Source organism: Dipteris shenzhenensis, chromosome 16 (assembly GCF_047967505.1).
Source record: "Dipteris shenzhenensis isolate YYH24624 ecotype China chromosome 16, Dip_SZ_1.0, whole genome shotgun sequence".
NCBI classification, from domain to species: Eukaryota; Viridiplantae; Streptophyta; class Polypodiopsida; order Gleicheniales; family Dipteridaceae; genus Dipteris; species Dipteris shenzhenensis.
In genome coordinates, this window is record NC_141611.1 from 53,851,448 (window position 1) to 53,973,343 (window position 121,896).

The 121,896-nt window shown below is 40.8% G+C and overlaps 1 long non-coding RNA gene across 1 annotated transcript; it reads right to left on the reverse strand.

Annotated features, from left to right (window-relative positions):
- Window positions 1–65,534: 65,534 nt before the first annotated feature.
- Window positions 65,535–121,577, reverse strand: LOC147893133 (uncharacterized). The gene is made up of 2 exons (XR_015542322.1): window positions 121,482–121,577; window positions 65,535–65,826 (listed from the first exon to the last, which is right to left on the reverse strand). It is a non-coding gene; the product is annotated as an uncharacterized LOC147893133 (long non-coding RNA).
- Between the last annotated feature and the right edge of the window lie 319 nt (window positions 121,578–121,896).

Consider the following 121,896-nt stretch of genomic DNA (forward strand, 5'->3'; position numbering starts at 1 on the left):
TAGTGCAGATGAGCGATGAGGAGGCAGCGAGATTCTTCTCTCTGCTCTCTCAGAGGACCTCCGCAATTCCTTCCCCTACACCGACGGGTGGACGTACAGCCCAGCCATCCCCTCGCGCCCCTTCGACCGCGGGATCATCACCTGCGCATGCCTCCCACAAGGGAAGGAAGAGTAGGATGGGCGGCTCATGTTGTGCTGACTCAGGAGATGTAGACGAGTCAGCACACTCACGCTCCTTTAGGTCTCCACTTGGTCTGGAGACACAGTATCAGTCAGGTCCCTTTCCCTCTCCTACTCCCACAGCTACTCCTCGATCCGGAAGCGGTCGCGCAGCTTCCACTCCTTCAGACTCTGCTACCGTCAGTCCCCCTTACTCATCAGGGGATCTCTCCTATCAAATCACATCTGCCAGAGAGATAATAGAAGACAAAAAGAGCAAAGCAGTGATGGCCGCCATGAGGCGGTTGATGAGTCATCACTTCAAGAGTGGCATAAATATCGATTGGCGGTATCAAGATGGCCAAAAGAAGCAGGCGGTGATCGATGAGTTAAAACAAAGATATCCTAATCCGCCAAATGTGGAGTTTAATAACAGTTATATGCTCGAGCGCATGGGTTTGGTCCTAAAGCATCGCAGATCAACCGTGCGTACTTCCATTACAAAGGGGTTGGCTAAACCCAGCTGGGCAGACAAAGCTGATTGGAAGTACTTCAAGAAGCAACATAGGGACCATCCTGAAATGTTCGAGGGTCAGAGGAGGGCTGCGAAGAGACGGCTGGATGTCGTAGGTACTTCGCACTTTGGTGCAGGCGGACGGTATGCGTTCGAGGCAACCGTGGTAAGTTTACTTCTTTCCATTTAATGTATTGTTCTATTTGTTTTACTTACATATTACATGCACTTTAGCTAACTCTAACTCTCGTAAATTGGATCCACAGCAAGCTGCGATGGGTCGTCTTCCTACGGATGCAGAGACGCGGCGCGCATTTCGGATAGGAACCAAGCCGTGGTTCATTGAGCAAGAGGCAATGGGAGCGACAGTCGATTGGGCTGAGGTGGCTGCTCGCACGGTATAAGTTTACTCCTACTTGTAATCTCACTTTTTAATTTAAGTTCCAATCTAATTTTCGATTTATATGGTTCACTCTCAGGGTCAAAGCTCAAGCATCCCATCATCAGAGACGAGCGATCAACAGGGGCAAGGATCGGCCGCAGGTGCCGATGACGAGGGAGAAGACGCAGGTGTCGGGGACGAGGGAGAAGATGCAGGTGCCGAGGACCAGGGAACAGCCCAACAAGACGATTCGGATTCGGATTCGGATTAGTAGTGGTAGTAGCATTTTGTATATCCACTCGTTAGAGCCATTTTGTATCGCCCTTTCACAGGGTAATTTTGTTTCAAACACAGTTGTATATGTATATGCATTTCTTCCTCATCGTTCCAAGAACAATTTTGTATCACCCTGCAAGCAAGGGAAATTTTGTTATAAAAAACTTTCTTTTGTAATTACAAAAAAAAAAAAAGGGTTAGTGGGGCTAAACAGGGCCAAAAGGAAGCCCTGTTTAGCCCCACTAACCCTTTTTTTTAACTTCTGTTAATCGTCGCTATATAGCGACGTTTACCAGTGTCGCTATATAGCGACGATTAACAGAGTCGCTATATAGCGACGTTTTTATCGTCGCTATATAGCGACGTTTACATCGTCGCTATATAGCGACGATTAACAGCGTCGCTATATAGCGACGGTTTATAGCGACGCTCCTTTTCCGACGATTTTAACGACTTTTATAGCGACCTTTGCGCCCGTGAAAAAAAAAAATTTTAATGTAAAAAGCGTCGGTATTTCCGTCGGAAAATGGCCTATGCCTTGTAGTGATAGACCCTCCATAGACTAGCTAGACAATGCCAGTTAATATGCAATTATGAGGGTCATCCAAGTAGTCATCACTGTCGATACATCATTGCTATTTGGACTAATTAAACATCTTTCGAAGATAGTTTGGGGGGTGCCTGGGGGTACCCAAGCCTGGTGGTGACATGGTGGTTTCCCTCAAACACCTAGCTAAAGGGATAATGATATGGTGGGAAATTGGGAACCTTGGAAAAGTAATATTTCCTACCATTTCTAGACTTTTTAACATCTTTGCATGTCGTAAGGAGGAGGTCCTCACTCTTTTCCCACAAATACACCAAGGTCAAATGCTTGGGGGAAAGGTGAGAAATTACAACCTACCACATAGGATGAATTTCCCACCAAATTCCTAAAAAAACCCCTTTTAGCATATGGGAAATACAATTCCCCACAAAACCCATCCCATGTCATAAGGCCTTAAGGGCCATTAATGTAAGGAAAGTCTGCCACAATGCAGGAGAGTGAGGGCGCACCTCATAGCCATCGGTGAGCCAGTGAGGTCTATGGGGAAAGTAAGTAGAGGCCAATGTGATAGCATTTAATTGCAAAGGAGATGCTACTAGCCATTGTAGGCGGATGACCTCTTATACATGCTGGATTGTGATTAATTGTCTAATGTTGTGAAGGTTAATGAATGCTTACGTGTGAATTGGAAGACTATTTTGTGACTCTTTGGCTTGCCGAAAGCTCAGGGGAGTCACTATGTATAAACCCTCTATATCACGTGCGTTCAAGGCCTATATTTAAAATCCCTTATCTGTAAATTTTTTCATTAATAAAATGTACCCCTTTTCTATACAAATCTGTAAATTTTTTCCAAAACTATTTTAAATAGTCCCTTATGTATATTTATTTCTGTAAATTTTAGAAATAAAAAATATCCTTCTGTTGAACTCACGTGATAGGGTTACATATGATGAATGACCCCCCCGAGGCCGAAAGGAAGGACTAAGTGAGAGGATTTACAACAAAGGAAATGTAGGCATTTTCAAATTTCCAAAAATCTCATGCTATTTTTCCCTCTAGATCAATTCCTCCACATATTTAGCTGATCCTCTCTCTCTCATGAGCTTTCAATTCATCATCTACGCCCTCTTCTCTACATTGCACATCTTCCTGGCTATTTTGAATCTAGGGCATGCCTTAATTTAAGAATGATTTATAATCATTCACCTTGTTTCTTATGGTGAAGGTCCGGGGACATCTGAAAAGCCACCATTGCCATACAATTAAAGCTTCTTCCACCGAAGAACTCTAATCTACATGCTGCATTTCGAAGCCAATAGAGTCGCCATCAACTTGAGAAAATGTCGTGGAACGTCGATTTTGATCAGTTGTCCATCAGAAGATAGTCCATAGGTCCTTTTCAATCGGGGCCGTGGTCCTCGACGCACGGTGGTCACATTTTCCTGTAAATGAAAATGGCTCGTGGCATAAAAATGCTCCCCCGGTCATTTCCCTTAGGCTTAGTGCACACGCGTAAAGAAATGCGAAGTGCTGGTTTTTTCGAGTGTGGCACAGGTTTCGAAGGTATTTTGAAGCGCCATTGGAGCTAGGATGTGCACCTTCATTTTTTGGGTCTCCATTTTCAAAATCAAGAGCGCCATTCCTTGCCCAACCAATAAGGAGATGACATCTGGAGCTGGCTTTGGACTAAACTGCCTTGAATGAGGAAAACGGGTACTGATCTTGATCTGCCACCCAATCCAAAGATGCGAGCTCTTAGATGCAGAGCTCCTTCCAACGAGTCAGACCTCGATTTCAACACCTCTGTCCCTTATTAAACGCTTGACTCTTCTTCACCATTTCATCGCGTCAACGAAATCTCCTCGTGTGGACTAACTCTCAACGAAATCTCCTCGAGTGCACTAACTCTCAGAGCGTCAATTTCTATTTTCTATTTTCTGGCGGCGCCATGGAAATTATTGGCTTTGAAATTCATGCAATTCTGGCCCTCTTGACCTTGTCAAGAGTGACGACTGAACAGTTACGTAGTTACGTAGTTGCATGGACGTTCAAGCTACTATAATATGGACGCAGAGTACGATGACTTGCAATCAGAACACGAACACGATGCCTCAGGCTCACAGTTTGCCAACAATGCGCACCCCCACTTATCGGTTAGCAGCTGTCTGTCCCTCAGTTCGCATCATTCATACACCAGAGCCCACTGTGGTCACTACCGATGCGTCGAACTTTAGTTCTGTTGTTCAACATCTCACCGGACAGAAGAGAACTTCAATTCCTGATGATTACGCAGTAAACTCAAAACGACATAAGTTACAAGAATCCCATATCCACATTCTGTAATTCAATTCTTACAGCCAACCGCATTTTAATTACAATTCCAAATAAAATATTACAAGTCCAAAACGCAATAAAATTGAAAGCTCAAAAAGTGCTTGTATATACATATAGCACGAAGCTAAGCCACGTCATGTGGCTTCAAGTACAAAAAATAAGGAAGCTAAGCCATGTCATGTGGCTTCAAGTACAAAAAATAAGAGGAGTCTATATACAAGAGGCACGAAGCCAAGCCAGTGGCTTTAAGTACAAAAAAGAATAGTAGCACTACTTCTACGACTAATCCTCGCTGCCTTCCACGCTCCCTTCTGCGCTCCCTTCTGCGCCTCCTTACTCGTCTTCCTCGTCGTCTTGTGCATGGGCCTGTAAACAAGGGACAACATATATCAATGTATGAAAAATCAAATCTTTACTTATAATTTTGGCATTATTTAATTACTTTCAAATACCTGGGGGGCCTGTCCAGTAGCTCGGGTATACTGCTCCTCAGTAATCAACCCGTCATCATAGAAGTGCCTCCATGTATCTCCTCTGCGATGGTGGCGGTGGTAGGCTGTCTCCACTGGAGTAGGGTATCTGCCCACGATCTCAAGCTGCATGACCGCGATACACTTTGTGGAGAGATTAGTACAAAGAAACAACCAACCTCCTAATAAACTACATAAGCAATATAATTTGAGATCGATACTTACAAATTGGGCCTCTAATGATTCAACACCCCCTGCTCCAAAATGCGCGCTTCCATATTCCTCCATCTGGATCCTCCGTGTCTCCACGTGCTGCAGACTGGGCTCCTCCCTCGCTGACTTCATTGCCTTCTTCCACTCACGCTTGTGAGCGGTGTGGGGCGGGCCCCTTGGAGGTTGACCTGCCTCAAGCCTGGCAAGCTCCGCTAGTGCCTGCCTCTTAAGCGAAGATCTTTTATTGCTAAGTATCGTAACAATCTTTGACTTCCCCCATTTATCTGTGAACTGGCGATTGGGGGCGTTAGGATACCTAGAGCGAACAGTAGCGAGGGTCTCATCAGCCAACCTCTTTGGGTGGTCTTTATAGTGGATAAAGCAATCTCTGTAATTGTTAGCAATTACAGAGCGCATGAAGGCCATGATGTCCTTCCCCTGCGCATCCATCAAGATGCCTCCTGTCTGAGTGATGTCATAATAAATCGTACCATCACCCAGAGGCACGTCTAAATCATCCGAATCATCCTCCTCCTCACCGCCACATGGCCCAAAGCACTGTGCCATGCATCCGCCACCGCTCTCCCTGCTACTACGCCTGCTACCCTGTCGTGTCGAGCTCGTACGCTGGCCACTCGTAGCTGGGGACTGCACGGGACTACGTTGACCACTCGTAGCTGGAGAACCGAGTCTCGATGGCTGGGGAGTACGTCGACGGCTCGCCGAGACAGAAGGACCTCCTGACGGCATGGGGGAAGGGGCATAAGACGGGATGGCAGAAGGGACATAAGACGGCATGGGGGAAGGGGCATAAGACGGTACGGGGGAAGGGGCATAAGAAGGGGCATAAGACGGCTGTGCTGACTCCGCTGGGGTGATCTCAGGCGGTGTGGGGTGACTCGGAGTCTGTAGTGCCGACTCCTGGGGAGTGTTAAGGGTACCCGTCATATACCCGTATAACTCCGCAGGACTAGGAGGGTGCCCTAAAAGATTATATAAGTCCTTCCAAATCGATTCCCGCGGATCAGGTGAGCTAGAAGCACTTCCTCCCCACATGTTGAACTGGAAAAAAGGAAACAAATCTATTACTTTGGGAGCTGAGAAGAAAGGGGAAGAAAAAAGAGGCTCTGTCAGAGCGCGTCTATAGACCCGTCTGATTTGCACATCTATAGACACGTCTAACAGAGCGTTTAACAGTGCGTTTAACAGTCCGTCTAACAGTGCGTTTAACAGTCCGTCTAACAGTGCGTTTAACAGTCCGTCTAACAGCGTGTCTAACAGTGCGTTTAAAAGTGCGTTTAACAGGGCGTCTGTGTGAGCGTCTACAGACGCGTCTGTGTGTGTCTGCAACAAGCCAGATGCATGGATAGACGCGCCTGTAGACGCGCTTTTAGATGCTCCCTGAGACGCGCCTATAGACGCGCTCCGACAGGCGAGAATACTAAAAAGTCAAAAAGGACGTTGCGCCCGACAAAAGAACGTGACGCTCATACCTAGATGCGTTTCCTGGATGCGAGAAAGTACAAAACTGAAAAGAGCAAGCAAGAACAACTTCAAAAGGACTTACTTGGATAAAGGTATGGAAGGATCTTTCTTTTCCAAACTTGTTTCTTCTCCTTGTTCGTACTCCTCCTCTCCTTTAGGCTTGGAAGTAAGTGTAGGTACAGTCCCTTTCTCTTGAGTGAAAGCTTGAAACTGTGTATGGGAGGCTCTCTCTTAAGCTTCGAATCTATGGAACTGCTAATAAAGAAGGAAGGAAGCCGCTCGCGAAGTTTAAGTAATGAAAAGAAAAGCAAAGCGAGCGGCGCGCCGAAAAGCAGGTTTAAAAGCTGCGTCTATAGTCGCGTCTATTAGCGCGTCTATAGGCGCGTCTGAATACACAGAGTAGATGCGCGTTTAGACGCGTCGTTAGACGCGATGTTAGACGCGACTATAGACGCGGTGATAGACACAACACAGAGTTTAAATTAAGCATTTGAAGAAGAGCAAATTTGGTGGGTTGTTTGTTTGTAGGATGTCTCCATCTTCAACAAGTAGCTCCAGTGAGGATGAATCCCTCCGTATCCACCATCGCGAAATGTGGTTGGAGCCAAAAATCAAATGTTTGTGTGATCGATGTCGAGGAAACATGTCTCGTGCACGCAGGATTACGCTCAATCATATCTCAAAGTATGGAGAATGGGATGTGACCGTAAACAGGGTAAGGGTTTGTAAGTTAAGGTTGATTGAGATACCTATGGGTGTTCATATGTTTGAGTTATGATCCCGTTTTAATTTGATACAGGATGCAGTGCCACACCCGCACATGTTACCCTATGCCCGTCGTGAGAAGGCGAAGCGTCGGCGATATGAGGTGGGATCTTCAAGAGGGACCATTACGGATGCATGGAATGATGGTGATAGTAGCCCTCCGCCATTACCTCATGAAGCCGTGGAGGAGGAGGTGTTTGATGATATGGTGCGGGATTTATATGTCCATCAAGGGAGGGATAATAGCATGGAGCAGGATGATCTTTTTACCGCAGCATCGACTCCACTGTTTGAGGGGTGCACATTCTCTGTTCTACGTGCCTCCCTTGAGTTACTAAACTTGCAAACCATCTATGGATGGAGCAATGCAAGTTTGAATGCATTACTCAAGTAAGCTTTAAAGTCGATTTTGCAAACATGGTGAATTATGCGCGCAGGTCAATTACTCGAATGCTTTTCCTCATTTATGGTCTTCACGTGCAGGCTATTGTGTAAAATGCTTCCAAGGGAGAATAAATTACCGACCTCAAGAGATATGGCAAGGCAACATGTGACCTCTCTTGGAGGATTAGATTACAAGCGCATCCATGCATGTGTCAACGATTGCGTTTTGTTTCATGGACTACATAAGGATGCAAGAGAGTGTCCTACTTGTGGAGAGGCAAGATATAGAGTAGATCTCAAAACCTTGGACGTGCCTCGTAAGGTATTGCGACATTTTCCCATAATCCCTCGCATCCAACATATGTTCAAGTGCAAATCTATTGCAGAGCTCATGTCATGGCATTCCTCCCATCGATCAACCGATGGCAAGTGGAGAACTCCCGCGGACTCTCCTGCATGGAAGCATATTGAAGACACATGGCCAAGCTTCAAGGAAGAACCTAGGAGCTTGAGACTTGGATTGGGTATGGACGGTGTGAACCCATTTGGTCTCAAAAGCACGTCTTACAGTGTATGGCTAGTGGTATTGGTGAATTACAATCTTCCACCCTCTATGGCTATTAAGAAAGGACATGTCATGCTGTCCCTTCTAATTCCAGGGAAACATAAAGTCAAAAACCCTGATGTTTATTTGGAGCCTTTGATTGATGAGCTAGAGATACTTTGGAGAGGTATCGAGGTGCATGATGTGAGCAGGCCTCCCTCGTCACAAGACTTCAACTGCAAAGCAGTCTTGATGTGGATGATGCATGACTTCCCAGGCTATGGTGAGTGTTCAGGTAAGCATTGCATTTTTTAATTATGAATAGGCAAAGGACGTGGCACCCTAAACCCACCTTCCACTCTTAATTGCATCTATTGTTCAGGTCTCACTACATCGGGTTACCATGCATGTCTTGTTTGTGGTCCTTCGCTAGTTGCCTCACGGGCAGACACATTGAATAAGGTCATCTGTGAGAATCACCATCGATTTCTCCCACCTGATCATCCTAGATATGTTGCCCCTTGGAATGAAGTCCTCCCACAATCACTCACTGCGGGAGATTGGATGAGAATTCGGGACGGTTCCACGACTCCTCCACCACTTGGCATGAGCCGGTAAGGGTTTGTAACTATTGGCTGGAAGTAAATATTGGCTATATTGGTTGAAAGTAAAGATTGCATGCTAACACTTTATTTTGTTTAGATACTCCATCTTTTATCGTTTACCATATTGGTCCCACCTCAAGATCAATCACCTGCTCGATCCCATGCATATCTTCAAGAATGTGGCATCTACCATTTGGGAGCATTTGAATCTACGTACCACAGGGAGGATGCATGAAGCTTGGCCTCAAGAGAGACCAAATGGGCGTGTTTTTTTACCTCGTGCACCGTGGATGTTATCAAAGCTAGAGATGGCGACGGTGAAGTGCGCTATTACTACAATTCGTACTCCCACTGGATGCATGAGGTGTTTGAAGGGAGCCTTTACAAAGAGCAAGAAAAGAGGTGTAGAGCAATTATATGGCTTGAAATCTCATGATTGGCACAAGCTCGGGGGGGTCACTATGTATAAACCCTCTATACCACGTGCGTTCAAGGCATATTTCTAAAATCCCTTATCTGTGTAAATTTTTCATTAATAAAATGTGCCCCTTTTCTATACAAATCTGTAAATTTTTTCCAAAACTATTTTAAATAGTCCCTTATGTATATTTATTTCTGTAAATTTTATAAATAAAAAATATCCTTTTGTTGAACTCACGTGATAGGGTTACATATGATGAGTGACCCCCCCGAGGGCACAAGATGCTCCAAGTAAGTATTTTATATGCATAATATCTTTTTCCTTTCAAATTTGTGAGTGAATAGCTATAAGAAACTAATCAACCACCTCCTCGTGGGTTCAGTTCATACTACCTACTAGCATTTCACGTAGTGCATCAAAGGACGTGAAAGATTGTATTTACAAGATGGGCGAGCTTGTGAGGTATGTGAGCTCAAAGGAAATAGATCCCACCACGCTTGAGAATGCTCGAGTTATGTCAGTGGAGGCAGTTTGTTTAGTGGAGGAGACATTTCCACGTTCTATTCTCACAAGCCAACTACATCTCATAGTACATTTGGTGGATGAGATTGCTATATGCGGTACTATACATGCACGATGGTTGTTCTTCCTCGAGTGCTTCATGAAGACCTTGAAGGGCTTCGTGAGACAAAATGCAAGACCCGAAGGTAGCATGGCCGAGGGTTGGTTGGTACAAGAGTCACTTGTATATATTTCTGAGTTTCTTGTTGATGTGGATAGCTCTCTCCCACGACTATGGAGAGATGATGAAGACCTAAGGATGACCTCTATTGTGCCTCAAGGAAAAGGACGCAACAAAGTAGTAGACACGGAGTTGCATAATAGTATCAACCTCTTTTGAGTGCTTAATAGTGATGTGATGAAAAGATGGGTGACAAGATACGAGGATGCAAAGGCAAGAAGACAAGAAGAAAGGGCCCTCTTTCGTACACACCACGGATCTCGTGTGCCATACCCTCAGCATCTAAGAGCACTTCCAAAGGATATTCATGTGGATTGGCTACTTCATGAAATGAAGAAAGCAGAGAAAGACGAGGGGATGCATATCACAATGGAAGAATGGGAGTACTAGGGGATGCATGAGCAAGGTCGGTATATAGAATGTTATGCATAAGTTAGGAGCTTTTTATAATTTAGATTGCTTATTTAATTGATTTTTTCTTGGTGTAGTGCACTATGTTCAATGCTATATGGTGTGAGGGCAAGCATTTTCGAACACAACGGATTGATGATAAGAGAAACACACAAGATTGCGGTGTCATTGCTAGCTTTGAGGGAGCCAATGGAGCCATGGATGATTATTGTGGCATAATCCAAGATATCATTATGCTTGACTTTCGACGCTTCTTTGTGTATGTTTTGGATGTAAAGTGGTTTAAGGACGTGGTGGAAAGAGGCCCTAATGCAACAATCAAACGCCATGCAAGTGGCTTTGTAACTATTGACTCCACAAAGTTTTGGCAAAGTAGGAAGGACACACTAGTACTACCGCAACAATGTGAACAGGTACTGTGCACACACATAAAAATACTCGCTTTTAAATATTTGATGCAAGAAAAGTAACATGATTGTATTTGTGTTTGAATTAGGTTGTCTATCAACCAATGGTGGATAATAATAGATGGTGGCATGTCATACCTATTATGCCACGTTCCAAAGTGATGTATAGTACATTTACTAATATGGAGCATATGGAGGATGATCATGGCCATGGACGTGATGATGACCGTGATACAAGAGAGGAGGATGATCATGAGATAGGAGATATAGATATTGAGGCCGGCATTACCCGTGAGGATGAGCCTACCATTGGAGATGCTGATTTCGATGAGCACATGAGTGGCACAAGTAGTAGTGGGTTGAATGTATTTGTAGATCTAAACACTTGTTTGGATTTTGAAGTAGATAGTTTGGCAACGGTTGATCTCATTGAGGATGAGATTGAACCGTAGCCCCACAATTGATATTGGCAAAACTATTTTACATATTGTCTCATTCTCCTCATTTCACTTAATTCTTGTATATGTGGGCTTGCAAAAAATTATGTGCTTTGGTAATCATGGGCAATGTTTGGAAAGCAATGATGTACACCAAAATCTCACTTTCTGTATTCTCTGGAGCGCGTTTATTTACGCATCTAAATGCGCGTCTGAGTCTCAGTGTAAACGCGCAAATAGACGCGCTAATAAACGGGATGTTAGACAGGCCCATATTTTCTCAGGTCAAACCTGCAAATAGACGCGGTGATTTACGTGCAAATAGACGAGCGTTTAGCCGCGCATTTAGACGCGCCCGTAATTTCTCTACTAAAGCAACGCCTATAGATGCGTCTGCTATTTTGCGCATCTACCAAGCGCGTCTATAGTTGCTTTGTGTTGTTGTGCCACTGTGTTTTATCAATCTCGAACCTGAGTCCTTATCTGAACCCTGTTCATGTCCACCAACTAGGAGGCAACAATTCCATAGCTTTTGAGGTTCCGAGTTTCCTTTTCATTGGCAGCCGCGGCATGTCAGCTTGCATGCAGATAGCTTGCTGCTTTCATTTTTCCTAAGAAACAACAGATCCCCTACCTTCCGCGGTCGCAATTCAACTAGCAGAGCTTGCATCCGCACTCTGCTCCAAAACCAATCATTGGTTCATTGAGTTTTTCTAGCGGCCGTGCTACTAGCCACACTCTCCGCTCACTCCACGAAGTTCCTCGCTTTCTATGCGTTTTGGCTCTTAAGGTACATGGTCTGCATCTTTCTTTCCTCAACTCTCCTTACGCGCATTTCATACTCTCCTTTCATCTTCACTTCAGCTCCTACGTGGACATTCACAACTAACATGGTATCAGTTATCACAACGAGTCCCGTACTGAAGAAAGCCTTAATCGGCCCATTCTGTTGCCGCACTACCCAGTAATGTCTCCAGACCTCCCTGACGCGAGGATCAGCACTCTGTTCAAGGTTGGACTTTGGTTGACTCGGATAATGAATTTTAATGAAATTAAAGTATATGTGATATACTTGTCATGTTCATTTCATAAGTTTGAGTGTTAAAATAAAATTGCTATCATTAAATCAAATTAAAATAAATGTAATGGAAAAGAAATGCTATGAGAAGTGAATTATTTACTTTGTTGATTTTCACCAAGTTGTGATTTATGTTGTTGACGAAATAAAATAAAACTAAGGAAAGTCAAGTTGGGGATTGAAGTTGATGAGGATTGCAAGCTATATGTAGATATGAAAGTTATTGAGTTTCTGGCCAATAGCAAATGAGGTTCCACTTGTGGTTTCATTGGTTCGTATGTTGGTCCATATGTGATCTTGGAGGCTTCCATATCTTGTGGGTGGCATAGTGATTTGCATATGGTAATTGTATTTGTGCATAATGGCTTGTAGCTATGCTTATGTTGTTTGTTTAGTAGTCATAGCATATCTTCCAAGAGGCCATTCAAGAAAGATGCTATATCGATGGTGGGTGGTTTGTAAACGGCCTCAATGATATAATAAATTTTATTTTTCGGGTCATTGTTTGCTTGGGTGTAGTCATTTTTTGTGATGTTCATGGAATTTTTTGTATATAGGTATCTTGCATGACCCATAAGGGTCATTGTTTGGTTGGGTGAAGCCGTCTTTGGTGAGGTTTAGGAAATTTTTTGTATATAGGCATCTTGCATGATCCATAACTTATGCATTGCTCAATGGAATTTGGCAAACTTTGTCTTCAACTTGTAGTACACATTCCAAACTTGAACATGAGACCAAAAAATTATGGAATAAGGATTTTGAATGAGACCATTTAAAGCATTACAATTGCTATATTACATGTGAAGCATGCATCCTCAAGACCATAGGATATAGAAATTTATTCAAAAGCTTCAAAATTTTGTTATGTATACACATGCAACGAAGTAATCATTCAAAAGTACACTACGTGAGCTTCTCTTCAACCCAAGGACACACCTAAATGAGAACATTAAGCATGGATTAATGGGCCTCCAATGTTGTGCTAAAGTGATGCACACCCATTTGAGGGCACACTCCATAATTTTTTTTTGATTTGTTGAAAACCAAAATGGTTTGCGGCTAGATTTCATAATGGGCTTTTAGTTGTGTGTGCATTGCACTTAAATAGGAAGAGAGTTCATTGAGCTCGGCCTTCTCATTCTTCTTTTATATAACCTGACATGTCCACCTCTCATCATTTGACTGTCTAATTATTGAAATCTTTTGTCTCACATTAGTTGTTTAATCTAAATCTTTTGTCTCACACTATGGTCCTTGGCCTATCAAAGGACACTATCTAGTCACATTGCATATATATACATATACATATATTATTCTATGTATATATATATATATATATCCTAATAACTACATTTACATTGAGAAATATGAAATCCCATAACTAATCCACAATTCCTAAATGAATGAATTGTATGCCATTCATCTTGTCTTATAATAATAATAATAGAATCAAACCACCGCAGTGGTGGTAGTTATATTCCTAGTGTACAACCAACCAGCGTGTTGGTGAGCAACCACCACGTTGGTGGCAGTTAAGTTACTATCTTCGTAATAATAGAAGAAAACGATTGCATTGGTGGCAGGTAATTTTTGGGTGTAGCGATTGGTTGTACCCAAGTAAATGTTGACCCATGTAATAATAGAAGCAAACCACCATGCTGGTGTTATCCTATAATAGATACATTGTCCCAATAGACTTTGGAGAAAATTAATAATTCAATATATTACACACAGATTACATAGATTACATCTCAAAGACTCCTTTCATTCAGATTACATCTCAAGGACTCCTTTCCTTTAGGGGCTTGGTTCCACATTGCTTTGAGTAGATCGCCTTTTTGAGCTCCTGGTAGGCTCAGTCCTCCTTTCTCCTATCTTGAAGAGGGCAGGTTCCTTCCTTCAGGGGCCCAACCCCTCCCTTCATGCCGCTTCCTCTTTCCTTGATTTGAGCTTCCTAGTTGCGGGCTCAGCCCTTCTTGCTCCTTTCCTGAAGGGGGATGGTTCCTCCCTTTAGGCTCCTTTTTCTCGGAGTTAGGCTCAGGCTTGGCCTTCTTCAATTTCATCTCCTTGTCTTTTGCATTTTTTAAAATTTCCCCAAATGGCAAATTGAGTTGCCACATCTACTTTCTTGTCATAGATAGCTATAGCAGACAGGCAGATTTGATTTGTCCATGACCTGGGAAAAGGCAATTGACATTCTCTACATAGAGATATTCCATGCAAAAACACCATAAGTAAAAAATGTGCACAAGGTGGTAGCAAGTAGGCCATCAGATCATGCAGTCATTTATGATGGGGATATGGCAGAAGGGCAGTCCAATCTTTGCTCACTCCATGCAACACCTTCATCTGATTCCATCAGCATCTCTTGAAGCTATTCAAATAGCTCAAAAACATCAACATGGGCCATTTTTAAGACTTCCACTCTAGTTGGAAATCTCTCACGATGACAGATTTCTTTTCAAAACTTTTGAAAGACACTGCAAGCTCATGCACAACCCTATCGTAATCCTATTGCAGGGTCTTGTACTATTACTCTTTGAACTTCCAACTGTAGTGTTTCAAAGAAATAAACCCCCACTGTGGTTGCTGTAACTTGCTCCACTGTGGCTACTCTCTGCCTCCTTCCTAGCCTAGAGAGCTGCCTCATTATCTTCTCCACCTCGGCCCATCCTTCTTGGCCTTGAAGCTCTCTCCTTGGTGGTTGCACCACTAAGAAACCCTAGGTATGACGTGCATTCAAGGGGTATTAAAGAAGCCCCTCAACTAAAATTTTCCCCCCAATAAAGCTACCCCTCTTTACTTATGAACATTTAATGGATTAACAAAAAAATGAATTAAAAAACCCCTCTTGTTATTGTAATTCTATTAAATGTTTTCCAAAAATAGGATTAAAATACCCCTCCTTTTGAATGCACATGGTACACTAAATTTTTTGGAGGTGAACCCCCTGAGCTTGGGGGGTGCACTCTTGGAAACCCTTTGTATCACATGCATTCAAGAGGTATTAAAAAAGCCCCTCAACTAAAAATTTTTCCACAATAAAAACACCCCTCTTTACTTATGAACTAAGTGATTTTTTTCTAAAGTGGAATTAAAAAACACATGTTACTATAAACCCATTAAAATAAAAAAAAAATTAAATTAACAATTAGGATTTGCCATCCACGCAATTCTTCAGGTTGGTTATCATGCTCTTGGAAATGATCCTTGAGAAGATACATCACGTCCTTTCAATTGCTCTACTACTACTTGAACCTTCACTAATACACATGGGTCCTATTCCGATGCTTAAGCACCGATGTTTAGCACATGCGGGGTGCTAATCGTCAGTAAGCCAAGCGGGATTAGTCAAGTGTTGCTATATAGTGACTTTAGGCAAGTGTCGCTATATAGCGATGTTTATATAGAGTCACTATATAGCGACACTTACTAGACTTGTAAATGGTCGTTATATAGTGACATTGAGACAATTTCCTATAGCGATGCTTTACAGAGAGTGTCTTTTCCCATATAGAACTTTAAAGATAGTTTTTCCCAATGATAATTTTTTTTTCCTTTTATACATGTTTGATCCTTTGAGAGAATAAAAGTACAAGAGCATGTACATCAAGTTTGAAGCTCATATATTCATGCTCAAGTTTGAGAGAAAAAAAATCAATGAAGAGCATCTACATCAATGGATTCATCCTGAGCCAAATCTAATGCGCCAAACAAGTCTATCTCTAACTCTATACCGAGTTGATCTCTTATATCATCGTCATACTCTGGCATTGTACATTCACCTAAGACTTTATCATCTTCTTCAATAAAGTGTGGTGATTCTTGATGATGATCATCTCCTTCCTCAATATTATGATCTCCATCTTCCTCCCATATGATGTCATTATGCGCATCTTCCTCTTGGCTCATATTGTGATCTTCATCTTCTTCGCTAGATCCATCTAGATCAATTGGATCCGGCATTGGTAGTAGAATATCCATATCCTCATCTTTATCTTAAAAAATTTTCTTACTTCATGGTGCAACTTCGATCACGTACCACCATCTTGGATCATAACGGTCCAGATGAAAAACCACCTGTATTGAAGATGGGTGACAAATGCCATCAATTACGTTGTGTGCTACTAAAATGCACCCATTTTGACTTTATTTATTGTAAATAATTATTTATAATTAGATAAATCATTCAAATAATTACCAATAAATCAAGTAAATCCCTACATAATGTAAAGAGACGACCTACAAAGTTTCAATAACATTCAATCTAAAATGAGTGAGAAATTTAGAATTTAATATGACACTCTCTATTCATGACAAAGGTGTGACCGCCCTATGACCATGTCGTGTGACACACAGAAATTTTTTGTGCATGCATTGAATTTTCGATCAGACCATACCATTGTGTGCACAATAGCATGTGTGATGTTGTGTTTGAAGACTTCAAAGACTATATCCATAGGGAACTAGGTGAGATTTGCATTTTTGTGTGCTAAAACGTTTGTTTTTCCACCTTCTAAGGATTGGGGAGTGAACAAAAAATGGACACACTTAGCTTGCTACCACCCTAGAGTGGAGTTAAATTTTAAGATTTCAATGTATATGTGATAGTTGTTATAAAGTTGGGGAGTGGTGATATAATAGTATTTGGAGAGTCATGTGTGTCTTTAAGTTGAGTAGGTGCAAAGCAAAATCAGCTGTAGCAACATTCATATAAGACTCTGATATGTGATCATATAGACTACGATATGTGCTCATATAATACTATGATATGTATTCATGAGTGAGTGTGGAGATGGGTTAGATGAGTGCATGGAGAGAAGACTAAGAGATGGGTGTGTGGAGTGTAGAAATGCTACTATACATATTGCATCTTGAAATTCAATGAGAATATAGAAGCACCTTTCTCCTCAATTCAATCAAAGCTATTTGGAAATGTGTACTAATAGTGTAGGTTGATGAGCTAATACAAATGCACTTCCCCTCAAAACTCAATTGAAGCCATTTGACAATGTGTGAACTATGCAATTGTATTTGAATTTGCTTTCATCATTGCTCATCCCTTTTTACAAAAGCATGTTCCTCAATGAATGATTAAAATCCATCAAATTCATTCTATGATGAGAAAAGGCATCCATTAGCCCATGTATCCTACCTTCATGGAGTGTAGAGCATGGGAAATCTATGTGAGTATGTTACTGAGCATAAGAAAGATTCAATAAAAGATTACTTTAAAAATGCATTTTACAAATATTTTTGTATCAAAAACTTATTATCTCAATTTTCAATAATGATTATAATTGTTTTTTAAAGTCTAGAAATTATATTTCAAATAGATATTTTTATATATGTTTATAAAATGTAGAATTTTCTAAAGCATATGTAAATTGAAAGTGTTATACATAACAAATATTAAAAGTGTGACATATATAAAAGATAGCATCTTTTTATCTTTATATGAAATATTTTAATAGTAGTTAAAATATATTATGAATCTCTGATATGTTTTTATTTTTATTTTTAATTTGGTAGACATATCTTTGCTATTACATTTGTAGCTCTATTTAGGAGTCTGATAATCTATTTAACCTTGAATTTAGCTTGATGTCAAGCTGCTATAATGAATCAATATGATCTAGTTGTTTCAAAAGCTGAGACTCAAGCTTACCCAATGTGTTGACCATTGTCATATACATTTCTCCATTTATTGACTTATAGTTTAATTATTTTTTTGGAGATGTTCCTCTAGCAGGGAAATTATAGCTGAATGTTGTAGAAATTCTTGTTCTACACTCAACTTTGCTTTATGGTTTAAGGTTGCTAAGAATGTTTCTTGATTCTTTAAAATATCATTCTGTAGAGATTTGTGTTTATTTTCAAGATACTCTTTTAAGGTTGTTTGATGTTCCATGATCATTTTGTAATCCTCAATTCTTGGAGATAGATTGTTTCTTCTTGCAATATTTTTTTATGAATCATTTTCTCTATTTTTCTGAGCATAGAACATTGAACTTGGTCCTCCTTCTTCATGTATTTGAATATGTGATATTGGCTTTTTGAATCATTAAAAAGTAAATATTAGAACTCATAAAACTGTCAAAGACCTTATTTGCAATTGTTGAATCCTCATTTGAGATGTTTTTCAATATTTCACTTTCTTGATGAATATCATTCATTTCATTCTCCTCTTGTGGACATAGATTTTCATTTGACACATGTGATGAAATCAAACTTGTGTCCTCACATAGATGAGATAATTCCTCAGTATTCATTTGCATATTGAAAAATGTATTTTGGAATACACCAAAATTTTTTAATATTAAACTATAAATGTTTTCAATAAATATTAGATTTTTACATTCATGTAAGAAATTTATAGTAATTTGTACCTTTTCTTAATTCTTTATCATGTCATTTTGTAGAGAATGGTTTTTATTTACAATATACTCTTTCAAGGCTGTTTGATGTCCCATGATCATTTTACAAGCCCCACTTCTCAGAGATAGATTTTTTCTTCTTGAAATATTTTTTGATGAATCATTTTCTCTCTTTTTTTGATCATTGATCATTGAACTTGGTTTTGCTTCTTCTTTTATTTGAATATTTGATATTGGCTATTTTAATATTAAATAATTAAATCTTAAAACTACGAAAAGTATCAAAAGTATTATCATGTTTTTATATTAAATTATATACTTTTTATTTTTTATAATGACTAAATATTAAAAAATAATATATACAATCTCATATTATATTTTGTAAAATTAAGAGCCATTGAAATTATAGATTTACCATTTTTCTCTCTCATTGATCTTGTTGTAATTTTCTTATTTTTAGTACTTCTGTAGAGGAACTTATTTGGAGTTTCTAAATTCTCATTTGTCTTTGTTTTCAAAATTTCACTTTCTTCAAGAAAATCATTCTTCTTATTCTCCCCTTGTGGATATAACTTTTTGTTTGAAACATGTGATGAAATCAAACTTGTGTCCTCATGTAGCTGAGACATTTCTTCAGTCATTAGGGGAGAATTGGGGTCTCAAAAGAGCCTCATAAGGAATGGATTAAGAAATGGATTAGCCCTAATGAAAGGGCCAAGGTAGGTCCCAAAAAGTCCTAACCCCCCCTCACCTAGGTGGGTTAAGCCCACAAGTGACCCCACCACTTACACAACTCTTACTCCTAGGTGGGAACCAAAAAATTCAAAATTCAAAAATTCAAATTTCAAAAATTTGAAATTTGAATTCCCTCCCTCCTTCTCTCTCCTCCCTCCCCCTCCTCCCTTCCCCTCCCTCACTCCCCCTCCTCACTCCCTCCTCCCCCTCCCTCCTCCTCCCCCTCCCTCCCTCCCTTCTCCCCCTCCTCTCTCCTCCCCTCCCCCTCCTCACTCCCTCCTCCCCCTTCCTCCTCCTCCCTCTCCCTCCCTCCCTCCTCCATGCCTGCTCCTGCCCTCCCCCTCCCTCCCTCCTCCATGCCTGCTCCTCCTGCCCTCCCCCTCCCTCCTCCTCCACTTCTGCTCCTCCTCCCCCTTCCCTCCTGCTCCTCCCTCCTCCCTCCCTCCTCCTCCACGCCTACTCCTCCTCACCCTCCACACCTGCTAGTCTGCCCCCCTTTCCTCCTCTTCAACTACTGGTCCTCCCTCCCCCATCCCTTCTCCTCCTTGCCCTCCCTCTTCTTGCGTGCTGCTCCTTCAAGCCTGCATCTCCACACCTTCTCCTTGGCTACAATCCTTTAGTCATGGCACCATTCTAGGACGTCTCCAACAAGTACCACGTTCACTTAGAGTTGGAGGCTGAATATGAAAGCACACATAGTCTAGGATTGAGGGGAGCTTCCAAAATCCACAGTCTTCATTCACAAGGAAAGAAGCATCTCGACCTTTGGATAGAAGGATCCTTGTATCCTTTAGATCCTGCCAACCAAAAGAGCCCTCCTTTCCATACAATGCATGAGCTAGTTCGGTTTGTTGGAAATGGACATGCGGGGTTGCTTGGTTATTGCAATCAGTGAAACAATGCTTAGTCAATGGCTATGCAAGCAAGCGAGATGCACAGAGCCCAAGCAGAGATGCTAGCACATTTAGGAAATAGCACCATTGTTGCAATGCATAACTCTATGTAGGATCTTCAAAGGGAGAACCAGGATCTTCATGATAAAGCCAAAGCATTGGACTTGGAGCGAAATGCATTGGACTTGGAGCGACATAAATTAGAAGAGTCACTTTATAAGCTAGCTGAGTCCAAAAACAGCTTGGAAAGATCTATATACAATCAAGTACAATGAGCCATAAAGAAGGAACGAGAGAAGGTAGAAGAATGAGTGCAAAAGATGAAAGAAACACCTTTGGGATTAAAGGAGAGGAAAAGAAGGTACTTACATAACATGGATGCATTGGCACCCACTGGTGGTGCTAGAAAGAGGAGAGTTTGAGCTACAAGGTTGGTTATCAAATGTTCCAATGAGATTACACTCTTTTGTGCTACACTGTTTGTGACTCAGGGGGGTCACTATGCACAAACCCTCTATATCACGTGCGTTCAAGGCCTATATTTAAAATCCCTTATCTGTAAAAAATTTCATTAATAAAATGTACCCCTTTTCTATACAAATCTGTAATTTTTTTCCAAAACTATTTAAAATAGTCCCTTATGTATATTTATTTCTGTAAATTTTGGAAATAAAAAATATCCTTTTGTTGAACTCACGTGATAGAGTTACATATGATGAGTGACCCCCCCGAGGTTTGTGACTAAGTTTTTGTTGTGTTCTTCTTTAGGAACTTCATGGAAGATGTGATGGGAAGAACGGAAGGGGATGATATTGACTGTTCATATGCTCTAGCTAGTTTATTGAAGTCAAGCGATGTCATTGGGATACTAAGGGACCCAACACAAATGCCTACATGTGCAAGTTGCTGAGGATGTGATGAAGGACTTCAAGGATATTGTGGATGCAAAGGAGATGCTTGCAGCTTGTGATAAGATGTTGAGAAACTGCAACAAGCAATGGTCAAATTCTATGGCATGAGAGAAGATGGTAAGAGGAAATCCATTATAACATTGCACTTCACTTAGTTCATTTCCTATATCATGTTTATCCTAATAATTTTTCTCTTTTGTTGTACAGATTGCAATGGAAAACTCATTTTTGTCATCAAAATGGATGGAATACTCGAGACATCTGATTGTCTCTGACCAAAATCAGGAAGTAATCGTGGCTGTCCCAACTTTATAACCTGCTCACCGTGGGAAAAACCTCCCACTCCAAGGGATATGGGCTGTCCCTACATAGAATTCGGAGGTATCAGTGCACTTACACCCTCCTGGAACACCACTCTCCTGCTATCCATAGTCCTGGGCTGTCCAAACATAGCATCCTCTCTAAAATAGACATTATGGCTGCGTATCAACTCTCTAGTTGAAGAATCCCATAACCTGTAGTCCCTACTGGACTCACTGTATCCAAGAAAGATACACCTCCTCGATCGGAAACCATGAGCATAAGCCTCGCAGCCAAATACACGTAAATGCTCATAACATGGTGCCTTGCCTGTCAAGAAGTCAAATGGCACTCTACCATTCAGAGATCTCCTGGGTGACCTGTTAAGCAAGTATGCAGCTGTCTTACATGCCTCAGCCCAATAGCATTCGGTAAGACTTGCATACTGTAGCATGCTACCATTCCTGTCCAATAGAATCCGATTTATGCCTTCTGCCAAGGCATCGTGAGCAGAAAGATGAGGAGTGGTCAACACCCTCCTGATACCAAGTGTATCACATAGATGCTGAAATCTAGGAGAGGTAAACTCTGCATCACCATCAGTCATCAAGCTCAATAGCTTCTTTCCTGACTGATTTTCAGCATTACCCAAGAAGCGCTGAAATGTATCATATACATCATGCTTCTGCCGAATCGGATATACCCATATGTACGTTGTAGCAGCATCAATAAATATCACAAAGTAAGAGGCGCCACCCAGTGAAACAGTAGGCATAGGCCCACAAATTGCACTATGAACCAACTGCAATGGCTCAAGATACCTCTCACTGACTGTCTTCCTCACAAAGGAGGATCCTGACTACTGACCATCATCACAATCATGACATAAAATTTGAGAGACATCCATAACAGGAATGTATCTCAATGTTGTAAGGGCTTCCATACCTGCAGTAGACATATGTCCAAGTCTGGCATACCATAAACTAGCTGATGGCTACTTACTAATCATAAGCATCTTATCCTGGACACCTGATACATGCAATGCATAAGAGAATCCAACCCGTGATCCCCTAGCCATAAGCAGATTGCCTCTAGCAATCTTCCATACATGATCACCCAAAGAGACATGATAACCTGCCTCAACCAACTGTCCAGTACTGATCTTGCTCGTAGCAAGTCCTGGTATATGTCTAACCCTCTGTAGAACAAGAATAGAGCTACTAGGCATAACAAGGTGGATATCCCCATAACCATAGACATCCATAGAATGATCAATGCCCATCAAACCGCTCTCCACAATGCATTCCTAATATGCACTGAACCATGACCTATGAGGGGTCATATGACATGAAGCACATGGATCTAACATCCAATCACCGAGAATGGGTACATCAGTGGGCAAGAAGGAGGTGTCAGACATAGACAAAAGAATGCCTTCATCACTGCTACTGTCAGTGGAAACCCTGGCATCCACGCCTTGAAGCTCATCATGCTTCTTCTCCTTCTTTCTATCATTCTTAGCCTTGCTCTTCTTCTTGCATTTTCTCAGCCATTTCCAGCAATATTTTTTTCATGTGGCCATACTTTCCACAATAGAAACATCTAACACAAGTCCGAGAGCTAGACTTGCTCCTGGAATTCCCCCTTGAACATGACCTATTTCTACCAATTGATCGACCTTTGGAGTGCCTATCAAGGCTGTATTTCAGCCCATCATGCTGTAACATAACACTATCATGGTCATACATCTGGCATATACGGGTATAAAACTCATATGCATGGTAGTCTAGACCCTGTACGCCATCCTGTACCTGTAAGTAGACTGACTTCGAGAGTGATGCCTGAATGATAGAGCATGCTTGCTCATCCATGTCATCCCAATCACTCTGTTTAATGCTATTAGGCTTGACACCTTTGCATTGAATGGGCTTATGCTGCCTCTTCTGCACTAACACATCATAAATCTGCTCTTTCCAATACTGAAAGTTTAATCCATCCAACCTCTCAATATCAAAGAGGGCACTACCAGCTGTAGATGCCATATCTGTGGCACAATAGCTCACAACCAAAGAGCAGTATAGTGTAATAGGCAACCCAAATGACCAAAAAATATAGTGTTGTCCAGACCAATCAGGTCTCCGAATAAACTGGCTGATCCAATGCTCAAAAGCACTCAGCCATAAAGAGGCATAAACAAGAATATATGCAGCCCAGTAAGCTACCAATGCCTGGCAATCCAAGTAAGAAATGCACTGAACCAAATGAGCAATGCCTACTCAACCAATGGCAATAGGAGCCCAGCTCAACTATCCATAAACATCAGTGCGGCATCCACCGATGCAAATCCATAATGCATCGAAATGGCATTTACTGCAACACCAATGCATCACCTCAAGTGTGCAATCCTTTGGCAACAAAATCAAGCATTCACCACTTGCCAAATGTGCCAAAGTGATTGCCAAAATGCCAATAATTCCCTTGGACTGAAGTGAGATCCCAATCACTTTCTGTAATTTATTGTGAGTTCCCAATTCACTGTTGTGCAAGAGAAATTCCTACAACAATACCTCACAGCCACTTTGGGCAAGATAACACGCTGTCCTTGTTTTTGAATAGCGATATCTTTTCACTGAAAGACCGGATGCCAAAGTTGTAAACAGCAAAGTTGTAGCTAGTAGAAAGATCAACAACTTGTCAGTTGACCTCAAGAGCGAAATCCTTGTGAATTCTCAGATATTCTCACCTGAAATACAGCTTCCTGCACATTGGTTATAAATAGACAGTAGACTGCAACTTTTTGTGATTTTGCAGAGGCTGTAACTCCTGCAGCTTATACCGGATCAACTTGCTTCCAAAAGAAAAGTTGTAGTATATTCTGTGAACTACAACTTTCCAGTTTGGCACAAAGTGCAATTCTGCACCAGGAAAGAGATATTCAGTCCTGAAAATGACTGTTTTGTCATAAAAACAGCAACAGCAGCTTCCTTGAATGTTTGCTCCCTTTACAGCACTCATCTGCTCCAGCAAAAAACAGCCGCAAAAATGGTCAAAATACATCTAGCAGATCACCCCGTATGTCAACTGCTACACCAGCAAAATGGCAAGTACAATGCCCAACCAAATCAGCCCCAAGAATGCTCATAGATCAGCAATAAAATAGCCCAAAAGCACTGGCAAAACAGCCCCAAAATGTGCTCCAAACAATGCTAATCTGATAGGATCTCAATACATCACCGTACCACCGTATGTATCCAACGTATGTATCCAACATAGGCAAATAACCATGCATCCAACGAACTGTCAATGCATCTCAACCAGGCATGTACCACTGTCAAAGCATGTGTCAATGCCACTGCCAAAGTGATGTACAGATCGAAAGCTCCTTGTGCAAGACTACAAAATGGCATATGACCAGTCCCGCAAAGTGCCCAAGCAACAACCTCAAATCAGCCTATCCACAGCTAATGTCCACAAGGCGTACTTCTACAAAATGTCCCGCAAAGAGACCAAAATCAGCCAATGCTCAGCTCCAAGACCTCAAATGCAACACCGGCTATCTCCCAAGCATACAACTGCATCAAACATGCAATCCACAAGCTCCCGAACAGCTCATCTTCTCCAAAATGGATGTTGTTGCTATCACTGGGCTGCTCTTCCTTTGCTCACGGGATGGAGCATCCCTACAGCCCTCCATGCAACGGACTGCCACGAGTGATCCTCAATAGAGCTAGCCATCATCAACATTGCAACACCCACAGCTCTTGCTCCTAGGCACTCAGCCATCCACAGTAGCTTCAAGCAAAGCTTCAGCACATGTTTGCCTCCAACGTGAGCAACTCTTCATGCCTCGGCAAGCAAGCTGACTCGACATAGCTCACAACACAGTCAACCCTCCATCGGCTAAGTCCTCTATTCAATGGGACAAACCAGTCCGCAGCTGTGCCTCCACCACACACGGATGAGCAAACTGGCAGCCCGGTAGACAGTCAACCATACGAGCAGCCAAGCCATATCCCTCAGCTACTCTCTCACGAGCGCCATCTCCATAGCCCTTCAGCAGCGCCACAGCCTCTACTCCGACGCTCAGCCTCAACATCCATTGCTCCAAACCCACCGATGGCGATTCGTAGGCCAAATAATAAACGGCTCCAGCATTGACAAACTCAATAGCGACCTCTCATGGCATCCCTCGAATGTCAGAGCGGATCTTATCCTCCACGCACAGCAACTCCAACAACCTACAGCCAAGAGCTCCTCATCATTGCGCCCATCGTCGTGGAGACTGGCAAAACCAAAGCCACCTCCCAGCGTCACTTCCGAGTGAGCCGAGTCTCCATATTACGTCTCTGACGCCGACCTCATCGCTTTGATACTAGGCTGCTCGTCTCTAACCTTGCTGGCCACACTCACCAAGCTCTCCTTAGCTTTGATACCAGTTGTGGGAGAGGAGAGCACACACAAAGGGATAGGAGACACCAAAAGTGGTGGAGCAAAAGCTACTCCAGCTTATTCCTCTATCATATATACATGAGTATACATGGGCACTGTACAAGTGGGTGGGCACACTGCCCTTTACCCCAACAATAGTCCTACGTAATCATATGACTGTCTTGGAAGGCACTGCCATTCAAGCCTTGCAGCCTTTCTTGATGTGCTTCTTATCGAGGGGTGGTGGCAATCTAATCCAAATTCCTTTAAGGACTCTCAAGCTTCATTACTTTGAGGACAATAAGGTTAAGCTTGATGCAGCAATGGTGGATTACAGAAAGCCGATGGATCCTGATGTGATACTAGAGATGACAAAGAATTTATTGAATGATGGGTGGGAAGTAGCATTGTGTCGAATGGGTTTTGCTGCTGAGAAATTGCTACACCAAGGTAGAAATGTAAATGTCATTGATACCTCCCATCAAATTGAGTTCTTTGACACATATTATAGTTGCACTACCTTCTTTGAAGAGGAAAATGTCAAAGAAGAGGGTAGTGAGTCTGAGGGTGATGATTCTAGCTCAGGTGATGATGAGGATGAAAGCTCTGCATCCGATGACTTATGGCAAGAAGAATTCCGCACAAAGAATAAGGGTGATCAATTGTCAAGTAGAGTCAAGGAGGTTCCACTCATCATACGGGAAGGCTCGTGGCAGCAAGAAGTTACAGTAGTACAGCACGTCACAGGAAAAGGTAAGGCTAAAGAGGTGGAAGCACTTCCCTTAAAATTAAAAGTGAGGAAGGCACCCTTGATCTTGGGTGAAGGACAGGCAAGTGGATCGATCTTGGGTGAAGGACAGGCAAGTGGATCAAGCAAGGAAGCCTTACTCAAAGAAGGTATGGACGAGGCAAAGCATGACCAGGAGGAGTTACCAGGAGGCATAGATGGTTCTTCAACCATGACCTTACAGACTCCAGAGCAGCCTACTAGTCAGGAACCTAGTAGCCAGGTCCCTACTTACCAAGAACTTGGTCATGAGACTCTAGAGCAGCCTACTAGTCAGGTGCTTAGAACTGAAGAGCAAACTACTGAGGACCTTGCTACTGAGACTCCAGTCTTAGAGTAGCCTATTATAATGTCAGGACCCTGGTAGTCAAGGGCCTGGCATTGAGGACATTGGTACTGAGTAACATGATGGCTAACGGCTTTGTAATCACAAGTTTTGAACTTCTATGTAAAGCGAATATCTAATAAAAAGTTTACTACTTTTTTATTTCTTTACTCTCATTATTGTGTATAAAGATTGTTTATGAGGGCCATTTTATACTTAATGGTGTATTTTAAACTTTATGTCAAATGTATTTTTATAGTTAAGGGTGTTTTTTAATACCAAGTGTGGTGTATATGTACACTACTTACACATAAAAGGATTTATCTACACTACCTTTCTGAGGGCTTTATGTACACCACCTTTTTAAAAGAAATGGTCATAAAGGTATGTGCACACCACTTATACATAAAGGTGTTTATTTACACCACCTTTCTAAGAGAATTGGTCTCTCTCTCTCTCTCCCCCCCTTCCTTTTCTCCTCCCCCACATCATCAAAGTGTTAGTTTGATGTATTTTTCATGCAAGTGTTCGGGTTTTTTTAGAGGCTTGTACATCTATGTTGAATCTAATGTCTAATATTTACATTTTAATGTCCAACTTAATCTTAGTTTAGCCATATTCTACACCATCTATGAGAAATTTTAAAAAGGTTGAATGGTTGTATTTTAATCATACATTCTACAATATAGTAAGGGGTGTGGGTTAAACATTGTCATTTTTTTGTTTTTTAAATTTATGGGAATCATCATTTAAAAATATAGATAGCCTTTAACCAAATTGAATTAAATTATGCCAGAAATTTATCATATTCTTAATAATCTTTAATCAATCACATAAAAACTTTACCCTTGTATAACAATATCCTTTGGAGTCCATAAATGTTGTATTTGTATCTCTTAGTTTTGAAAACCAACCAAAGGGACATACCTGCATCCATTGTAGAAACGGAGCTTTTTCTTAGGTCAGAACCAGCAAAAGAAGTTAAGTGCCTGTACCATGCTTGGATTACCCCAAACATCAAATGTGTATTTTATGTCAATCCAATTCAAAACACCAAGTCGATCTATAGCCATAATTGTACCTATGTATTGTCCCACATTGTGCCCCCATGTTACTTTATCAACATAAAAGATTAGTTGTCCTTTGTTGCAATTGAGACGTAGATGGGCACATTCTTTTACTAAGGACTTTGCTTGGGTACTAGATAAACAATGAGAATCATTATTGATTATATGGGATAATATGAGGTTGTTTTGGTGAAAGCTCAAAGACTTTTCTATTTGTAGACTCTTGGGGTATATATTGAGCCTTTGTTTGTTGTGACCAAGAGATCTTATTCCACTTCATCCTCATGAAGTAATTTCTAGTTGTAATAACTAAACATTGGAATACATTTTTCATCCTCTGAAAAATAAGTGTTGGATGCCTAGGATAGTTATATTTAGTTTTGATTGTAGAAGTGTTGTCTCTAAGGACTTCTGTAGTGTTTAACATTCGGACCCAAGAGGGCTTCTTCCACTTCATCCTTCTTACTAAAGGATTCAAATATCTCTTACACACATACCTCCTTCCTTGATAAAGTACCATCTTCCTCTGCATTAGGATAAGATTTTTCCACCCATAAATGAATGAAGTAAAATTAAATTCCATGTTGGAATGAATTAAAACATTTGCATATAGTCATGATTATATCAATATATATGCTTGAGAATATAAACATATACACATAAGCATATACACAAACACATATGCATAAGAGCATATAAATTAAACTTTAGTCCATCATGCACTATCTTCAAGAACCATGCCTTTTACCATTCCAAGAATGGTAGCTAGAGTTTCAATATTTATCGAGATTTACCACATTCTCAAATAGGATTTCTCCAATGCTTATACACCATATTATGCTAAGAAAATAAAAGAGGAAACTCTCACTACCTTTTTATTTTTATAGGACAAAAGACATTAGCATACATGAGGACTAAAGGAAAGATATTGAATGGAAACAAACCAAGATGGGAATGGAGGACTAATGGAAAGAGAGTAATATAGGAGATGGAAAAGTCCAAATATCACTTGGAATGCTACTTATGAGATAATATAGATTTTAGTCTAAGGTGAAAGTATTTTCTATAAAAAAATTCAAATTTCATTTTGAATACAAATTTTGATAGAAGTAGACTTTATTTTAAGGATATTTTAAAAAGGTACTTATGTGGATAATGTAACGAAAACTCAAATTTTGATTGAATAGTGCACTTTGAGAATGTGATTGCAATAAATCAAGAAGCTATTAAAACAAAATTTACAATTCAAAATCAAAACCATAATGTAGTTTTAGTTGGAATTATTTTCCATGAACTTCAAATATTAATTTGAATACAACTAATTATGAGAGAAAATATACTTTATTTTAGAGTATAAGTATATATTTCAAGAAGGTACGTACCAAGATAATGTAATGATAATTCAAACTATGATCGATTATTGCGCTTTGAGAATGTGACCACAATAAATGATGAATCTATAAAAAAGTGAACTTAAAATATCAATTCAATTTAAGTATATTTGATATAGTAAAATGAATTTAATCCTCACTTTCTCTATTTATACTTAATATAAAATAAAATGCTAGAGTAGCCTACAACCATAATCTATTTTTTGCTAAAACCTATGAATGAAAGTTTGCAAAATCTACTTTGTATAAAAATTATACATTAAAATGTTCTTTACTTTAGAACCACAATCTTCTTAAATTCGAAATATACTTGTAATGTATAGTAAAAATACTAGATTATAGACATGGAGGGAGTAAGCTTTAGGGTTTTTCCAACCTTTGATGATTTTGCCAACAAGAGGTTATTGTGATTGACCACTCAAATAAATATTGGTTGGATTGTCCTAGCTTTTTTAATGTACAAAAAATGAATTTCTTGTTCAAATTATCCGTATGATACCATAATCAAAGCTTATGAGATCCGAACTACCCCAATTGCTCACATATCCAAATCATATGTTGAAGATCATGAGATGGGTTATTATTGGTGTTCTTCATTTGGAATGCACTGGATCAATTGCTCACTTGATTGTGAGTTTCAATCTTCATTCTGAATTGAAAATTCATGGACTTGCACTAGACTAATCATATAATCATGAATGATCAGCCATGAAACATTGATCGTATCAATAAAGATGAACATGTTTGATAAGTTTGATATTTTTGCAAAAAGAGGAGCAAGCAATAATTTTGAATATATGCCTTCATTTTGAATTGAAAATTCACAAACTTGTACTAGACTAATCATATAATCATGAATGATCAGCATGAAACATTGATGTCTTGTTAAGGCAACAAGTGTAACATTTGAGTTATAGGCAATACAAGCAATGTCATGTCTATTGTAGATGTGTTGTACCCTTGCCTATGTTTATAGCCATGAGAAATCTAAGGTTACCAGTAACAACAATGTTCGTGTGAAGCTGTGATCAACACAAAGTAAAAGCTATGTTGATCATATATATGTATATGAGTGAAGGAATTTTATAAATTAGAACAAAATTTGAAGGAAAGAGGATCACTCACTTTGCTAAGGAATGAACGTAGCCTAAATATCCTAATAAAGAAGACAATATATTGCAAGTAGAAGAATTGTCTCTAGAGAAGACAAAAGTGTGAAGAGCAAAAATTATATGTGCAAACCCATCAAAACAGTGATCCATAAATATATGCATTATGTTTGGGGAAGAAGTGAAGACATTGTGTGAAGATCATAGATTACAAATGAATTACAATTTGTTTGTGGAAGAAGTAATTTTCAGGGAACCTGAGTTTATGATGACCAATACGACCAACTCAATGTTCTTAAACATTATGCAAGTGCCTATTGTGGTTGGATGCCCACTACTCTTGTGGCGACACAATCCATGTAACCTTAGAATATGCAAAGTAAGAAAGGATCTTAATGACTATCTAAGATGAAGCACAATTGTATAGCCATTTGTAATGGTTATATATATTAATATCTATTTCAATTATTTTGAAAGATCGAGACCACCTACATATCTAGCTGGATTTCCACTTGAAATGCTAGGGGTTGTTTGCAATGATTACAGGACCGGAGACAAAAAACTTGAACCAAATATTTGCTCCTTATGTTTTTTTTGCTACTAATGCGTGCTATATTTTGACAAGTCAAAAGTCCTATATGATAGCTAATTAATGCTAGAGTAAAGTCAGTGGCCAAGGCATCCCCTAGTTGTGAGCTCTCTTGCAACTGTAGGGGCCCAGATCCAGTGTTGTGATCATCTCATCTACTACTTCTGGTCCTCACTAGTTCCAATGAATGACTAGAAATCCATTTAACGTTAAAATAACATTGTTTATTAGGATTTTTTAGATAAAAGTTCATTTTTTGCAATGCTTTTTAAACTTCTCAAACAAATTCTAGATCAAATTATATTACAAGCAGAAAAGTACTTTTAGTTGACTCATTTTTCTCTATTCAGCAAAACGTGAAAAACAAATCTAAGACAAAAACCATCTTATAAATTACTATTTTTTCACTTACTTTTCTTTGTTTTAAAAAACACAACTATCCAATGTCCACTTTCAAGCTTCAAAACCTACCATACAAGTCATTGTTAAAATTGCACATCAAGATGAAATAACAGGAATGCTTAGATCATAGTTTAATGCGTTGCAAATATCCATAGCTTCCACACTAGATAGAAGACTATTGTAGTCCTAGCCAAATGAACAAATGTTTTTGAATCGAATGCATCATGTAAGCAAGCAACATGATTTACTAAGTGGACATCCAATCATTTGCAACATGTACATTCGTGTCTACAAATGCTAATGACAGAATGAACTCATATAATTAATTGTAAATATCCCATTCTGCATAAAATATTTGAGTTAAGAAAGAGAGAAGAAAGGCTTTCTTGGACAATCTCTTGAAGCTACCTTTGTTTTGCTGACACTTTAGCTACCTCTACATGCCTTAATATTGCCAATCTCAATATGCTTGGTTCTTGCATGATAAACCGTATTATTTGCCAACTGCACACTACTCATCTTATCACAGTAAAGTCTGATTGGCTTATGCATATGTAGTCCCAAATCCTGCAAAAGCTTCTAGAGCCAAGCAATATCACGTGCAACTTCTCTGTACTCTACTTCTGTACTAGACAATGCCACTATAGATTGCTCCTCTATAACTCTACTTCTGTACTAGAAAATGCCATTATAGATTGCTCCTCTGTACTCTACTTATGTACTAGACAATGCCACTATATATTGCTTTTTGCTACTCTAACTAACCATAGCATTGCCAAGACTAAATGCGCAACCACTGGTAAACCGTCTATCATATGGACATCTTGCCCAATCTACATCTGTGTATCCAACCATCTCTATGCTCGGGGGGGTCACTCATCATATGTAACCCTATCACGTGAGTTCAACAGAAGGATATTTTTTATTTTTAAAATTTACAGAAATAAATATACATAAGGGACTATTTAAAATAGTTTTGGGAAAAATTTACAGATTTGTATAGAAAAGGGGTACATTTTATTAACAAAATCTTTTACAGATAAGGGATTTTAAATATAGGCCTTGAACGCACGTGATATAGAGGGTTTATACATAGTGACCCCCCCGAGTCTCTATGTCTCTACCATACTCATAAAAGATTCCATACTCACATGTATCCTTGACATACCTCATGATCCTTCTTACTACATCTAAATGAGGCTTCCATAACTTCTACATAAACTGAATAATGAGAGGCACATCATATTTCAAATCAAACTGGGTGATGGTTAAATAAATCAAACTCCCAACCATCTGCTGATACATAGTTACATCCTCTATCTCAGCTCTAGAATCTGCCATAATCTTCAAGTTCTGATTTACGGGGGTATCCATAGGTTTACATTCCTTCATCCCAAACCTTTCTAGCATGTTCATAGCATATTGCCATTGCATAAGCCAAATACCATCAAGTGTTCTCAACACCTCTATGCCAACTCCATTTTGAGCATGCTCTTAATTCCAAAAATGTCATCATCATCACTACCAACCAGTATCAAATCATTCACATAAATCACAATCACAACATAGCCAGTAGCTATCTTCTTTGTGAACAAGAAATGGTAAACCTTCCCCATTGAAAAACCAACCTCGACGTGCAAGTATCTACTAACCTTGTCATTGCACTCAGACATTCCAAATGCTTCATAATCTCTCTAGCATAATTCTATTGTGAGACAAAGATCTAATTTGACTCTTGCCAAACCTCAATGCCCAAACAGAAATGCATAAGTCCAAGACCTATCATCTCAAACTCTTTGCTCAGCATCTCCTTTGTCTATGAGATATTCTCTTCATGGCTCCTTGTGATACGAGGCCCCTATTTTAGCCGTAAAGTGCCTTCTTGAGTTTGCAAACGTTGCCTTCTGAACCGAAGATCTCAAAATCTGATGTTTGTTCCACATATACCTCCTCCTTGAGTTTTCCATTCAAAAAATCAGATTTGACATCCATTTGTAAAACTGGCCACCCTGCTTGCACTGTTAAAGCCAATACATCACAGGTTGTGGTTAATCTAGTTGTGGGAGCAAACATATCATGATAGTCAAAACCTTTGACCTATGCAAATACTTTTGCCACGATCCAATCTTTGTACTTATCCAATGATCCATCAGCCTTATACTTAGCTTTATACACCCACTTGGTAGCAATGGCCTTGTGTTTCCTTGGACGATCCACAAGGTCCCAAGTGTTATTCTTCATGATGGAAACTTGCTCTGACTACATGGCTTCCATCCAATTGTTGTTGCCATGCACTTTTGCAAGACTTGTGGGCTCATCACCTCGGCCATCAATGCATAATTGATCATGTGTGGTTGTGCCCTTTCTCTAGTCTCTATGACAATTGCGGTGATTGGATGGTGCCTTCTCGATGACAAGGGGGTGCTTGCCATCCAAGATCTGTTTCACCCACTTTAGGAATGGCTTATGCCATTGTGATTCTACAAGCTTGTCTTCATCTTCTTGCTTTTCTTCATCAAACCTCCCAATCATCATTGGGAGTTGTTGGTCTACTGTTGGTGGCTATGTTGGATGGATATCCAGCTCTTGGTTGTCAAGAAAAGATGTCTCCTCTTCCATGTGATGCGATTGCTTACCAAATAGCACATCTCAACTAAAAAACACCTTCTTAATCATAGGATTATAGAGGTGGTAAGCCTTTGCCTCTTCAATGTACCCCCACTTATGACTCTTCAAATCCCATTCGGTCCTATTTTCATCTAGTACATAATCACTTCCAAAATTTGTGAAATGCACAACTAGAGGTCTCTTACCGATTAGGCTTGTTGTGGAGTCATCCCTTTTACATCTTTGGTGTAGCTATAATTAAGAATATACACAGCAGTGTTTGTTACTTCAGCCCAAAATGTCTTTGGCAGGTTCTTCACTTTCATCATACTCCTCACCATTTTGCAATCACATGATTCTTATGCTCCATTACTCCATTCTACTGTGATGTATGGGCAAGGGGATTCTACCACTTGATTTTGTGACTCTTGCACTAATTCTCAAATTCATTCTATGTGAACTTACGACCTCTATATGATCTCAGCATCTTCAACTTCTTTCCAGATTCATTTTGAACCATTGCATGCCATTCTTTTAATTTACCAAAGGCGTGGTCCTTTGTCTTCAAGAAGTACATTGTTAACATCCACAAAGTACAACCGCCAAATGCAGGGTAATTAATGAGTAAAGGTGACCAAGCCGAATGATCTACTTCAATAGGACAAGCTCAAGGGAGTTTGATACCCAAACACACCAAGGTCAATGATTATAAGAAATGTGCACACAAAAGGAGTATAGCTCAAACTTAGGGAGTTTGATCCCCAAATACCCTAAGCCCCTGCCCCAAAGTCCAAGGATCCAAAGATTCCAAGCAATGTGCATAGGCTATAGGTTCCAGCTGGCCCCACCCAGAACAAGCTTGAGGTGAACAAACAAGGAGATGCACACTTCTGGGCCACGAAGAGTGTATGCGACTTGCACTTTTTAGCTCCTAAGTAGAAAAATTTGAATCCGTGATTCACAAAAATTGGAAAAATCGATCGAATGATTCGAATGGAAGAAAAAATTGATTTAAAAAGCAGTGACATGTCACGTTTTTTAGATAAATCACCACATCATCTCCACATATTCATACGAATAAATTTTATTTGTACGAATAGGTATTTCATACGAATAAACCTATATCAGGACAAATATGTTACTACATTTTTACATATAAGCTCACTGTTTGCCAATGTCTCTTATCTCACGCTTGGTTCCCTAGCCGAGCATAAGAGATCAAACAAGGAAAAGAAGAAGAAAGGTCCTCAAGGTTGTGAAAGCAATCTAGAAGGTTCGAAATAAGATGGATTTTTTGTTAGGGAGCTTTAGGATCTCATTTTGAGTTCGTGAGATCTCTTGTGAGGTTTTTGGTTTTAGTCTTTGTTCTTTTATTTGTGGGAGTTCTAGGTTCTCTTTATTGAGTTCCTTCGATCTCTTGTGATAAAAAGATTTTAGATATTTATGTGTTTGGAATTTGTTTGTGGGAGTTCGAAGATCTCCTTGTTGAGTTCCTTAGATCTCTTGTGAGATAAATTTATTTGTGAGAGTTTGAGGATCTCCTTGTTGAGTTCCTTAGATATCTTGTGAGAAATGTGCTTGTTTTCGTGTGTATGAAATTTGTTTGTGGGAGTTCTAAGATCTCCTTGTTGAGTTTATTAGATCTCATGTGGATAGATTTTTGTATGTGGGAGTTCTAGGATCTCCTTAGTGAGTTCCTTAGATCTCTTGTGAGAAATGGGCTTATTTTTGTGTCTATGAAATTATGAAATTTGTTTGTGAGAGTTCTAGGATGTCCATGTTGAGTTCCTTAGATCTCTTGTGAGGATTTTTGTACGTGGGAATTCTAGGATCTCCTTGTTGAGTTCCTTAGATCTCTTATAAGAAATGGGCTTGTTTTTGTATCTATGAAACTATGAAATTTGTTTCTGGGAGTTCTAGGATCTCCTTGTTGAGTTCCTTAGATCTCTTGTGAGGATTTTTGTATGTGGGAGCTCTAGGATCTCCTTGTTGAGTTCCTTAGATCTCTTGTGAGAAATGGTCTTGCTTTCATGTCTATGAAATTATGAAATTTGTTTGTGGGAATTCTAGATAGGATCTCCCTATTGAGTTCCTTAGATATCTTGTGAGAACTTTTGTATGTGGGAGTTCTAGGATCTCCTCGTTGAGTTCCCTAGATCTCTTGTGAGAAATATTATTTTATTTTGTGTTTATATTCTCACACTTTCTTTGAGTGAAAATTTAATATTCTTTCAATAGAATGTGAAAGAATACAAAGAGTTTTAAAGTGTATGAATTGAAAGTTTTAAAAGTTATTAGAAGAGTTGTCTCATTCTTACACTTTCTTTTGAATGAATATTTAATATTCTTTCAATAGAATGTGAATGAATGATTCTCAATTTGAGTGTATTCTTTTTATAAAAAAATATTCATATCTCTTTTTATTACTCAATTCTTTCACTTTGTTTTGAATGAATATATAATATTCTTTCAATAGAATGTGAATGAATAATTTTCAATTTGAGTATATTCTTTCAATAGAAATGAATCAATGTCTTGATTTTTATTACTTATTCTTACGGTTTCTTTTAAATGAATATTTTATATTCTTTTAAAAGAGCATGATTGAATGACAATTAATATATTGCATGCTTGAACGTGTTTTTTAAAGGATATGTGTTGTTTTTTATAAAATGTGTATGGCAATATGTTTCTATTGTATACTCAAATTAGTTTTTTTGCATTTTATTTTTGGTAACTTCAAAAGCATGGTGCGTGGCAAGATTTGGTCATATGTGACGAAGATACGAAAAGTACATGCCTCGTTTTCTTTCTTGCACTGTAAATATTATGGACACAAATTCACACGCGGTTCTACTCGCACCAAGCAACATTTTCTCGGAATAGGTAGTGACTTGGAGCTTGCACATGCACTCCATCTGATGTTCTTTCGTTATGCAAATTGTATTTAGAGAAAGTGAAGAAAGTGGTTAATCCGACCTTAATAAGAAATTGTTCAAATCAACAAGATGTGAGCGCTGAGGTTGATGAGATGATTGAAGGAGAAGCACCAATAAATGCAAGGAGTGTATCCATACATGAAGGTTATGTAGATACACTAGCAAGCGGGTCGTATGTGAGTTTTGATGCGACTAATGCCTATCAGGTAAAGAAGAGAAAAAAGGGAGAACAATCTTCTATGGAGGATGGATTTCTTTGACAACAAGTGCATGAAGAGACTTAAGATGGACAGAAGCATTTGTTAAAAATGGTATACCATTCAATGTCATGAAAGATATTGACACGTTTCGTAATGCCTTGAAAGCATGTGCTAGACCAGAATTTATTTTGCCAGATTATAATAAAATGTGTATGAATCATCTTGATAGAGTCAAACAAACTATGGCGGAATGCTTGAAAAATCCTTAATGAATGAATTGTATGCCATTATCTTGTAATAATAAAAGCAAATCACCACATTAATATCCTAGTGTATAACCAACCACCTCGTTGGTGACCACTTATCCTACATTACTGCCATGTTATCCTAAAATAGATCATATTGTTGCAATGTGCTATACTAAAATAGTCCCCTTTGGGCTAGTTCTCTTTATCTATTGTCAAATTTCAGCCACCAGGTTAGTGACCACAAATCCTTAACGAATGATTTCATCTTGTAATAATAGAAGCAAACCACCATGCTAGTGGTAGTTAATCCTGGTTTGCAACCAACCACCATGGTGGTGGTAGTTAATCCCAGTGTCCAACCAACATCTGAGAGCTGCAAACAGTCAATGCTATACTAAAATGAATTGCATTGCTCCAAAGTGCTCTCAAAGTGCTATCCTAAAACAAATACATTGCCCAAGTAAACTTTGGAGAATATTAATACTTCAATAGATTACATACGGATTACATAGATTACATCTCAAATACTCCTTTCCTTTAGGGGGCTAGTTCCACATTGCAAGCTTAGCCCTCCTTGCTCTTTTCCTAAAGGGGGTTGGTTCCTCCCTTCAGGGGGCCGGCCTCTCCCTTCATGTCGCTTCCTCTTTCCTTAGTTTTAGCTCCCTGTTTGTAGGCTTGGCCCTTCTTACTCCTTTCTTGAAGAGGGATGGTTCCTCCCTTCAAGGTCCTTTTCTTTGTAGTTAAGCTTAGGCTTGGGCTTCTTCCATTCAAACTCCTTGTCTTTTGCAATTTTTACCTTGGCAATGGCACCTTACATAGTTTAGACATGGTAAGCTTGCATCCACAATCGCCCCAAAGCAAAAAACATGCACAGGGTGGTAGCATGAAGGCCATCGGATTATATAGTCATCTATGATGTGGGTCTTATAGTAAATAGAGCATTTTAGACCCTGCTGCATAACATGATAGGCATCATCCAATTTAACTATTGTGACTGTTAATACCAAAGTCTGACTCTGTACCTAAAGAAGTTGCTTCTTGATTCCTTCCTCCCTCATCCTAAGGCTACAGATGTCATCCTTCAGCTCCTCCTCTCTTGGCTCACTCCATGCAAGAGTTTCATATGATTCCCTTGGCATCTCTTTAAGCTACTTAAATTGATCAATAGCATCAAGATGGGCTATTTCTAAGACTTCCACTCTAGTTTGGACCTCTCTCGCCTAGATGGACTGCTTTTGAAAACTTTCAAAAGCCGCTACAAGGTCATGCATAAGCTTATCATAATCTTGTTGTAGGGTCTTGTGCCTATCTTTCCAAAATTGCAAAAGTGGTTCTAGATAACAAGTTCTACTATCGCTATTGCAACTTGCTCCATCGGGGCTGCTCTCTGCATCCTTTCTAGCCTATAAAGCTACCTCATTGTCATATCCATTATGGCTACTCTCTACCCCATCCTTCGAAGTTTGTGGCCTTGAAGCTCTCTCACAACTCCTCCATCTAAGATTGCCATAGTTTTCTTATCATGGAAGGAGATGAGTATCACTGCATTCGAGTCATCACCCTCAAAATATTGGCCCAATTTGTTGACTGGCATCCTTGGAAGGTCTTGAGCATGATTGGGAGATTCAACATTATCAGGATTTGTGGGTTGGGGTGTCACTATTTTCCCATCCATCCAATTAGAGAGGTCTCTCCATAGAGTAGGATTACCCCATAATAGTGTCGCGATGGGCATCTTGATCTCAATAGATAGGAATGAGGCTAACAATGCAACATCTCGAGGAGCAGTGATAGATTCCATTTCTATTGATTTAGACTCTTGTAAGCCACAGAAGGACCTGTTGTCATCCTGCTTTAGTTGTTGCAAGGTGGGGTCTTCTTCAAACATCCATTGCATTAGGGTGGATCCCTTTATTGAAGGGCATGGTCACCTTCTTCCTCTAGCCTTTTAGGTATTTGCAAGGCTTTTAAGGCTCGAGCATTTATCTCATATTTAGGATGAATTGTATTAGTACTCTTGCTTGCCTTGAGACTCTACTGAAGTTCCTCTTGGCACTTGTGTACCAATTTATGTGCCTTGGTGAGACCTTGTTTCCCCATCCATGGGTTGGAATATTCACCGTGACCCTTAGGTGTTGTAGCTTGGCCATGGGTTGAAGCCATTATTGGTGCCTCAGCTGCCTCATGTGGGTGGTTGTTGCTAGTACTATTTGAGAGAGTATCATCAAAGGAAGATGATGTTGGTAGGGAGGCTGTCTAATCATCCAATCCATCTTGGATGATGACCTTATTTTTTCCCTTTCCAATCTTCATTACACCCTTGGTGCTTGCTCGTGCTGATTTAGTTGCATCTCTAGGCTATGATGTGCTAGCTTTATCCCTTTTGGCTTGTTTACGAAGCTCTTTATTAAGGGCTTTAGCTTGCAACCTCATGATTATATTCAAGGGTATAGATGATCCTTAACAAGTTAAGGCTTGTGGACTTAGATGGCCTTCTCATTGAGCAATCCTTAAAGAGATGGTCCACACCACACCCAGTGCACAATGGCGATGGTGTATTAGACACTGGTGCACATGTGATTGGCTACTTAGATTGCCCCTTATATGGACACTCATTGGCAAGGTGTGGACCTTGACACATATAGCATTGAATGGGTTGTGCCTTGGTCAAATTGTTCCTATCTCAAGTTTTTTGAGGAATCAATGCTGTCTAGTAGACCGGAATATGTTGGTCACCTTATATAATGTAGTGACTTATAATGTTAGACCGATTTGCATTATCACCATTTTGGGGATAGTTGTGTCCACTACAGGTAGGTTTGGGGTCTCCCCAATTACTAGGTAGCTCTTCCACCAATACTTGATTTAGGGGAATAATTCGTGGTGGTGGTGGTTGAGGTCCCAGTACTGGCAGGGGTAATGGAATATTTTGAACCCTAAATTGCCCTTGATTGGCTAATGTGTCTCCTTGTATTGCTAATTATGCCTGACTGGGTGGATTGGGTGGTGCAGGCAATGGTAGATGCGGCCTTTGTTGATACATGAGGATATTGACATTGGGATGTGTCATGATTTCCCCAATGAGCACAATGGGCATAGTAGAGTGTTGGCCTAGATCTAAGACAAGGGCATTCCTGAGTGGGATGATTTCCTGTGCATAACCCACACCATATGTTGTCTCTTTATGGAAAGAGATGGGGGTTGCGAGGAGCATCTTTTGGTGCTTCTATATTCCATTGTTGGCTCAACTTTTTTAATAGATTTGTGGCCAGCTCTTCCATGTTGAGCACTTTGGGCATCATGCTTACATCCCTAGTTGCTTCTGAGGTTGAAACATGTGATATTTGGGACATATCAGAGGAAGAAAAGGATCTATCCTTTTGGGGCATCTCCCTCATGTTATCCCCTAAGCATATCATTGTCTTGCTACATAGCTCAAACAATGTGGGATTCATAGCAAACAAATGATCATGCAGCTTAGCATCCCATAGCCCTAGAAGAAGCATGGTAGAAGTTGCACATCACTCATCCTCTCATGGGTTCACATCCCAAGTTCATATGTTTAATCTTGGTGATATAGTCTCTTAAGGACTCAGTGTCCTTCTGCTTCACCTCATAAAGTTGGTTAAGCAGGCTCCACTTGGGACCATTGGGGGCAAACCCCAGAATGAAAGATCTACACAATGTGTCCCAATTTATTTTCTCCTTAGGGTTTAAGGATCTAAACCATTTTCTAGCCTTGCCATCAAGGCTCAAGCTAAAAGCATTGACCTTTTCTAGATCCCCAATATCACCAAAGGTGTCCCAGATTTGTTACAACCTCTCAACATGAAAAATTTGGACTCCTTCCCCTACAAACTTGGTGATTAGCTTAGAGATTGTGATAGGCTTGCTCCTTGAGGGATTGGTATCCCAACCTGGAAACATTGGTGGAGTGGTGGCCCTGCTTCCAGCTAGTGCTTGCACTAGGATTCTCATAGCTTCATTTGTAAGGACCGTTTGTGATACAGTGGGAGATTGTGGACATGGGGGATTCACTAGTAGTAATGAGGAGATGTCACCTGCGTGCAATAAATATATGAAAATTCCCCTTATCTACCCCCTATTTACAAGACCTTACCTTATAAAATGTACCTTCCTTCCCTTATATAACCCCCCTCCCTTAGACTCACGTGGTACCATATGACAAATTGGACCCCCCGGGGTTGTGGAATGGTGGGTAATGTCTCATACATTGGTGGTCTTGATGAAGGGTTCCATGGATTGGATGACACTAGGTTGGGATGGGAGGATGCATGCCCACTAGGCATTGGCATTGTGACTTGAGTCAGGTTGGGCCTAACAGGTTGGACTGGCTAGGGAGTAGTATGTTCCCTGCAGGCATAGGCCGATAAGGGGCACTTGTTGGGTAGGGAATATCTCCCATGTTTTGTTGCCAAGGAGGCATCATAGGGGCTTCTGTGGTGGAGGGCCTCAATTGGGAGCCTTCAAGGTTACTCCACTGCCCCCTTTGCTCTAGATTTTGAGGCCCTTCTGAGAGGATGTGGGTCCAAACGCCTCCCCATAGGATTGTTTATCTCATCAAAGATTTGGTACGATGGGAGTTGATTGCCATTAGGTATTGTGGGACTTGGTTCCCTGAGTATGGCTTCTAACATTAGTGGTTGGGCTGACATTTCAACCTTTGGTATTGCCCTAGTCTGCTGTCTAGCAAATGGGTTTAGCCACTCTACTGGGTCTATTAATCCAAACCTTCCCATGATATTGGAAAAGGATTCTCTTAATGTGGTTGCTGTTGTAGATGGGGTGGGAGAGTGGAGATCACTAGGGATGGAGTCGAAAGCTACAGAGGCTCTAACATTAGAGGGTTCACCCATGTCTCTATCTTGACTCATGGACTCTCCTGAGCTGGATAATTCAACTACTGGTGGTTCTTGCAAAGAGTGAGAGCCAACTTTTGAGCTTACTAACCCTGAGGATGCCAAGGTAGGTATGGAGGTCGACAAGATGGTATTTGAGGTACTGTGTATGATGGCTCAAGGTGATCTTGTAGGACTATTCCAGATCTCAAGATCATGTGTTCATTGGCATGGTCGAGGCCTCAATTTTAGGTTGAGTTCACCTCTACGCAGGGTCATGGGGTTTATTTCAATGCAATTTTTATGAAAATTTCATCATTTCTTGATTCTCACGGTCCCAATTTTTATGTGTTTTTTTTTAATTTTTGGGTTCCCAGAAATATGGCACCGACCGGCGGTCCATAGAGTTATGGCACCGACCAGCAAGATAGAGCTATGGCCATGACCGGCGGGATAGAGCTATGGCCACCACTGGTGGGATAGCAAGTTGACGGGATGGAGTTAAAGCGACGGTCGGTAGGATAGAGCTATGGCGACAATGACACATGGGGATAGGTTTATGACAACGACCGGTAGGATAGCCTTATGGCACCGGGTTAATGCAAATTTGACCTATGGGATAGCGAGTCGGTAGGACAGAGTTAAAGTGACAGTCGGTGGGATAGAGCTATGGCAATGACCGGTGGGATAGCCTTATGGCACTAGGTCAACAAAAGTTTGACCGATGGGATAGCTAACTGACATTAATTAATTTGGGCAGCAGGTTAGGTACTGACATGTGTCAGGTCAACGATAGTGTTAAGCCAACAGCTGGTGGGATAGCAAGTCGATAGGATAATGCTATGGCACTGGGTCAATGCAAGTTTGACCGATGGGTACGGTTATGGCACCGATCAATGCAAGTTTGACCGGTGGGAATATAGTTTGGCAGCGGTCGGCGGGATACGGTTTCAAGCTGGTTAGTGGGATAGTGGTATCCTGCCAACCCTTGGGGATAGGACCACACAGTTTTGCTGACTGGTTTTTGATGATTTGGAAGTTTTTGTTCATGTTTTTTTGTGATGGGGGGATGCTAAACTACCTAATCTACCTACTCAATGAAAAAAACTTGAAAACAAAGCACTTTTTGAAAGCCAAAATGCAAAATTTCAGAAAGGGTGAGTTCTAAGACACAAAACTACCTCAAAACTTGGCAAGAATCCTTATTTTTGTTGTTTTTTGAGGTGATTAGACCTCACACACACCTTAGAAATCTAGCCTACTAAGTTCCTATTAACTTGAAATACCAAAAAGCATCAAAGACAAGCTTCCCATGCTCACAAATGGCTTTCCTACAAGGAAAAACAAATTTCCGTCCTCTCTCTCACTTTCCACCTCGCTTCTCTCCTACAACTCCACTAACAAGCTCCAAGTTAGGCTTGCAGACTTGTGCAATGGGTAGATATCGAAGGAAGACAAGTGCAAATGCAAAAGCATACCTTCATTCCCTGGAAACAATGCCAAAAATGTGGTGGGTCTCAGTGGGTGACTCACATCTCGTGGGGTAGTTAAAGATATGATGATGGAGCTTCCACTCTTGGCTACTCCTTGTGGCCGATAGCACGAGTTGTTCGCAAGTGTCACTCAAGTGGCCTCTGGATTTTTGCAATGTGGTTTCATACAAAAAAGAGGGAAGCGGAAGAGGGGAGGGGAGAGGGAGAAGGAGGGAGAAGGGATCAGGAAGGGAAGAAGGAGAAGGGAGTGAAGGGGGATAGAGTGACAACCACAAAGGCACTACAATGGAAACAAGAGAACACCCAAAACACTCTTGGAAGAGAAGAGGGAGCCTGTATTTAAACTTGTGCAAACAACAATGAAGACCAAAGTCAACCATTTGGCCTTTTATACAAGTCACCTTTTAAAGGGAGGGCCAACCCTAATCTCTTTATACCACTCTCCCTTCTCATGCTTTTACCATCCTCTTGGGCCCACATAAGACACAATCCAGGCTCTATGGACTTGCCATTGTCCATCAAATCACATCACTTAACCAACATTGGCGTATTGTTAATCTGTTAACAGTGCACTCCCTTCAGCCTCCTTGCATTGCAAAAAAGTACTCCTAAAAGGAAAAATTGCATGAGGCCCTCAGCGAGATCTGCAACTATGACTAGAAGTAGAGCAAGGGCCACATCCGCTTCTCTAAAATCACCAAGATGGAGTTTGAGAAATTGGAATGCATGCTCTAGTGGTGTCATACAGACCACCACCAATCAATTGTTCCCAACATCCTCACAAGTAAATTGGTAGCACCATAGGTGACCGATTGGCTACTTTTGCACCCAGATGTGGGAAGACATCAAAATTCAAGATGAGGTCCTAGGCAACCCCATGCTATATATGTGAGTGCTCTACCACATGCTACAATAACAACTGCCGATTGGATATGGGCTGGATGACAAAGTAGCCACAGAACTTGTTCCAGTAGAAGAAGAGGATACAGTGGCCATACCCAAACAACCAAGAATAGATCCGATCGTCACCCCCTCCAGCCGTCCCGCTCAACCACCCCTTGATGGCCAACTGCACGCCCAATACGAGGACTTCCAGGTGCGATAATTCCTAAGAGATAGCACTGTCTCGAGCATTCCACTCCAACCTCTAAGGGCAAGGCTACCACGTAGGACCCCATCAACGTCGAAGACTTCCATGGGGATGATACTATACACATTGGCCTCCACCTGGAGCCCAAGGCACTTAGGCCACCCCCTCTGCTCCCCAAGTCTTGGCCTCAGCTTCTGCTCAACCCCAAGAGATCATCTCCTTCATCACTAGATCCTCTTCATCCCCATGGGCCGGGCTCACAAAAGCCCTCCATTTTTGCAATGCATCCCTGAACAAGACCCTGGGCGGCTAGAATAGCATGTCAGTAGAGTACCTCTCCCAACCCGATCAAATGGAGCTCTCGCTATTGGAAACGATGGCCCAGCTCCCGAAAATGGCACAAACAATTTTGTAGAGAAGGCAAAAGCATGCCTCCCACATGTCATCCTCTCTCCTCCAAGCACAACTCAGTGCGGGCAATAGCCATAGGCTTATGGTCTACCGCACAAGATACCGGGAAAACCACTCTTGATATAATGGTGAAAGATTGGGAAAAGCCCAAAGAGTTGAAAGTATCCCTCACCAAGCTCAAGGATGAGCTTTCTATGAGTGAATCCCATGTCCAAACCCTCATGGACCAGTTGGATAAGGCAAAATATAGCCTCCATGCTGCAAAAGAACACTAGCTGCATGCTGAGCAATAGCAAGCTAGACTCACGGAGCGGTCCGATAAATAGATCTAAACCCTCCAGGATCTCTTAGCACAGAAGCGCACCCTCACCATCACCATCCAGGCAGAGAACGAGAGCTTGCACCTTTGGCCACCTACAGGAATTAACATTGAAAGCTCAGGGGGGTCACTATGTATAAACCCTCTATATCACGTGCGTTCAAGGCCTATATTTAAAATCCCTTATCTGTAAAATTTTTCATTAATAAAATGTACCCCTTTTCTATACAAATCTGTAAATTTTTTCCAAAACTATTTTAAATAGTCCCTTATGTATATTTATTTCTGTAAATTTTAGGAATAAAAAATATCCTTTTGTTGAACTCACGTGATAGGGTTACATATGATGAGTGACCCCCCCGAGATTGAAAGATAGGGAGCAACATGAGTTCCAAATGTATCGGAAGGTCTTCGCACAATTTCCCACTTACATGTTGACCCCACGCACCATCCCCCAAACACTCCAAATGCACTTTGCTGCACTATGTGCACCAAACTTAATCTTCCACATAGACCTCATGCCCTTGTTCCACCCCATGCAATCCAAACCATCCTCTGCTGCCGCAATCCCGGCTACTGCTTCCCCATCCTCACCACATTGTATTTCTCCCTCGATGTTCAGCCCACCAGTCTCTCCCTCCTCCATCCTTTTGATCTTCAAACCCTCGCTGCCCACCCCATCCTACTAAACTTCTAGGCATGGTGTTGGGTCATCACAGAGTCCACCCCGACAAGCTCAGCCCATGGGTCTATACTCTTGACAGCCTCCACATCGACATCAATTGGATGTAGACTTATTGTTGTGGGTCTCTGCTGTCCAAATGCAAGGGCACCTAGTTGCATACCGCTCAACCGCCTAACATCCCCTTGGAATAATTTTTTGTATAACTGGGTGCTACAAGCTCTCTAGGGCTCCCTCGAGTCCCTGGTCAACAATTTTGAAACTATTTATGTAGCCTACCCCAAAGATGTCACCAAGGAGAAAGTCTAGGAAGCCATAGCTATCTTCAACTCCATCACCCCCCCGCCAAAATTTCGTAGCCACCTCCTATAGATCTGGCCCAACCCCCCCAACAACCCACCAATCCCGTCCCACCCCCTCTACCCTACACAAACATTCTGAAGTACTCCTCCCATGCCTCTTGGTGGGTTCACCTCAAAAAATTTAGTGTACCACATGCATTCAAAAGGAGGGGTATTTTAATTCACCTTTTCGAAAAAATTTAATAGGATTACAATAACATGAGGGGTTTTTTAATTCAATTTTAGAAAAAGTTAGTTCACAAGTAAACAGGGGCAGCTTTATTGGCAAGGAAATTTTAGTTGAGGGGTTTCCAAAACACCTCTTGAACGCATGTGATACATTGGGTTTTTTAATAGTGCACTGGTCTCCCAAGAACGCCTCCAACACAAGCTTTGCATAGCACGAGGCCTCCTAGTCCATCTCATCCAATACTCTTCTCTACCTTCTAGATGAGTGCTCAACATGCTCGTGAAGCCTATGAATTTTGAACATATGCCTGTCAATCCATCGCTCGCAAGGACTACTGAGGAGGAGGAACCTATGCCCATGGAGAATGATGATGTCCCTCCAGCACCCCCCTCATCTCCATCTGAAGATGTCCAATGGCTACTCAATCTATAGTCCTTCCAAGTCTTGCTCGATAGTGCCCTAATGCATCATTGGAAGGTTCAATTCGAAGGTTCTCACCTCCATCTTTATAAAATTATGAAAGTTCATCCCCTCACTCAGCTCATTACCTTGTCCTTCAATGACTGGCGATAAACCCATCTGAAGCGCACATGTGACAGGTACCACCTAGCCCCTGACATACCCATTTCTTGCATCGACTTGAACATTGGCCTGCAACCCCATTGGCACGTCCCTTTTGTGAAGAAGGAGCAATTTGGTGCTACTATCACAACCAATATATCGACTGATGGATCCACCCCCTTTACATGCCCATGGGATGATGATGGACTTGGGCCCACTTCTAGAAGCTCCAACAAAAGGACCCAAATATTCTTTACAGCTTCCAAAAGTACAATTTTCCCAAGGAATGGACTTAGGAGGGATTTCGCTTCCACCTCCAGTCATTCAATGACACCTATGGCTTTGGTCTAGACCTGGTGGTGGTTGCAGTTGTCCACTTCAACCACCTCATCCTCTTGCTCCTACGTGATCTCCCCACCCACAGTCGACCCATTGACGACAAGCTCTATAATCTCAACAACCAAATTGTCTTCAACCCCGACATTGGCCCCTCTCAATTCTAGGACCTCCACCTCTACCTTTGAGTCCACAACCTCCATGGCCATCACATTCGCACCAGTCCACAACCTCCATGGACATCACATTCGCACCTTTGAGGACATGCATGCCACCCACTTTTGGATGTTGTGCTCGTACTTCACATGGATCACCCCCTACCAATTGGATTGCTACGCAATCCTCAAGATAGTCATCTCCACCCACCTACTCTAGTGTGGCTGACAGCTCAACAATAGGAAGGGGGCATGTTAACAGCCATAGCCATGGAGCATGGTGACAGATCTAGTCATATGGGTTTTGAGCCACAAAAGGCACAGCACCAAGCTGGGCCGATGGGGTTGGAGTTGCAAATGGCTCAACATCGTTCTAGTTCTGTGGGTTTTGAGAGAATGCCTTGGTGCCATATGGGCCCAAGTGTTTGTAACAAAAGCGATATGAGAGAGAGTGGTATAAGGAAAAGGGTTGGCCCTCCCTTCAAAAAGTGACTTGTATAAAGGCAGAATGGTTGACTTTGGTCTTCATTGTTGTATGCACAAGTTTTGAATACAAGCTCCCTCTTCTCTTCCAAGAGTGTCTTTGGGTGTTCCCTTGTTTCCTTTGTAGTGCCTTTGTGTTTGCCACTCCATCTCCCTTCATCCCCTTCTTCCCTCCTCCCTCTCCCTCCATTCTCCCCTCTCCCCTTCTTTCTCTTTCTTCTCCCCCTTCCCTCTTTCTCTCATGGAAACACATTGCAATGGTCTAGGAGCCACTTGACTGACATTTGTAGATGGCTCGTGCTTTGCATTGCTCTCACAAGTAGTAGCTTGGAGTGGAGGCTCCATCGGCATTTCTTCAAGATCCCCATGACACGTGAGTCACCGTTGAGACTGTACAATGATAAAAGAAATTTTTGAAAGAGGGAATTTTGATGATCTATACATTTCTTGGAAACTTAGGATCAATAGAGTGGTTTCAAGACAATTCTTTAGCTTTCCCCTTCAAAGAGCATTTTGGTCACGTCTACTTATATTCTCCTCCTTCAGACTCATGGAAGCTTCTACCTTGTTGACAAGTAGCACATCTTGATATGGATCTTCTTCATGTGCCTCTACAAAAGGTGGGTGAAAGTAAGCATAAATCAAATCTTGCATGTTATGTGAAAGATGATGTGCCCAGTAGTAAAGAGTCATAAAGACTTGATTTGAGGGGTTTTTGAAGAGAATCAATGATGCCCACCATGATCTCACAAGGAGGATTGAAAGAAAAAACATTCTGAGTCCAAGAAGATCTAGACTTTCATAACAAAGAAAGGCTACTATAGTAAGGGTGGGACAATCTCAATTTTGATCATCTGGCAAGCTTGTGTGGCAAGTCTCATTTCAGGACATGTAAGTCTTCCATAACTTTTTTGAATTTCATGCATTTGACTTACAGATTGTGTGTTGTGGTAGTGAGTAGATATGGAGATTCTCCTCATATGGGAGCCATTTTTGGGGATGAGTTGGATGTAAAAATGATGGTAGACTCCTCCCCAATATCTTGTTCTTTAGACCCATGGGTACACTTTTTTAATTAATGTAATGGGAGACTCCTCAATAGTTTCTCCTTCTTCGCTTAAGATTATACATGCACTTTTGGATGTAATGCATTTGGCTACCTTCAAATGCTCTTTTGGGTCCTTGAATATATACAAACCAACATAACTTGGTTGGATTAGGACTTGGGTATACCCTAGTACAAACTTTTGGATGTAATGCCTTCGGCTACCTTCAAATGCTCTTTTGGGTACTTGAATATATACAAACCAACATAAGGTTGGATTAGGACTTGGGTATACCCTAGTGCAATCTAAATCATTGATATAAGCAAATATATATATATATATATATATATATATATATATCTATATAATACCATCCATTAAAGTTCCCATAAAAGCATCCATAAAAATGTCAAATTACAATATCATCTACAAATAGCAATTTCAATTTTCACACTTATTTTGATGCTAACTCGAATGTTCCTATATCAACCCTCTTTCTAAACATCTACATTGATACTAATCAAAAATGTAAAAAAACATTATAAGTCATTAACTATTGGAGGTGGTGGCCCTCACCCCTTAGTTGGCTAAAATGGAGCATGGTTTGTGTGTGGAGCTAGCGTGCTATCAAAATGTGGCAGTTTGATGGGAGACTAATCCCATATGCATTGGTGGGTGCCCCCTTGGGGAGCTTGAATATAAAAGACTCATTTGACCTCTCTGTCTAATCCCTCTTGGTAATTTTTTCCAGGAGAGAGAGGCTTTGTTCCATGGCTAGGGGGCAGGGCTTGGGACCCCTCGTACCTAGTGCACTCGTGGTGCTTTTTGCACCAACATTAACAACCAAAAAAAATATTGAAAACAAGTTGAGTGATAGTAGTGCAAGTGCATCAACTAGACATGCTTGATTTGGAGAAAAATCAAAGAGTTGTTTTGTCTCACTAGAGCTATTGTGTGCTCATTGGCATGCTTAGGCTTCTATTCAGTTGTGGGAGGAGAAGGGGGCAATAAGGGGTGATAGGACAAAATAGTTAAGGAGTTTGAATGGGATGGGTGAGGGGTACATTTGTGGCTTCTTGAATATCTTCATTGAAAGTGCCACACAAAAGGTTCATATAGTGGGGCCACCAAATTACCTCAAGATTTTGTGAGGTATTTTTCATGAAACATTACATTCCTAGAATAAATGAAATTTGTGAAGGATTGTATCAGGACAAGAAATAGGCTTTGACACCAAATAGTTTTCCATAGCCTATGGAGCTGCATATCTTTGATTTTTGGTTCCAAATTATGCCAATGTTTCTCAATCATGTGGATATATGCTTTGAAACTAAACATTCGAAGGTGTGATAAATTTGGCCATTGGCCCATCCATGGTTCATGTGAAGTGACTTCAAGAAAAGATGGAGAAATTACGTAATATGTAGAAACTAAAGTCATCGATGAAGTTCAAGAAGTACTTGGATCCATCCAAATAATGTGTTCTTGTTGGTCCACAAAGATTTTCCTTGAATCCCATTTAATGTCATTCAATGTTGCTTGCCCACGATGCATGTCTCACAAAAGAGATTAAATCTAGGTAGATACATGGAGTGAATACCCAAAATTTAATGTGTCCTAGTCTTATGCATATGCATCTAGATACCGAAGAGACTTTAGCCAACTCAATCTCAACAAGTGGGATTCCAAACCCTTGTGGATAGAGGCCATTGTGCTAATCATAGGAGATTCATCATGGATAGAGTCCATTGTCCTAATCACAAGAGATTCATCGTGGATGTTGAGAGTCATGCAATCTGCAATGATGAGGATAGAAATTTGGTGCTAGAATCGAGATCAATATCTTTGGAGGCTATAGGACATCATGAATGCTAGCCTTCGAGACACCTGGAACTTGAACATGGGATGGTTCCAAAATGCATTACCTCAATCATACTACTCACCTAGGTATACCAGTGATATACCTAGAAGGGTTCTTGAAATGGACTCATGTTGATGAGCGAATAGTGTTGGAAAGACATGTGGAAATTGGTTCCCATATATGGGCACCAAACACTTGTGTAGGCTTGATTTCTGCATGGCCAAGATGCAATGTTGCGAAAATGGGCACAGTTGTCCTAAGGAAACTTGGGTTGCCATGGGTCTAGAAAGCTCCATTGGGTATTGTCTTTTTTATCTTTAAGGAAATATTCTTTGGGTTAGATATTCTACATATAGGCTTCCTATCTTGGACAAAATAGTACTAGCACAACCGTCACACATTTGAAGGAGGGGAAGACATAATTAGGGTAGAAGTGAGGCTTTGTAAGAATTGTGAATCTTGGAATTGAGAGAAAAGAGCCATGGGGTGTGCCAATGTGGAGGATTATATGGTTCAAACCATATATTCATCCTATAGTATTTCATCAATGGGGGTCATATGGGTTGATTAGGATAGACCAATCTATGTGGTGTCAAAGTTTCTCCATGTTACAGGTAATACTATGAGTAGCATATTGACCTATTGAAGAGGCATATTGACCTATTGTATCAAAGTAGTTTGGGTTGGGAATACTAGAAAGCATTTTGTGAATGCACAACAATAAGGCTTCTCATCCTCAAGTAGAAACTTTGAGAGCTAAAGTATGGACGATGCATTGATAAAATTGCTTCGTTAGGTTCAAATCGATCAGATGTATTATGAAAGGTTCAGGATGGCTGTGAAAGAGTTTATGAAATTAATGGTGAAAGCATGGGGGGAGTCACACATTACGCATTACATGGTAATCTTGGCACCATCATAGTATTTAGCACTTGCTTCATAAACAATTTTTGTTGCTGATTTGATTCTCATCATGTTTGCAGCATATGCTCTATGCACACGGACCATGGCTTGTACAAAATTGGGGTCCTTTGTCAATTTGGAATACACAAGGCATGGAGAAGTCACACTATAGAGCCAAGGCACCCAGCTACTTCAAGGCATGGTGGTGGTGTCACTCGTAGCAATGCATTGCATGAGATGTTTGACTGGTTTTTTAGATGTTTACTAGGAAGGACTTTGAAGTCTGAAAAGGAAAAGGCATTAGAACTTGCAAAATCAGTTCAAATTGTATCAAAGAATAGAAGGCATAGTGCTTGGAAACCATCGATAAGGAGTTAAGGAGTCACACGTTGGTTGCAAGCTAGAGTGAGTGAAGGGAGCAGATGGGTCCAGCCACCAACAGAAGCTATGGTGTAATTGTATACAGATATGAAATAAATATATTGCTTATTTTGACCACAATTTGTGTACTCACTCTTTAATATCTTGCTTATTTTGACCACAATTTTTGTACTCACACAATGTTGGGGAAAGTGGGGACATGGTGAAGGAGGGGGGAGAGAAGGGGGGGGCGTGGGGTGGGGCAAGGGGAGGGGTGGAGTGGTAGCAAGGGTGGGGGGAGGGGGGGATGGGGGGTATGGGGGAGGGCGACGGGTGTGGGTGGGGCAAGTAGGGGGAGGGCAAGGGGGGGGAGGGCGACGAGGGTGGGGGGGGTTCGAGGGGTTAGGGTGGGGGTAGGGGGCATGATGAAACCCTAAATGTAATTAAGAGGGATGCCAAAACATGATGGGCCCTTATAAAAAGTTAAAAAAAACCCTAACTCTCATCATTCAATGGCAAGAGTGAAGAACATTGCTAGACCCACTGGACACCACCTCCACCCTTCCTCCTCTAGCTCCACCAACTCCATGGCATCCGTGCACATGAACCTATCTGGGTCTAGTGGTGCCTCCCTCGACTCTCATGAGCCCTCCTCCAACTCCCCCAAGTCCCGTCAGCCCACTCCCTAGTCTCCTGAGCCTTCTTCTCCTCCCAAGTCCCTTGAGCCCACTCCCTAGCCCCAAGAGCATGAGCCTTCCCCTCAGCCTTCCCCTCAGCCTCAACCTCAGCATGACCCTCAAACTTCCCCTTAGCCTTCCCCTCAGCCTTAGCCTCAACCTGACCCTCAACCTTCCCCTCAGCCTTCCCCTCCCCATGAGATTCCTCTCCTGATCGAACAAAATGTGTTCGAGAACCTTTCGGATATAGAGAGGCTTCTTGAGGGTCAACAGACTGCCAGGAAGAGATCCATCTTCCCTCTCCCGAAGATACAACCCATGGCAGAGATAACCCCTGTGCCCATGAGGAGTGTAAAGTAGACTCCAAGGAATCCCCATCCCAAAGAAGGCCAAAGCTCCAGACGTCAGCGAGAGGACTCCTCGGAGGAGGACCAATGCAGACAAGAGTAGCAGAAGAAGTTCAAGGTAGGCAAGAGGCCATGGGAAGGTGTTTGGGTACCTGTAAGGCCCCCACCAAGAGTCAGGAAGCCGTACCAAGAAAAACCGGGAGCGCGAGCCCTGAGGGAGATCAGGCAAATGTAGAAGACCACTCACAACTTGATCCCATGTGCTCCGTTCCAATGTGTGGTACGGGAGATTGCACAGGGATACAAGGACGACGTGCACTTCAGCACAAGAGCTATGGGGGTGCTCCAGGAGGCTGCAGAGCAAGTGACCACCGCTCTGTTCAAGGATGCCAACTTGTGTGCCATGGACAAGGTCATGGACAAGGACATGGCTCTGGTGAAGCAGCTACAGAGTGACCCAAGTTTGAAGCCCTAGATTCTCTTGTAGCCCACTCTTAGGACTTAGACCACCCCCTGCCCTTGAAGGCACTATCTTGTATCTAAGGCCCAAGGGCCGATTTTTTAAAATAAAATATATCGACATTCTCTACACTATCGCATTGTTGTATATTGTCCATTTCAATACTTGCAATAAATGATCATTTTAAGTTAACTTTTGAATTCCATCAAATCCTGAAGGAATTTCACCGTCACCCAGAAGCTTGCCAGAATGCCCAAATTCACACCATGGTGGGTTTTGGGCTTTCTGGTGTCCTAGCGACTTTCCAGACACTTTTCCCTTTTGCACGATGGTGAAATTCCTTTAAGATTTGACAAAAATGAACTCTTGATACCCAGAATTGGGGAAAACGATACTAAATTGGCTAGAAATTTACTAAATTAACACAATTAAAATGATGGAGAAAATATATCATCGAAATAAACAAAATACAATGGAATTCATGATGAGCAATGATAACTTAAAAAAATAATAAAGAGATGTAGTCATGTATCCATTGAAATATCCATTTAAATATATGTTTATATATACAAAAGGCTTCATAGGCTATCTTTCTTCTTGGCTAATTTGAGTACATCAAGAATAGGGGTCTTTGAATCCCCTAGTGGATTTCTAGATATAAATTTAGCTGCAATACCACTAACATCCTCCTCTCCTGCTGCCAAAGACATAGCCATTGCTGTCAATGCCCTACCATGAATGTTTGATCAAAAGGCATTGATAGCAGCCAGGCGGTGTACCAAAATGATTTTGTCAGCATTCCGAGTAATGTTGGAGTATCTGATAGTGCACGACAATGCCTTGCACTTCAGCAGCTCTGAAGGACCTCAAGGAGAAAATTTGCCGTGAAATACCATGATATGCGTTGCGACTTTGCCAAGGTAATGGGCCAAAGAATGATCTCGCCCAAATATGCTGCGAACATTACCCTGCCAAGATGAGAATTGATCAAGCTCAAACACATCTTGCAACAATTCAACAAACATTAGAAGACTCACAAAACAAATTATACTAAAAGAACATTAAAATAAAAAATATTGTTCGAACTTACCACAGCTACAGCGTTGCCGGCTTCTATCCCTTCCTCATTTGCAATGTTGATGGAACTAGGTGCTGTGTGATGTTCCATTTGGGAGGTGGATGCTTTCTCCTAACCCATGTTGGAGGTGGAAGCTTTTGCATGAGAGGGTTGTGCATCGTATACAAACATGTCTGCATCCCTCATTGAAACCAGCATCGTCAAGAGAAAGTTTTCCATTGTCTGGTCTTCGGTACCTAAAACCTCGGGATCTTTGACACTTGTCATTGCATGCATTGCAACTCTAGTGGACTGAGCTAACAATTTGGATTTTCCATCCATGCAATTCCTCAAGTTGGTTATCATGCTCTTGGAGATCGCCCAAAGAGACATCACGTCCTTTCAGTTGCTCTATTGTTGCTTGAACATGCCAGTGTTTCATAGTTCCTCTTGTATCAGAAAAGTAGTGCATTGTTTGCTTAGCACATCCTGGAGGTCTGTTGGCAAGCTAGAAAGCTTGACTCCACCATCTATAGTAATTTGAGCATTGGGGTATACATCTAGAATATCCTTTCTCTTCCACTGCTTCTCCAAGAAATCTACTTGCAAATCACCTCCAGGAATGCCTAGCACCTTTTTAATCATGCTTTCAGTGATGTTAATCTTTTGATCTTGATAGACTATGTGTCCCTCCTTCACATTCAACTCCTATACCAACCTGGTGAAGTTGGTGAGCTAGAGCATCCAAATTGGGCTTTTGAAGAGCGCTTGAAGAGCTCCCATATGTCATGATTTCAAGATGAGGGGAGGAGAGGCTCTTGCATTATGTTGTAAAGGGGGAGAAAAAATTGTGTGAGGAGCTCTCGGACTATGCAGAGGGGGAGGATGGAGCTTTCAAATTGTGCAAACATGTTTTGGAGCTCGGTTGTCCAAGGGATCCATTACGATAGGGGATAGAAGTTGTAGGAATAGTGGAAGGGAGAAAGGTCGAGAGGGATAGAAGATGAAACAATGAATAGTGGAGGCTTGAGTTTATAGTTCGAGTGTAAGGGAGAAAGTAACGGTCGAAGACAAAACAGTGAAGGGAATGGAATAGTGGAGGCTTAAGTTTGTAGTCTGACTGAAGGGAGAAAGAAACATCGAGATGAATATAAGACAAATCAATGAAGGGAATGGAACTATCAAGGTGAGAGCCATGAAGAATGCAGTGCATCTAATCAATAAATCACCTCGTAAGAGTTTGGATGTTGGTATCCCTGAAGAGACATGGAGTGGCAAGAAGCCCTCTTACTCTAATTTGCATATATTTGGGTGTGAGGCATATGCACATGTGCCAAAAGAGCTTCGAAAGAAGCTAGATCTTAATTCTAGGAAATACATCTTCTGGGTTATGGTGAAAGTGGATAGATGGGCTATCATCTCTGGGATCTAGAAGCAAAGAAAATCATACGAAGTCATGATGTGGTCTTCAATGAAAATAAGATGCATAAGACACCCATGAGGGATGGGGAAATGAGGAGAATCACTTTCTAGGATGTGAATCCACCCGCATATATTGATAAACATCAAGCTACCCATGCACTGCTCCCGGGTACTCCCATAGGTACACAATCAAGCGTAGATGATGGATCATCTATTGGTGGAAATGATGAGCGAAATGTGGCTGATATGCAGGAGGGACAACAAGATGAAATGCCCTTGAGAAGATCAACTAGAGTGTCTAGACCACCTGAGAGATTTGTTCCAAGGGCAAACTATGTGATGCTTACTGTTTGGGGGGAGACTTCTGCTATAGGGAGGCTATGGTGCATAAGGATCAGTGCAAGTGGGAGTATGCTATGCAATCAAAGATGAGTTGACTCATGAAGAACAAGACTTGGGACTTGGTTTCTTTGCCACATGGAAAGAAAGCATTGCCATGTAACTGGGTCTACAAGATGCAGGTCAACAAAGGTTGATGGTGTGCCTAAGTATAAGGCCCATTTGGTTACTAAAGGGCTCAAGCAAGAGAAGGGTGTCAACTTGATGAGATCTTCTATTTGGTTGTGACGATGACCACACTTAGATGCATAATTGAACTTGTGGCAGTAGAGGATATGGAGCTTATGCAGATGGATGTCAAGACAGCTTTCTTGCATGGGATTCTGCGTGAGGAAATTTACATGGTATAGCTGGAAGGCTCTGAAGAAAAGTGAAAAGAACATTTGGTTTGCAAGCTGTAAAAGAGTCTCTATGGCCTTAAGCAAGCACCTAGAGAATGGTGTCAGAAGTTTGATGCTTTCATTCGGTCCTAGTTTCAGAAGAAGTGAGATTGATCACTGCCTCTACACTAAAAGAGCTAAGAATGATAGATTGATACTCCTAGCAATTTATGTGGATGATATGCTATTGGCTAGCAAGAACAATCATGAGCTAGATGCATTGAAGGCATCACCTCTAATCACTCATTACCATGCATTCCTGCGATTGTACTCTGTAGAATGTAGGTGCATATAGATTGGTATACTCCCTTTGAAATATTCTACCCACCTTTTTACAACACTTGGCATTACCCATGACAACTTGCACAACCTTTTTAGGACCTAACTCTCTTATAACCTTTGATAATATACCAGCTATATATGTCCTCGAATTCTTTACATGCGAGGCACCAATTGATGTGTGGAAGGCCTCCCCAAGTGAGGACATAACCATCACATTCAATAAAGCATGGTGTTTTATGCTTGTCCACCTGTCTGAGACAATTGTGCATCTAGTGTTATGCAGTTGCTCAAAAATACTACGATTTATGAGATCTTTCTAATCCAAGATCATCTTTCAAGCTTTTGTTGTTTGCTTTGAGAGTCCTTTGTATGTCAATCAATGCAATTGAGTGACTTTTCAATGATATTACCATGGTCACATAGTTTTATCATTTTATGTAAGAAATCTTCAAATAAAGCATCTTTGTTTTCCATCCATAAATAAATTGGATCATTTATTTCACAAGAAAGTTGTCTCAGTTGTCTTCCTGTTTGAACTTGTGAAGCATCATCCATGCATTTATACCATTCTTCATCAGATTGAACCAATCCTCTAGCAAAGCAAGCTTCTTTGTGTGTAGGAAATGTAACTCCTTGATATAATCTAAGACATTCAAAGGATTTTGCACCAGGTATAACACAAAGTAGCATTCTCAAATAATAGTGCTCCCTAGCAGATGGTGGAACAAAGTAACATTCATCCAATTGCATTACCCCTTTTGCATTTTGACCAACAACGTTATTTTAATGACCATACCCAAGGATTTGGAAAACTTGGATATAATGTTGAGCATGCCTCTTCATGCAATGAATTATAATGGAACCATGTTGTAGGTGTTTTTAGTTTAGTTTCCTCATTTTGAAGAACTTCATTAATGTTATCACTATCTTTGAGAGTTACTAAGTGCTCATTTGGAAAATGCACTTGGAGTCTTTGTATACCTGGTTTTTCATCATATGCAAATGGAGACTATATATTCTCCATATTGCCTCCATTGAAGATACATATCTTGCATCAAGATATTGTTGAATTTCATCTTTGATGACATTCTTTTAAGTATCTCCTACGTTCTTGCTTTGATGCACGGTAGCATAATCATGACCTTTGTAAACATATTTTATGGGCGAAATTGTTGAACATACTACTACATTTATATGAGCATTATATTTCAAGGATAAATTAGGATTGTATGGCACAATCCAATGATTGTCTATAATTGCTCCTATTACTTTAGCTGTTATTCCATTATTTTTACATCTATATAGTGGATACCCATCACAATCTTGAATAGTTGATTCAATGAAAGATCTGGGATATCTCAGTGGAGCATCTTCCTTTTTCCATACAAACTGGTTTTTGATTGAAAGCTCCACACGGTCCATGAATTGATGTTTTTAAAAGTGTTTCATGCAAGACAGGACATTTTGATGGACATGGAATTTTGGCACAAACAATCTTATCAAAGTCATGAACATGCTTCAACTTGTCATGAGTGATGATGAATTTTAATAATACATGAGAACGTGGTAACCCTCCTTTTTGACATTATGACATATACATATCCTTTGACATCGCCCAACATAGATCTATTTAATCAAATTGTACATTAACTCCTTATGTTTCAATGCCAAAAATGTGCTAATAGTTCTAGACGATTGTTGGCTCCTTGTCCTAGTAATAACTAACACTGAATCTCAGGCCATTTTGGGTTTCAAGTAAATGTTATAAATAAATATGGTTTTCCCCTTGATCGGACAATGGCCATGGCATCTTGATACAACTCATAGATTTGCCTTGGATTGCTTGTAATTGAGGAAGGTAAAATTATTCTTTTTCCTGCATTGCTACCATGAATAGAAGAATGACTATCTAATCTTAAAATCATTTCTTGTAATCCCTTGTACATATCTATTCTAAGCTTTTGTTGATTGGAGAGAATCCTAGTCGATCTACTTTGTTTAATGCTAGCACAAGCATCAACTATGTATTGTTCTAATAACCTACATGATAGTATAAGGCCACCACCATCATCTTTAGAAACTTGTAACCTTGTTGAATAAAATTTGCATTTGAGAAATGCGATTACCAGCACGTGATCTAGATATATTGTTGGAAATACTTAGAGACATATTCTCAGGATACCAACCATCATCTCCATAAGGAAACAAAAGAACATAATCGAGGGCCATATATGAAGGGTGAAAATTTGAAACTCATTTCTATGCATATGAAGAATGATGTCACAATGATCTGCATCTCTATCATTATTCCCAATCATAAGCATGACAACTTCATTTGTTGTTGGTAGATTGTAATTGTGATTTCTTCTTTTTGCAACTAGGATCTATTGCAAACTTTCATTAGGCTCATCAAGCAAAATGTCTTTGGCTTGTTGAGAAACATGTACATATGGATTTACCTCATGCATCATGAGTTGTAAAGATTGAAGTATAGATGAATCCAATGAAGGCAAAAGCCCCATTCTATTTTGAAGCTCATGTTTTGTTTCATATATATATACCTACGCAAATTGTGGAACTTGAGATTGTTCCAAAGCTTCATGGTTATTCATAGATGGTACCAATGATCCAAAGCGATGATATAGGGATCCATGAATCTGAGATGTGAAAGCTAAGATGTTGTAAGAACGTATTGAACTTTGAAATTGATGGCTTATTGCATCATTTTTGCTTAAGAGACTCCATAAAACATTCGGAAGTCTTCTTACTTTAGATAATATTACCCTACCATGAAAACAACAAAATATTCCATATTAAGCTTCCTTTTTTTTTTGCAGGATTCGATTCACCTTTCCATAACATTTCACCACAATACGAGCACTTGTATTGCATTCTTTTGATATCCATTTGATCTACATTATTGTTCAAAACATCAAATTCAAGGTGAGAATATTTGAATCCCGTATTTATTGTTTGAAAGGAAGCAAGTTCATTTGAATTTGGTCCATTGTTGTCAAATTGTTGACCAAAAGAGTCTATGAATGTTACAATTGGACATGTCCTAGCTTGCATTACATAAATGTTATAATATTTATAACTTTAAAGTAATTAATACATGAATCATATATATATTTTTCAAAAATATATATCTATACCATAATTTTCATCATTGACAAAATTGGTATGGCTACATACTTCACTCAAACCTTGGTGATGTTCTATAGCTTGATTGTGGTCTAACCTATGACATTGATTGTAAGTAAGTTCTTCTCTCTAGGATGATGATGTTGATTCTTTTAAATGACATAGCTCTCTACGTCTCTTATTTTTTTGTAGCCTTTTCTAAATTTGATCGTTGGATAAAAAATGTTCCATATTTTTCAAAAATCTAAATATCAATAAGGAATTATTAGTTAATAAATTATTTTGAAGTTTAAAATTTAAAATAAATAAATAAATAAAAATATACATATATATATATATATATGCTACTTATATATGAATATTTTGCAAGCTATGATCCTTTTTATATTTTTGAAAGGATATTCATATATATATATATATATATTATTATTATTTAATCATGAAATAGCTATACCCATCTCTATACTACTTAAGAAAAATTTATGCTAATGTTTCTTATTAGTAGCTATTAACATAGCTTTATTGAATAGACATATAACTAACAAATATCTATCAATATCTTAAAAAAGAAATGTAATATAGAATATGATATAATTAATGTTCACACTTTATAATATTAGTATTATTATAATATATATGCAGCTATTTTTTTGGTAATTTAGAATATGATTTAATTAATGATTATAATATATAATATCAATAATAGTTGTAACGCATACAACCATATTTTAGTTTAAAATAAAACCTATGAATGAAAAAGTAATATAGAATATGATTTAATTAATATAGAATAAAACCTATTCAAATTTGAAATAGAAATTCACATTTATCTATTACTAAAGAATGTAAACTACAGATATTACTATGAATACAACTTATTTGAGAAAATAGATTATATTTTAAGCGTGAAGTTATTGTATATCTTTCAAGAAGGTAATTAACAGGATAATGTTTTAATAATTTACATTTTGTTTGAATATTGCTTTGAGAATGTGACAGCAATAAATCAAGAACCTATTAAAAACCAAAATTTTGATCAAAATCAATTTATATATCTTTGAGATATAATAAATAAATTTAATCTACATATTATCTACTAACATGTAATATTAAATCTATTTTTTTAAATGTTAAAAAAATTAAAATTTCAAAAAAAAATTTAGTGAGGATGTAACGATCACTCTTTACTTTTTATTTTTGGTAATATTTTTTAGATGGAAGCCATTTATGAAAATTCAAGCCAACAACTCTCTCTCTCTCTCCCCCCCCCTTCCTTTTCTCCTCCCCCACATCATCAAAGTGTTAGTTTGATGTATTTTGCATGCAAGTGTTCGGGTTTTCTTAGATGCTTGTACATCTATGTTGAATCTAATGTCTAATATTTACATTTTAATGTCCAATTAAATCTTAATTTAGCCATATTCTACACCATCTATGAGAAATTTTAAAAAGGTTGAATGGTTGTATTTTAATCATACATTCTACAATATAGTAAGGGGTGTGGGTTAAACATTGTCATTTTTTTGTTTTTTAAATTTATGGGAATCATCATTTAAAAATATAGATAGCCTTTAATCAAATTGAATTAAATTATGCCAGAAATTTGTCATATTCTTAATAATCTTTAATCAATCACATAAAAACTTTACCATTGTATAACAATATCCTTTGGAGTCCATAAATGTTGTATTTGTATCTCTTAGTTTTGAAAACTAACCAAAGGGACATACCTGCATCCATTGTAGAAACAGAGCTTTTTCTTAGGCAAGAACCAGCAAAAGAAGTTAAGTGCCTGTACCATGCTTGGATTACCCCAAACATCAAATGTGTATTTTATGTCAATCCAATTCAAAACACCAAGTCGATCTATAGCCATAATTGTACCTATGTATTGTCCCACATTGTGCCCCCACGTTACTTTATCAACATAAAAGATTAGTTGTCCTTTGTTGCAATTGAGACGTAGATGGGCACATTCTTTTACTAAGGACTTTGCTTGGGTACTAGAGAAGATGTGGACGATGCATGACTTCCCAGGCTATGGCGAGTGTTCAGGTAAGCATTGCATTTTTAATTATGAATAGGCAAAGGATGTGGCACCCTAAACCCACCTTCCACTCTTAACTGCATCTATTGATCAGGTCTCACTACATTGGGTTTGGCATGCATGTCATGTTTGTGGTCCTTCGCTAGTTGCCTCACGGGCAGACGCATTGAATAAGGTCATCTATGAGAATCACCATCTATTTCTCCCACCTGATCATCCTAGATATGTTGCCCCTTGGAATGAAGTCCTCCCACAATCACTCACCGTGGGAGATTGGATGAGAATTAGGGACGGTTCCATGACTCCTCCACCACTTGGCATGAGCCGGTAAGGGTTTGTAACTATTGGCTAGAAGTAAAGATTGGCTATATTGGCTGAAAGTAAAGATTGCATGCTAACACTTTATTTTGTTTAGATACTCCATCTTTTATCATTTACCATATTGGTCCCACCTCAAGATTAATCACATGCTTGATCCCATGCATATCTTCAAGAACAAGGCATCTACCATTTGGGAGCATTTGAATGGGACACGAGATTCGACAGGCATAAGGGAGGATCTACATACCACAGGGAGGATGCGTGAAGCTTGGCCTCAAGAGAGACCAAATGGGCGTGTTTTTTTACCTCGTGCACCGTGGATGTTATCAAAGCTAGAGATGGTGACGGTGAAGCGCGCTATTACTACAATTCGTACTCCCACTAGATGCATGAGGGTTTGAAGGGAGCCTTTACAAAGAGCAAGAAAAGAGGTGTAGAGCAATTATATGGCTTGAAATCTCATGATTGGCACAAGATGCTCCAAGTAAGTATTTTATGTGCATAATATCTTTTTCCTTTAAAATTTGTGAGTGAATAGCTATAAGCAACTAATCAACCAACTCCTCGCGGGTTCAATTCATACTACCTACTAGCATTTCACGTAGTGCATCGAAGGACGTGAAAGATTGTATTTACAAGATGGGCGAGCTTGTGAGGTATGTGAGCTCAAAGGAGATAGATCCCACCATGCTTAAGAATGCTCGAGTTATGTCAGTGGAGTCGGTTTGTTTAGTGGAGGAGACATTTCCACGTTCTATTCTCACAAGCCAACTACATCTCATAGTGCATTTGGTGGATGAGATTGCTATATGCGATACTATACATGCACGATGGTTGTTCTTCCTGGAGTGCTTCATGAAGACCTTGAAGGGCTTCGTGAGACAAAATGCAAGACCCGAAGGTAGCATGGCCGAGGGTTGGTTGGTACAAGAGTCACTTGTATATATTTCTGAGTTTCTTGTTGATGTGGATAGCTCTTTCCCATGACTATGGAGAGATGATGAAGACCTAAGGATGACCTCTATTGTGCCTCAAGGGAAAGGACGCAACAAAGTAATAGACACGGAGTTGCATAATAGTATCAACCTCTTTTGCATGCTTAATAGTGATGTGATGAAAAGATGGGTGACAAGATACGAGGATGCAAAGGCAAGAAGACAAGCAGAAAGGGCTCTCTTTCGTACACACCATGGATCTCGTGTGCCATACCCTCAGTATCTAAGAGCACTTCCAAAGGATATTCATGTGGATTGGCTACTTGATGAAATGGAGAAAGCAGAGAAAGACGAGGGGATGCATATCACAATGGAAGAATGGGAGTATGCTAGGGGATGCATGAGCAAGGTCGGTATATAGAATGTTATGCATAAGTTAGGAGCTTTCAATAATTTAGATTGCTTATTTCATTGATTTTTTCTTGGTGTAGTGCACTATGTTCAATGCTATATGGTGTGAGGGTAAGCATTTTCGAACACAACGGATTGATGATAAGAGAAACACACAAGATTGCGACGTCATTGCTAGCTTTGAGGGAGCCAATGGAGCCGTGGATGATTATTGTGGCATAATCCAAGATATTATTATGCTTGACTTTCGACGCTTCTTTGTGTATGTTTTGGATGTAAAGTGGTTTAAGGACGTGGTGGAAAGAGGCCCTAATGCAACAATCAAATGCCCTGCAAGTGGCTTTGTAACTATTGACTCCACAAAGTTTTGGCAAAGTAGGAAGGACACACTAGTACTACCGCAACAATGTGAACGGGTACTATGCACACATATAAAAATTCTCGCTTTTAAATATTTGATGCAAGAAAAGTAACATGTTTGTATTTGTGTTTGAATTAGGTTGTCTATCAACCAATGGTGGATAATAATAGATGGTGGCATGTCATACCTATTATGCCACGTTCCAAAGTGATGTATAGTACATTTACTAATATGGAGCGTATGGAGGATGATCATGGCCATGAACGTGATGATGACCGTGATACGAGAGAGGAGGATGATCATGAGATAGGAGATACAGATATTGAGGCCATTACCCCACTACAAGGCATAGGCCATTTTCCGACGGAAATACCGACGCTTTTTACATTAATTTTTTTTTTTTTCACGGGCGCAAACGTCGCTATAAGTGTCGCTAAAAGCATCAGAAAAGGAGCGTCGCTATATAGCGACACTGGCAAATGTCGCTATATAGCGACAATGCAAACGTCGCTATATAGCGACACTGTTAATCGTCGCTATATAGCGACACTGGTAAACGTCGCTATATAGCGACGATTAACAGAAGTAAAAAAAAAGGGTTAGTGGGGCTAAACAGGGCTTCCTTTTGGCTCTGTTTAGCCCCACTAATCCTTTTTTTTTTTGGTAATTACAAAAGAAAGTTTTTTATAACAAAATTTCCCTTGCTTGCAGGGTGATACAAAATTGTTATTGTGAAATGATGAGTAACAAATGCATATACATATCGGACATATACAACAGTGTTTGTAACAAAATTACCCTATCGAAAGGGCGATACAAAATTGCTCAAACGAGCGGATATACAAAATGCTACTACCACTACTCATCCGAATCCGAATCATCTTCGTCTTGTTGGCCTGTTCCTTGGTCCTCGACACCTGCGTCTTCTCCCTCGTCCTCGCCACCTGCGTCTGATCCTTGGCCCTGTTGATCGCTCGCCTCCGATGATGGGACGCTTGAGCTTTGACCCTAAGAGTGAACCATATAAATCAAAAATTAGATTGGAACTTAAATTAAAAAGTGAGATTACAAGTAGGAGTAAACTTATACCGTGCGAGCAGCCACCTTAGCCCAATCGACCGTCGCTCCCATTGCCTCTTGCTCAATGAACCACGGCTTTGTTTCTATCCCGAAATGCGCGTCGCGTCTCTGCATCTGTAGGAAGACGACCCATCGCAGCTTGCTGTGGATCCAATTTACGAGAGTTAGAGTTAGCTAAAGTGCATGTAATATGTAAGTAAAACAAATAGAACAATACATTAAATGGGAAGAAGTAGACTTACCACGGTTGCCTCGAACGCATACCGTCCGCCTGTACCAAAGTGCGAAGTACCTACGACGTCCAGCCGTCTCTTCATAGCCCTCCTCTGACCCTCGAACATTTTGGGATGGTCCCTATGTTGCTTCTTGAAGTACTTCCAATCAGCTTTGTCTACCCAGTTGGGTTTAGCCAACCCCTTTGTAATGGAAGTACGCAAGGTTGATCTACGATGCTTCAGGACCAAACCCATGCGCTCTCGCATATAATCGTCATTAAACTCCACATTTGGCGGATTAGGGTATCTTTGTTTTAACTCATCGATCACCGCCTGCTTCTTTTGGGCATCTTGATACCGCCAATCGGTATTTATGCCGCTCTTGAAGTGATGACTCATCAACCTCCTCATGGCGGCCATCACTGCTTTGCCCTTTTTATCTTCTATTATCTCTCCGGCAGATGTGATTTGATAGGAGAGATCCCCTGATGAGTAAGGGGGACTGACGGTAGTAGAGTCTGAAGGAGTGGAAGCTGCGCGAGCGCTTCCGGAGCGAGGAGTAGCAGTGGGAGTAGGAGAGGGAAAGGGACTTGACTGATAATGTGTCTCCGGACCAAGTGGAGACCTAAAGGAGCGTGAGTGTGCTAACTCGTCTACATCTCCCGAGTCAGCACAACATGAGCCGTCCGTCCTACTCTTCCTTCCCTTGCGAGAGGCATGCGCAGGTGATAATCACGCGTTCAAAGGGGCGCGAGGGCATGGCTGGCAGTACGTCCACCCGTCGGTGTAGGGGAAGGAATTGCTGAGGTCCTCTGAGAGAGCAGAGAGAAGAATCTCGTTGCCTCCTCATCGCTCATCTGCGCTACAAACTCGTCGGGACTCTCGACAAAGCCATGCACGGCTAGCAAAGGAGTTCCCCGAGGGGTAGTCGCAGTGCTACGTGGAAGAGGAGTCGGACCAGGGGTAGTCGTAGTGCTAGGTCCGAGAGGAGTCGGACCAGGGGTAGTCCTCGGGGTAGTCGCCTGAGAGGAATCAAAGTCCTCTGGAGCATATAGATCATGAGCTCTCCTCCTACGAGGCTGTCCGTACTCGTCGGATGAGCGACATGATCCCATGTCTAACATAGACACAAACATGAAAACAGAAAACAAAAAAACAAACATAAGCATAGGCATAGGCATAGGCATAAGCAAGAAGAAAGAAGAGGGAAAGGAAAGAAGAGGGAAAGGAAAGAGGGAAAGAAGATGGAAAGGAAAGAAAAGAATGAGAATGAGGAAATAGAGAATGAGAGAAGGCGGAAATAGAGAAGGGGAAAGAGATGAGGGGGAATGAGAGAAGCATAAGCATAAGCTTATGCGGAAATAGAGAATGAGCTTATGCCGAGATAGAGAAGCTTCTCTCATTCTCTATTATGCTTCTCTCCTTCTCTATTTCCGCATAAGCATAAGCATGAGCTTATGCGGAAATAGAGAAGGAGAGAAGGGGGAAATGAGAGAAGGGGGAAATAGAGTGGGAAATAGAGAATGAGCTTATGCGGAAATAGAGAATGAGCTTATGCTTCTCTCATTCTCTATTTCCGCATAAGCTCATGCATAAGCATAAGCTTATGCGGAAACTTAAGCATAAGCTCATGCTCATGCATGAGCATAAGCATGAGCTTATGCTTAAGCATAAGCATCGGAAATAGAGAAGGAGCTTATGTGGAAATAGAGAATCAGTTTCCGCATAAGCTTCTCTCATTCTCTATTTCCGCATAAGCTCATGCATAAGCATGAGCTTATGCGGAAACTTAAGCATAAGCTCATGCTCATGCATGAGCATAAGCATAAGCATATGCTCATGCGGAAAAAGAGAAGGAGCTTATGCGAAAATAGAGAATGAGTTTCCGCATAAGCTTCTCTCATTCTCTATTTCCGCATAAGCTCATGCATAAGCATGAGCTTATGCGGAAACTTAAGCATAAGCTCATGCTCATGCATGAGCATAAGCATAAGCATAAGCTCATGCTTATGCTCATGCCACAATAAGACAAAGCACCCATAGACGCACGCACAGACGCGTTTCATGAACTAAATAAAAAACTTACGGGTGCATCTATTTGCGCGTCTATTTTCGCGTCTAGAGACCCGCGTCTAATATATCAGACTCACGCGTGTATAGACGCGTAGTTAGATGCATAAATAGACGCGCTTATAAACACGTTTATAGACACACATATAGACGCACGTCGAACAGACAGACGCGAATATAAACGCGTTTTTAAACGCACGGATAGACGCGCTTTTTTTTAAAAAAAATTTTACAGAATACTGTGTATGTTGTGTATGCTATATAGTTACAAGAATCCCATATCCACATTGTGTAATTCAATTCTTACAGCCAACCGCATTTTAATTAAAATTCCAAATAAAATATTATAACTCCAAAACGCAATAAAATTGAAAGCTCAAAAAGTGCTTGTATATACATATAGCACGAAGCTAAGCCACGTCATGTGGCTTCAAGTACAAAAAATAAGGAAGCTAAGCGACGTCATGTGGCTTCAAGTACAAAAAATAAGAGGAGTCTATATACAAGAGGCACGAAGCCAAGCCAGTGGCTTTAAGTACAAAAAAGAGTAGCTAGCGCTACTTCTACGACTAATCCCCTCGCTGCCTTCCACGCTCCCTTGTATGCTCCCTTCTGCGCTCCCTTCTGCGCCTCCTTCCTCGTCTTCCTCGTCGTCTTGTGCATGGGCCTGTACACAAGGGACAACATATATCAATGTATGAAAAATCAAATATTTACTTATAATTTTGGCATTATTTAATTACTTTCAAATACCTGGGGGGCCGCTCCAGTAGCTCGGGTATACTGCTCCTCAGTAATCAACCCATCATCATAGAAGTGCCTCCATGTATCTCCTTTGCGATGGTGGTGGTGGTAGGCTGTCTCCACTGGAGTAGGGTATCTGCCCACGATCTCAAGCTGCATGACCGCGACAAGCTTTGTGGAGGGATTAGTACAAAGAAACAACCAACCTCCTAATAAACTACATAAGCAATATAATTTGAGATCGATACTTACAAATTGGGCCTCCCATGATTCAACAACCCCTGCTCCAAAATGCGCGCTTCCATATTCCTCCATCTGGATCCTCCGTGCCTCCACGTGTTGCAGACTGGGGTCCCCCCTCGCTAACTTCATTGCCTTCTTCCACTCACGCTTGTGAGCGGTGTGGGGCGGGCCCCTTGGTGGTTGACCTGCCTCAAGCCTGGCAAGCTCCGCTAGTGCCTGCCTCTTAAGCGAAGATCTTTTATTGCTAAGTATCGTAACAATCTTTGACTTCCCCCATTTATCTGTGAATTGGCGATTGGGGGGGTTAGGATACCTAGAGCGAACAGTTGCGAGGGTCTCATCAGCCAACCTCTTTGGGTGGTCTTTGTAGTGAATAAAGCAATCTCTGTAATTGTTAGCAATTACAGAGCGCATGAAGGCCATGATGTCCTTCCCCCGCGCATCCATCAAGATGCCTCCTGTCTGAGTGATGTCATAATAAATCGTACCATCACCTAGAGGCACATCCAAATCATCTGAATCATCATCCTCCTCACCGCCACATGGCCCAAAGCATTGTGCCATGCATCCCCCACCGCTCTTCCTGCTACTACGCCTGCTACCCTGTCATGTCGAGCTGTACGCTGGCCACTCGTAGCTGGGGACTGCACGGGACTACGCTGACCACTCGTAGCTAGAGAACCGAGTCTCAACGGCACAGGAGTACGTCGACGGCTCGCCAAGACACAAGGACCTCCTGACGGCATGGGGGAAGGGGCATAAGACGGGATGGCAGAAGGGACATAAGACGGCATGGGGGAAGGGGCATAAGACGGTATGGGGGAAGGGGCATAAGAAGGGGCATAAGACGGCTGTGCTGACTTCGCTGGGGTGATCTCAGACGGTGTGGGGTGGCTTGGAGTCTGTAGTGCCGACTCCTGGGGAGTGTTTAGAGTACCCGTCATATACCGGTATAACTCTGCAGGACTAGGAGGGTGCCCTAAAAGGTTATATAAGTCCTTCCAAATAGATTCTCGGGGATCAGGTGAGCTAGAAGCACTTCCTGGCCACATGTTGAACTGGAAAAAAGGAAAACAATCTATTACTGATGAGCTGAGAAGAAAGGGGAAGAAAAAAGAGGCTTACTATCAGAGCGCGTCTATAGACGCACCTGATTTGCGCGTCTATAGACGCGTCTAACAGAGCGTCTAACTACTCGTCTAACAGAGCGTCTAACAGAGCATCTATAGATGCATCTGTGTGTGTCTGCACCGCAACAAGCCAGACGCGCGGTTAGACGCGCCCTGAGATGCGCCTATAAACGCGCTCCGACAGATGAGATTTCTAAAAAGTAGAAAAGGACATTGCGCCTGACACAAAAACGTGACACTGATACCCAGATCATGCGCTTCTTGGATACGAGAAAGTACAAAACTGGAGAGAGCAAACTTCCAAACAAGATCAACTGCAAAAAGACTTACGTGGATAAAGGTATGGAAGGTTCTTCTTTCTTTTTCAAACTTGCTTCTTCTCCTTGTTCATCCTCCTCTCCTTTAAGCTTAGAAGTAAGTGTAGGTACGGTCCCTTTCTCTTGAGTGAAAGCTTGGAAGTAAGTATGGGAGGCTCTCTCTTAAGCCTCGAAACTATGGATTCGCTAATAAAGAAGGAAGCAAGCCGCGCAAAGTTTAAGTAATGTGAAGAAAAGCAAAGCGAGCGGCGCGCCGAAAAGCAGGTTTAAAAGCCGCGTCTAATAGCACGTCTATAGGTGCGTCTAAATACACAGAGTAGATGCGCGTTTAGACGCGCCGTTAGACGCGATGTTAGATGCGACTATAGACGCGGCGATAGACGCAACACAGAGTTTAAATTAAACATTTGAAGAAGAGAAAATTTGGTGGGTTGTTTGTTTGTGGGATGTCTCCATCTTCAACAAGTAGCTCCAGTGAGGATGAATCCCTCCGTATCCACCATGATCGCGAAATGTGGTTGGAGCAAAAAATCAAATGTCTGTGTGATCGATGTCGAGGAAACATGTATCGTGCACGCAGGATTACACTCAATCATATCTCAAAGTATGGAGAATGGGATGTGACCGTAAACAGGGTAAGGGTTTGTAAGTTAAGGTTGATTGAGATACCTATGGGTGTTCATATGTTTGAGTTATGATCCCGTTTTAATTTGATACAGGATGCAGTGCCACACCCGCATACGTTACCCCATGCCCGTCGTGAGGAGGCGAAGTGTCAGCGATATGAGGTGGGATCTTCAGGAGGGACCATTACGGATGCATGGAGTGATGGTGATAGTAGCCCTCCGCCATTACCTCATGAAGCCGTGGAGGAGGAGGTGTTTGATGATATGGTGCGGGATTTATATGTCCATCAAGGGAGGGATAATAGCATGGAGCAGGATGATCTTTTTACCGCAGCATTGACTCCACTGTTTGAGGGGTGCACATTCTCTGTTCTACGTGCCTCCCTTGAGTTACTAAACTTGCAAACCATCTATGGATGGAGCAATGCAAGTTTGAATGCATTACTCAAGTAAGCTTTAAAGTCGATTTTGCAAACATGGTGAATTATGCTAGTGGGTCAATTACTCGAATGCTTTTCCTCATTTATGGTCTTCACGTGCAGGCTATTGTGTAAAATGCTTCCAAGGGAGAATAAACTACCGACCTCAAGAGATATGGCAAGGCAACATGTGACCTCTCTTGGAGGATTAGATTACAAGCGCATCCATGCATGTGTCAACGATTGCGTTTTGTTTCGTGGACTACATAAGGATGCAAGAGAGTGTCCTACTTGTGGAGAGGCAAGATATAGAGCAGATCTCAAAACCTTGGACGTGCCTCGTAAGGTATTGCGACATTTTCCCATAATCCCTCGCATCCAACATATGTTCAAGTGCAAATCTATTGCAGAGCTCATGTCATGGCATTCCTCCCATCGATCAACCGATGGCAAGTGGAGAACTCCCGCAGACTCTCCTGCGTGGAAGCATATTGAAGACACATGGCCAAGCTTCAAGGATGAATTGACTTGGATTGGGTATGGACGGTGTGAACCCATTTGGTCTCAAAAGCACGTCTTACAGTGTATGGCCAATGGTATTGGTGATGCGTGAAGCTTGGCCTCAAGAGAGACCAAATGGGCATGTTTTTTTACCTCGTGCACCATGGATGTTATCAAAGCTAGAGATGGCGACGGTGAAGCACGCTATTACTACAATTCGTACTCCCACTGGATGCATGAGGTGTTTGAAGGGAGTCTTTACAAAGAGCAAGAAAAGAGGTGTAGAGGAATTATATGGCTTGAAATCTCATGATTGGCACAAGATGCTCCAAGTAAGTATTTTATATGCATAATATCTTTTTCCTTTCAAATTTGTGAGTGAATAGCTATGAGCAACTAATCAACCACCTCCTCGCGGGTTCAGTTCATACTACCTACTAGCATTTCACGTAGTGCATCAAAGGACGTGAAAGATTGTATTTACAAGATGGGCGAGCTTGTGAGGTATGTGAGCTCAAAGGAAATAGATCCCACCACGCTTGAGAATGCTCGAGTTATGTCAGTGGAGGCGGTTTGTTTAGTGGAGGAGACATTTCCACGTTCTATTCTCACAAGCCAACTACATCTCATAGTGCATTTGGTGGATGAGATTGCTATATGTGGTACTATACATGCACGATGGTTGTTCTTCCTCGAGCGCTTCATGAAGACCTTGAAGGGCTTCGTGAGACAAAATGCAAGACCCGAAGGTAGCATGGCCGAGGGTTGGTTGGTACAAGAGTCACTTGTATATATTTCTGAGTTTCTTGTTGAGGTGGATAGCTCTCTCCCACGACTATGGAGAGATGATGAAGACCTAAGGATGACCTCTATTGTGCCTCAAGGAAAAGGATGCAACAAAGTAATAGACACGGAGTTGCATAATAGTATCAACCTCTTTTGCGTGCTTAATAGTGATGTGATGAAAAGATGGGTGACAAGATACGAGGATGCAAAGGCAAGAAGACAAGAAGAAAGGGCCCTCTTTCGTACACACCACAGATCTCGTGTGCCATACCCTCAGCATCTAAGAGCACTTCCAAAGGATATTCATGTGGATTGGCTACTTGATTAAGTGGAGAAAGCAGAGAAAGATGAGGGGATGCATATCACAATGGAAGAATGGGAGTATGCTAGGGGATGCATGAGCAAGGTCGGTATATAGAATGTTATGCATAAGTTAGGAGCTTTTTATAATTTAGATTGCTTATTTAATTGATTTTTTCTTGGTGTAGTGCACTATGTTCAATGCTATATGGTGTGAGGGCAAGCATTTTCGAACACAACGGATTGATGATAAGAGAAACACACAAGATTGCGGCGTCATTGCTAGCTTTGAGGGAGCCAATGGAACCGTGGATGATTATTGTGGCATAATCCAAGATATCATTATGCTTGACTTTCGACGCTTCTTTGTGTATGTTTTGGATGTAAAGTGGTTTAAGGACGTGGTGGAAAGAGGCCCTAATGCAACAATCAAACGCCATGCAAGTGGCTTTGTAACTATTGACTCCACAAAGTTTTGGCAAAGTAGGAAGGACACACTAGTACTACCGCAACAATGTGAACAGGTACTGTGCACACATATAAAAATACTCGCTTTTAAATATTTGATGCAAGAAAAGTAACATGATTGTATTTGTGTTTGAATTAGGTTGTCTATCAACCAATGGTGGATAATAATAGATGGTGGCATGTCATACCTATTATGCCACGTTCCAAAGTGATGTATAGTACATTTACTAATATGGAGCGTATGGAGGATGATCATGGCCATGAACGTGATGATGACCGTGATACAAGAGAGGAGGATGATCATGAGATAGGAGATATAGATATTGAGGCCATTACCCGTGAGGACGAGCCTACCATTGGAGATGCTGATTTCGATGAGCACATGAGTGGCACAAGTAGTAGTGGGTTGAATGTATTTGTAGATCTAAACACTTGTTTGGATTTTGAAGTAGATAGTTTGGCAACGGTTGATCTCATTGAGGATGAGATTGAACCGTAGCCCCATAATTGATATTGGCAAAACTATTTTACATATTGTCTCTCCTCATCTCACTTAATTCTTGTATATGTGGGCTTGCAAAAAATTATGTGCTTTGGTAATCATGGGCAATGTTTGGAAAGCAATGATGTACACCAAAATCTCACTTTCTGTATTCTCTGGTTTGTGTTTATTTACGCGTCTAAATGCGCGTCTGATTCTCAGTGTAAACGCGCAAATAAACGCGCAAATAAACGTGCTAATAAACAGGATGTTAGACGGGCCCGTATTTTCTCAGGTCAGACGCGCAAATAGATGCGGTGATTCACGTGCAAATAGACGAGCTTTTAGACGCGCATTTAGATGCGCCCGTAATTTCTCTACTAAAGCAACGCCTATAGACGCGCCCGCTATTTTGCGCGTCTACCAAGCGCGTCTATAGTTGCTTTGTGTTGTTGTGTGCGGAAAAAGAGAAGAAGCATAAGCATGAGCTTATGCAGAAATAGAGAAGGAGAGAAGGGGGAAATGAGAGAAGGGGGAAATAGAGTGGGAAATAGAGAATGAGCTTATGCAAAAATAGAGAATGAGCTTATGCTTCTCTCATTCTCTATTTCCGCATAAGCTCATGCATAAGCATAAGCTTGTGCGGAAACTTAAGCATAAGCTCATGCTCATGCATGAGCATAAGCATGAGCTTATGCTTATGCTTATGCTTAAGCATAAGCATCGGAAATAGAGAAGGAGCTTATGCGGAAATAGAGAATGAGTTTCCGCATAAGCTTCTCTCATTCTCTATTTCCGCATAAGCTCATGCATAAGCATGAGCTTATATGGAAACTTATGCATAAGCTCATGCTCATGCAGAAAAAGAGAAGGAGCTTATGCGGAAATAGAGAATGAGTTTCCGCATAAGCTTCTCTCATTCTCTATTTCCGCATAAGCTCATGCATAAGCATGAGCTTATGCGGAAACTTAAGCATAACCTCATGCTCATGCATGAGCTTATGCTTATGCTTATGCATAAGCATAAGCTCATGCTTATGCTCATGCGGAAAAAGAGAAGGAGCTTATGCGGAAATAGAGAATGAGAGAAGCATAAGCTTCTCTCATTCTCTATTTCCGCATAAGCTCACGCATAAGCATGAGCTTATGCGGAAACTTAAGCATAAGCTCATGCTCATGCATGAATGAGCATAAGCTTAAGCATAAGCATAAGCATAAGCTCATGCTTATGCTCATGCGGAAAAAGAGAAGGAGCTTATGCGGAAATAGAGAATGAGTTTCCGCATAAGCTTCTCTCATTCTCCATTTCTGCATAAGCTCATGCATAAGCATGAGCTTATGCGGAAACTTAAGCATAAGCTCATGCTCATACATGAGCATAAGCATGAGCTTATGCTTATGCTTATAAGCATAAGCATAAGCATAAACTCATGCTTATGCTCATGCGGAAAAAGAGAAGGAGCTTATGCGGAAATAGAGAATGAGAGAAGCATAAGCTTCTCTCATTCTCTATTTCCGCATAAGCTCATGCACAAGCATGAGCTTATGCAGAAACTTAAGCATAAGCTCATGCTCATGCGGAAAAAGAGAAGGAGCTTATGCGGAAATAGAGAATGAGAGAAGCATAAGCTTCTCTCATTCTCTATTTCCGCATAAGCTCATGCATAAGCATAAGCTCATGCTCACGCATAAGCATGAGCTTATGCTTATGCTTATGCATAAGCATAAGCTCATGCTTATGCTCATGTAGAAAAAGAGAAGGAGCTTATGCGGAAATAGAAAATGAGAGAAGCATAAGCTTCTCTCATTCTCTATTTCCGCATAAGCTCATGCATAAGCATAAGCTCATGCTCATGCATAAGCATGAGCTCATGCGGAAACTTAAGCGTAAGCATGAGCTTATGCTTATGCTTATGCTTAAGCATTAGCATAAGCATAAGCTCATGCTTATGCTCATGCATGAGCATGAGCTTATGCGAATGAGAGAAGGGGGAAATAGAGAAGGGGGGAAACTTATGCTTTTGCTCATGCGGAAAAAGAGAAGGAGCTTATGCGGAAATAGAGAATGAGAGAAGCATAAGCTTCTCTCATTCTCTATTTCCACATAAGCTCATGCATAAGCATAAGCTTATGCGAAAACTTAAGCATAAGCTCATGCTCATGCATGAGCATAAGCATGAGCTTATGCTTATGCTTATGCATAAGCATAAGCATAAGCATGAGCTCATGCTTATGCTCATGCGGAAAAAGAGAAGGAGCTTATGCGGAAATAGAGAATGAGAGAAGCATAAGCTTCTCTCATTCTCTATTTCCCCATAAGCTCACGCATAAGCATGAGCTCATGCGGAAACTTAAGCATAAGCTCATGCTCATGCATGAGCATAAGCATAAGCTCATGCTTATGCTCATGCGGAAATAGAAGCATAAAGAAGGGGGAAACTTAAGCATAAGCTCATGCTCATGCATGAGCATAAGCATGAGCTTATGATTATGCTTAAGCATTAGCATAAGCATAAGCTCATGCGTATGCTCATGCATGAGCATGAGCTTATGCGAATGAGAGAAGGGGGAAATAGAGAAGGGGGAAAGAGAGAAGGGGGAATGAGAGAAGCATAAGCATAAGAGAATAAGAGGGAAAGGAAATAGAGAATAAGAGGGAAAGGAAAGAGAGAAGGGAAAAGAGATGAGGGGGAAAGAGAGAAGGGGGAAAGAGAGAATAAGAGAAGAGGGAAAAAAGAGAAGGGGGAAAAAGGAGAATAAGAGAAGGGGGAAGAAGGAAAGAGTGGGAGGGGAAGAGAGGGTTCCTACGCCCATCACTGCAGCTAGCGCTTAAGGCGCTAGCTGCAGGCCAATGCAAATAACAAAAATAATAAATGGAAAAAAGAGGAAGCACTTACCTGAAAAAGTATGTCCTACTCAGTGTAGTGGACTGGCCCTACATAAGAGAGAAAACAACCCATTTTTTCAAATAAGATGTTAGTGGAAGGAGGAGATTACAAAAGCAACTTCTTGAAGGGAGGAGATTGAGGAGACAAGGAAAGGAGGAGATTGAGGAGACAAGGAGAAAGAGAAGGAAGAGAAATACAGAAAAAAGAGGTGAGTTTTCTTTCTTTCTTGAAATCTCATTTTTTGTTTCAATCCTTTCAAAACAAGCATGAAAACTAGTTTACAGGTTTAGCAATACAAGAAGAAACACTCACAAAACTAAAGCTAACAAACAAACAACCTACATTGTTGAAACAAACTCACCTCTTGAAGAACTTCCTTTCAAGAAACCAAAGAGGGAAAAGGATAGAGAGGGAGTACAAGAGGTAGGAGAAGGGTGAGGAGTGGAAAATAGAGTGGGAGGTTGCTTGGAATAGGTGGGAGGTCGTCGAAAACGGGTGGGAGATGATTTTGGGTTGCTTACTTGAGAGATTAGGGAATAGTTTGAAGAAAACGCCGCGCGTTTAGCATTTCGGGCCGTTTTAACCCACAGCGTCGCTATATAGCGACGGAACAGAGCGTCGCTATATAGCGACGCTTACTGTCACTTTTTTAATGTCACTTTTATAGAGAAGCTCAAACATGCTATTTTATAATTGTCAATATCTCCTCTTCATGCTTATGTTGTGATTTTATAAGTGTAGATGGAAGGGACGAGTGGAAGCTCGTCCGATGATGCGCCAACGCTCGGGAGCACGAAGTGGCTTACGGAGAGGTTATACTGTCATTGCACTCATTGCAAGCGAGAAGTACGACATCAACGTCGTATTATCATGCACCACTTACGGATGTATGGGGAGGAGCCGGAACCAGTACCCCCCGTTGGTGTTGCACATGTTGATGGATCATCGGTAAGTCAAAGCTATTTAAGTTCGCAATCTTATTGTATACCAGGAAATAGAAGATCTTATATTTACACGAGATCTTAAAACAGGATGAGGAGGGTGACGAGGGTACACATATACCTTCTCACTTTCAACAAGACTATAGTCTCCCGGATGACGACGAGGGTATGGTCGACATAATGGATTCCATTTTTAGGGGCACTACATCCCACGTACACGTGATGTCAGAGTCTGAGGTCAAAATGCGAGAGTTGCAATCAACACAATTGTACGAGGGTGCTAGGATGTCTAAACTACGTGCTTGTCTCTCAATCTTGAATCTACAAGTACAGTATGGGTGGTCGGATACAAGTGTCTCGGCCTTAATGAGGTTAGCCCTTGCATTAATTTGACTCATTATTTGGATATTGTTTGTTTTGAGAATCATCATTTGGATAGTGTCTTTGTCATAGGTTGCTCCAGAAGATGTTGCCTGCACCAAATACCATGCCCGCATCAAGAGATGAAGCGAAAAAGATGCTAACAACGGTGGGTATGGATTATGATACCATCCATGCTTGCCGTAATGATTGTATTCTCTTTCGTCGTGAGCATGGAGATTTGGCTAGTTGTCCAAAGTGTGGGGAACAATGATATAGAGATGACTTGCAGGGTGAGCGGATACCGGTAAAGGTCTTAAGACACTTTCCCATCATTGCAAGAATACAACACATGTTTCGATGCAAATCCATAGCGGAGTTGATGACATGGCATGCATCTCATCGGTCCACTGATCACACATTGAGGATTCCCGTAGATTGTGTAGCTTGGAAGCACATAGATAATCAGTGGCCGGACTTTGCAAGGGAGCCACGCAACTTACATCTCGGGCTAGCCATGGACGGCGTGAATCCTTTTGGGTTACGCTCGACATCTTGGTCGACATGGCCCATAGTCGTGGTGAATTACAATATCCCACCATGGCTAACAATAAAAAAGGGACACCTCATGCTTGCACTACTTGTGCCAGGAAAGTACAAGGCAAAAAACATGGACGTGTACATGGCACCTTTGATAGAGGAGTTACATATATTATGGAGAGGAGTGCAGGTCTTTGATATTTCCAGAGCTCCTAGACATACCAATGATATTTTGGTCAGGGGTATCTTGATGTGGACCATGCATGACTACCCAGGATATGGAGAGTGCGCAGGTACGTGGTTGTGTCTTTACATGTACAATGAGGGATTATGCTTTTTTTACTCTCTTTTGCATGCATGTCTTGTACTAACACATTCATGCACGCGTGCAGGACTTGTTACAAGTGGGTACCATGCTTGTCCTGTTTGTGGACTGGCTCTGAAATCGCTTGCACACTACTCCAAACATATGAGGAAAAATGTTTATGAAGGTCATGCTCGATACCTTCCGCTCGACCATCTTGCACGTGGAGGTCAGCTTGATCCACCACCATCATATTTGAAGGCAAGTGATTGGATTCAAGCTTGGAGGGTGAATGGAGAGGAACCTCCTCCTGGTATGAAGAGGCTATCGATCTTTCACGAGCTTCCTTATTGGGGTCAGTTACAAATCAATCATCTCTTGGATCCCATGCATATCTTCAAGAATGTGGGGGCTACTATTTGGGCACACTTGGTTGGTTCCAAGGATTCGAGAGGAGTGCGAGAAGACTTGCGTGCTATGAATAGGATGTCTCGTTTGTGGCCCCAAGTGCATGCTTCGGGAAAAGTTGTCCTCTCGAAAGCAACGTGGATCCTCTCTACGAGGGAGGAGGCAGCGGTCAAGGCAGACATTGCCTGTTTTCAAACACCGACAGGGTACATGCGTTGCTTGAAAGGAGCATTTTCAAAGGACAATAAGCTTAGTGGCCTCAAGTCCCGTGATTGGCACAAGGTCTTACAGGTATTCTAAGTAGAATTAGTGTACCGATAATAGTGATGCGTTAGCCTAATTATTATTTTGTTATATTGTTGACATGACTTCATTGTTGCTTTGATAGTTCATCCTCCCAATTACAATAAAAGGGTGCTTACAAGAAGATGTTAGAAATGCTATATTCAAGATCTGTGGTATTGTGAGGTATGCTTACTATCAAATCGCATTATGTATTTTCTTAATGGACATGTGAAATAGGTGGATATCTCAAAAAGAGATCTCTATATCGAGCATCAAGAAGGCTAGGGTGGAATCCATCGAAGCCGTATGCTTGCTTGAGAAGCACTTTCCCTCAAGCATTATGACAACTCAAGTCCACTTGCTTGTGCACATAGTTGATGAGGTGGCTATAGCAGGTACCGTTCATAATCGATGGATGTTTTTTCTCGAGCGGTTTATGAAAACTTTAAAGGGGTTTGTAAGACAAAGAGCAAGACCGGAAGCAAGCATGGAAGAGGGATGGCTTGTGCAAGAGTCATTAGTATATATCACAGAGTTTCTTGCATCCACGGATCCTGATATGCTGCAAGCTTGGCACAACAAGGATGATGATCGCATCATTGGCGAGGTTCCCCAAGGAAAAGGGATTGAAAGAAAGATGAGCGAAGAGCAAATGGAGAAATTCAATAAGTTTTGTATCCTCAATAGCCTTGAGATGCAGAAGTGGATTGAGAGATATGAAGTGGCCAAAGCAGAAAGAATAAATGCAAGGACGAGATTTAGAGTAATGTACAGGCGATCACAACCATATCCACGAGATCTGGCTCTTCTCCCTACTCACATGTCACTTGATTGGCTACAACTGGCTCTACGTAAAGCCGAACGTGATGGAGAGACAATAAATGAGTGCGAGAAATGAGCGCGAGCGGGAGTTATCATCTGGATGTATGGTGCATGTAAGTTTCTTATCTCTTGACGTAATTAAGTTATTATTTGTGGCAATATATGCTATAAAATAGGTGCATCTTCATTGTTTTAATGATGCTCTTTTACAGTACAAAAAGTACGGTGCATTATGGTCATATGGACGACATTTTTGCGTGGAGCGCATCGATTCAAAGAGAGTCACGTATGATTGTGGAGTCATGGCTAACTTCACACAAGATAGCCGAGCAAGTGCTTCGGATACCAATCTTCTCTCCTCACAGTTGGATTATTGTGGAACCATATGCGACATCTATGAAATTGATTTCAGACGATTTACTATTTTCATTCTTGATGTAAAATGGTTTAGAACTACTTACAATGGTCCCCATGCAACAGTGAGAAAAGATAGTGGCGGTCTCTTTGCAATAGACTCCACCAAACATTGGACCGATGAAAGTGATACTTTTGTTCTTCTCGAGCACTGTGAGCAGGTGCATACTAATGATTTAATTAGTCGAAGCTTTCTTTTTTAAAGTCCATTGATATATATATAATTGACGACATTTGGCACCCATCTTCAATATAGGTGGTTTTTCATCCGGATCGTTCTGATCCAAGATGGTGGTACGTGATCCAAGTTGCACCACGAAGTAAGCAAATTTTTGAAGATCGAGATGTGGATATGGAGATGCCACTACCAATGCCGGATCCAATTGATGAATCTAGCGAAGAAGATGTAGATCACCATATGAGCCAAGAGGAAGATGCGCATAATGACATCGCACGGGAGGAGGATGGAGACAACGATATTGACGAAGAAGACAACAATCATCAAGATCAATCACCACACTTAAGCTTTATTGAAGAAGATGATCAAATACTTTTAGGTGAACGTACGATGCTAGAGTACGATGATGATATATAGGAGATCAACTCGGTATAGAGTTGGAGATAGACTTGCTTGGCACCTTAGACTTGGCTCAAGATGAAACAGTTGATGTAAATGCTCTTATTTGATTTTTCTCATTTCAAACTTAGACATGAATATATGGGCTTCAAAGGCTTGATGTACATGCTCTCATTTTTTTATTCTCTATGAGCTCAAACATGTATGAAAATTTAAAAAAATTTGTCATTGGAAAAAACTAACTTTTAAGGCCTATAAAAAAAAAAAAACCTCTCTGTAAAAACGTCGCTATAATATTTTGTATCAGTGTCGCTATATAGCAACTTTTAAAAGTCACTATATAGCGACTTTTTTAAAAGTCGCTATATAGCGACTTTCAGCAACAGTCGCTATATAGCGACGATTTACGAAACCCGCTTTTCATACCGACGATTAACGCTAAGCGGGCGCTAAACGTCGGTACGTAAACATCGCAATAGGATCCATGTGTAGTAGTGCCCGTGAGGACGAGCCTACCATTCGAGATGCTGATTTCGATGAGCACATGAGTGGCACAAGTAGTAGTGGGTTGAATGTATTTGTAGATCTAAACACTTGTTTGGATTTTGAAGTAGATAGTTTGGCAAGGGTTGATCTCATTGAGGATGAGATTGAACCATAGACCCATAATTGATATTGGAAAAACTATTTTACATATTGTCTCATTCTCCTCATCTCACTTAATTTTTGTATATGTGGGCTTGCAAAAAATTATGTGCTTTGGTGATCATGGGCAATGTTTGGAAAGCAATGATGTACACCAAAGTCTCACTTTCTGTATTCTCTGGTTTGCGTCTATTTACACGTCCAAATGTGCGTCTGATTCTCAGTGTAAACGCGCTAATACATGCACAAATAGACGTGCTAATAAACGAGATGTTAGACAGGCCCGTATTTTCTCAGGTTAGATGCGCACATAGACGCGGTAATTTATGTGCAAATAGACGAGCTTTTAGATGCACATTTAGACGCGCCCGTAATTCCTCTACTAAAGCAATGCCTATAGACACGGCCTCTATTTTGCGCGTCTACCAAGCGCGTCTATAGTTGCTTTGTGTTGTTGTATTTTCACCTTCTAAGGATTGGGGAGTGAACAAAAAGTGGACACACTTAGCTTGCTACCACCCTAGAGTGGAGTTAAATTTTAAGATTTCAATGTATATGTGATAGTTGTTATAAAGTTGGGGAGTGGTGATATAATAGTATTTGGAGAGTCATGTGTGTCTTTAAGTTGAGTAGGTGCAAACCAAAATTAGTAGCAACATTCATATAAGACTCTGATATGTGATCATATAGACTACGATATGTGCTCATATAATACTATGATATGTATTCATGAGTGAGTGTGGAGATAGGTTAGATGAGTGCATGGAGAGAAGACCAAGAGATGGGTGTGTTGAGTGTAGAAATGCTACTATACATATTGCATCTTGCAATTCAATGAGATAATATAGAAGCACCTTTCTCCTCAACTCAATCAAAGCTATTTGGAAATGTGTACTAATAGTGTAGGTTGATGAGCTAATACAAATGCACTTCCCCTCAAAACTCAATTGAAGCCATTTGGCAATGTGTGAACTATGCAATTGTATTTGAATTTGCTTTCATCATTGCTCATCCCTTTTTACAAAAGCATGTTCCTCAATGAATGATTAAAATCCATCAAATTCTTTCTATGATGAGAAAAGGCATCCATTAGCCCATGTATCCTACCTTCATGGAGTGTAGAGCATGGGAAATCTATGTGAGTATGTTACTGAGCATAAGAAATCAATAAAAGATTACTTTACAAATGCATTTTACAAATATTTTTGTATCAAAAACTTATTATCTAAATTTTCTATAATGATTATAATTGTTTTTTAAAGTCTAGAAATGATATTTCAAATAGATATTTTTATATATGTTTATAAAATGTAGAATTTTCTAAAGCATATGTAAATTGAAAGTGTTATACATAACAAATATTAAAAGTGTGACATATATAGAATATAGCATCTTTTTATCTTTATATAAAATATTTTTATAGTAGTTAAAATATATTATGAATCTCTGATATGTTTTTATTTTTATTTTTAATTTGGTAGACATATCTTTGCTATTACATTTGTAGCTCTATTTAGGAGTCTGATAATCTATTTAACCTTGAATTTAGCTTGATGTCAAGCTGCTATAATGAATCAATATGATCTAGTTGTTTTAAAAGCTGAGACTCAAGCTTACCCAATGTGTTGACCATTGTCATATACATTTCTCCATTTATTGACTTATAGTTTAATTATTTTTTTGGAGATGTTCCTCTAGCAAGGAAATTATAGCTGAATGTTGTAGAAATTCTTGTTCTACACTCAACTTTGATTTATGGTTTAAGGTTGCTAAGAATGTTTCTTGATTCTTTAAAATATCATTCTGTAGAGATTTGTGTTTATTTTCAAGATACTCTTTTAAGGTTGTTTGATGTTCCATGATCATTTTGTAATCCTTAATTCTCAGAGATAGATTGTTTCTTCTTGCAATATTTTTTTATGAATCATTTTCTCTATTTTTCTGAGCATAGAATATTGAACTTGGTCCTCCTTCTTCATGTATTTGAATATGTGATATTGGCTTTTTGAATCATTAAAAAGTAAATATTAGAACTCATAAAACTGTCAAAGACCTTATTTGCAATTGTTGAATCCTCATTTGAGATGTTTTTCAATATTTCACTTTCTTGATGAATATCATTCTCCTCTTGTGGACATAGATTTTCATTTAACACATGTGATGAAATCAAACTTGTGTCCTCACGTAGATGAGATAATTCCTCAGTATTCATTTGCATATTGAAAAATGTATTTTGGAATATACCAAAATTTTTTAATATTACTTAAACTATAAATGTTTTCAATAAATATTAGATTTTTACATTCATGTAAGAAATTTATAGTAATTTGTACCTTTTCTTAATTCTTTATCATGTCATTTTGTAGAGAATGGTTTTTATTTACAATATACTCTTTCAAGGCTGTTTGATGTTCCATGATCATTTTACAAGCCCCACTTCTCAGAGATAGATTTTTTCTTCTTGAAATATTTTTTGATGAATCATTTTCTCTCTTTTTTTGATCATTGATCATTGAACTTGGTTTTGCTTCTTCTTTTATTTGAATATTTGATATTGGCTATTTTAATATTAAATAATTAAATATTAAAACTACTAAAAGTATCAAAAGTATTATCATGTTTTTATATTAAATTATATACTTTTTATTTTTTATAATGACTAAATATTCAAAAATAATAAATACAATCTCATATTATATTTTGTAAAATTAAGAACCATTGAAATTATAGATTTACCATTTTTTCTCTCTCATTGATCTTGTTGTAATTTTCTTATTTTTAGTACTTCTCTAGAGGAACTTATTTGGATTTTCTAAATTCTCATTTGTCTTTGTTTTCAAAATTTCACTTTCTTCAAGAAAATCATTCTTCTTATTCTCCCCTCTTGGATATAACTTTTTGTTTGAAACATGTGATGAAATCAAACTTGTGTCCTCATGTAGCTGAGACATTTCTTCAGTCATTAGGGGAGAATTGGGGTCTCAAAAGGGCCTCATAAGGAATGGATTAAGAAATGGATTAGTCCTAATGAAAGGGCCAAGGTAGGTCCCAAAAAGTCCTAACCCCCCCTCACCTAGGTGGGTTAAGCCCACAAGTGACCCCACCGCTTACACAACTCTTACTCCTAGGTGGGAACCAAAAAATTCAAAATTCAAAAATTCAAATTTCAAAAATTTGAAATTTGAATTCCCTCCCTCCTTCTCTCTCCTCCCTCCCCCTCCTCCCTCCCCCTCCCTCACTCCCCCTCCTCACTCCCTCCTCCCCCTCCCTCCTCCTCCCCCTCCCTCCCTCCCTTCTCCCCCTCCCCTCTCCTCCCCTCCCCCTCCTCACTCCCTCCTCCCCCTTCCTCCTCCTCCCTCTCCCTCCCTCCCTCCTCTATCCCTGCTCCTTCCCTCCCCCTCCCTCCCTCCTCCACGCCTCCTCCTACCCTCCCCCTCCCTCCTCCTCCACTATTGCTCCTCCTCCCCCTTCCCTTCTGCTCCTCCCTCCTCCCTCCCTCCTCCTCCATGCCTACTCCTCCTCACCCTCCACACCTACTGGTCTGCCCCCCTTTCCTCCTCTTCAACTACTGGTCCTCCCTCCCCCATCCCTCCCCCTCCTCGCCCTCCCTCTTCTTGCATGCTGCTCCTTCAAGCCTGCATCTCCACACCTTCTCCTTCTCTACAATCCTTTAGTCATGGCACCATTCGAGGACGTCTCCAACAAGTACCACGTTCACTTAGAGTTGGAGGCTGAATATGAAAGCACACGTAGTCTACGATTGAGGGGAGCTTCCAAAATCCACAGTCTTCATTCACAAGGAAAGAAGCATCTCGACCTTTGGATAGAAGGATCCTTGTATCCTTTAGATCCTGCCAACCAAAAGAGCCCTCCTTTCCATACAATGCATGACCTAGTTTGGTTTGTTGAAAATGGACATGCGGGGTTGCTTGGTTATTGCAATCAGTGAAACAATGCTCAGTCAATGGCTATGCAAGCAAGCGAGATGCGCAGAGCCCAAGCAGAGATGCTAGCACATTTAGGAAATAGCACCATTGTTGCAATGCATAACTCTATGTAGGGTCTTCAAAGGGAGAACTAGGATCTTCATGATAAAGCCAAAGCATTGGACTTGGAGCAAAATGCATTGGACTTGGAGCGACATAAATTAGAAGAGTCACTTTATAAGCTAGCTAAGTCCAAAAACAGCTTGGAAAGATTTATATACAATCAAGTACAATGAGCCATAGAGAAGGAATGAGAGAAGGTAGAAGAATGAGTGCAAAAGATGAAAGAAACACCTTTGGGATTAAAGGAGAGGAAAAGAAGGTACTTACATAACATGGATGCATTGGCACCCATTGGTGGTGCTAGAAAGAGGAGAATTTGAGCTACAAGGTTGGTTATCAAATGTTCCAATGAGATTACATTCTTTTGTGCTACACTGTTTGTGACTAAGTTTTTGTTGTGTTCTTCTTTAGGAACTTCATGGAAGATGTGATGGGAAGAGCGGACGGGATGATATTGACTGTTCATATGCTCTAGCTAGTTTATTGAAGTCAAGCGATGTCATTGGGATACTAAGGGACCCGACACAAATGCCTACATGTGCAAGTTGCTGAGGAGGTGATGAAGGACTTCAAGGATATTGTGGATGCAAAGGAGATGCTTGCAGCTTGTGATACTGCCGGTGTAAGTCATGAAGCTTACACATCTATTTTCATAATTTTCAAGTTTGCTTTGGGAAAGTATAAGAAGTCTATAGTGCCCCTACCCACACCTTGGTCTCTAAGACGTGCACGGCGAGAAACAAACCAATGTGCAAGAGAAATGCTTGGAGGGTACCATTGCGTAAGGGGCACAATGACTTGGAAGAGTAAAAAGAAATCTGGCTTGCAAACCTTTGAGATGAATGCTTTCAAAAATGTCTACTTAGATGTTGAGAAACTGCAACAAGCAATGGTCAAATTCTATGGCATGAGAGAAGATGGTAAGAGGAAATCCATTATAGCATTGCACTTTACTTAGTTCATTTCCTATATCATGTTTATCCTAATAATTTTTCTCTTTTGTTGTACAGATTGCAATGGAAAACTCATATTTGTCATCAAAATGGATGAAGCTCAATTGGTGAAAGAACACAAGTTAGAGAGAGTTAGCATCTGCATTATGAATAAAGCCTTAGCCTTTGTTCAAGGGGATGAAGAAGTAGAGCAAGATTTCTTAGTGCAATCAGAGAAAGATATGTGGTGGCTTGCAGCATTTGAGACTCTAAAAGAGTGCCATGAGACATTGAAGTGGGTTCTAGATAGAACAGGAATCCCATTGACCATCCGAAGACAAGAGGAAAGGCAAACATTGACAGTTGATGGCCATGGAACCTTTCAAGTTGAATGGCATCTTGCTGGTGATTTGAAAACCCTCAAGTGCTTGCAGGGCAAATGCAATGAACACATGCCTTTATTGCATGTGTTTGCAACGTAAGCAAAAGGCTGGCTTACAATGGGAGAATGGCATTCTATCTTGCAGCCAAATGCAAGCTCCAAATTGTTGGGGTAAAGGGCAGTGTGCCCACCCACTTGTACAGTGCCCATGTATACTCATATATATATGATAGAGGAATAAGCTGGAGTAGCTTTTGCTCCACCACTTTTGGTGTCTCCTATCCCTTTGTGTGTGCTCTCCTCTCCCACAACTGGTATCAGAGCCCATGGCATTCGATCTATGAGGAGCTCGGTGAGAGGAGAACGGACATTGCTTCGAGAGATCTACCAGGAGCTTTGGAGAGCTTGATTCTCTCATTCACGGAGAGATTTTGGGTAGACATCTTGCTCTACAATGCAGCTGCAAGAATCACTTTGGGTTATCTTCCAGCGCTCCAGTGCTCTAGCAACCTAGCGTTGGAAGGAGACCGTTGTCCGTTGGTCTTGACGTTGTCTCGTGGGAGCCTATCGTTGGCTGTTGATGCATCCTTTGCAGCAAGTGGCTGGCCGTTGTTGGAGGCGTTGGTTATCATGGGCAGCTAGTAGATAGGCGTCAAGAGCAATTGTTGCTCCTATTCTGTGAGCTAGGAGTCGGTTGGTGAGCAACTTCTTTGGCGTAGGAGACCATGAAGGAGCGTTGGAGAGCTGCACATGCAACTTGTGGTGGAGTTCGCACAGTCCTCCGATTGCGATTCCGTCGACGCCATGCTTCCTAAAAATTTGCAATTGTGCTACCTATAACCTCACATCGAGGTTTCCTCCCTGCAGATTTGGGTCTTATTTTGGCGCCATAGCTATTCTTGGCACTTGCAGGTTCCAGTCTTGGCATAGTTCTTTGCCATTGTCTCTAGCTCATCTGGGAGCTATTGGGGAGCCTCTGGATTGCATGTTTGATGCAGTTGAATGCCTGGGGGATTGCCAGTGATTGCATTTGTGCTCTTGGAGCTGAGGACACGCTGATTTGAGGCTATTGCTTGGACACTTTGTGGGACTGGTCATATGCCATTTTGCAATCTTGCACAAGGAGCTTTCGATCTATACATCACTTTGGCAGTGGCAGTGACACATGCTTTTGACAGTGGTACATGCCTGGTTGAGATGCATTGACAATTCGTTGGATGCATGGTTATTTGCCTATGTTGGATACATATGGTGGTACGGTGATGTATTGAGATCCTGTCAGATTAGCATTGTTTGGAGCTGTTTCAGGGCTAGTTTGTCAGCATTTTGGGGCTGATTTGATACCGTATTCGGGGCTGATTTTATGGCATTGTGTTTGCCATTGGTCAGGACATTACAATTGCTGCTGTTGCTGTTTTTTATGACAAAACAGTCATTTTTAGGACTGAATATCTCTTTCCTGGTGTGGAATTGCACTTTGTGCCGAACTAGGAAGTTGTAGCTCACAGAACATACTACAACTTTGCTTCTGGAAGCAAATTGATCCGGTATAAGCTACAAGAGTTACAGCCTCTGCAAAACCACAAAAAGTTGCAGTCTACTGTCTATTTGTGACCAATGTGCAGGAAGCTGTTTTTCAGGTGAGAATATCTGAGAATCCACAAGGATTTGGCTCTTAAGGTCAACGGACAAGTTGTAGATTTTTCTATAAGCTACAACTTTGCTGTTTACAGCTTTGGCATCCAGTCTTTCAGTGAAAAGATATCGCTGTTCAAAAATAGGGACAGCGTGTTATTTTGCCCAAAGTGGCTGTGAGGTATTGTTGTAGGAATTTCTCTTACACAACAGTGAAACACAACAGTGAATTGGGAACTCACAGTAAATTACAGAAAGTGATTGGGATCTCACTTCAGTCCAAGGGCATTATTGGCATTTAGGCAAATCACTTTGGCACATTTGGCAAGTGGTGAATGCTTAATTTTGTTGCCAAAGGATTGCACACTTGAGGTGATGCATTGGTGTTGCAGTAAATGCCATTTCGATGAATTATGGATTTGCATTGGTGGATGCCGCACTGATGTTTATGGATAGTTGAGCTGGGCTCCTATTGCCATTGGTGGTTGAGCAGGCATTGCTCATTTGGTTCAGTGCATTTCTTACTTGGATTGCCAGGCATTGGTAGGTTACTGGGCTGCATATATTCTTGTTTATGCCTCTTTATGGCTGAGTGCTTTTAAGCATTGGATCAGCCAGTTTATTCGGAGACCTGATTGGTCTAGACAACACTATATTTTTTGGTCATTTGGGTTGCCTATTGCACTATACTGCTCTTTGGTTGTGACCTATTGTGCCACAGATATGGCATCTACAGCTGGTAGTGCCCTCTTTGATATTGAGAGGTTGGATGGATCAAACTTTTAGTATTGGAAAGAGCAGATTTATGATGTGTTAGTGCAGAAGAGGCAGCATAAGCCCATTCAATGCAAAGGTGTCAAGCCTAATAGCATTAAATAGAGTGATTGGGATGACATGGATGAGCAAGCATGCTCTATCATTCAGTCATCACTCTCGAAGTCAGTCTACTTGCAGGTACAGGATGGTGTACAGGGTGTAGACTACCATGCATATGAATTTTATACTCGTATATGCCGGATGTATGACCATGATAGTGTTATGTTATAGCATGATGTGCTGAAATGTCCTGATGGGCTGAAATATAGCCTTGATATGCACTCCAAATTGGTAGAAACAGGTCATGTTCAAGGGGGAATTCTAGGAGCAAGTCTAGCTCTCGGACTTGTGTTAGATGTTTCTATTGTGGAAACTATGGCCACATGAAAAAGTATTGCTGGAAATGGCTGAGAAAATACAAGAAGAAGAGCAAGGTTAAGAATGACAGGAAGAAGGAGAAGAAGCATGTTGAGCTTCAAGGCATGGATGCCAGGGTTTCCACTGACAGTAGCAGTGATGAAGGCATTCTTTTGTCTATGTCTGACACCTCCTTCTTGGCCACTGATGTACCCATTCTTGGTGATTGGACGTTAGATCCATGTGCTTCATGTCATATGACCCCTCATAGGTCATGGTTCAGTGCATATCAGGAATGCATTGTGGAGAGTGGTTTGATGGGCATTGATCATTCTATGGATGTCTATGGTTATGGGGATATCCACCTTGTTATGCCTAGTGGCTCTATTCTTGTTCTACAGAGGGTTAGACATATACCAAGACTTGCTACGAGCAAGATCAGTACTGGACAGTTGGTTGAGGCAGGTTATCATGTCTCTTTGGGTGATCATGCATGGAAGATTGCTAGAGGCAATCTGGTTATGGCTAGGGGATTACCGGTTGGATTCTCTTATGCATTGCATGTATCAGGTGTCTAGGATAAGATGCTTATGATTAGTAAGCAGCCATCAGCTAGTTTATGGTATGCCAGACTTGGACATATGTCTACTGCAGGTATGGAAGCCCTTACAACATTGAGATACATTCCTGTTATGGATGTCTCTCAAATTTTATGTCATGATTGTGATGATGGTCAGCAGTCAGGATCCTCCTTTGTGAGGAAGACAGTCAGTGAGAGGTATCTTGAGCCATTGCAGTTGGTTCATAGTGCAGTTTGTGGGCCTATGCCTACCATTTCACTGGGTGGCGCCTCTTACTTTGAGACATTTATTGATGCTGCTACAAAGTACATATGGGTATATCCGATTTGGCAGAAGCATGATGTATATGATACATTTCAGCACTTCTTGAGTAATGCTGAAAATCAGTCAGGAAAGAAGCTATTGAGCTTGATGGCTGATGGTGATAAGACCGTATTAGATAATTCGGGAAAAACCCAATTCCCAGAATGGCAGTTTTGGAAGAAATTGTAGCTCCCTTCAATGAAAAAACAAGAGAAATATGTGAAAATAGACTAGATAGCCATTCATGAAGTGTGAAATATCAACTACATTCTCAAATAATAAATAGAATATCAGTGTCTAAACTACGTTATCATCAACAAAATAATAAACTTTGAAACCCATTTGAGTTAGATTCATCTCGTGAGCCATAGTGATGTTCAAAAACACCTTCATAATTCTGGAATTTCCATTGATATTGAGACTCGCTTTTGTTGTGAGCATTCTCATTTGAAAATCTCCAAAACACCGTTTACAAAATGTAGAGTGTAATTAATAACCATGAGTATTGCAATGAAAACGCACAGGCTCTTTAACTTAGTAAGATATGTAGTTGATGGAAAATCAAGATATGTAGTTGAGGAGAATGAATGCAAGATATGTAGTTAACTGATGGAAAATCAATGGGCAATGACAAGCATTTGATGTAATTTAGGTGGCAATGACAATCATTTATTGTGCACTTTCAATTTTTGGGCTGACTATCATTATTGTAAAATGATAACTTTACATGTCATGTTGATTACTCATTGCAAAGTAAAAAAGTACACTTTAGGATGGAAACATAACAACTTGTTGATACACCATTGAAATCCCTGAAATAAATCATGATTCCAAAGAAACTCTCAACCACTAGCGGAGAATGGCAGTAGGATAATGGCAAAAGTGCCAATGCACATGTGAGTTTAGGATTCCTTGTGCATGTTTTCAGGTCATGATATGAGATTGGCACCACTACCATTCTCCACTGGTGGCATTCTCCACAGAGATTGGCACAATTCCATATGATCTCTGCACATGGGAGTTTAGGCTTCTCAATGACATTTCTTAGGGCCTAATAAGAGATTGGCACCACTGCCATTCTTCACTTGTACAAATGTTTACCCTACTATTCTAGGAGGGGTATTCCAGTGATCATAGGAGAGTGGTGTCCGATTCCAATCCACATGTGAGTTCGACGATCTCAGAGACTGACACAATTCCATATGATCTCTACACAACGGAGACAATGATCACTACATAAAAGAATGCACATGTGAGTTTAGGATTCCTTGTGCACCACTGCCATTCTCCACTGGTGGCATTCTATAATGGCAAAACTGCCAATCCACATGAGTTTATGATTCCTTGTGCTTGTTTTCAGGTCATGGTATGAGATTGGCACCACTACCATTCTCCACTGTTGGCATTCTCCACAGAGATTAATACAATTCCATATGATCTCTACACAGCGGAGATAGTGACCACTACATAGAAGAATGCACATGTGAGTTTAGGCTTCTCAATGCCATTTCTTGGGGCCTAATAAGAGATTGGCACCACTACCATTCTCTTGTACAAATGTTTACCCTACTATTCTAGGAGGGGTATTCCAATGATCATAGGCGAGGTGTGTCCGATTCCAATCCACATGTGAGTCTGATGATCTCAGTATAATTATGTAGGTGCTACCATGAGTTTGGCATCACTTCCATTCTCCACTAGTGGTTGTCTAGACAAACTAAACCTATAGATTGACATTCCAAGGCCTAATAAGAGATTGACACAATTCCATATGATCTCTACACAGCGGAGATAGTGATCACTACATAGAAGAATGAGCATGTGAGTTTAGGCTTGTCAATGCCATTTCTTAGGGCCTAATAAGAGATTGGCACCACTGCCATTCTCCACTTGTACAAATGTTCACCCTACTATTCTAGGAGGGGTATTCCAATGATCATAGGAGAGTGGTGTCCGATTCCAATCCACATGTGAGTTTGATGAACTCAGAGAGTGACACAATTCCATATGATCTCTACACAGCGGAGACAGTGATCTCTACATAGAAGAATGCACATGTGAGTTTAGGATTCCTTGTGCATGTTTGCAGGTCATGTTATGAGATTGGCACCACTACCATTCTCCACTGGTGGCATTCTCCACAGAGATTGACACAATTCCATATGATCTCTACACAGCGGAGACAGTGATCGCTACATAGAAGAATGAGCATGTGAGTTTAGGCTTCTCAATGCCATTTCCAATTCCCAATTCGGGGAAAAACCCAATTTCCAGAATGGCAGTTTTGGAAGAAATTGTAGCTCCCCTCAATGAAAAAACAGGAGAAATATGTGAAAATAGACTAGATAGCCATTCATGAAGTGTGAAATATCAACTACATTCTCAAATAATAAATAGAATATCAGTGTCTAAACTACGTTATCATCAACAAAATAATAAACTTTGAAACCCATTTGAGTTAGATTCATCTCGTGAGCCATAGTGATGTTCAAAAACACCTTCATAATTCTGGAATTTCCATTGATATTGAGACTCGCTTTTGTTGTGAGCATTCTCATTTGAAAATCTCCAAAACACCGTTTAAAAAATGTAGAGTATAATTAATAACCATGAGTATTGCAATGAAATGCACAGGCTCTTTAACTTAGTAAGATATGCAGTTGATGGAAAATCAAGATATGTAGTTGAGGAGAATGAATGCAAGATATGTAGTTGATGGAAAATCAATGGGCAATGACAAGCATTTTATGTAATTTAGATGGCAATGACAATCATTTGTTGTGCACTTTCAATGCTTGGACTGACTAGCATTACAAAAAAATAACTTTACATGTCATGTTGATAACTCATTGCAAAGTAAAAAAGTACACTTTAGGATGAAAACATAACTTGTTGATACACCATTGAAATCCTTGAAATAAATCATGATTCCAAAGAAACTCTCAATTTCTAGCCCCAAAAAGAATGGCACCGGAAAGAATGGCACGAGAGACACTGTAGTTATGAACATGTTTGCATATTATTCACACACAACAATTACGCACCAATTTACATAGTTGGCAAGAAAGTAGTAATTCCCATAAGTAATGATTGTATAAAGATATACAATGTTGTTATTCAAAACTCATAGTCTGCAAATAGCTCCTCTCCTGCATGTATATCATCTATGGATTCAATACAAATGTGACCATATTCTGCAATATCTATGTTCATCATGGGGTCATACCAAGGTGGAACATCAGGGGAAAATACATAACAAACATTTGGCTTTACATTGGTATTTCTATTGCTGTTAATAAATCCTGCCACATTGCCATATTGAACATCACCAACAATATGCACCATATCCTTCATAGGGACAGTAGGGTCCTCTTGGATCGAGTATTTCTTTAGCCTTGGATGAACTCTACATAATTCCTTCCAGTCTCTGTAGGAGTACTTGTCACCTCCATAATGGAGAATAGTAGTCCCTCTCTTGATGGAGCCATGCACAAACAAGCCCAAGCCAGCTCCTGTAATGGTTGACTCATGCACCTCGAAAGCCACATTTTTTATCCAGAACACTTCGTTGATAGGGACAGGTAACTTTGGTGGTCCAAATGGATCTCGTTCTGGTATGTACCTACTCAAGCTTAATTTGAATGTACATCTATCTACATCACAAAAGACAAATTCAATTAGCTACAACAACAGTTATATATATTGAGATAAAATCAAAAAACACTTTGACATATGTACCTTCATGAAAAATACGCATTCTGTAGTCGGGTTATGTAGCCCTTAGCAATGTATTTCTTGATATAGCGACCTTTGTACCCTAGGTCTATAGCCAATTGAGAAACTTGCATAGCATTCATGCTAGAGAGTTGCGGAGCGTTTCTTAAAAGTCTTATTTGGGATGCATTGAGTTTAGGCACCTGGCCATCACCACCATGGGTTGCCCTACCACCTATATCCCTCTCTCTTAGTTGATCTGCAAGAGGAAGATTTCTTGTTTTATATTCCATTCTTGACCATGCATGATTTTCCTCCCTCCATTCATCAATTACTTTTTGGACAAGGTTGAAATCCTTATGCCCCTCCATCACAGGTAATTGTCCATACCGATTTGTCTCTATCATGCTGCGCACATCTCTAGTCTCATCGAGTTGTAGTAAGTACGGCATCAACTCTCTCAATAGAATATTATCATCCTTGTCTTGTACATCAAACGTTGAAGGAAATATGCAATTTGATGGAGGGCTAATGCAAGCCTTGTATGGGGAGTCATCAACAAGAATTGTCCTTCTAGCATCACATCCAAATGCCTTTGAGATTTTTGCTAAGGGTTTGAACATTGCCTCAACACCAACCTTGTCAGGCCTATTTATCCTTGTCTTACTGTAAGTGTAGCATCCTTGCTGAGACCATATAACAAAAGAAAGGGAGGCTCTCATTTGCATAATTTTGCAGCTTTCCTACCATATCAAGTACGTTATGCTCCATTGCAGTTGACCAGATACCTACATTAAATCTTTGTAGCAAGATTTTAAGAAATTCTATGCACCCAGGACGAACAACCATATAACTATTTTTGCCATGCATAATAGACGGATGTATTGGAGACTTGAATAGGCAGCGACTTAATAACAGGCCATTCAAGTCTAATATGATTGTTAATCGTGGCATATCCAAAGAAATTGTATGTGGATATAGATCCAAATTCTCCTTGAAGTTGCTGGCTTCTGACTCATCCAAATTGTCAGGTGCTATGATTTCATGCATGTTTGCAACAACAATAAGATTATCTAGTTTTGTCCCCAATGTTGAGACAGTACGTTCATCCATGTTCTCTTCTAAGAGTATAGGATTCGTGATATTCCTTGCAATTTTCTCCATTTTTGGGGTTATGTTTTCTTCTATACCTCCTGCATCCATCGCGTAATTGATAGTCTCTATAACTGGTGGTATGTTGTCCTCTACATTTGATGTCTCCACATCCTTCCATGCATCATTGGTCCCTGTGGAAGTTGAGGAATATAGAAATATTTTGATTCTTTAGAGTGGATTCAACAATGTCGAAGCACAAAAGCATATGAAACTAATAAATAACAATAAAGTATGAACATTATCCATCGTCGTTCATTGATTCCATTGTATTTTTGGGGAATGGCAAAAGTGCCAATCTCTCTAAAGGTCAATTGAGAATGCAAATAGTGCAACCTTTCTCTCTGAACTCATAGAGAGAATGGCAATAGTGCCATTCTTCTCTTGGGGTGGTGCTAGTGCCATTTTACATATAAGGTTATGGAGAATACCACTAGTGCCTTTCTCTATACCCTCATTGGGAGGAGAGAATACTACTAGTACCTTCCCCATGTCCCAAAAGAAATGTACAATGCATGATCTGAAAGCATAGATACTGTATTACTTTGGTCCAATAGATTTGTAGAAAGCACCCAAATCAAAACTTTGGTAGCATAGTTAATATTATACAATTTTTAATCTTTCTAATGCTTTCAACTAACATAGATTCAAGAAAGGAACATAACAGTATTACCATTTCTACATAACCACAAAGAGAGAATGGCACTAGTGCCATTCTCCATATGAGGTCGCATAAAATGTTAATAGTACCTCTTACGTATAACCCGACATAGGGAGAATGACACTAGTACCATTCCCCATGTCATTATGTCACACAATTTTATCATACCTAATGTTTAATATCTTTAATATGATGAGAGTATGTGCAATCGAGAAAATCCATAAAAGTCATATTATTTTGAAACTGAATACACAAGGCATAAATGAGTAGCTAAAGACCTTGCTCCAAATCTTCCAATGTAATCTTTGGGATAGCTTCAAGATCTGCTTCAGTTAAAGGTCGCAAGTCTTCAATGTGATGCTTACCCTCTTTAATTCCTTCATCGATAGGTGAATCAGCTCTATGTGTCTCAAGAGGCCTCTCAATGCTAGACCAAATCTTAATATGGGGATTATTTGATGCATGTGCCACACACATAGCCTCGACCTCTGTCGCCTGTTGGGATGCACCAGCGAGATCACTTTTCTTTTGCTTGACAATGCTTGTAATGCCACACATCCATTAGTAAAGACGTCAACAACAACTTCATGTTCCCTACTACAATAGCACCTGATGCACTCCTTGATGATGCCATGCTTCACAACTGCCTCTTTTTCATACTCATCGTCCTCATCAGAATAAAGAATATTGTCCTCAATTATTGTGTATGGCCTTGTGATTTCTAACATGTGCTCAAATCCATCAAACCCATCATGTGAGCTGACAAATGACAAAAAACAGAAGGTCTCAGACAAACCCTTTTGTGCACTATCCGATTCATGGATAACACCCACAAACCTTCTATGCCAAAATCGAGCCTCTATCATTGCTTCCTTGAGATTTACCATCTCTGTCATTGTCATAAATGATAGCAATACATACTGTGACGGAGTGGCAACGGTCTCCATCAAGCCACAGAGCAACTTCTTGAAGGCAGCCTTATCCCAACACATGCCTTTGGCAGATCCCTCTGAGGTGTCAAGCACACACAAGCTGATTGGAAGTTGTCCCTTGGAGTGACGTGTTAGAAAGCTCTCCCCCTCCATCTCCATGTTCAGTTGAATAATTGTCCAAGGAAAACAAGATTGCGATGTAGACTTGTTACCCTCTATTGAACTAATCACCCAATCAACATAGATTGACGCGGCTTTTGGGAAATCAGGTGTGGACTTGCCAACTTGCAGCTTCTCTTTGACCCATGACTCACATGAACCCTTGAAGCTCTGATAAACAATTGAATCAATTTTGAAGTAAGTTGCAAGGGCATCCCATGTTTGATGTTGGGGCGAAGGGTGACGTGAGTTGAACTCCTTGATGAGCGCTTCTTTCAGGGCTCTATCATGCTTAATCTCCATTGCCCGTTGAGACATTTCAATGGAGTCCTTGTCTTTGCTTGACTTGACCAAGACTATTTCTTTAGACTCAATCTCTGCTTAAAGTGCACGTACATCTTCGTCTTCCAATCCTAGTAGACACCTCATATATGTTATTGTGGGATTTCGACCCTCAAGATCACCCTGCTTCACCAATGTCAAAATCCTAATCCATTGTTCATAGATGTCATCATCGTATGTGACCATATGTGTGTCCTTGGTAGCAAAGTTTGCGCCCATCGATACGCTTGCAACTCCTACAAAATTCTGTATAAAAAATCAAAATCATCTTAGACATTCTTCTAATCCAAATCATGTAATAGAGATAATAATGACACTAGTGCGATTCCTCCATTACCATGTCAAAAGCATGACTTGGTAACTAGAAGAATGGCACTAGTGCCATTCACACATCAGGGAATTGACACTACTATCATTTCTTTTACAAAGCCATAAACATTCTTGAAATAAAAAATTCATACAAAACAAAGTTTATTACTTACATCCCAACTTTGTCGATCTTTATGCCCTTTGACAAGGCCTTGGGCTGGTTTCTTTGGTCGTCCGAATGCAATCCACTGTGCCCTTAGGTGTTGTAAGATATCGATATATGGTTGATTTTTCAAAACGGTCTGTGCCTCCATGTTGGCCATTGATGATATCTTACAACTTGCTTCAACTGGTGCATTGACAACAATTCTCGCCTTCCTCCGTGTATAGAAACCTTTTCGTTGATTGAAGGCTTCTCCATGTGCTTTAGTTATAAATATCCTTGCAGCATAAATTGAATGCTGCCTTGCGAGAATCCAATAATTATACTCCTTTAACTTTTCCACCTTTATCTCTTCCTTGCACATCGGAGTATTTGTGCCTATGTGGTAAGGCATAAGATATGCACATGTTGCAGGAGGTCGTGCATTCATTGCAAAACTCTTGACCAAGTCACTGACATAGCTGAGGGTCAACGTCCTGTACACATATTGGCTTATTGCTCTAAAGCAATTCATCACTGGGATCAACACCTCAAACTCCAAACCAAATGGGAAGTACTCTACGTACTCCATCAAGCCTGTCATACTTGTGTCCTTCCTTTCCAATTTCTTTTGTAGTGCCTTAAAGTCAACATCTGGCTGGATTTTCTTATATAGGATGATAGCTGCTTCAGATGATTTCTCACCATGTCCTGTTATATGTGTCTCACCACTCCCCGTTGCATCACCTCCACTTCCAATTCCATCAGTGACTATTCCCGTACCTCCCTGTTTTTCTCCTAAAGTTGTCTCTTTGTCTTTAGCATCCAGTTTATCCCCAATGCTTGTTTTTCCATCTGACCTTATTTCCTTCTCACCTGTTGTTTCCTCCTCACCGGTCTCTATAGCCTTCTCTTTCAATGTGTTCTGAGACACTTGAGAGCTTGATCCAACAACATCACTTTTCTTGGTTCTTTTCGAAACTTTTCTACTCTTTTTTATATCTTGCTTTATCCCTTTTGTTACCAAATCAAAGCTTTCTAATATCTGTTGGTTGGTATAATTTTCTGGCTCATTAATCCAACCCCTAGATATCATCGTGTCCTCCCCAGTAGCATTCATCCTCGCATGATCAAAACAAGCAGGATCCAATTGATACACATTGCCTCCCAATGTATGAATTTGGAGACAAGGAACGTTGTCTTTCTCGGTATCCTTCATCTCTTGAACTTGTCCAACATCTTCAAAAGTTTTTCCTTGGATGTTCACAAAACAATGCACTTTATGAAGTTTTTGGAGTTCGTTATTGTATATATCCAAAAACCATCCTCTTCCAGAACTAACTCCATCATAAACTGACACCTCTCGAACCTTTCGCTTTCCCTTGCTAGCCATTCTTGCAATGTTCTGTTAACAAAAGAACCAAGGACACAATGAAATGTATAATAGAAAATCATAACTGTAGTAGGAAATATTACAACCACGATGCAACTTCTATTAACAAAATAACCAAGGCGAAGCAACTTATATATGCATTATGAAAAACTATACCAACACAGCAAGCAAATATAACAATGTCAATCTCCACATATATTGACACAATTCCATATGATCTCTACACAGTGGAGACAGTGAACACTACATAGAAGAATGCACATGTGAGTTTAGCATTCCTTGTGCATGTTTTCAGGTCATGGTATGAGATTGGCACCACTGCCATTCTCCACTGGTGGCATTCTCCACAGAGATTGACACATGCTTCTCAATGCCATTTCTTAAGGCCTAATAAGAGATTGGCACCACTGCCATTCTCCACTTGTACAGATGTTTACCCTACTATTCTAGGAGGGGTATTCCAATGATCGTAGGAGAGTGGTGTCTGATTCCGATCCACATGTGAGCGGAGACAGTGATCACTACATAGAAGAATGCACATGTGAGTTTAGGCTTCTCAATACCATTTCTTAGGGCCAGCATGAGTTTGGCATCACTGCCATTCTCCGCTAGTGAATATCTAGCCAAACTAAACCTATAGATTGACATTCCACTACTTTTATTCCCAGAGTAGGATAATGGCAAAAGTGCCAATGCACATGTGAGTTTAGGATTCCTTGTGCATGTTTTCAGGTCATGGTATGAGATTGGCACCGCTGCCATTCTCCACTGGTGGCATTCTCCATAGAGATTAACACAATTCTATATGATCTCTACACAGCGGAGACAGTGATCACTACATAGAAGAATGCACATTACCACTAGCGAAGAATGGCAGTGGGATAATGGCAAAAGTGCCAATGCACATGTGAGTTTAGGATTCCTTGTGCCAATGCACATGTGAGTTTAGGCTTCCCAATGCCATTTCTTAGGGCCTAATAAGAGATTGGCACCACTGCCATTCTCCACTTGTACAAATGTTTACCCTACTATTCTAAGTTTAGGCATCACAATGCCATTGTCTAGGGCCCAATAAGAGATTGGCACCACTGCCATTCTCCGCTTGTACAAATGTTTACCCTAATATTCTGAGAGGGGTATTCCAAGGATCATAGGATAATGGTGCTCGATTCCAATCCACATGTTATCTGCATGAGATTGGCATCACTTCCATTCTCCACTGGTGGCAGTCTATATAAATTAAACTTGTATCTTGACATTCCACAAATTTTATTGGTTGTAGTAGTATAATTGCAAAAGTGCCAATGCACATGTGAGTTTAGGATTCCTTGTGCCATTTTTAAGGTCTTGGTATGTACCATTCTCCACTGGTGGCATTTCATATGATATCTATACAGCGGAGACAGTGATCACTACATAAAAGAATCCACATGTTAGTTTGATGGTCTCAGTGTCATCATGTATTTGCTAGCATGAGATTGGCATCACTGCCATTCTCCACTAGTGGTAATCATCACTGCCATTCCAATCATCATAGGAGAGTGGTGTCCGATTCCAACCCACATGTGAGTCTGATGATCTCAGTGTCATTATGTAGGTGCCACCATGAGTTTGGCATCACTGCCAATTTCCACTAGTGGTTGTCTAGACAAACCTAACCTATAGATTGACATTCCACCACATAGAAGAATGCACATTACCACTAGCGGAGAATAGCAGTAGGATAATGGCAAAAGTGCCAATGCACATGTGAGATTGGCACCACTACCATTCTCCACTAGTGGCATTATCCACATAGATTGACACAATTCCATGTGATCTCTGCACATGTGAATTTAGGCTTCTCAATGCCATTTCTTAGGGCCTAATAAGGCCTAATAAGACACTGGCACCACTGCCATTCTCCACTTGTACAAATGTTTACCCTACTATTCTAGGAGGGGTATTCCAGTGATCATAGGAGAGTGGTGTCCTATTCCATTCCACATGTGAGTTTGATGATCTCAGTGTCATAGTGTAGTTGCAAGCATGAGATTGGCATCACTGCCATTCTCCGCTAGTGGTAATCTAGACAAACTAAACATATAGATTAACATTCCACTATATTGAAGGATGCACATTACCACTAGCGGAGAATGGCAATAGGATAATGGCAAAAGTGCCAATGCACATGTGAGTTTAGGATTCCTTGTGCATGTTTTCAGGTCATGGTATGAGATTGGCACCACTGCCATTCTCCACTAGTGGCATTCTCCATAGAGATTCGCACAATTCCATATGATCTCTGCACATGTGAGTTTAGGCTTCTCAATGACATTTCTTAGGGCCTAATAAGAGATTGGCACCACTGCCATTCTTCACTTGTACAAATGTTTACCCTACTATACTAGGAGGGGTATTCCAGTGATCATAGGAGAGTGGTGTCCGATTCCAATCCACATGTGAGTTTGATGAACTCAGAGATTGACACAATTCCATATGATCTCTACACAGTGGAGACAGTGATCTCTACATAGAAGAATGCACATGTGAGTTTAGGATTCCTTGTGCATGTTTGTAGGTCATGGTATGAGATTGGCACCAGTACCATTCTCCACTGTTGGCATTCTCCACAGAGATTAACACAATTCCATATGATCTCTACACAGTGGAGACAGTGACCACTACATAGAAGAATGCACATGTGAGTTGAGGCTTCTCAATGCCATTTCTTAGGGCCTATGCCATTCTCCACTTGTACAAATGTCTACCCTACTATTCTAGAAAGGGCATTCCAGTGATCATAGGAGAGTGGTGTCCTATTCCATTCCACATGTGAGTGATGATGATCTCAGAGATTGACACAATTCCATTTGATCTCTACACAGCGGAGACAGTCAGCGGAGACAGTCATCACTCCATAGAAGAATGCACATGTGAGTTTAGGATTCCTTGTGCATGTTTTCAGGTCATGGTATGAGATTGGCACCACTGCCATTCTCCACTGGTGGCATTCCCCACAGAGATTGACACAATTCCATATGATCTCTGCACAGCGGAGACAGTGATCACTACATAGAAGAATGCACATGTGAGTTTAGGCTTCTCAATGACATTTCTTAGGGCCTAATAAGAGATTGGCACCAGTGCCATTCTTCACTTGTACAAATGTTTACCCTACTATACTAGGAGGGGTATTCCAGTGATCATAGGAGAGTGGTGTCCGATTCCAATCCACATGTGAGTTTGATGAACTCAGAGATTGACACAATTCCATATGATCTCTACACAGCGGAGACAGTGATCACTACATAGAAGAATGCACATGTGAGTTTAGGATTCCTTGTGCATGTTTGCAGGTCATGGTATGAGATTGGCACCAGTACCATTCTCGAGTGATCACTACATAGAAGAATGCACATGTGAGTTTAGGCTTCTCAATGCCATTTCTTAGGGCCTAATAAGAGATTGGCTCCACTGCCATTCTCCACTTGTACAAATGTTCACCCTACTATTCTCCTTGTGCAAATGTTTAGGATTCCTTGTGCATGTTTTCAGGTCATGGTATGAGATTGGCACCACTGCCATATTCACTGGTGGCATTCTCCATAGAGATTGGCACAATTGCATATGATCTCTGCACATGTGAGTTTAGGCTTCTCAATGACATTTCTTAGGGCCTAATAAGAGATTGGCACCAGTGCCATTATTCACTTGTACAAATGTTTACCCTACTATTCTAGGAGGGGTATTCCAGTGATCATAGGAGAGTGGTGTCCGATTCCAATCCACATGTGAGTCTGATGATCTCAGCATCATTATGTAGGTGCCACCATGAGTTTGGCAGGCATCACTGCCATTCTCCACTAGTGGTTGTCTAGACAAACTAAACCTATAGATTGACATTCCAAGGCCTGATAAGAGATTGACACAATTCCATATGATCTCTGCACAACGGAGACAGTGATCACTACATAGAAGAATGCACATGTGAGTTTAGGATTCCTTGTGCATGTTTGTAGGTCATGTTATGAGATTGACACAATTCCATATGATCCCTACACAGCGGAGACAATGATCACTACATAGAAGAATGCACATTGCCACTAGCGGACAATGGTACTAGGATAATGGCAAAAGTGCCAATGCACATGTGAGTTTAGGATTCCTTGTCCATGTTTTCAGGTCATGGTATGAGATTAGCATCACTACATAGAAGAATGCACATGTGAGTTTAGGATTCCTTGTGCATGTTTTTAGGTCATGGTATGAGATTGGCACCACTGCCATTCTCCACTTGTGGCATTCTCCACAGAGATTGGCACAATTCCATATGATCTCTGCACATGTGAGTTTAGGATTTCTTGCGCATGTTTTCAGGGGTATTCCAATCATCATAGGAGAGTGGTGTCCGATTCTAATCCACATGTGAGTCTGATGATCTCAGTGTTATTATGTAGGTGCCACCATGAGTTTGGCATCACTGCCATTTTCCACTAGTGGTTGTCTAGACAAACTAAACCTATAGATTGACATTTCACTACATAGAAGAATGCACATTGCCACTAGCGGAGAATGGCAATAGGATAATGGCAAAAGTGCCAATGCACATGTGAGATTGGCAGCACTGCCATTCTCCACAAAGATTGACACAATTCCATGTGATCTCTGCACATGTGAATTTAGGCTTCTCAATGCCATTTCTTAGGGCCTAATAAGAGATTGGCGCCACTGCCATTCTCCACTTGTACAAATGTTTACCCTACTATTCTAGCAGGGGTATTCCAGTGATCATAGGAGAGTGGTGTCCTATTCCATTCCACATGTGAGTTTGATGATCCACATATGATCCCTACACAGCGGAGACAGTGATCACTACATAGAAGAATGCACATTACCTTCCATTCTCCATATGATCTCCGCACAGCAGAGACAGTCATCAATACATAGAAGGAGAGTGGTGTCCTATTACCTTCCATTCCACATATGATCTCTGCATAGCGGAGACAGTGATCACTACATAGAAGAATGCACATGTGAGTTTAGGCTTCTCAATGCCATTTCTTAGGGCCTAACAAGAGATTGGCACCACTGCCATTCTCCACTTGTACAAATGTTTACCCTACTATTCTAGGAGGGGTATTCCAGTGATCATAGGAGAGTGGTGTCCTATTCCATTCCACAAGTGTAGTTGCAAGCATGAGATTGGCATCACTGCCATTTTCCGCTAGTGGTAATCTAGATTAACTGAACCTATAGATTGACATTCCAATACATAGAAGGATGCACATTGCCACTAGCGGAGAATGGCAGTAGGATAATGGCAAAAGTGCCAATGCACATGTGAGTTTAGGATTCCTTGTGCATGTTTTCAGGTCATGGTATGGTATTGGCACCACTGCCATTCTCCACTGGTGGCATCCTCCACAGAGTTTGACACAAATCCATATGATCCCTGCACAGCGGAGAGAGTGATCACTACATAGGGCTAAAGACTAACAATATTTGACCTAATATTCAATTTAGATGTCTAACCGTTAGGTAACCATATGCAGGCTTTTAAGTCGGTCATACATATGTATATGCTTACTCCTTATAAACCTCTTGTCCATGCCTTGAGGCCTCTATGGTTGTCAATCTTTTTAGCCATACAATAGCCATATATGCTACTCCATAACCAAGCATGTGGGTACCTAGGATGCAAAATGAGATACCAAGGTGTTGTTAGAGTTAGCTCAAATGTCCACCTCTCATGTAACCCACCAATATTCTGTGTACCCAATGTTGTAAGGCCCCCATATGAGGAGAAGCCATGATGGGTATCGGATATTGGGAGGGATCCCCAGTTTAGACACTGGAAGGGGTCTTAGAGTAGACCAGATGGTTATGAGACGGCTTAGGAGCCAAGAGTAGATACCCGTCTGCAAAAAGGGGGGGTTCGGGGGGGCGATAGCCCCCCCAATAGCAGGGGGTCCGGGGGGCGCAGGCCCCCGGTGGGGGTCTGGGGGCAAAGCCCGTCGGCATGTTTTCTGAAGGGTCGGCTGGTCTTCCAGGCATTTCTTAACACATCGTAGCATGCTAAAAGGAAAAAAATGTAGAGATGATAGTAACCTTGAGAAAGGCACATTACATAAAGAATAATTTGTTTTTAACGAAATGCAAAAGATATCGATTTGTTTTTAATGAAATGCAAAAGAAATGCAAAAGCTAAACTTACGAAGTAAAAAAATGGAAAACCCTAGATCCTTCTAATCATTACGCTCGTTGCCGTAAGTGGATCGCATCGCAATGCGTGCTAGTCTCCTTGCCGTAGCTTTTTGCCAATCCGTAGCTTTTTGCCAGCTTTTTCTCATCATGCGTATCTTTTCGTAAAGCTTCTCCTTATCTCTCATTCGTATCGTCTTCCCAAGCTTCTCCTCGTCACTGAAGTCGTATCATCTTCGTTCAAGCTTCTCCTTTCCTCGTCACTGAAGTCGTATCATCTTTGCCAAGCTTCTCCTCAAGCGTATCTTCGTTCAAGCTTCTCCTTTCCTCGTCACTAAAGTCGTTTGAGAGCTACCTCTTCCCGGGACAACGATGATGGAATCATCAAATTGCAATGACGGAATAGCTTTCTTTCTTTCTTGCAAGTTGGCTTCTTCCTGGGACAACGATGACAGAATAGCTGTCGGTAGGTCATGAGTTACAATCAAAAGAGCTCGTAACTGTTCTCGAATAACTCCGTATTAGCGACACCAATTCACCTATTTATTCTCGAATAACGCTGTAAAAGCAAGCGATCGAAGGCTCATCCTTTGGAAATTCAGTTCACCTATTTATTCTCAAATAACGCTGTAAAAGCAGGCTCATCCTTTGGAAATTCAGTAGTGGCAATTCGGGGTTCCTTGCGAGCAAGTACTTGATCTAATTAATCGAGCAGTCTGAGTTCCAAGCGTGAAATAGAGAATTACCTTCGTTCCAATCGACGCCTCCGTTCCAATCGAGCAGTCTGTCACGGGTATATCTCTCCTCTCTTTCTTTCAACCCTCCTGTTATCTTATTGCGTAGATGGTGGAGGAGCTTTCCTCTCTTTCTTTCAACCCTCCTGTTGGAGGATGAAGCCAAATTGCAAGAAAGAAAGCAAAAAATCTGAAAATTAAAGAGAAGCTACCGAACTGATTGAGCTTCAATTGTCAATTGTGTTGTTTCCTTCTAGCTTCAGGCTGTCGAGCCGCTGGTTGTCTTCTTGCCTCAAGACTCTCCGTGCGAGCTGTGGTGAGTAAAACTCTGAGACTCTGAGACTCCTCTCCAATTTGTTTGGAATGAATAGAAAGTGAGGAGGGAAAGGCATCAATTGAAATGAGAGAAAAGGTCTTGATTTGTCTGAAATGTAGATTTGAAAGTTGAAAGTGATAGTTTGAAACTACTAAATAATTCAAATTTTGAAATATAGGTCTTCCCGCCATTGTGCCCTTTTGAATTTTGGATATACAGAATGGCACTTATGCCATTCTCTCCAAATCTAAATTCAAATTCAAATTCAAATTAATAATTTTAATTTCAATTTGTATTTCAAATTGAAATTATGCTTTTGAAATTGTATTTCAAAACCTAAATTTTCAAATTTTGATTTCAAGTTAAACTTCAATCTCAATTTTGATTTTCATGATTGAATGGCAAATTTAGAGATTGAATTTCTAATTTTAAATGGAGAATGGCACCAGTGCCATTCTCCAAGACCTCATAAGAAGTCCGTGAGAGTGGCAGCAGTGCTCTTCCCGCCATTGTTTCCTTTTGAATTTGGATATTTAGAGTGGCAAGTATGCTATTCTCTCCAATATTAAATTTAAATTCAAATTCAAATTATTCTGTTTGAAATTGTATTTCCAAAACGAAATTTATATTAGGACATTGCAATGGGAGACTGGGACTGGAGAATAGGAAAATGGAGAATGGCACTAGTGCCATTCTCCCAATGGAATGTCCCAATGGAATGTCCTATTTTTTGGCTTTGTAATAGGAAAATGGAGAATGGCACTAGGAATAGGAAAATGGAGAATGGCACTAGTGCCATTCTCCCAATGGAATGTCCTAATTTTTTGGCTTTGTAATAGGAAAATGGAGACTGGCTCTAGTGCCATTCTCCCATTGGAAAATGGAGAATGGCACTAGTGCCATTCTCCCAATGGAATGTCCTAATTCAAAATTTTGGCTTCACAAAGGTAGAAGGGCACCAATGCCATTCTCCCATTGGAATTAGTGGAGTGTCAATCTATAGGTTTAGTGCCATTCTCCATTGTAATAGGAAAATGGAGAATGGCACTAGGAATAGGAAAATGGAGAATGGCACTAGTGCCATTCTCCCAATGGAATGTCCCAATGGAATGTCCTAATTTTTTGACTTTGTAATAGGAAAATGGAGACTGGCACTAGTGCCATTCTCCCATTGGAAAATGGAGAATGGCACTAGTGCCATTCTTCCAATGGAATGTCCTAATTCTAAATTTTGGCTTCACTGAGATCATCAAACTCACTTGTAGAATGGAATAGGGCACCACTCTCCTATGATCACTGGAATGCCCCTCCTAGAATAGTAGGCTAAGCATTTGTACAAGTGGAGAATGGCAGTGGTGCCAATCTCTTATTAGGCCCTAAGAAACGGCATTGAGAAGCCTAAACTCACATGATCATTCTTCTATGTAGTGATCACTGTCTCCGCTATGTAGAGATCACATGGAATTGTGTCAATCTTTGTGGAGAATGCCACTAGTGGAGAATGGCAGTGCTGCCAATCTCACATGCGCATTGAGAAGCCTAAACTCACATGTGCAGAGATCATATGGAATTGTGCCAATCTCTGTGGAGAATGCCACCAGTGGAGAAGGGCAGTGGTGCCAATCTCTTATTAGGCCCTAAGAAATGGCATTCAGAAGCCTAAACTCACATGCTCACTCTTCTATGTAGTGATCACTGTCTCCGCTGCGTAGAGATCACATGGAATTGTGTCAATCTTTGTGGAGAATGCCACCAGTGGAGAATGGCAGTGCTGCCAATCTCACATGTGCATTGGCACTTTTGCCATTATCCTACTACCATTCTCCGCTAGTGGCAATGTGCATTCTTCTATGTAGTGGAATGTCAATCTATAGGTTTAGTTTATCTAGACAACCAGTAGTGGAAAATGGCAGTGATGCCAAACTCATGGTGGCACCTACATAATGACACTGAGATCATCAGACTCACATGTGGATTGGAATCGGACACCACTCTCCTATGATGATTGGAATACCCTTGAAAACATGCACAAGAAATCCTAAACTCACATGTGCAGAGATCATATGGAGTTGTGCCAATCTCTGTGGAGAATGCCACCAGTGGAGAATGGCAGTGGTGCCAATCTCATACCATGACCTAAAAACATGCACAAGGAATCCTAAACTCACATGTGCATTCTTCTATGTAGTGGTGCCAATCTCATACCATGACCTGAAAACATGCACAAGGAATCCTAAACTCACATGTGCATTGGCACTTTTGCCATTATCCTAGTACCATTGTCCGCTAGTGGCAATGTGCATTCTTCTATGTAGTGATCATTGTCTCCGCTGTGTAGGGATCATATGGAATTGTGTCAATCTCTGTGGAGAATGCCACCAGTATAGAATGATAGTGGTGCCAATCTCATAACATGACCTCTGCAAACATGCACAAGGAATCCTAAACTCACTTGTTAGGTTGCTTATCCAACAGAGTTACCCCAAGATCTAGGTTGTCCTAGATGTTTTTAGTCAGTTCAATCTAGGGCCTAGTCAAATAGCAAACAAGGGAGATTGTGAACAAAGAGGATCAAGCTTGTTGTAGAACTTCCATGCTATAGCCTTCAAAGGAATTGCACACTCAAGACCGTACTAGATAATTCGGGAAAAACCCAATTCCCAGAATGGCAATTTTGGATGAAATTTAACACGTTTAATATATCCTACCTTTTGCATTTCATTAAACTAGGATCATAAGTTCAATAACTACTTAGCTTGAAATAAGTTCAATAACTACACCCTTCTCAAGGGATATTAAAATTGGCTTATGATCAGAGAACAAGAGGGACGTTAAAATCCTTCTAGAGAAATAAGCAAGGACGGCGAGATATTATACGAAGTTAGAGATGTGTCATTGAGCTTCAAGTATACACTTGGGCTCCATAAACCACACAAGGCTCTAGAAGCCTCTTGTAATAGGCCTCCCAAAAAGATACATGTTATGAAAACTTTATAATTATTTCTACTAAATGAAATGCAAGCATGACCACTTGTGAAGTTCATTAGTTATTTTGGCATAGTAGAGAGAGAATGAGAAGTGCTTGAGAAGGTGAACATAGAAGTCGTCCACGGAAGACAACAATGGCTTGAGGATGATTTCCTTAAAGAGTGCTTCTTAAGAAATTGATGGGCTAGGGGTTAAGGATGATAATTCTAAAACATTAAGCATCTAGATCAAGTAGATTAAGGACATAATTCAAGTGCACCTTTATTCAAAAGGAGTTACTCTCACTGGCGCACCATGGGCACCACCCACACATCATGGATGGGCAAGATTGCCCGCCCCATCCAACCCATGGCACAGATGCATTCAATGCACCATAGAGGGACGTAGGCAGCTCTAGTGTGAAAACAGCATAAGCATTCAAGCTGCCAACTTAAGGGCACCTCAACCTACAGAGGGGCACGTCTGAGCTGAGGTCAAAGCCACAGAGAGAGAGAGAGAGAGAGAGAGAGAGAGAGAGAGAGCGCAACAAAATGTATAGGAGAATATTGTATTGGGCGGTAAGTTTACCTCTTGAGTCAAGACAGCAAGGACGGCGAGATATACGAAAAGCAAAATTTTACATTACTTGGACCTTGATCAAGAAAAACATACTCTAACATAAAAATTTGTAACTTGACCAACCTAGCATAACCAAACTAGCGTGAATAAACTCACATAACGAGCTAGGTTTCATAAAGTAATATCGATCAACTTTACCACATATATGAATAAATGGAAGTAAAATAGTGTATGGTTTCAAATGAATACCACATTCACACACACACGCACACACACACACAACACACACACACACACACACACACACTGCCATCCTCTAATCTCCCCATTTTACAAAGCTAATTTTTTTTAAAATTTGCTCCACTTCCATTCTCCCATTGCATAGGGGGAATGGCACCAGTGCCATTCTCCCATTCTGATTTCCTGATTCAAATCTTGGCTGTGCAAAGGGGAAATGGCACTAGTGCCATTCTCCCAGATTCAAAGTTTTGGCTTCACAGAGTCAAAATGGCACATGTGAGTTTGATGATCTCAGTGTCATTATGTAGGTGCCAGCATGAGATTGGCATCACTGCCATTCTCCCTTAGTGGTAATCTAGACAAACTAAACCTATAGATTGACATTCCACTAATTTTCCTATTGCAATGGCAAGTCTAGTGCCTTTCTCCATTAGAATGGCACTAGTGCCTTTCTCCATTTTCCTATTACAAAGCCAAAAAATTAGGACATTCCATTGGGAGAATGGCACTAGTGCCATTCTCCATTTTCCAATGGGAGAATGGCACTAGTGCCATTCTCCATTTTCCTATTACAAAGCCAAAAAATTGGGACATTCCATTGGGAGAATGGCACTAGTGCCATTCTCCGTTTTCCAATGGGAGAATGGCACTAGTGCCATTCTCCATTTTCCTATTCCTAGTGCCATTCTCCATTTTCCTATTACAAAGCCAAAAAATTGGGACATTCCATTGGGAGAATGGCACTAGTGCCATTCTCCGTTTTCCAATGGGAGAATGGCACTAGTGCCATTCTCCATTTTCCTATTCCTAGTGCCATTCTCCATTTTCCTATTACAAAGCCAAAAAATTGGGACATTCCATTGGGAGAATGGCACTAGTGCCATTCTCTGTTTTCCAATGGGAGAATGGCACTAGTGCCATTCTCCATTTTCCTATTCCTAGTGCCATTCTCCATTTTCCTATTACAATGGAGAATGGCACTAAACCTATAGATTGACATACCACTAATTCCAATGGGAGAATGGCATTGGTGCCCTTCTACCTTTGTGAAGCCAAAATTTTGAATTAGGACATTCCATTGGGAGAATGGCACTAGTGCCATTCTCCATTTTCCTATTACAAAGACAAAAAATTAGGACATTCCATTGGGAGAATGGCACTAGTGCCATTGTCCATTTTCCAATGGGAGAATGGCACTAGTGCCATTCTCCATTTTCCTATTCCTAGTGCCATTCTCCATTTTCCTATTACAAAGCCAAAAAATTAGGACATTCCATTGGGACATTCCATTGGGAGAATGGCACTAGTGTCATTCTCCATTTTCCATTGGGACAATGGCACTAGTGCTATTCTCCATTTTCCTATTCTCCAGTTCCATTCTCCCATTGCAATTTCCTAATATAAAATTTTGGCTTTGCAAAGGGAGCATGGCACCATTGGCATTCTCCCAAGGCAAAGTCCCAAGTCAAAATTTTGTCTTCCAAATGAAGAATGGCACTAGTCTGTTCTCCTCTTATGAAGACATATGTTTTTCACAAGTCAATGCATGGGGAGAATGGCACTAGTGCCATTCCCCTTTTCAAAGATAAGAAATATGCAATTCTCCATAGGTTAGCCAAATTCACATGGAGAATGGCACTGGTGCCATTCTCCCCCCGCTACAAGGACAACTTTGTTGGTCTTATGAAATTCTTTGGTTGTAGTTTGTTCATAATCAATTTCTTGTCATCGTAATGAGAGGGGATGGCTACTATCAGATGCATGAATCAGGTCATGATGATGGTGAAAATAATTCATGCTTTAGAAAAAGTTTTATCAAATTACTAAAATTTTTAGGGAAATAATTCATGCTTTCATGAAAATTTTGTATAGACTCATTCATGCTTTATAGAGATTTGCACCAATGCCATTCTTCCCCTCTAGGACATGTTTGATGGTCTTATGAAATTCTTTGGTTGTAATTTGTTCATAATTAATTCTCCGTAATCGTAATGATAGGGGATGGCTATCAGAAGTGGGGAGAAGGTCATGATGATGGTGGGGAATGAAGTGGTTGGAATTGGTGGAGTGTGTGCAATAGATCCGGAGGCCTACTGTAGTGGTGTGAAGATTGGGACAGAAAATGTATCGGTGATAGTGGAGAAGTCTATCAATAGTGAAATGCTCTTGCCATTTCCCACTATGGATGCAGTGCTTGTTGGTGAGGCAATTTGGAGCGTTGTCAAGTGGCCTAAGGGCTCTCTAAAACATGTTGGTGATTCTTTAGGTGATGCGGTAACTAAAGAAGATGCACCAAGTGAGCCTGAGCAACCTTATGTTGAGGCAATGCCAGTTTCTTCATTGGAAACTGACAATTTCATTCGTGAATCTTGGAAAGAGAAAAAGGTTGTCTTATGGGATGAGAGCAAAACAAAGACCGTGGGGGAAGGTGTGATCTTATATGTTTTCCCGGGAGACTCTATAAACTTTGACCTATTGGGTAACGATTGCATTGGTGTGGGTATTGAAAAGAAAGAACAAATTAGAGGAAGTGACTCAGGGTCTTCTATGCAAGATGTCGGCTCTCTCAGCCTAGTAAAGTGGCCCATCAAGCAGATTACCTTACTTGAAGGAAGCCCATTGCAACAATATGTGCCCATGGACCACGTTGCTGGTATAGATGAGTTGGTCAATGATCAAATGTTGAAAAGGGATGATCCAACATCAAAGAAAAGAAGGTACACTTTCATTAACAGGGTGCCTAAACAAAGAGAGCCTCCAACAGCAATGTACAAAATGTCACTAGATTCGGTGCAGCAGGTTTCTTCCATCGATTGTTGTGGGAGTAGGTGTTGCCAACATGCAGAGCGAGATCTCTTAATGAATCTAAGGAAGAACTTTTGGGGCAGCTCCTTGGAGTCTCGTACAAACGTTATATACGATGTGTTGTCAACGGCTTGGCATCATGACTACACAGGGAGGATATGCTACAACTTCAAGATAAACGGTCGGGATGTCTGTTGTAGAGCATGGTATGAGATGCATGGAATTCCAAGGACATCATTTTATCGATACAGGGAGCAATTTGAGAGTGGTGTGCAGCGATATGTGCATGGCAATTCAGGGATTGTGAGGAGGAGCAGGGAGCACATAGGTATGGGAAGGGCTCTCATTCAACACTTTGTGGATAATAGCACAGAGCATATGCCTCACAAGAGTAGAACCATGCAGGATGGTTCTAGAGAGACACAGCAAGTGATACCTGAAGTGTATAAGAAGATAGACGTCCTACGTGAGGTCAACACTTCACTTAATCAACGTGGTTATCAGAGCCTATCCACATCCACATTTGGTAGGATTTGGAAATCAGACTTAAAAAATGTAGCCCTTGCTAAGACGAGCGAATTCTCTAAATGTAGCTTGTGCAGCCAGATCAAGGCTCAATTGGCAGCCACAAAAAGTCAAGATGAGCGCAATTCGCTGATGGAAGAGAGAAAGATGCATATGATACAGCAACAAAGTTGTAGGAACTTATACTATGCATGGCGTAGGTACTCCGAGATGGATCCAAAAAAGTATGTATGCATAATCCATGATAAGATGGACCAAAAAAAGACGGCAATTCCAAGACTTCGGGTGAGGTCCAAGGACACCGATTCTGCATGGCAATTACAGGTTTCACTCATTGGAATGATTACCCATGGGCATGGAAACGGTCATTATGGACACTTCACCCTCAATGGTTTGTGGCCATCTGATCCCAACCTGACGATTGGATCGCTCTCAATTTGTTTGCGCAACCTCGAGAGGATGGATATGCATGAACTTGGAGACCTTGCTACCAATGGGATTCCTAGAAGCAATGCTCGCCTTTTGAATACTCTATGTTCAAGAAACGCTTTGGACTCCCATTACAGTTCTAAAGGTGCACATGTTTCCACAAGTGGAGCTAGCTTGTCTTGTGTCAGTCTTCCTTTGATTGAAAGAGTTTTCAATCATCATTATACAAAGAGCCACAATGATATGACATGCCTTGCATGTCTACTTACAATTAATTTGTGACCATAAAAAGCTAGGAAGGGAGTAAAAGCAAGAGGAGAGAAAATCACATAATGAGGGGAGCCCTCTCTCTCTCTCTCTCTCTCTCTCTCCCTCTCTCTCTCTCTCTCTCTCTCTCTCTCTCTCTGAGTAAAAGCAAGAGAAGAGAAAATCACATAATGAGGGGAGTTCTCTCTCTCTCTCTCTCTCTCTCTGTGCGCGCGCGCACACGTGTGTGCACCCCATGCGCATAAAAAGTGCTTGACGAACGAATATTGCCAACTATAATTCCAAATAGCATTTTAAGGACAAGATGGCCTACCACAATAGCTATATGTTGTCTGATCCTCCTAAAAGACTCCACCGCCCTAGACCATAAGTGTTTGAACAATTTGGTGGGACAGATTAGAGATTTGTTACCGCTATTTTACCCCACTATAAGTCAACATAAAAGAGTGTTTAATGTGTATGAGAAGAACCCTTGAGGGGACATGAATACATATGCAAGATGCATTACAAAAATTCCCTTAAAGGGGTGAGGCATGAACATATAATGCAAGATCCATCGCAAATATTTCCTAAAGGGGATAAGAATGTATAAGGCCACAAAATCAATTACAAGAAATGCTAAAAGGACTCCTACTCTATACAAAAAAGAGAAATTAGCTACAATCTAAGAACTAGCTATGCAAATGAGTGTGTAGAGTCATCGTCGATCTCCTCAATCCATATCACCCCCAAAGGAAGCTATATCTCATACTGACCCCTTGGGCTTGTGATCCCTCACCCGCTCAAAGCTAGTAAATGGGATAGATTGCATGCAGCATGAAGCTAGTTATGAGACACAATCTTATCATTGACAACAGCGCAAAGCTCGACACATGGCACTATATGCATTTACTCATGAGCATAGAGATTGTTGCTCTACATCATACAACTTTTGCCTTGCCACCTGTTATTGCGCAGCTTCGCCATTTGTCACTACGCAATAGAATCTTTTGTTATGCTGACCACCGTGCTGGTTCAAGTGACAAGCAATTATGTTGGCATTGAGCGACTACCACGTTGGCCTAACCACAGCACAAAACTTTTGCCTTGCCACCTGTCATTGCGCAGCTTTGCCATCTATCACTGCGCAACACAATCTTTTATTGTGCTGATCACCGTGCTGGTTCAAGCAATGATGTTGGCATGGAGAGACCACCACGTTGGCATGAAGACCATTGTGGTATGTCAATCCCTAAAGGGGACCCCTCAAGGTTCATATCCGCAACCAACATGCTAGTTGTTGGAGCTATTTTAGTCCTATTAGTCCTTGTGCAACAATTTCTCAACCATCGCACTGGTTCTGGGAGCTATTTTAGTTCCAAGCTAAGGAAAATGTAGCCCCATTAAAATGCTTTGTATTTTACATGAGTGTGGACTAACCCTTTTTTATAAGATGGTGGTTCCCCTTAATCCACACACACACACACGCACGCACGCGCGCACACACACACACACACATGCACGCACGCATGCACGCACGCATGCACACGGTGTGCAAGGACCACGAAGTTCATCTAATGGGCTACTAGTACCATGTGGCTATACATAGGCCACACACACACACACATCCATCCCTGTGGAGACCATGGTAAACCTATGAATATGCCTATAACTAGTAGACTCTCATTCTGGTAACCTTGTGGCCAACATGCCACACACACGTACACATTGCCCTTCGGGAGCCACGATGATATTTGGATTTTCCCCATGGTCATATGGGTTGTTATGATAATTCTGATAATTCAAGAGTTAGTCAGTTGTGCTACTAAGAGCTGCTAATTCTTGATGCCATCTGGGGCAAATCCTTTCCATGTGCTAACTGGAGATAAGAGTGACAATCCCATGTTCGGAATGATGTGGGACCCTTAAATATAATGCTCCCCATTACCACTTGTAGCCCTTGTGACTAAGGCACCACAATGTATTGAGAACTCAGGTTTAAGATGTGAAGAGGGGTACTGACTATACATGTTATGGTAACAATAGAAAAGGACGGATAATGGCTTGCCATTTTATATTTTTTTAATTTAAAAGAAACGTGCTGACTTTGGTATTAAAGGATAGAAAAAAACGGGGGGGTTAATCCCTACAAAACCCTGATACAAAAATTTCCAAGACCTATGCTCAAACCTTAATATATAGTGTGTTGTGTGTCATGAGAAAGCTAAGGTTAACAGTAACAACGATGTTCGTGTGAAGCTCTGATCAACAGAAAGTAAAAGATATGATGATCATATATGTATATGAGTGAAGGAATTTTATAAATTAGAACAAAATTAAAAGGAAAGAGGATCACTCACTTTGCTAAGGAATGAACCTAGCCTAAATATCCTAATAAAGAAGACAATATATTGCAAGTAGAAGAATTGTCTCTAGAGAAGACAAAAGTGTGAAGAGCAAAAATTATATGTGCAAACCCATCAAAACCGTGATCCATAAATATATGAATTATGTTTGGGGAAGAAGTGAAGACGTTGTGTGAAGATCATAGATTACAGATGAATTACAATTTGTTTGTGGAAGAAGTAATTTTCAGGGAACCTGAGTTTATGATGACCAATACAACCAACTCAATGTTCTTAAACATTATGCAAGTGCCTATTGTGGTTGGATGCCCACTACTCTTGTGGCGACACAATCCATGTAACCTTAGAATACGCAAAGTAAGAAAGGATCTTAATGACTATCTAGGATGAAGCACAATTGTATAGCCATTTGTAATGGTTATATATATTAATATCTATTTCAATTATTTTGAAAGATCGAGACCACCTACATATCTAGCTGGATTTCCACTTGAAATGCTAGGGGTTTTTTGCAATGATTACAGGACCGGAGACAAAAAACTTGAACCAAATATTTGCTCCTTATGTTTTTTTTGCTACTAATGCATGCTATATTTTGACAAGTCAAAAGTCCTATATGATAGCTAATTAATGCTAGAGTAAAGTCAGTGGCCAAGGCATCCCCTAGTTGTGAGCTCTCTTGCAACTATAGGGGCCCTGATTCAGTGATGTGATCATCTCATCTACTACTTCTGGTCCTCACTAGTTCCAATGAATGACTAGAAATCCTTTTAACGTTAAAATAACATTGTTTATTAGGATTTTTTAGATAAAGGTTCATTTTTTGCAATGCTTTTTAAACTTCTCAAAAAATTCTAGATCAAATTATATTACAAGCAGAAAAGTACTTTTAGTTGACTCATTTTTCTCTATTCAGCAAAACGTGAAAAACAAATCTAAGACAAAAACCATCTTATAAATTACTATTTTTTCACTTACTTTTCTTTGTTTTAAAAAACACAACTATCCAATGTCCACTTTCAAGCTTCAAAACCTACCATACAAGTCATTGTTAAAATTGCACATCAAGATGAAATAACAGGAATGCTTAGATCATAGTTTAATGCATTGCAAATATCTATAGCTTCCACACTAGATAGAAGACTATTGTAGTCCTAGCCAAATGAACAAATGTTTTTGAATCGAATGCATCATGTAAGCAAGCAACATTATTTACTAAGTGGACATCTAATCATTTGCAACATGTACATTCGTGTCTACAAATGCTAATGATAGAATGAACTCATATAATTAATTGTAAATATCCGATTCTGCATAAAATATTTGAGTTAAGAAAGAGAGAAGAAAGGCTTTCTTGGACAATCTCTTGAAGCTACCTTTGTTTTGCTGACACTTTAGCTACCTCTACATGCCTTAATATTGCGAATCTCAATATGCTTGGTTCTTGCATGATAAACCGTATTATTTGCCAACTGCACACTACTCATCTTATCACAGTAAAGTCTGATTGGCTTATGCATATGTAGTCCCAAATCCTGCAAAAGCTTCTAGAGCCAAGCAATATCACGTGCAACTTCTTTGTACTCTACTTCTGTACTAGACAATGCCACTATAGATTGCTCCTCTATACTCTACTTCTGTACTAGGATGCCATTATAGATTGCTCCTTTGTACTCTACTTATGTACTAGACAATGCCACTATAGATTGCTTTTTGCTACTCTAACTAACCATAGCATTGCCAAGACTAAATGCGTAACCACTGGTAAACCGTCTATCATATGGACATCTTGCCCAATCTACATCTGTGTATCCAACCATCTCTATGTCTCTACCATACTCATATGTATCCTTGACATACCTCATGATCCTTCTTACTACATCTAAATGAGGCTTCCATAACTTCTACATAAACTGAATAATGAGAGGCACATCATATTTCAAATCAAACTGGGTGATGGTTAAATAAATCAAACTCCCAACCATCTGTTGATACATAGTTACATCCTCTATCTCAGCTCTAGAATCTGCCATAATCTTCAAGTTCTAATTTACGGGGGTATCCATAGGTTTACATTCCTTCATCCCAAACCTTTCTAGCATGTTCATAGCATATTACCATTGCATAAGCCAAATACCATCAAGTGTTCTCAACACCTCTATGCCAACTCCATTTTGAGCATGCTCTTAATTCCAAAAATGTCATCATCATCACTACCAGTCAGTATCAAATCATCCACATAAATCACAATCACAACATATCCAGTAGCTATCTTCTTTGTGAACAAGAAATGGTAAACCTTCCCCATTGAAAAACCAAGCTCAACGTGCAAGTATCTACTAACTTTGTCATTGCACTCAGACATTCCAAATGCTTCATAATCTCTCTAGCATAATTCTATTGTGAGACAAAGATCTAATTTGACTCTTGCCAAACCTCAATGCCCAAACAGAAATGCATAAGTCTAAGACCTGTCATCTCAAACTCTTTGCTCAGCATCTCCTTTGTTTGTGAGATATTCTCTTCATGCCTCCTTGTGATACGAGGCCCCTATTTTGGTCGTAAAGTGCCTTACAGAGTTTGCAAACGTTGCCTTCTGAACCGAAGATCTCAAAATCTGATGTTTGTTCCACATAAACCTCCTCCTTGAGTTTTCCATTCAAAAAATCAGATTTGACATCCATCTGTAAAACTTTCCACCCTGCTTGCACTGTTAAAGCCAATACATCACAGGTTGTGGTTAATATAGTTGTGGGAGCAAACATATCATGATAGTCAAAACCTTTGACCTATGCAAATACTTTTGCCATGAGCCGATCTTTGTACTTATCAAATGATACATCAGCCTTATACTTAGCTTTATACACCCACTTGGTAGCAATGGCCTTGTGTTTCCTTGGACGATCCACAAGGTTCCAAGTGTTATTCTTCATGATGGAAACTTGCTCTGAGTACATGGCTTCCATCCAATTGTTGTTGCCATGCACTTTTGCAAGACTTGTGGGCACATCACCTCGGCCATCAATGCATAATTGATCATGTGTGGTTGTGCCCTTTCTCTAGTCTCTATGACAATTGCGGTCACTACAAGGCATAGGCCATTTTTCGACAGAAATACCGACGCTTTTTACATTAAAAAAATTTTTTTCACGGGCGCAAACGTTGCTATAAGTGTCGCTAAAAGCGTGGAAAAGGATCGTCGCTATATAGCGACACTGGCAAACGTCGCTATATAGCGACGATGCAAACGTCGCTATATAGCGACACTGTTAATCGTCGCTATATAGCGACACTGGTACACGTCGCTATATAGCGACGATTAACAGAAGTAAAAAAAAAGGGTTAGTGGGGCTAAACAGGGCTTCCTTTTGGCCCTGTTTAGGCCCACTAATCCTTTTTTTTTTTTGTAATTACAAAAGAAAGTTTTTTATAACAAAATTTCCCTTGCTTGCAGGGTGATACAAAATTGTTCTTGTGAAATGATGAGTAACAAATGCATATACATGTCGGACATATACAACAGTGTTTGTAACAAAATTACCCTTTCGAAAGGGCGATACAAAATTGCTCAAACGAGCGGATATACAAAATGCTACTACCACTACTACTCATCCGAATCCGAATCATCTTCATCTTGTTGGCCTGTTCCTTGGTCCTCGACACCTGCGTCTTCTCCCATGTCCTCGCCACCTCTGTCTGATCCTTGGCCCTGTTAATCGCTCACCTCCGATGATGGGATGCTTGAGATTTGACCCTAAGAGTGAACCATATAAATAAAAAATTAGATTGGAACTTAAATTAAAAAGTGAGATTACAAGTATGAGTAAACTTATACCGTGCGAGCAGCCACCTCAGCCCAATCGACCGTCGCTCCCATTGCCTCTTGCTCAATGAACCACGGCTTTGTTCCTATCCAAAATGCGCGTCGCGTCTCTGCATCTGTAGGAAGACGACCCATCACAGCTTGCTATGGATCCAATTTACGAGAGTTAGAGTTAGCTAAAGTGCATGTAATATGTAAGTAAAACAAATAGAACAATACATTAAATGAGAAGAAGTAGACTTATCACGGTTGCCTCGAACGCATACCGTCCACCTACACCAAAGTGCGAAGTACCTATGATATCCAGCCATCTCTTCGCAGCCCTCCTCTGACCCTCGAACATTTCGGGATGGTCCCTATGTTGCTTCTTGAAGTACTTCCAATCAGCTTTGTCTGCCCAGCTGGGTTTAGCCAACCCCTTTGTGATGGAAGTACGCAAGGT